This window comes from Episyrphus balteatus, chromosome 3 (genome assembly GCF_945859705.1).
Source record: "Episyrphus balteatus chromosome 3, idEpiBalt1.1, whole genome shotgun sequence".
NCBI classification, from domain to species: Eukaryota; Metazoa; Arthropoda; class Insecta; order Diptera; family Syrphidae; genus Episyrphus; species Episyrphus balteatus.
The window spans coordinates 42,132,592-42,276,770 of record NC_079136.1 but is presented as its reverse complement, the minus strand read 5'-3'; the positions used below and the strand labels follow the sequence as shown (position 1 = coordinate 42,276,770).

Genomic DNA, 144,179 nt, shown 5'->3' with positions numbered 1-144,179 from the left:
GTCCCAACTCACAACAGCCTTCCTATAACATCCGATTAACTTAGATCAAAGATTCAATTTATTCATGTTGGTAGTGTTGTATCCATATCCACTCAATCACACACACCACAATGACAGCATAACTTATTGGCTTTGGTGTTGTGTTCTGGGCTAAAAATCACTGAACATTTCCGGTTCAATGATGTTTTTCAAAAAGAAGGAAATTGAGTAGAAAAAAAAAAAAACAATAACAAAGTGAGATATAAATAAATGTATAGAATGGTAGGGAACAGAAAATAGAAGATGGGTACTTTGGGACTTTTAAGTCTATATTTGTATATTCATGTGGATAATTTAATTGAAAAGTCACAGTTTTTCTAGGCGTAAATTATGCTAAATTTAACATGTTCATTCAATTTTATTTAAATTTTGAAGTTTTCCTCAAGAAACTTTATCACAATTTTAAAGTTAAATTCAAAGACTTTGATTACACTAGTGGGCAATGAAAATAGAGCTTGAACCAAACCATACTTTTCTAAAGGATTTTTGTGTGCTGATTCCGAATCCAAGTCAAAATTTTACTGGCACATCAAGTTTTCGAAATATTTTAATATTAACAGGTCAAAAACGTGTTTTTTGGTACGTTTGACGTTGAATTTCATAACCGTTAAATAATTTTTTTTCCAAAACTTCTTATGCAATCTCCAAAAACCATATTTTATCGTCTTAAATATGTAATTTTTTTTTTCAAAATAATTTTTTTCTAGAAGTTATTGGATATAGAAATATATTTATGATATCTGAAAATCTTGGTGGTTAGGGTAACTTATTGTTTTTTAAAGCAGATTTGAAGTCAATTCCATTTTTCGACTCCTGATTTGGATGAAAAAAAGTAAAATATTACCTAAAAATATATATTTTAAATCAAACGTCAAAAAATATTATAGTTTTTAGGACTAGTGATGAGCATAGCTCAAAAACTAGACGTGATAGAATAAATCTATAAACAATTTTGAATTTCAGCACATTCAAGTTAATCGAAATCACCTTACAGAGTTCTTGCTCCTGACTTTTTTTTTGTTTTTTTTTTTTTTGCCGACCAGTATTATTTTTAAGTTAATTCTATTTATTTTTAAAGTAAAATTTAAAATTTGAATCCAAACAAAGAATTCTTAAAATTTTTTCATAAAACCTATTAAATTTTATACCTAATCTTAATTCATTGCTTACATCTTGAAATCTTGTTTGGACATCATGCCCAATTTTTCAATGAATTATAAACTCCTTCAATTAAACGACACAGTTCCCCAAATACCTATTTGTTGGCAGCAAAAAAAAAATCACTCTAAAATCTTAAACACTCCATTATTTTGTGTGCCCTTTTTCAATTTACATTACTTGATTAAAGTCCTTATAAAATATTAATTCTTTCACTTTGTGTGGGCTTAAAAAGAGCAAAACCACTTTTGGCTTAAAATAAGGCTTCGGGACAGCTTAATGCAAACTCTTAATCAAACAACCTCATTTCAAATGCAAAAGGTTTGCTCTCAGATGGCTTATGCTAAACAACAGGTATTTTTTGGTTTTTGTTTTATTCAAGTTTTTAGGTTAATATTTACAACACATCATTAAGAAAACACACATCAGACATTATTTATTTAATAAAGGTTAATTTGTAAACAAACGAGGCTCCTTGCCCTTTATAGAATCCGTTGCCTCGCCATTTGTCATTAAATTCTATGTTTTTTATTTGACTTAAATATTTACCATGATAAGAATTTCTCATATATTTTTCTGTAACCTAGTGTCGTTTTCAAAAATGAAATTTCAATTTAGTAATATAGTAACCCATGACTATTTAAAATGAGCGTTTTTAACTTTTTATATGGGATTATGAGGCAGTAAAATAAAAATAACACATGAAATTGAAATTTTGTTTTTATTACCAAAACCAACGGTAAAAACCATACAACAAAAATATTTTTTTTTTTGTTTAAGAGGCTTAACGATTTCGATTCAATTTTGTGTTAGTGAAATTCAAATAAAACCCAATTTTTGAAATAACAAAAACATATTTTGGAACCTTTACTAAAGGTACCTGTCATGTAAGCTTATTTTTACAAAAAAATGTATTTAGAAAAGCATTACCGTTAAACTAAAACCATATAAGATTTTCAAAAAAAACACGTTTCTGGATTTTTTTAAAAATATTTCAAATTTTTTTTTTAAGAAAACTGATTTAAATTTTATTTTCGAAATTTCGATTTCAAGAGTGTTGACCAATATTTTCTCAAAAATGACTGTCAAACTAAACAAAATTTATATATGTAGATGTACCAATTTTGGAAATGTTTAATTTTCTCGAAAACGGCTCCTACGATTTTGATTAAAAACTTCAAGTAATAGTTTTTAGACAAGGTTTTTAGAAAAGGTATTAATTCTTTTTTTTTTTTCAAAAATCCCATAGAACCGTTTTTTTTTTATTTTCTGACTACCTCCCAAATAACTAGTTCAATTTCAATGAGTTTTTTTATGCAAAGAAATTTTTATTGCCTCAATATAAACCAAAAATAAAATTTTGAAAAAAAATTTTTATTTAAAAAAATTAATTTGAAATTTGTTTTTGAAAAATTAGTACTTTCGAAAACGTGACATTGAATTTTTTTTGAAATTTTAGTTTTAGGTGTCGATAACAATATGGCATAATGTTTTCTTATTTATTTTTAATTTTTAATTTATGTATATTTAAAAAAAAATTAGTTTAAAAAAAAAGGCTCTAACCCTTAAATTAAGGGTTTCTTCTATACTTTGCGACGCATCCTAAATAAATTCAATTTTAAAGTTCAAGTGACCTCAACTCCTTAAAATAAAAATAATTTTTTCTTCGTCATCCTAAATAAATAACCGAAAAAATTGGTTTCTCTTCGAGATCTTTCTGGTTTTAAGGAACTAGTTAGGCCTTTTTATTCTGTAAATGACTGAACAAACTATTGGAAAATTCACAAAAAAAAGTGGTTAGCAAAAACGCATTTCAATAGGTACCTATAAATTCATATATAATAATCGTGAACATCCTTTCCACTGCAATTTATTTTATTTGGATTTAAGTGAAAGTCTTGAAAAACTATCGATAAAGAAATAAAACCTTAATTTCCAAAATCCCCAGCAACCATTTGACAGTTTTTTTTTTCCCGCCACCCACCTTTTTTTTTTCTTTATGCTCGCTTTTACGCAATAATAATAATAAAAGGAAGTCATTAATCTTTATTTTCGAACACCCTGCAGTCATGTCTGTCAATAAAATTTATTATTTATGTGGCAAATATATATTTTTTTACATGGCAATAAATTTATTCACTTAAGCACTGATGGTTGCTTTCTGAGGAACGAAACCAAAAAAAACAAAAAAAAAAAATTGTCCACTTAACGTTCATGTGACATGACCCTTAACGCCCAGAACATTAAACTTATTTTTATGTATAATCAGATCGTTTGTGCTACCAAATAATATTAAATATTTATTTCATCACATGCCTATAGCAAAAGGCTTCGCAATCCGAAATTATTAATCAGCTTAATGCATGATTGCCCAACAATCGGCCTTTAACCATTTTACTCCTCCCCCATTTCCGGTCTGTAAATCGCCTCCGATATGTGTGTCCATAAATTCATGTGGGATAAAAGAATTCACAAAAAAAAAAAACGTTCCTTTTAATAATTCCCAGCAATGTTGACATGGTGAATGTTTTATGGCTGACCCAAAATAAATCTATTTAAAAATGTAATTTTTCATTCTCCTTTTTGATTATTCTACACCATTGAATTCGCAATTTCCCTTAAAACCGAATTTAATTTTTTTTTTACTTTGGCATGAAATGCATATATCACTTGAGTTGATCCTTTCAAAAAAAAAAAAAAAGTATAAACCGGATGACAATAATAATAATTATTGTCACCATAGCATTTCTGCTGCTTCAATTCATAAATTTTAATCAAAAGCTTTCTGTCGACTTTATCTCATTTACGGTACTTAATTTAAAACCCTCTCCTGTATAACAGTTTTTTCTGATTCCTTTTTTCATGTTTCTCGTTGAAATTAAGCTTTTTTTGTGTTTTATTTTCCAGAGAACCTCTCGCCTCATCAACAATAAATAAAAAGAAGAAGAAGAAAAAAAAATGTGACTTCATCAATCGATAAAATCCTTAAACGGCGATAAAATCGCTTTTCATTAAGAAACTGCTTTGTCCGTGATTTATGTCAGTGAATAATTTATCTGTGAACAAGTCAAGATGGTATCTGTAGCGTTTCTAGCTTCGCTGCTTTTGCTATGGATAATTTATTAATGACATTGAATGGTTATAAAATTGAACGTTGGATATAATTTCTTTGCCAATGTCAATGCCAATAGGGACTTATAATTATATATAAGTATACCGTTTTTGTCATGGCCTTCAATTTTCTATTTTTTAATTTTTTTGCATTGAAATAGGGTAAATGGCTTAGTGAGCATTTTAAATTTTTAACAGCTTTTCAATTTTGGGTTTATTAATAGGATATTGGTAAATTGGGATATTTATCAGAAAATATAGAATTTGTATGTAAATGAGATTTTGATTGCTAATTGCTGCAATTAAGCATGAGAGTATTTCCATTGTAACGGGTGTGACACAGTTACTTCATTTTTTTTGTTCCTGGTTTGCTAACTTTTCACTAAATAATGTATTAACATAAAAGCTTCAACATACTGAATGTATTTAGTTGTTAATATATATTTTTAAAATTAAATTTTTCAAACCTATTTTTTCAACGTCACAAACTCTTAAGATAAGATGTAACGGGTGTGACGTTAGAAAATAGATTCAGTCTGCTTTCGATGACTTTTAGAAGCCATATTTGAGATTTCTGAAAATGAAAAGTCTTGGATGTCGTTTTCAAATAGATGTCGTATTTGAAGGAAATTCATAAAAACTGTGTGACATATTTTTGTGTGTGACAATGTATGAAAAAACATTAAAGAAAAAATCAATTACTTCAAAATTTCAAGTAATTAAGCCACTACTTACACAGTGAAAAATTTATTTTTTAAGGTCATAATTTGAGTAGGTATACATCAAATTTATTGACTTGCGATTTTTTTGAGAAAATTATTTAGATTTTGGATAAAAGCGTCTACCAGCAACACAGTTTAATCTATTGGTTTTAAAAACTTTAAAAGTGTTAATTTTTCCCATTTTTCACTCAAAAAATCCTTATTATTTTAAATTTTTAAATGTTTAAAATTTTTCACTTTCACTTTTTTGCGTATTAGTGGTCAACTTGCGTTTAATTACCCATGAGTAGTTTGTGCTATATAGGGCTTAAAAAGTAACAAAAATCGTAACTCACCAACGCACTATCCGATCAAAAAATTATGAAGCACTTCCCATTCTTGTAGAAGTTTTATATTTTTTTCAAAGTCTTATTGTGTACAAAATCTCGCAGTTTTGTGTTTTGGTTAAAAATTCTGGAATATTTTTTAATACAGCTCTTGTATTAAAACAATTTTCAATACAAAAAGTATTACATTTTAATACTTCAAAAATATTAAATCTTCAATCTTTTTGAAGTTATACTTCTTATGGGAGGGTGGGTATGAAAATTTACTTTTTGACAAGAATGTCAAAGGGATTATGACGCGATCACCCTGGGTAGCAGGGCTGTCGTTTCACCTTTAGAGTAGGCAGTACTTTAGTATTTAAAAATGCAGTACGCGGCAGTACGGCAAACATAAAACACACAACACGTTGCAAGTTACATGTTTCATGTGGCAAGTTGCATGTGGCAAGTCGTATGTGGCAAGTTGCATGTGGCAAGTTGCATGTGGCAAGTTGTATGTTGCAAGTTGCGTGTGGCAAGTTGCATGTGGCAAGTTGCATGTGGGAAGTTGCCAGGGTTGCAAAAAGCTCACATTTCAGCTCAGCTCAAATTTGAGCTAGGTACCATAGCTTAGCTCATTTGAGCTGAGCTGAAAGTGAGCTGAGCTGAAAGTGAGCGCCCCAACTTCCAACGATTATATCTCGGAATTTTGAAAAAAATAAAAAAAATTTTTTTGATGCCAAAAGGTAGCGGGGACTCTAACCTACATTTGGGTACAACTCTCATTCCTGTAGGTTCACGCGTTCTCAAACCGGGAGAACTTAAAAGTAAAAAAAAAAATAGGCACGATTCTGAAAAAATAGACATGATGTTGCCGTTTAACATGGAAGGCGATTTTTTAAAAATCTGATAATGTGCAAAGCGTAGGCCCATGACACAAGCTATCATTTGGCATCACTCCCAAAAATTGTTCTCAAGCGGTTTAGCTTCCAGGAGCGTTCAAAGATTCGGGGATTTTTCGAAAAAAAAATTTACCCCAACTTTCAAACGCGATTTTCTCGGAATTTTGAAGAAAATCGAAAAACCGGATTATACCACTATCGGCTAGCTGAGAATATAAGCTTTCATATGCCACCACTCCCCTGTCTCTAGATCAAAGCGTTCCAACGCCTATATCGAGGAATTTTGAAGAAAATGAAAATAAAATTTTTTGATGCCAAAAGGTAGCGGGGACTTTAACCTACATTTGGGTACAATTCCCATCCCTGTAGGTCCACGCGTTCTCAAACCGGGAGAACTTAAAAGTAAAAAAAAAATAGGCACGATTCTGAAAAAATAGGCATGATGTGGCGGTTTAACATCTAAGGCGATTTTTTAAAAATCTGACAATGTGCAAACCGTAGGCCCATGACACAAGCTATCATTTGGCATCACTCCCAAAAATTGCTCTCAAGCGGTTTAGCTTCCAGGAGCGTTCAAAGATTAGGGGATTTTTCGAAAAAAAAATTTACCCCAACTTTCAAACGCGATTTTCTCGGAATTTTGAAGAAAATCGAAAAACCGGATTATACCACTATCGGCTAGCTGAGAATATAAGCTTTCATATGGCACCACTCCACTGTCTCTAGATCAAAGCGTTCAGCTCCCAGAAGTTTTTTCGCGCCCCCAACTTCCAACGCCTATATCGCGGAATTTTGAAGAAAATGAAAAAAAAATTTTTGATGCCAAAAGATAGCGGGGACTCTAACCTACATTTGGGTACAACTCCCATTCCTGTAGGTCCACGCGTTCTCAAACCGGGAGAACTTAAAAGTAAAAAAAAATAGGGGCGATTCTGAAAAAAAAGGCATGATGTGGTGGTTTAACATGGAAGGCGATTTTTTAAAAATCTGATAATATGCAAAGCGTAGGCCCATGACACAAGCTATCATTTGGCATCACTCCCAAAAATTGCTCTAAAGCGGTTTAGCTTCCAGGAGCGTTTAAAGATTCGGGGATTTTTCGAAAAAAAAAATTTACCCCAACTTTCAAAACCGATTTTCTCGGAATTTTGAAAAAAGTCGAAAAACCGGATTGTACCGGAATTTTTTTTTATGATAAAAAAAGAAATATTTTACTAAAAAAATAGAAATATATTCACTTTCAGCTTAGCTCAAATGAGCTGAGCTGCGAGCTGAGCTCAGCTCACTTTTGAGCTAACAACCCTGCAAGTTGCATATTACATTACATTACATATTAAACTAATACGAAGATAAATCTCCGGACTAGAAACACTGCAGCTTCGGAATCTAAGTCCATTTTGCTGATACAACACAAGACATTAATACAACACAGAAAGACAAAGAGAGAAAGAACGAGAGAAGAACATACAACACTGAACTACGTGGCACAGAGGGGGAGACATAGTTGAAAATTGTCTCATGTTATCGCACAGGTGGCTTCAGTTAAGCTGGCGATTTAGAAAAAACTTCTGAGCCGACCGCTGGGTTTGAACCCACGATGTCTGGCTCTGAAGTCATCTAGCTATTCCTCTGTGCCATGGCCACCTGCAGCAAGTTGCATATTGTTTCTACTAGTGCTGAAGCACACACAATCCTCATAAAATTACCATATAGCATATTTTATGCGCAATTTGTTTACTTTCGTTAAGCACAACATGAGTAAATTTCACAGATTAAATTGAAAACTACATGGACGCAAGGAGGATGAAAGAATTAATTTATTGTTCACTTGATAAAAATGTAAAAAACGAAGTGTGGATTAATTAATTTAATAATAGAAATTAAAAATATCAAATGAAATTCATTTACATATACTGAATGAGAAGTATAACTTCAGTCGCGAGTACATGTGTACACACACTCTTTTTTTTTGTATTAAATTTCAATATTTAAGTATAAAGTTTACTACTTGTAATACAAAAATGATTAAAAAATAACCTGGGTGGGTTAAATTCTAATCTTGTATTGAATTTTAATACCGCTGTATTAGGTTTTAACATTTTTGTATTACATTTTAATATAATTGTATTAAAATATAATACAAATTTATTAAAAACTAATAAAAAAGTATTCAATTGTAATACAAGAATATTAAATTTAAATCAAACGACGCCCATAGGAGTATTTGCAGTAAAAACCTGGTCAAAAGTCGATTTTCTGAAAATCAAAATTGACACCAAAAAGTTTGGCAAAGTGGGTGCAAAATAAACCTGTGTCAATATGCTGCACTCATTTTTTGTTTTTCGATCGTGTCTAGTTAAAAAAATGAGTTCAAAGTTAACTGTTACATCTACCTCATTTTTATTTGAATTCGAAGTATTTTGATAAGTGTTATTCTATATGCGATATCGAAGTGTTGTGATAGAAATTTAAAAAAAATTTAAATGCAGAATTCTTCTTCAGTTATTTATTAACCGTATTAATAAAGTTTTGAAAATTTTAGATGGTTTTTTCTATTTTTAATTCGGGCTTAGAACTAGTATCTAAAAACTTGATATTTTTGTTAAGTTATTATTTGAACTTTAATGATTTTGTTTAAGTATACCCCGTTATTCTGCGATGAAACTTATGAGTTAGTTTATATATTCTTTAACACAATGCAACAAAAATTGGGTGCTCTTAGGTGCTTTTTAGAGAATCGAGGGTCAATTAGTTTTTCACTTTCTGATAGAAAATACTCCTTACTTTATGCAACGTTTTTTATTTTTAAATTAAATTTACTGATGTTATTAGTGTATTTTATTTTGGGTGATCTTAATTAAGGTTGGGGAAGAGAGAATAGAAACTGAGAATTGCGTATTAGGGATGAGGAAAAAAATTTGGGAAAAATAATGTCAACAAGCGGAGTACAGGCCATTAATCATTTTTTTTAGTTTTTCGTAAAAAAACAAAAATAACAAAACTAGGTTTATATTGTATTTTCTTATAGGAATACTCATTTTAAACAGAAATAATAACAAAAACCACGAAAAATACTTATGGCCAGGTTTTTGATGACAATATTCGTATGTGCGACGCCAGCAGCCATTTTAAAAAAGAAAAAAAAAATCCATTGTTTGAGGTACCTACCTACCTTTTTTAAAAAAAAATTTAAATCCAAAATTGTAAACTTGTACTAATTTGAAGGCGCTTTGTGTTTTTTTCGAAGCAAAATGCATACATTGCAGATGAATTTTTATCGGCAGTAAGATTTTACATGCCACAGTTTGTGAAACAGATAAAATAGAGACAATTAATATTTATTTTCAGTTATGAATTTTGGAAAAAGAATACATTTCATTAACTTTAAATACATTTGGTATTGAATTGAAATATTTTTGTATAATCTTTTAATAAAATTCTTATTAAAAATTAATATAAAAAGATTAAATTCTTGAAATTTAATTCATTTGGTATTAAATTCTAATATAAACTGTATTATTTTTTAATACAACTATATTAAATTTTAATACATTTTGTATTAACTAGAAAATTGTAATATTTGTCATGAATTAAATTTTAATACATTTCTGGTGTAGACCTATATGTAACCCAAAAAGTATTAAAAAATACTACATAATTTTTAACCGTGTGGATTACTGATTACAAATGTAATCTGATTACAAATTTAATCTGATTACAAATGTAATCTGATTAATTGTAATCAGATTACTTTTAATCAGTATTTTTAGCAACTTTAAACATAAGAGCAAGCACGTGCGACCCAGTCAAGCATTTTATTTGAATATATTTTACAAAAATTTAGGTATGTAAATGCCTTTTCCAAGAACCTCTCAACCATGTTAGAAAATTTCTTCTTTAGTTTATACCTGCCAGCTGATTCATTTAAATTAACAGATGATGTTTTTTTCGCTTTTTACGTATTCATTTTTAAAATTAAATTTAGTTTAGCTTTTAGTAAACTAAATTTCCTGGTATTTTAAACTCAAACTCATAATTTATTATTAGATCTTGTATAGCTCGAAATAACTTTTTCATAAAACGTGTTTTTACTCCAAACTTTTACATAGAAGCTAGAAATAACTCAATTAATAAACGCATTTATTATTTTTTTTTTTTTTTTTCAGAAGGAAACATTCAAAACAATCTACTAAATGTAAAGGTAAATATTGATACTGTAAAAACAATTAGCATATATGAATTTACTGAATGGTCATTTTTGGACTGTTCTCTTGGCCTGCACCTAATCACCTCTTTTCCTATAAAAAATACAATTCCACCGTTTTGATCCTTGATCCTTATATTGCAAATATCAACTCCTAGTTTCATGAGGGTAACAATTATTTTATATTTTTTTGTACTATTTTAACTCTACGAACAAAAAATTTAATTTCAACGAATTTTTTGCATATTAAATTTAAAAGAAAATTCTTTCTTTTGAACTCTTTAAAACAGCGAAATTAAAAACTGTCCTATGGCGTGAATTTTGTAACCATAATATTTTCTGAAAATATTACCATGCCTTTTTCTTCATCAATATCTCAGAATTTATTGAAAAAAAACATGCATTCTTTTATTGAAGTACTGACTTCAATCAAATTATATACAAAAGGCTGTTTCAAAAGATTCTTCCTGGCTTCCATGGATTCTCAGGACATTTATATGTGCGACATCTGTGTGTGGTCGTGGTGAGACAGAATTGCAAAATCAATTACTCCTACAGTTACCATTAATGCCGAAATAATTTAAAAAAAATAAAATTAATATACATCACACTCGTAGGTCGAAGGTATCTACAATTTTATTTACCTCTCAAATGAAGATATAAAAATAAATTCATATATTTCAATAATACCAAGACCAACATAAAATATACGAATGTATTTTATATGTCGGAAACGATTGCACCTGGTGGCAGGAACCAGGGAACAGCACGGCAACACAACAAGAATGCCAAAATGGAATTTATGAAGTTAATGGATGGAAATGTATTTCCGGTCCATTAACGATCTGTTTGGAGATGTAAAGAGCTTTGGTAAACTGCGAGATAATAAATATTCGAGTGAATCGATTCAAATTCAATTATAATGTCGTTTGGGGGTAAAAGAATATTTATATTGAGTGCCGCGTAGCGCAGCACAAAATTGTAGGTACCGCAGTCAGCGTGTTTAACTGTCAATTGCATAAACATGGAACGTCAACGCCATCATCCTGTCATTATATTTTGTGGTTTTGTGTGTGGACCAAACCGAATCGGCTTATATATACCAGAGAGGGAATAAAATAGTGATTGTGAGGTTTGACAAACTGGCGGGAGTGAATAGGTATTCAATTTGTAAAATATTTCGTTTATTTCTTTTTCACAATTTAATCAAATTGGATTTTTTTAAATCTTGTAATATGATTCTTAAATTGTTGCAACACACAAATTAAAATACCTGTCTTCAGGTAATATGAATTCATTTTTATGTCTAAGACTTTACTGAGAAAATCCTGTTAAAAACCTTACATATTTTAACAGTCTATTGAATAGACCCTTTTGAATGGAACAAATTCGTTTAAGAGTTTTTATTGCTGATTATGATTCCTTGGCATAAAAAAATGCTCCAGCCAAAAGTGCTACTAAATCCATTGGTGCATTTCTGAGAAAACGGCAACACTGGTCGGGTTTCAGTTTTTTTGATTTAACTCGAAAACCAAGCCTAACTTTGAAATGGTTCAAAGACACTTTTCATAGCAAATTAAATTTTCTGTCAAGCTAAGATGGTTCAAAAAATTTAAAAATTATTTTTGACAAAAATTCTAACCTAAAATCAAAGAAAAAAAGTTAAAAAATTGACGATTTTAATTTTATTTACTAAGTCAAGGGGCACTTTATATATGTAGCCGGTACGTCCAAACTTTGTACTAATAAAATAATAGTAGAGGTAAAATCCTTTGATAATATGCAATTTTGAATTTTTCTTGTCAAGAAACGACTTAAATGTACGTTTTCAAAAATTAGCACTTTTTCTATATTTTTGACTTTTTTAGTTAAAAGCAAGTTTTTAAAACTCGTGAATACAAAAATTTCAAATTGTTTAATATTTTTCTCTGCCTCTTTTCTGCCATGAAACTAGTTTTTAATAAAAAACAATACAAAACCATCTGCAAATTTAACCAGGTCCCAGAGCCAATTACATTTTTAACAGCTGAAAATTTTGTATTCATCTCAATAGTGTCAAAAATTTTACACGGTGTTAATTATTTAACGCAATTCACACACGGCCTTAGAGTTCAAGTTGTTTAAATTTTTTTAACTTTTTATTTACAATTTTGATAATGTAAAAATTAAAGAAAAAACATAAAATTTGTTTAACAAAAAAAAAAAAAAAACTGGGTCACACGAACCTTGTCTTATAGTTCAAAGTACATTATTATAGGCCAACTGTTAAAAATTATTATCGGTTTGGTTGAATATAAGCAAAAAATTAAAAAAAAAAAAAAAATGTTCAAAATAAATATTTATGTTTTATTTTGCTATTTTTTATTTTGAACATTCAAATACAAAAAATCATTAAAAATGATAATAAATATCTGTTTAAATTAAATCGGTCCAACCTTAAACAAAATGTATGTTGTACATACTTTAATTACCAAAATGTCCGTTTAAAAAAAAAAACGGGATATTTGCGTTCATCGAATTTTTTGAGAAAAACTAAAAATTTAGTAAAAACCAACTTCTTAAATGATTTTGAGCTGAAAAAAAGAAAACTGTTATTTGCTTTCTTTTATTAAATGCATTTTTTGAACATAGAATAAACATCGTTAGCAGAGTTAAAAAAAATTTGTTTTTATAAATAATTTTAATTTCTTAATTTTTTACTTGCTCTATAAGGCATGTAATGATTTCGTGTCAAAAATTTTTTTTGAGTTTTTAATCAAAACCAACATTACGATGATGGAGGAATACGAAAATGTGGGTCTAGCAATTTCGTCCGTTTCGGTCGGTACATTTTCTTTAAATTTGGTACAGATGATTTTTTTGGAATTCTGAAAGTTGCTTTTTTTTTTATATCTCGTCTTGAACGGGTACCTTCCATACAAAATTAAAAACGACTTTAACAATTTTGCTTCTATAATGCTTTACAGAAGCAATAATTGCATCTGTAAAGCTTTATAGCACCAAAATTGTTTGTCGGGTTTTTAGCTATTCTCAAAAAGAGCAAATAACAAAACAAAAATTTTATGTAACAAAAATTTGCCCTCCATTTCGACTCTTCCCCTACCAAATTTCTTTAAAATTCATATAGAGTCAGCTCTTATAATGTACAGCATAAAAGTGCTTTCAACTGCAAGAGCAAGTACGTGCGACTCAGCCGTGCTTTTTATTTCTCTAAGTACAGAATTAAAATAACGATGTTCTCTAGTACAAAAATCTTTTACAAACATTGAATTTTTAAGTAGTATTATTGAGAATTTTATTTTTAGAAAATATACCTACCACAGAGGTCAGTTAGTTTAATTTTTGAAGTTATACTTCTTATGGGAGGGTGAGTATGAAAATTTACTTTTTGACAAGAATGTCAAAGGGATTATGACGCGATCACCCTGGGTAGCAGGGCTGTCGTTTCACCTTTAGAGTAGGCAGTACTTTAGTATTTAAAAATGCAGTACGCCGCAGTACGGCAAACATAAAACACACAACACGTTGCAAGTTACATGTTTCATGTGGCAAAATGCATGTGGCAAGTTGTATGTGGCAAGTTGCATGTGGCAAGTTGCATGTGGCAAGTTGTATGTGGCAAGTTGCGTGTGGCAAGTTGTATGTGGCAAGTTGCATGTGGCAAGTTGCATGTGGCAAGTTGTATGTGGCAAGCTGCGTGTGGCAAGTTGCATGTTTCAAGCTGCATGTGGCAAGTTGCATGTGGTAATTTAAATGTGGCAAGTTGCCAGGGTTGCAAAAAGCTCACATTTCAGCTCAGCTCAAATTTGAGCTAGCCCCCAACTTCCAATGCCTATATCTCGGAATTTTGAAGAAAATGAAAAAAAAAATTTTTGATGCCAAAAGGTAGAGGGGACTCTAACCTACATTTGGGTACAACTCTCATCCCTGTAGGTCCACGCGTTCTCAAACCGGGAGAACTTAAAAGTAAAAAAAAAAATAGGCACGATTCTGATAAAATAGGCATGATGTGGCGGTTTAATATGGAAGGACATTTTTTAAAAATCTGATAATGTGCAAAGCGTAGGCCCATGACACAAGCTATCATTTAGCATCACTCCCAAAAATTGCTCTCAAGAGGTTTAGCTTCCAGGAGCGTTCAAAGATTTGGGGATTTTTCGAAAAAAAATTTTACTTCAACTTTCAAAGGCGATTTTCTCGGAATTTAAAAAAAAATCGAAAAACCGGATTATACCACTTTCGGGTAGCTAAGAATATAAGCTTTCATATGGCACCACTCCCCTGTCTCTAGATCAAAGCGTTCCAACGCCTATATCGCGGAATTTTGAAGAAAATGAAAAAAAAAAATTTGTTGCCAAAAGGTAGGGGGGACTCTAACCTACATTTGGGTACAACTCTCATCCCTGTAGGTCCACGCTTTCTCAAACCGGGAGAACTTTAAAGTAAAAAAAAAGGCACGATTCTGATAAAATAGGCATGATGTGGCGGTTTAACATGGAAGGCGATTTTTTAAAAATCTGATAATGTGCAAAGCGTAGGCCCATGACACAAGCTATCATTTAGCATCACTCCCAAAAATTGCTCTCAAGAGGTTTAGCTTCCAGGAGCGTTCAAAGATTCGGGGATTTTTCGAAAAAAAAATTTACCCCAACTTTCAAACGCAATTTTCTCGGAATTTTGAAAAAAGTCGAAAAACCGGATTGTACCGGAATTTTTTTTATGATAAAAAAAGAAATATTTTACTAAAAAAATAGAAATATATTTACTATTAAAAAACCAAGAAAAAAGATCACGAAAAATTATCTGTTTTATTTATAAAAATATCCATGTGTTAAAATAATTCCATTAATAACTAGAACCAACCATCTTAAGCTATTGTGTTTTATAAAAGTTTAAAATATCTTCATATTTCATTATACTTTCCAAATAAAAATCAATGTATCCTCTCACCCATCACAGCTCAGCTCAGCTCACTTTACCTTAGCTCACCCAACAGCTCAGCTCAACCATCAGCTCAGCTCAACCATCAGCTCAGCTCACTTTATTTACTTTCGTTAACCATATACCGTACGTTCTGAACCCCACAACATGAGTAAATTTCACAGAATAAATTGAAAACTACATGGACGCAAGGAGGATGGAAGAATTAATTTATTGTTCACTTGATAAAAATGTAAAAAAACTAAGTGTGGATTAATTACTTCATAATAGAAATTAAAAATATCAAATGAAATTCATTTACATATACTGAATGAGAAGTATAACTTCAGTCGCGTGTACATGTGTACACACTACACACACTCTTTTTTTTGTCCAGCAAAAGAAAAATTCGTAACCAACATAAATCAGTAAAAATGAAAAAAAAAAAATATTACGTATACGTCACAGTGACCAGTAAAAAAACTTTGAAGTTGGTTGGTCTAACTACTTATGCCGTATACACGCATATTTTGGTGGGACTTGATTTTTTTTAACAAAACCTAACCTTTTTCTAAAGTGCCTATGTCGCAAGTAAAAATATTGCAAGAGTGTGCCATCTTCATTGAGTCAGGGTATAGAAGGTTTATTATTAAAAACCCCTAGACCCCTCTTAACAAACCAGAAGTTTTTGTATCCAAAAACATAAAACAAGCACATTATTCCCTTCGGTACCTTGCCACTGATTAAAATTGCTTGTTTTATACTTTTCATTTCCTTCCAGATAGCGAAGCATTGTTCGTCCCAAGGGTTATTCTGATGGAACTCCCTAAATGAAGTATTTATATTTGTTTAACGATCCGATTTTAATCATGAAATTGATATCGATCCCCAAGGCTCTATCCATTTTTTGCATTACCCGCATTCTGGACTGTATCTTTACAAGAACAAAAAATATCTCCAGGTGATGATGATGATGGTGGAGATGCCATCATGATGCGAAACGGGGAGCACGCTTGACAGTTTTTTTTTTGCAGCTAAACGGTCCGTATAAAAAGCAGCCATCCTAAACCAATAACTACAAAGTGCTTTTGTTTTCATATTTCATTTTTTTTTGCAAATGTCGTCCTGCCACAAGCTAAATGCTTTGAGCTTTTAATAATAATGTCATTAAAATTCTCAGTTCGTATATAATACTCGTTCCTGTTGTCTACGTTGCGTGGCGTGACTGGTAGGGCTAAGACCGTTTTTTTTTTTTAACTCTCCTGACCAAAAAAGGGGCTGATGTTGATGGGAAATAATAGAAGTGTGAATTCTCTTTACTTAATGGATGGCTCAAATCGTTTCTACCACCTTTTTTCTATCAGATGTTGCTTAGGTTACGACTTATAGCGGCAGTTGGCCGATATGGCATAAGAAATAAAATGAAAAAAAAGAGAGACTATTTTAATAGACATTCGAGGCTTGGATTGGATAATGGGCTATTTCTTTTCCGGATACTGTGTTAATGGTATTGAATTAAGGGCGCTTCTATATATCTATACAACCAACCTAGACCGACACAGAAAAAGTAATTTAATAGGTGTCAGAAATAAAGGAGAGTATATTTGGGAAATAAAATTGAGAAAGTGTGTGAGTTGGCTATACATAATTGAGTTCACTAATCCAATTTGTGTTTTAGTGCAGATAATTTGAAAAGAGCTCAAAAACTGAGCTCTATGAAAATTCCAAAGCTCTGTCATTTAGTCAAAATTTTCCTAGCAAAAACCTCAAAATAATATCTAAAACTATAAAACAACTTTATCATTCACACCTTGTGTATCATAATATTCCAGGAATAGAAAAGTTCTTAGCTCTCTCTACATGAACTTTTGGCTTGATAGGTGCGAAGCCATATTTTCAACTTTTAGAAATTAACTTTATCTACAATAATTCTGTACTACCCAGTTGGTTGGAATGTTAATTAAGTTAAAATTGAAGGAAAGGAAAAAGTTGTCGAAAAGCAAAAAGTTTAACAGGATTCTGCGAAAACAACTTCTTTTGAAAAACCAAAAACTCACACGAAATAATTTTGAAATTAAATTGTTTTAGAAGAAAAAGAGAAGAAATAAAATTAGATTTTCTGCCAAAAGTTAACTTTTTTATGTTAATTTCTTTTTTTTTGTTTTTGTTTGTCTTCCCCAACGGAATATAAGGATTTTTCTTTAACTGCGTAATAAAAACTGTTTTGCATTTCTTTTCTTCTCGAAAAAGAACGAAGAAAAAACCTAAAATCAAGTAAATCTTTTATGCTTACCAAGGATGAACAAGCATGTATAAAGTATAACCTATAAGAATTATAAGGAATCATAAAAACAAAGAAGCAATTAAATACACGCGTTCCCTTAATGTTCTGTTTTTTTTTTTTTTTTCTTTCCTTAAACCACATTGTTGTTTATAGCATTTTAAGAAAGAAAAATTTTCTATTCAACTCACAAACATTCACAACCTTCACTAAGAAAAGAAAAAAATCATAAAACCGTAATCTCTGTGGATAATGTATTTTTTTTTTTTTTTGCTTTGACTTGATAAAAAAAACTTTCCTTTTCTTCAAAATGAAGACAGTCATTATAAAATTTTCTTCACCAATTATTCACTTTATGATCTGGGTTGGGACTTGGGAAGAAATTAAACGGACCTCGATCAAGGAAAGAAAAAAAAAAGTAAAGAAATAAAATATTTCTTTTATAGATTTTAATTTTTTAATTAGTTTTTGATAATCTTGGTATACCTATTTGTAAGTCGTTAATAAAGGTTTTTTTTAATAATTTGTGAACTAATTTTGGGCTGCTATCTTTTCAAATCTATCCCGCAGTTTTTTTTTTAAACATTAGGGCTTCACCTTTTGAAAAAAAAAAAACATTTACATTGATATTCAAATTTTGAGATTTTAACGGTCACTGTGGTGTATATGTAATTTTTTTTTAAATAAATTTAGGTAAGTTATTTATTTTATAATTCGACTGTAAAATGCGAAGTGACTTGACCACTTTTAAAAGTTATGATGAAAATTTTAAAAACAGTTTTAAAAATAAAGTTGCCTGTTTTTGTTATATGATTAATAAATTGTTTAATGATTGGAGAACAAAAAAATCCTCGTTTTGAGATCTGAAGACCACTTTACTTTCGAAAGTAGTATGCATTGTGTGACCCTAATGAATTTCGTCAAAAATTACTTATACAAAATGTTCAAAAAATTATCTCAAAGGAATCACAGCAAATCCTTGTAAAGGGCTTATTGTAGTTTTCAAAATGCACTTTATTATTGTTTGATATCTTTGATTGAAGAATTGTCAACTATCAAATAGAGCGCGCAGAGGTTTACGAAATAACAAATAAATACTGAATGAAATTAAAATCTGAAAATTGTTTTAAAAGTCAATAAAAAAATGCACTTATTTACTCTTATAATAAAAGTAGCTTTAATGTTTAGGCTTTTTTTTGGAAATTTTAAGGAATTTCATTTGTAAAAAAACACACATTTTTTACTGGCATTTAAGCAAAGTTTTAAATGCTTTTCATTACTAAACGAAATATGTCATTTGATTTTAAGGGAATTTAATTTTTTTTGACGTGATAACGTCTTATACATCGATGAACCATTACCAACACTCTGCTTTTCAAAATATATATTTTTGAAAAACACTTTGTTTTTTAGGGGTATTTTTGTGTAGTTTTCGATTTTCAGCTTTTTTTTTGAGCGTTCAATCTCAAACTTATAGGACATGTTGGTTTTGGCCTTATGCATACATGTGCATTGGAATCGTTTAGTGAGTTTTCACTGAATAACGGAAGAAACAAGTTTTTCAAAAACACGTTTTTTGACCGTTTTTAACCGATTTTCATCGTTTTTTATTTTTATCTTTTTTTTTTAATAAATACAGGAACAAAGTATATGGAGTAATGATAGACCATGACCACGACTAAATGTTTGCGAAGTTTCAATCATTTTCGTAAACACAATTTTGAGATAAAGGTAAAATTAAATTTTAGAATTCAACAGGTTATAACTTTTTACCAAGAGCAGATAGAAATTTGATTAAACTTTTATGAGCATCCTGATACAATTACCTTTCATTTGGTATATCACACATAACGGTAGACTAACTACAAGCTACACAATGTTAAATCAAGAAACTTACGAAAAACCTCAAAACACCAGTGGAGATCTGTTGCCCCCCGAACAGCCACCAGTGTGGGAAGTACCGTAATCTCAGTCTGGAAATTCGACATGGTTGACTTTAAAAAATTCTAACTTCTCTTGTAGCCATCTTTGAAATGAGATTGATAAGTCATATGAAAGGTGAAATAAGCTTTCATATTGTATAAAATTTTTTATAGATTCTCAAACAAAAAAATTGATTCCATAAAATTAAATGTTTTTTTGCTTTTATTAATGAAATTTGATCGAGTTCAAAAAATTCAAGCTCTTTTTGTAGATGTCTCATAGACCTGATCCGATATATATATTTTGAGCTAAGACAATAAGCTTTCAGATGGTATAAAATTTTTTATAGGTTGTTAGGGAAAAAAATGGAATTAATGACGTAAGAAGATAAAAATTCATGTTTTTTTTTTTGCTTTTTTTGATTAATATGATTGTTTTCAATAAATTATTTTTATACTTTTTGCGCATTGTAAAAACTTAAAAATGGTTTTATTTTTAAGAAGAAATACTTGGCTTTTTAATTGCATAATTTTTTTTTTAAGATTTTAACATAAAAAAATTAATATGTATAATGAGAAAATTAAAAAGGTATTTTTTTTTTAGCTTTTTCTTGTAAATTATGATTTTTTGAAATATGTAAACGCTTCAATTGACTCATTTTAAGCAAAAGCACACAAACTGTTTTCTGACGTTTTCACGTAAAATCATCGTCCGTAAACCGGCTTTACATACAACCTCTTTTTTTTATTTTATAGCCGTTTTTGAAAAAAACATAATGTGTAAAAACAAAATTGTGGCAAAACATTGATCAATACCAATTTCGACAAAAATCATGAACCCGTTTTCAAGACATTAAATTTTCAAAAAAAAAAAAAAAAATAGCTTTTAAATATAGATTTTTAATAACCCAAAAATGTGTTTTTGAAATCTTTGTAAAATTTTAGTATTACGGATACCTCAACTCTTCTGTATCGTTGAAATCTTCTTGGTCGTTTACCAGAAACTCAGAAATAAATAAAGGTTTCTTGAATAATATTCCAAAAAAATATGATTTTATTATTTTAAAAAGTAGTTTATAGTTTCTTTTTAAGTAGTTTAAAAAAGAGTCATTCCAGGTCAACAGTATTAAGTAAAAACGCATATTTCAAAACATGGATATTTCTTTTTGCAATTCAACACCAACTTAGTCAGTGCAGTTTAGGCAATATTCAATTGTATTCAAATCCTCAAATCTAGATTAGAAATTTTCGAAATTTACCATAAAATTAATCTTACAATAACTAATATTCTTCATATTTGGAAAAGCTTTTCTCAATGAATGCAAGAAATAGATAACATTAAATACACTTGAAATGACAAACGTTATTAGGTAAAACGATCTACCTTAGATTAATCTACTGTTTTCCCATTTAACGAGATATATTCAATCATCTAACAAAGAAAATTCTATGTGTCAATTTCCACCATCATCATGTTTCTCCAGTTATGTATTCCCTATTGTTTATTCAATTGGTCTGATTGCCAACACATTTACTTCTAATGACAAAACAAGCTAACACAGGACAAAAGTAGGAATATCTCTACCTTTTGTATAATAACAACAAGAATATATTCATCCTAAAAGGCTTATCAGTCCATTTCCTCATGATGGCATTTCTCCATCAAGATGGTGGTATATTTCACCTGATTATCATAAACATAGGCATCGAATCTGTTTTCTGTGATATACAGCAAACACTACACCACCTGTGGACAAAAATAAAGCTATCATCATCACAAGTAGGTAAGGTATAGAAGGTCCCTTAATCCTATTCCATGAAGGCCTTCTATATTATACCTATAGGTAACATTAAGGTGGGTCTGTGTATCAATTTATACATAAGTAGATGTGTCGTAGATATTGTCCTTAAATTGAAGACAACACAAAAAGATTGCTTTAGGTTAAAGTAACGGATAATAGAACCCTAATAGAAAATATATAGAAGCTTTTTGCGAATGTATTTGTGAGTGAATGTTGTCGTTTGCTGATGAAAGCTATACATTTTCTTTCCCCTTTGTTAAGCGTAAGTGTTATGAAAACTTGATTACCATTTTTCCACACCACTAGGTGTATTGATGGTGAGTTCGTTAAATCTTTTTAAAAAGAAAAAAAAAATCCTAAGATAAGTAACGAAACGACATAGTTCAAAGTTCAAGTCAAAGCTGGAATTTGCCATCACTCATTCTTTGTTCGTGTTTGCTAAAAATGAAAAGAATTCATTTGTGTGTTAGAGAGGTGTAACGAAATGACTTTGCAAAAAAAAAAAAAAAAATGAAACCGAAAAAAAGAACTCGAGACTTTTCTTCTTTTTTAACAAAGTTAGATCAAATGTTACCAAAGCCACAAAACCTCAACCGGCTTGAATTGAAGCATTTACTCGTATATCTGCTGAAAGATTGTGTGGTTTCCTTAATTTTTTTTTTTTTTCGGGTTGAGTGTGATGTGGGAAAGAGAAAAAGAGAATTGATTTTTCGATATAGTTTGAGAAATAACGTTTTTAGTGAGACCAACTGTAGATGATTTTAGATAGATGCTGTAGTTTCGGCAGTTTCTAAATTTTTTTTAGGTTTTCAAAACTTTGACAGAGATTTGTTGTTTTTAGAATGATTTCTGAGTTTTCGCTTAAATTAACCAATTTTTACCAATTTCGGTTGTTATTTTCCAAATTAGGCTCTAATGGTATTTTCAATTTCTTATCCGGTTAACAAGACTTTTACCCAAATTCCACAAATTTTGGTGCAATTTAGACCGAGATTAAGCTTTTTTGCCTTGTTTTGGCGATATTATGACTAAGATTCAGCTTATTCTCATAGATTTATATCCCAAATTTGGTAGCGATTTTATTGATTTCGTATGGAATTTGAAAGTTTTTGGTGGGATTTTATCTGATATTTTGATGATTCCTCTCTTTTATTTTTATTGTATTGTATAGTTCCGTCGAAATTTTCACTGAGATTCAGATTTGGCTACTAATTTGTACCAGTTTCTACTGTATACGTAATTTACAGAATTCGGGCGATATTTTAAAAAACTCGGTCAAAATTTACAAGGTTTTAAAAGTTCTTCTTTGATTTTGACTGAGATTCAGTTATTTGAGGTTTAGATTTCGATTAGAAATTTTTCGGGTAAGATTTTGCCTCAGGTTTCTGATAATATTTTCCATTTCCTAATTTGATTTAAAAGTTTTACCTGATATTTTGGAACTTAAACCCAGATTTACAAGATTTTGGGTTGAAATTTGACAATATTTGTTGAGATATTAGTTATTTCCGCGGAGCCTACCGTAGCTACGGTACGATTACGACATATATTAAACTATTTCCATTAAGATTACCTACCCATTCTCCACTCCGATTTCTAGATCTAAGACGTTTTGGCTGAAATTTGAACATTTTTTTGCAAATTTTACCTATTTCTGACGAGTTTTTCGGTAGGATTTTGACAAAGATTTAGCTGTTTCTGCTAAGAAATTAAATTTTCCACTTTGATTTAAAAGTTTTGGCTGATCGTTGATACTTTCAGTTGAGATTTGACAACTTTTGGTGAGATTTTAGCTATTTTTTAAGTTTACATTCTGCTATTTGCGTTGTGTTTCCGTCGAGTTTTCAACTGAAATCAAACTATTTAAGCTACCAGTTTTTGACTATTACGCCAATTTTCACTAAAAATTCCACACTTATTTACCAAATCCCTCTGGTAATTTTCTAACTTTAAATCACTTTCAAAGGTTGGACTAAGATTTGATAGTTAATAGTAGGATTTTGAATGTTATTTAGCTACTTCCGTTGAGTTTCCGGTAAGATTTTTACTGATATTTTGCTATTTCTGCTAGGTTTTCACTCTGTTTTATCAATATCAGCTCATATTATCAAACTTTAGTACCGATTAATGCTACTTTTTTGTAAGCAGTTTGAAAGTTTTTTGTGAGGTTTTAACCGAAATTGTGCAATAAATGCTGATATTTAAAAATGTATTTCTTTCAAATGGAATTTTTCAGTTTTGTCCCAAATTTATTACGTCTTGGGCCTTTTAGTTGGTCAAATGACTCCGTCTTTTTAAAACTTTAAATCCCAGACTGTTATAGCTTCGATTCAATTTTAGTCCGTGTTATTTTTTTTTCCCTCTTCTTCTTAATTTAGTCTTTTTTTTTTGTGCTTGTGTGAAATTTTTAAGTGAAGACGATGGAACTTGAAAGGTTTCGCACGAATCTCTTGCTGATCAAACGCCATTATGATTAGGAAACTCGTAGGAGTATAGTTAAGTTAGTAGTGTGAGAGAGAGTTGAAAGAAGGAAATCTAATCCCTAGTGTTAAGAATTTCAAAAGTGAATTTAACCCAAACCAAAATAACCATTTTGTGTGGTGTTGATTTTTCCTCTCTTCATTCTTTCTTTCTTTATTGTTTCTCTTGATTTTCTTAGTCCTTTTTTTGGTAATTGAGTGAAGAAAGCTATTTCGCCTTAAGCTCTTTGATGGAGATTAACTTTTTCATCGTGCGATGAAATATAAAACAAGCAAAAAAAAAAAAAAATAGGAAACGCTTATGAAGCAAAGGAAACTATATATCTTTGTATATTTTGAGGATATTCTAGGTTATTTTTGAGCTTAGTGGTTAATTATTATTATTGCATCAATAGTTATGTAGGTTACAGGTTTTAATAAGGTCACTAGATGAAAAGGAATATTTAGGTTGCAGAAAAAAGTTATTAACTTTTTCAATAGGAAAAGGTTGTTTTTAATTTAAATAAAAAATGAGACTACGAAAATTTTCCAAGATTGGATTTTTTAATGAGTTACCTCGTTCATTAAAATTTCATTTGATTTTTCAAACGTTATGTAATTTTCTACAAAAAGTTTTATAATACTTTTATTCATACAATATTCTATTTAAAAAAATGTAAAATGTCGAACATTACGGTTTTTCGTATATTACTCAAAAAAGGTACCTACATATAATATATATCGGCCATTCCATTTGCATTTTAAGGACACTTTCACGCTTATTATCCAGTGTATCTCGTTGAAGAAGCAATCTTTTTTCTTGAAACTTGGTAGGTCTTAAGGGCTCATGATAAAGTTGAAGTTATAGAAGTTTCAAGAAAAACTAATTCAAAATAGCTGAATTATTAACAGACAAAAACGGTAACGGAGAAGACTTGTACGCGTTTTCTCCGTTACCGCTTTATCTGTGAATAATTTGGCTACGTTTAATTAGTTTTTCGTGAAACTTCTAGAACATCAACTTTATCATGAGACCTTAAGACCTACCAAGTTTAAAGAAAAAAGATTGCTTCTTTAACGAGATAAACTGGAAACAAGGTAATATGTCTTCTTCTTCTGTGCTATGTAAAAGAATAGGTATTATTTATTTATATAAACTTCGTCAAAAGTAAGCAGGTGAGTAAGTAAATTTAAGCTTTTTGATATAACTATACAAAAAATTGAATTTTTGTAAAATATTGTCAACATAATTTGAAAACTAACATTTCTCGGCAGATCAGCATTGAAGAGGAATTTATTGAACTAATTTTTTAAGACCAAGAACAAGTTATGAAAAGGGATTTTCATGTAGATAAAATTAAATCTCATATTTTTAGGAAGGTCCATTTTTTGATAAAAAAGTTTTTTTTTAATCATTTATTAACATGCTCTAGAACCGTTTTTTTTTTATTTTAGTTTCTGAATTGTTTCCAAACAACAGAATATCAACGAAATTCTTAAGAAAAAATATTTATAAAGTTATAATATAAATCAAATATAAAATTATGAAAAAAATAATTTTTGGATTAAAAAAATAAAAAAAAAAGAATGTTAAAATTTGTTTTTAAATCAAATATTCGAAAATGAAGCTTTTAAAATTTGTTGGTTTTAAATGTTCATTAATTACTACAAAATGGAATACCAAGCTCTAACGATTTAGATTTTTTTGTTGTTTTTTTTTTTTTTCTAAAAATATCTAAACAAGAAAAATCAAATAAAGCTTTTTTGGAGCTCAGAGCCATTTAAGATGCTGTTTATTTCCTTTAAGGGGGGAAATCCCTCCAGACGACACCTTTTTCACTATTTTTTTTATGAAAAACTGAAAGCACTTATTGAAATTTGGAAAAAGACAAGATATTACTGACATTATCAAGAATTGAAAAAATGAAAAAATAACAAAATGGCGGCTCTGGAGCCTTTCAAAGTTGACGCCTCTACTTTGCGCCGTGCAATGTACAGGTCCAGGAAATCATCTTAAATCAAATTTATTTTTTTTAAATGAAAAATAAAAATTAGAAATCAAAAAAACGAAAAAAAACATGTTTTTTTTTACAAAGAAGTAGGTAGTTAAAAAAAATATTTATTGTACAAATTTTATTCAACTTTTAGGTTCATGTTGTGGCAAATGATTTAAGGAGTAATTTGCTTTAAATTTCAAGTCGATAGCTTCATTAGTTTTTGAGTTACATTGCATGGCGCGGAAAAAAACTAGTTTCGAAAAAAGTGCGTTTAAAATTTTCGTTTTCGTACTATGGTAGGTTCGGAGCGCATTGGTTTCGGGACTATCTAGGCACTTTTGAGGCTTCATTTAAGGCTAAGACCACTGAAAATAGTTTCTTCGGTTGATAAATAAATTTATTACGCAAAAAAAAAATAATACAAAAATAAAAAATTCCGGAAGGATTTCCCCCCTTAAGAAACGAATTTTATATACATACCAACTTGTGCATTTTATGTTATTTTGTCTTCAAGAAAATAGTTCCATTTTGAAAAAAAAGAACTCAATTCACAGATTGACCATATTTGGACATGGCAACAATATGCTATTTTCCTACAAAAAAATTCGTTACAAATCGATAAATAAATACATATTTTGACTCAAATGAATTAACACGAACAATAACGAAGAAAAAAATAACAAAAATAATAAAAAATTATTTAAATTATTTTTATTTTAAGTGGAGCGATTAAATAAGGCGTCTTAGTAAGGGTACGACAGATCTAACTGATGAGCCCACTGTCGTACCTGGGCGAAACGCTTTATAAATTTTTGGATTTGAGGTCGCTTGAACTTATAAATTGAATTAACACGAACAATTTCAGAAAATTGTTTTAAACAATTTTCTAAGTTTTTTTTTTTAAATAATGCAAACAAATTTTTTTTGTAGTGAACTGGACAAAATACTTACAAAATTACATAGTTGATTTTGAAGAAACTGAAACAATTTGAAAAGCAATAACTTGAAAGCTATATGTTTCAAAGAGATGATTTAAGGTTCCAATTATTGTTAATTACACTGGTCTGCAAAATTTAATTTTTTTTTCTCCTTCAAATATTTTTTTGATATTATGAAAGGTTAGACTTTCCTGAATCTAAATCTGGTTTCAGAAAAATTCTATCAGGTACCATTTTTGTAAAAATGATTTTTGAAAAATGTGGGTAGTTTCTAAAAAATCAACCTTTTAGATTTATTTGAACTCGTGCAAAATTAAAACTATTGAGCTCAAATTTGGAGGACTTATTCCTCGTAATATGGCCTATCGATTGACACGAAATATATCCTTTTACATTAATGTTTTCTCATATTCTAAAATACTGATTTATTAAAATTAGCAGAAATATCGAAATCCTTTACTTTTTAGTAAATCCTACAGGAACAAAAACACCTTAATTAAGGAAAATGTAAAATATCAACGCTCATTATATTTATTTTATTGTTAAAATCTAAAGTTAGACAGGAGATGAGAATACATTTCCAAGAAAATTGGTTTGTAAATAAAACCACAGTAGAATTTCCAGAGGACATAAAATGGCTTCTCTCATTAGGTCCAAAATTTGCGTTACCTGTTAAAAAAGAAAACATACCCATATTTAAAATGATAGCCGATGGAGAGGAACTGATAAAAAGTAAAGAACAGAATGAACAAGAACCTGCACGGTCCTGCTTCACTAACATTTTACAGAATTTTATGAGATTTGGATCTATTCCATATTTTGATAAATATTTAAATAAAATATTTAATGATACAAGTAAATTCTTAAAACGACACCCCGAAATTTATATTGTTAATGCAGATAAAGGCAATGTTACAGTAGCATTAGAAAAAACAAATTATATTGGAAAAATGGAAGTTATGATGGCTGATAGGAATACGTATACCATTTTGAGAAGTGACCCGACAAATAAAGTACAAATTAAAAATAACAATCTTGTTAAATACTTGTTCAGTAACAATTTAATAAATGAATCTGAAAAGAAATGCATGACTACTTATACTGCTAATAGTCCCAAAATTTATGGACTACCCAAAATACATAAACCAAATATTCCACTGAGACCAATTTGTTCTTCAATGAATGTGCCATGTTATCAATTATCAAAATACATGGTTAAAATTTTAAATAATATAACTGTTGACTCAAAATACAACGTAAAAAATGCTTCATTGTTTATTTCAACTGTTTCACCAGTTATGTTAGAACAAGATAGTATTCTTGTTTCGTTTGACGTTGTATCTTTATTTACAAATATTCCTATTCCATTAGTATTAGAATTGGTTGAAAAAAGTTGGAATATCATTCAAAATCATACAAGAATTCCTAAGTTGAAATTCCTAGAAATATTACGTTTTTGTGTAATAGATAATAATTATTTGGAATATAATAATATATTTTATCAACAAAAACAAGGAGTTCCTATGGGAAGCCCTGCTTCTCCATTATTAGCAGACATTGTAATGAAAGCTTTGTTAGATAATGTTTTCGATAAAAGTCCAAATAAACCAAAAATAATTACAAAGTATGTTGATGATATTTTTATGATTCTCAAGTCTAGTCATGTTGATTCAACTCTAAATGCTTTAAATTCTTTTCATCCGAAAATTCAATTTACAGTAGAGTTTGAAAATAATGGTCAACTTCCATACTTAGATGTGCTGGTAATAAGAAAAAATAATCGATTAATTTTTGATTGGTATAAAAAACCTACATCTTCTGGTCGTCTCATTAATTACAATTCCAAACAGCCTAAGCATGTTATAACTAATACAGCAAAAAATTTTATTAATAGAGTATTGGATATCAGTGATATTGTCTTTCGTCAAAAAAACATTAAAATAATTACGGATACGTTACTTTCAAATTCCTTTCCTTTGAATATAATAATAACATTATTGAATCAATATTTCAACCCATTGATTCAGACAAATTTAGTAGCAAATGTTACACAAGTTTCTTATAGAAGCATTATATATATTCCCCATCTTTCAAATAGAACTTTAAATGCTCCTATTAGGAATAAAGAAAATATTCGTATTGCTTTTCAGTCGGCAAATATATTAAGAACTTCATTGTTTTCGAATTTGAAGGGTAAACTTTCTAAAATTGAGAAATCAAACATAGTCTATAAAATAAAATGTTTAGGAGATGGGACAAACCATTGTCCTTCAGTTTACGTAGGAACTTCGATGCAAAAACTAAAAAATCGTATAGCTGGTCATAGGTCCGATATAAATAGCGGACATTCACAAAAAACAGCTTTAGCTTTGCATTGTATTGATGAGGGGCATAGATAATATTTTACTGACGTAGATATTTTACAGATAGAAAAACATTACAGTAAAAGAATGTTAATAGAAATGTTGCATATATTAGATACAGACAATACTGTTAATAGAAGAACAGATTGTGAAGGGCTCAGCAATATTTATAGTCAGTTTCTTCAAAGAAATATTTTAGGTTGAATTTATGTTCAACTTGATTCTGTAGGCTAGATTTGATAAGAAATTTTGAATTTCTTATCAAATAATTAAAAATTTTTCATATTTTGAAATTTCGATGATTTGAAACGTCTTTTTCAAGAATTCGAATTTTTTGAATTTTAAAATATTTAAAAATAAAAACAAACAAAAACAAACAAAACCTTTAACATTTTTAAGATTTATTTCTTAAAATTAGAAGATAGAATAATCTGTAAGTATAGATAATAGATTTTTTAGCATTTATTATAAATTTTTTATTTTTTTAAAATAATTAGCCCTGAAGAAGACTGTAAACACGGTCGAAACGTCGGAGACAAAATAGAAAAAAAAAAAAAAAAAAAAAAAAAGAAAAAAAAAATATAAATCAGACCTAAAGCCCACTTAGGATTGAATTTGTATTTAGAAATATCTTATTTGTAAAAAACAATTCGATAAACTGCCTTGTAAAGCTTCAGATTTGTTTCTACTAGAAACTAAAGTATACTTTTCTTATAGTTTTTTATGTGCTGAGTTAGAATCCGAAGTCAAAAAAATTCTATCACGTGAGGATTTTAAGATATTCGCATTAAAGTATCACAAAATCAAGTTTTTTCTTAGAAAATCTCAATAAAAACTACTATATCTCACAAACCAGAGCGGACCGAATTTTTTTGAGTTCGGATTCAAAATCAGCACACTAAAGTCCATTAGAAAAGTATATTTTTGTTCTAAGGAGAAAGATATTTTAATTTTTAGAGATCATTTTTTTTATGATAAGATATGCCAAACCTACTAAACTTACTTAAATTGAGATATCTCGGAGAAAAAAAGAGATATTGAGAAGATTGAAACTGAATTTGAAAGAAAAAAATAAGTTCTTTTATAAACCGTAACAATTTTAATTGAAAAATATTACATTATGCCAAAATATTTCTTCGAAAACAGCAAAAAAATGGGTTTTTGAGATTTTCTAACGGGAATATCTAAAAAACGTGAAGTGCTAGATCAATTCTGACTTCGGATTCGGAATCAGCATACAAAAATCCTTTAGAAAAGTATTTTATATTTTATTTAAAGGAGGATTTCCTTGCAGACCAGTGTTATACAAGCTTTAAAGCCGTCAAACCAATTTTGTCAAAAACAACTCTATAAGCCCTTAAATCAACAAAGTCTGAAATAATCATGAATATTTTTGATATGTTTTGTGTTTGTAAAAATCATCCTAATGTTTCTAAGGTAGCTAAGGAATTTCGTACTGGGAGTTCTATTCTCCTAAATTTAAAATATGTATTTTAAAAGTCTGATCTCTTTAAACTTATAAACTGTGGTAATAAATTAAAATTTTAGATTAAAATCAATTAAATAAATTTTATCAATAGTTTTCTATGTTTTCTTTCCCTAATAAATCAATTTTTACAAAATGAATACATGTAGATTTCTAGTTTTAGCAATACTTTTTTTAGTTTTTCTGAACTTTCAATAAAATAGAGTTATTTTGTTCTTGCACTGTGTGCTTCAATTATAGAATAAATAGTTTTATTAATAAAACACAAAACAAATATAAAGATTTCTCTTCTGTAAAATATAGAAATGAATTATGTACCACAATAATACCACAACAATTTATTTACCAAAAACCAAAAAACACAATGCTGAATGGTAAAGGTAGGTACACCTAACTACTGTGATAGTAATATTTTATCCACTTTCCTCTGCTGCATAAAAATGTTCAACCAACAACAACCTCTTTCACAAGACTTGAATCCTAATAAAATATTATTTCCAGCAAAATGTTATTCCCTCATGAATATCCAATCCGACCAGTATTTATTTTGTGCCAAAAACACACACACACAAAGTAGAGAATAATACCTCCAAGCTCCAACACTAATGCAATTAGGTTTGTTAAAAAAAAAAATATTATATTTATTCTACCATACCAACTGTATTCTCTTCTATTCAAGAGCACTCTGTGCTATAAGTTAGGAAGAAGCTTCCAAAATTCAAGGATTTAGAAATGGACATGCATACGTTATGAGCCTTGGAGTTGAATATTCCTTCCATATTCATATCAAAAGGTGCATCTGTCCAAATAATAAATCACTACTGCAACTTTAAAGGTCACAATGCGCGTGGAAATACTATCAAAACACACACACAGATACCATTACTATGTTAGGTTGCAATAATTCAAGAAATCATGAAATTTATTTTACTGTCTTCAGTTTTTACCATCAGAACAGTGATGAAGGAAGTATAGGATGCGCTAAACTAAGTGCTTCCACAAAAAAATAGGTAGCCTTTTTCTCCAAGTAAGTGCAATGCTGTTGTTAGAAGCAGATACCAGTAACTATACATTCCATCTACCGTTTTGTCTGTTGTAATTTAAATAATAAAACTCAGCACTTCCTGAGACAATTTGAGTTTATTTTTTTATTTTATTTTTTTATTGAAAATACCAAGTAACCTAGAGAGAAAGTGCCTTAAGTCCTTGTTCCTTGTTATATTTTCATTTCATGATGAAAGTAGTAAGTGTGATGTCTTTTTGGGGGGGGCGAGTGAGTAAATATTTTACGTGCATATTGCATGTTTACTTGAATAACGTATGCAAATTCAGAGAGGGTAGAATTGTATTCTATATGCAGAGGCAGACTTAGAGGGAAATAGACCATCAGCTGCAGTAGCAGTTGTATGTGTGTTATTATTCAAATAACAATTTTTTGGCAAAATAAAAATTTAAAACGAAAACAATTTTTAAAAGCAGTTCTAAGTTGGCCAAAAATGGGAATTTTTTTCAGATTTAAAAGCAAATTAAGGTTTTACTACAAATTTATGGATGGGTTTTGCAAACAAATACAGGGAAATAGGGAAACATTTTATGTATCCAAATTGAAGGATCTTCCGTAAATTTTATGAAATTTGAGACGAAGGATTCTAGTATTGCTAAGAACTATGTTATGAATTTTGTGCAAAGCTAAAGCTGAAAACTGCTGAGGAACTCATTTTTCACAGCTCCGATTTTAATGATCTTTTTTTTTCAAACGTGCATCGGTAATAAAAAGTACTTTAATCTCTATATGTTAAAAATTGCCGATATTGCTGTATTGTTTTTTAAAATTAAAATTAAATGTTTTGGCAACAAACCCAATTTTTACTACCAAAAATAACGGTACCTGTCATATAAAAATTTCGGAAAAGTTTAATAACTCAAAAACGGCTCCAACGATTTTGTTAAAAAAAAATTCAAATGTTAATTTTTGAACAAGGTCTATCTTTTGAAGAAAAAAATTTTTTTTTTTGAAAATCATTATTAACGGTACCTGCCATTTCAAATCTGATTTTCTGCAAAACCGCTTGTTGTATTTCAACGAAATTTTTTATACAAAAGCATTTATATAATTTTAATATAAGCCAAAAATAAAATTTTGAAACAAATAATTTTTGGATTTTTAACCCTCTACTGCATACGAAGCCAAATATGGTTTTGTCTGTTTGTATGCACTTTTCTCTTCTCTGTCACAAAAAAATGGTAAAGATTAAATACAATCCTCTTCTTTAAGTTTCTGAGAACCCATAGAGATAGTTTTTTCGTGTGTCCGACACAAAATAAATGTGTATTTTATGATCACAGGTGAGTCGATCAGTCGTGTGCATTGAAATCGAAAATGTAGAATATATCCATACTTTAAGTGTTAATTACTGCGTTTGTTTGGAAAGTAAAGTGGAATTAAAAATTTATTTTTGATCGATTGTCTAATTGTGTATGCTATGAAGCAATTTTTGTTGAAAAAAAATTATTGGCCTGGTCTTGGGAGGGCAAAAAGTACGGAAGCCATATTTGGCTTCGTATGCATTAAGGGGTTGTAAATCTACACAATTTGTTAAATTTTTTTGTTGGAAAATTTTGTTTCTTTACATTGTTATTTTGCTTGGAAGTTATGTTTTGCTTCAGAAATGGAGCCCCTTCGCCTTTAGAGAAATTTTTCTCATGTTAAACCCATTTCCAGCGGCGTAACCTTTAAAATTTTAGGGGGAGGGGGGCTCACCAATAATATTTTTCAATAATTTTATTACTTTATAGTTTTTGTAAGATCTGGGAGTGGGTGAAAATGTTGGAGCAAGACTAACTTCGACAGTGGAAAGAATGTGAACCAGAAGAAATGTTTAAAACGGACGAAAACAAATTGCTTTTCTCGGTTCCATGTCTTAAAATGAGCCAAATTTGAATTAATTCGTAACCTTTTGTAATACAATGTATTAATTTTACTTTATTTTGTTTTTAAATGATAAATATTTATCTTTTGATGTTTTTATTTGTATTTTTTACATAATCTGAATAAATAAAATTTGTAAGATTTCTTACCCCTTAATGCATACGAAGGTAAATTTGGCTTATAAACAAATTTATTAAACAAATTAATTTAAACAAATTTTTTTAATGAAAACCGTTTTGAAACAACCCAAAGAACCCATGTAATTAATTCATGCAGTAGAGGGTTAAAAAAATTTTGAAAATTTTTTTTTTGAAAAATCAAATTTTCGAAAACGGGATATTGAATTTTTTTGAAATTTTGTTTTAAGATGTTGATTAGTGATTTCTACAAAATGGAATAGCAATTTTATTTTAAAACTTTTTTTCCAAAAAATTATTTATAAGAAATTAGTTTTTTTAAAAAACGGCTCTAACGATTTTGAAAATTTTTTTTCTAAAAATGCACATTTATTTATAGCAAATAAAACTGCATACTTATTGTATTGTGGGGCGATTTGATTTCAGACGTTGTTTTATTTTTTTGGAAAAATGAATTTTATTTTTTTTAATTTGTTTTTGTTTTTTATTACCTTATTTGTTTTTTTTTTTTTTATTTATTTGGCCGCACGTACTTCCTTTTATGTCAAAGCTTTTAAGAAAAAATATTTTGAATTAGTAATGATTTGATTTTTTAAGGAATTTCATAAGAAACGTAAATATACGAGTATCTTAACAGTTTTGTAATTTCTTTCGTCATATTTCCATTGTCCGCATTTTTTGGGAAAAACTAAAAACTCAGTTATGTTAGATTTTCGTACAACATTACGTGTGTTAAATTTAATTAAAATCGATAGAGTCGTTTTCAAGAAAAATGCCCTATAGAACAAGTAAAAATATATCTATGGGAGTGAGGGACAATCTTCCATGGTTTAAGTGATAAATGCAATTTTCTAAAAAACTGACTTCAAACACAAAAATAAAAATATTTTGAACACAACTTTAATTTAATTTTTCTTGTTTTATCATTATTTTCATACAAAACGGTGGCACAATAAATGATTCAAGGCAAAACAGCTTGAAGTTCTTTGGCCTGGAAAGCAAAAATATTCATGCTAGTATTATTATTGTGGGTTTAAATGGTTTTTGTGACGATACTACCTACTGTCATTTATTAGATCTACAAATCACTGCACAACAGGGTTTTGGATGAATAAACTATGCAATACTTTTCCAAGGGTTTTTGGTGTGCTAAACTCGAATCCGGTTTCAGAAATATTCTATCTGCTCTAGTTTTTGAAATTTTGCCATTAGAAAATGCAAAAACACGTTTTTTGGCTGATAGCTCTGGTTAACAAAATTTGACTATTTTTATTATGAATAAACCACAGTATACTTTTCCAATAGTTTTTGGTAGGTATGCTTAACTCGAATATGAAGTCAGAAATATTCTATCAATCTTATTTCTTGAAATATTGCCGTAAGAATTTGCGAAAAAAGCGTGTTTTTGATGTTTTTGAGGTTATGCTATGATGTGAGGTACCTTATTTTATCACAATTTTTAACGGTTTTCCTTCTTTGAAAATCTGTTTAAATCTGAAGTTTAAGTACGTGTGTTTTGGCTTATTTTATCAATGACGTTATTTCAAACTGCAGTAACTTCAAATTAAATTATCTCGGATTATAAAAAAGATATCGCAGATATCAGATTTTTAAAGAAGAAAAGCAATTCTGTATACAAACCTTCAAAAAGAGTGTTGAAAAAAAATTGTCACATTGCAGCATTACTTCAGAATCAGGTGTTTTTGCATTTTCTAATGGTAATATTTTAAAAAAGGGAGCTGATAGAATATTTCTGAATTCGGATTCGAGCTCAGCACATCAAAAACCTTTGGAAAAGTATTGGTTGGTTTATTCATCATACAAAAACTTTAATTTTGTTGTGCAGTGATATATTTAGATTTTATAAGTTCAGTACGACTTACGAAACAGGTTCAAGATTTTGTTTTGACAACACTGGCGTTCTTGAAACATATCACTTACATGAAACCGTTTATACAAAATATTCTTTAAATTAAACTTTTTTCGAATAAATTTTGGTATATAAATATCTTTTTTTCAAAAAGTAGGCGTGTCAGTAGGCGGAAATTTATTGTAATTATACTTTATATTGTTTTTTATCAGGTTCAGATTTTAACTGACTTTTCATACAACTTGGTCTTTCGGCAGGATATGACCAGACACCGTGGATTTTTCGGAACCTTAATTTCATAAAGAAACCTTCTGTAAACATATGTAGGCGTTCAGGACATAAAAATCGACTTGTCTCTTGTACTAATACGATTTGAAAAGTTTATTCGGTTCTTCTCAAAATGAATTATTTAAATATACATACTACTATTAACCTCTTAAGGTTTCTAAAACTGCTTTTTGTATTACTGCTTATTCGTCGCCCGAGAGTTGTTTTGTCGTAAACGCCAAAATGCACTTTTTTAAACTGGATATGTAGTAATAGGTTTTAAAACGTTCTCTTTTCATTTCTGTTATCAGATTTGTCCTATCGTTTACCGTTACTGAGATAATTAGTGTGCTTTTTGTCGTATATCCACAAAATAAGCATCGGATTAGCGTTGGTTTGTCGTAAGCGCCAACTTTTGGCGTTTACGACAAAAATTCTATGTATTTTTCAGCTTTTTTTTCTTCAGTATTGGTTTGTCGTACGTCGAACAAAACAGATACGGTAGAACTTGTTTTGTCTAAGGTAAATGACCCAAATAGAATATAAACAAATATAATAAACCTACTAGAAAAGTATTTATTGAAAATAAGGACTTCATGTGCTATAAGGACAATGAATTTAAAAACCGTCGGTCGCGGGCGCCGCTTCGTTCAAGCGCGTTGTCTTGAGCGAAGTGAAAAAAGGTCGCAGTTTTATTTTTTTATTGTTGTACACTTATTGATCTTGTCACTTCGTTCGCGCTCGCTGTCTTCAACGAAGTAAAGTGAAAAAAAGGTTGCTGTTTTATTGTTGTATACTTATTGATCTTGTATCGAACACACAAGATCAACAACTCGACTGTAGTCGTGGGCGCCGAGCCCGTGGCGCCTCTTCGTTCACGCGCGTTGTCGTGAACGAAGCGAAAAAGGGTTGCTGTGAGTTTTGTTATTGCACCCGCTCGCAAAAAACACCTGCTGGTCGAAAATTATTTTTTCAAGGCGCCATTGTTCTCGCTAAATTTGCGTTATTGTTTTGCAAATTGATGGTACTGATGATACTTTTACACTATTTTATAAAGCGAGCGGTAGAAAAGTGGAATATAAAAGCTCATCAATATTTAAAACATATAAAAAGTCTACCATAGCAACTCCTGTAAATTTGTTCAGCCAATGTCTTCAAATTACTAAAAAATCTAACTCGATAACTAAGGATAAGATTATTGATATTAAAAGCCTTTTCATATTTATGCCTAAATCAGACTAAGAATATTATGAAGCGTTATTCAAATCAAAAAATTAGAATAAATTCTTTAGTTTGATATTTATTTAATTAACTTTTATTTTTGACCATATATTAATTTATTAATTTAACCAAACTTGGTTTATTTTTATTTTATTTCTTTCATATTTCATAGCCAAAGGATGACTTTTATTTTTTGTTATAACATTTTTTAAATTTTTTTTATGTTTATGGTCATATTTTTTGGTTTTTCTTTATTTTAAATCTATTTATTTTAATAATTAAGCCTCTAAGTCAAACCAATACTACTTCTATGTAATAAGAAACTATTTTTTAAATGTTTAATTAATAAATAAAAACGAACTGTGAACATTTTATTATTTATTTTTTAGTATTGGAATGTTGTACGTGCGCCTACTTTGTCGTACGTGTACGGGATGGAAAAAAAGTTGATTTTGGTGGCGTTTACGACAAACTGATTTTGGATAAAAACCTTGATAATTTGAAAACTAAAATAGATGTGACAATTTTGACAACATAAATATGAAGAAGATATCGCACAAAATATTCTATAAAAAATTGAAAAAAATCTATCGGCCAGTTTTTTTTTATAAAAGCTCAAACCTTAAAATGCGATTTCCCAAAATTCCAAAATTGGCGTATACGACAAAACAATTCTCAGGCGACGTATTGTCTTTTTTTTTTTAATTTCAATATTTCAAGTCTCGAAAAGACATTTCAATTTATTTCATAGGTCATTGAAACCTCATCTTTTCAACAATTTAAAAGTTATTTGATTTGAACTTTGTACCAATTGTTTTCCTTTTATTATTCTTTTTTTAAAGCCACAACTGATTTTTCTATAATGACTTCAAAAATCTTTCGAAAAAACTCTACTATCGGAGTCGGAATCTTAAAAATCTTGTGGTCATCTATAAGAAGTTGGTAAGCGAATTTCCTTTCATTTTATAAGCACCTCACAATTTCTAAAAAGCTTTAAAAGATATCAAAAGGTATCCTAACTCCGAAATAGCAAAAACGCTACCAAAGATGATAACAATTTCGTTTTTATTCATGTTACTCTAAAAGGGTTTGCATCAGAGACACTTCGACTTAAATTACATTGTAGGACCAGGTTTTTGTCCTTGATGTTTGTGGGTGTGACTACACACTATTGTGTAGTATCAGTTCTCAAATTATCTGTCACAAATCTAGAAATCGCAGCTTTGTTTATTTATTCTGAGGCGCTTATACTGTCCGAAGACCGCAGTAAACGTTGAACAGATAAACGAACAAAGGTATTAAAATTGAGTCAACAACAATTATGAATGAAAAGACATTTTGTTGTATTTTCAAATATATGTACAAACAATTTTATTAATAAAATAATTGAGAAATTTAAATTACGTTAAATGAAATGAGTTGGCAACCATAAACTTCGTTGAACTATTTTTATAAAATTATCTAGGCGCTTTGAAGAAAACGTCGTAAATAATAAAAAAATAATTAAACGATTCAAGGTTGGCTTACAATCAAAGCCACTCCCCCTGGTGTGATACTTTTTTGAGAACGTTAGCGCTAGGCAACCTTTGCTCAATGAAATATCAAACAAGAGTGATTTGTTTTGAATCAAGCTCTGCCTTTTATATGATTTTTGAAATAATTTTAAATCAATGAAATATATGATTACAAACATAAATTATTTTAAAGTGATTAAACATAAAGTATTAATTTAGAATATTGAACATTTAAATGAGAATTATATGAATTAACAGTAAATGGATGTCTTATAACATTGCTTTCAAAAGGTTCGGTTTTCCTTGTTTTCTCGAAGCTGCAGGAAATTGAGATTCGAAAACCATCTGAACTGGAGTATTTTCTCAGTAATTTTTTTCAGTTGGACACCTTCGACAAGTGAGTAGCGTTTGCAGAAAATTCTACAAAAATTTTACGAAATTTTGAAAAATCTTGGTCACATGATTTATTATGGACGAGACACGAGAACATGGTAATCTATTCGTTATAGCTAAGAGTTTGGTTCGTAAGAAAATGACAATAAAATTTCAAGTGAAAGTAGGACTCACATGTCCTAAAATGAGTAGTGTAGGTATTTGCTTTTATTTTCTGTTGTTTCCTTTTATGTTTGAAGTTTATACTACTTGGACTACAAGTACATAGCCACTGTCAATTGCATGCCAAGATTAAATTGAAAAAGCATCATCTGTTTAAAATGATTCTATATGGCAAAGAAAGACTCTTTTAAGATTAAACAAAAATGTTTGCTAAAGACAGAATCTTCTTTATCAAAATCCGCACTCAACACAAACAAACAGATGGTCCTGATGGATTCCAATTTTATATAAAATTAGTGCTTCTGGCAGCATCTTGCATTCCATTAAGAAAATAGGAAATTTTGTAGGTAGGTACTTATGCACTCAAGTTATTTCTCTATAGCCAACACACAATGAAACACACAAACAAAACTTGGATAAAACATATAATAAGTGAAGATTGCGTATGCTCTTGTCTGAATCTTATTGTGCTGAAATGTTGTGGTCATTATTTTGGTTTAAGTCATCAAAACATCAACAACAACTACAACAACAACATCAAAATCCACAAAATGCGTAGGAAAAGCATATATATAAAATACTCTGCCTAACTTATGAATTAGGCAGCTGAAGACATTAAGTGTCTTTTGGAAAGAGAGGCATTTATTTGGATTTGCTTCCATCAGGGATATGTGTCAGTTACATTCATTCTTTGACAGAAAAAACACTTCAATCACTTAATTGACAAAACATATATCTTGTCAGGACAATTAAACAGTCAAGGATGATTCTTATTGGAGCACAAAAGAATTTCAGATGAAGTTTGTTTCTGTAAATGGGCTGTATTTCTTTTTTTGGGAAAAAGATGTTGATGTTGAGTATCAACAAACAATAAGAATTAGAGCGTGAGAAAATAATGTTGGCAAATCAAGTTCATTTCAAGATGTCCTGTCCATTAGGCAATCTCATTTGCAGTCTTTCACTTGAAGTCTTCTACTGACTTTTGATTTAATGTTCCTTGACTACAAGAATTCAAGGATGCAAAAAGAAAAATTTTTGAAATCCTACAGTTTTTATTGAAAAATTCAAGCTTATTTTTTTTTTTTCAAAAGGTGAATTTGATTTGCAAAATGGTGAATTTGGTTATGAAATTAATTACACTGGTGTGCAAAATTTATCTTTTTTTTTCTCCTTCAAATAATTTTCTGAAGTTATGAAAGATTTGACTTTCCTGAATCTAAATCTGGTTTCGGTTGTTGTTAAATGATTTTTGAAAATTTTGTATTTATTAATTAAAGGAAAATGTAAAATCTCTACTCCCGTTATATTTAAAAAGTCAAATATGTAAAAGCAAATTTATGTGTTTTGTAATTTTATATACAATTTGTCTATCTAAAAATATATAAATTGTGATAAACCGTTCTATATACCGCCTTGTAAAGCTTCAGATTTGTTTCTCCTAGGATGGCATTTGCTGTTCTAGGTTCGAATTCGAAATCAAAAAAATTCTATCACGTCAGAATTTTGAGATATACGCATTAAAAGATCTTGTGACCAAGTTTTTTTTTTAGAAATTCTCAAAAAAAAAAAACTACTATATCTCTAAAACGAAAGCTGACCGAAATTTTTTGAATTCGGATTCAAAATCAGCACATTAAAATCCATTAGAAAAGTATACTTTCATTCTTAGGAGAAAGAAATATGAATTTTTGAAAATCAGTTTCTTCATAGTAAGATAAGTCAAACCTATACTTAACTTACTTTTATTTAGATAACTTGGAGAAGAAAAGAGATATTGAGATGATTGAAACTGAATTTGAAGGAAAAAAACAAGTTCTTTCATAAACCGTAACTAATTAAATTAAAAAGATTACATTTTGCCAAATTATTGCTTCAAAAACAGCAAAAAATGGGTTTTTGAGATTTTCTAACAAGAATATCTATAAAACATGACTAGCTAGGCCAATTCTGACTTCTGATTCGGAATCAGCATACAAAAATCTTTTCGAAGAGTATAATTGCATACCAGTGTTACCTTAATTTTCAAAAGGATGATATTAATTTGCAATACAGTAAATCTAATTTTTAAAGGATTATTTTAATTTCCAAAAAGGTCAAACTAAATGTTAAAAGACTTTATTAAGTTAAATTAACCATGGATCCAACTTTCATATTCAATCGAATTTTACACAATCAATATTTTGACCTATGATGTGGTTAAAAATTGAATTTTTTAAACTTTATTTTTTTCAATAAAGATTAAATTTTGAAAAAGTTAATGTCATCAGAGTTTCCAAACTATCTCGACATTATGCTAACGAGATCAAAAGTTTCCAAATGGAAATTGATGACTTGCCTTCATTGTACACTATGGAGCTTCATCAATTCCATGCATCTATAAGGCATCTGTGTTGTGCTACTGGAGAAGAAACTACCTTCTATAGGTACAAAAAAAGACCCCCGCCCCCCCCCCAAAAAGTCATACAACTGCATATTAAATTATTTTACGTTGCCTTGTTTGCGCTCTTGCAACTTCGTCAAAAGAGGAAACTGACTCCATTTTTCATATCCCCTATATACCGTTACCGTTACCGTCAGCATCACCACGCCACGCTGTCATGTGTACCTGATGGAGTTTGAATAATATTTTATTGCCATGACTTTCGCAAAATTGAAAATAAAAAAAAAAATATGAAAAAAGAAGGATATTTTAACGAGTAAACATCATAAAGTGTAGTAAGCTCCACGATGATAAGTTGCAACAGCATCCGCTGTAAAGGTGGGTATATAGAATGTATAGGAATGAAATCCTTGGTGCGATGCATATGGTTGGTGAAAGGCATTATGACTTCAACAGAAGCAATTTTATGGTATTTTTATGTTGACAACCAACAACCAACAACTGGGGTTTTCTATATTCGTACATATTTACTGAGAAGGTTTCGTAATAAAAAAATAACTTTTCGACTCACAAACTTAGTCCCGAATTCTGTCTTTCTTCCTGTGATGTTGGAATTTTTCTTTTTTATTATAAAAATAAAATTCATATCTAAATGTAGTGGCAGGTGCAAATAGGTATAACCTCAAAAGTGCGGCATGTGGCACATATCAATCTATTTGTAATGTGAGTAGGTTGAAAAAAAGTAAAAAAAAAAAATTGATAAAAGACCGTTCCCAGTTATTGAATGCGGTTTAAAGAGTCAAAGATGCTGGGATTTTTTGATGTGTTTTAGAAATATGAATTGAACCTTCAAGGCTTCGATAACCTCTTCATCGACAGTCCATCAAAAATAACAATTTCCTAACTTCGTTGATCACAAACTTTATCGAGTAAAAAGTAATTATTTTCGGCTAGGCCTCTTTTTTTTTCAACTAGATGTCCGCACGAAAACGCTGCATATCCTATAATCAACGGCTTAGTAAGACGCTTCTAACGATACCTCATTTATTAAATTATGATAAGTTCTTTAGAAGTTATGAAGGAATATAGATACATGAAGGAATATACATACTTCCTTAAAAAAGGATTTAAACATTACGTTTTTTTTTTTTGCTAGACTGCCCTTTGTTACCTTCATGAAACTTGGCAAAAAGTTTGCTTTTGGAATAGTGTCCAAGATCCAAAAGAGTCTATACAAAAATTTGTTAGGAAGGGTGTTTTATGCGATAGGAAGGGGGTGATGCGTGAAGGATAGTTAACAAAACAGTGAAAAAATTGGCTGTGAAATGAAATCAAGTCATTACAATTACTTTAAGGAAGAGGTTTTTGATGAAGCAGTATAAAAAACTTGATACATTTTTTTAAAATATTTTTTTTTTTAAAAGGGTGTTTTTTTTTGGGGGGGGGACTCTGTTATGAGTGAAAAAGGTTTGATAGCAGCAACTGACATAATTTTTTTTTTATTTTTTTAACTTGGTGCAAAAGTTTCAGTTGTTATTAAAACTAAGAATCTATAGACTCTACAAAATTATTTTGAGTGAAAGGGTGTTTTTTTTTTTTGAGAAAAGTTAAAATTCAGATTTAGTACCAAACCTGTGACAAAAATGATACTCGAATGAAATTTCTAAAAATGTTTCACGAAAAAACCAAAAATCTTAGCAGTCTATAAAAATATTTTTGATGAAAGGGTGTTTTTTTTTTTTTTGGAAAGTAAGGAAAATCCACAGTAAGTCCGATAAGATCAATGGTCTAAAAAGTACCATTAAAAACTTTATTAAATATGTTGTCTTTAACATGGGAATTACGAATCAAATTAGTCTATTCAATTATCTCATGTAAAAGGGTGTTTTTTACATGTTGAGAAAATTTAGGGTTATTGCAAAAATTAAGTATGTAATATTAATGGTACTATTGAAAGTCAATAATAATGTTGCATTTGAAATTGAAACCAAGAATCTAAAGTGTCTTTAATAAAACCTACAAATATATATGAAACCTGGATATGTTGGAGTAATAAATCATTTTTATCAAAAAAAACAAAACCGACTTCCATGATTCAAAATGGGGCTTTATGGTTTTTTAATAGTTCCTATCCCTTTAACTGAACGAAATTGAAATGGGACCACACTGCAGCCACTAGCTTTCTAATACAAAAAGAATTATCAAGACTGATTGACTCTGTCTAAAGTTATGCGGTAACAAACATAATGACAGTGCCGGGGATGACAGCGACATGTCGCGACAGTGCCAGCACAAAAAAAAAAGTTGTATGTACCAGGAACCAGACCTATCTTTCTATATGGTTTTGGACCCGCTGAATCCGAATTTCAAGTCCGTTTTGCCCGGTCACCCTCCAGTTTTGAGAAAAATGCAAAAAAGACCCCAACAAGGTAAAAAAACTTCCTTTTTTTTGAGTTTTTTGCACTCAAAAACATATAGAAAGTAGGTCTAGTTCCCGGTAGGTACATGACTTTTTTTTTGTGTGCCGGTGTTTTTGCAACAAAATAAAATTTTCTTTTTCCATAACCCATATCTGATTTTTGTATGAAAATTCAATGTTTCGAAACCTTTCTTAATTTCATGTGCATTTTCCAATTGCTGCGATATTGATGGTTAGAGACAAAAAGACCCTTTTCCATTTAAATTTATCTCAGCGTCAAAGTGGTCCTATAGAACTTTTAAAAAAAGTAAATTTAAGCTGCATAAACAAGTTATCGGATATAGTATAGTGGTAAGTAAAAGGTCTAGAAAAAGAATCGGAAAAATTTCGAAAAAAAAATTTGCTTCGGTATTCATTAAGATTGATAAGAACACGTTGCTTGAACATTTTGTTATACAAATATCTGTGAAATAAAAAGTTCGAGCTTTAAAATAATTCTTTTAAATTCCAATACGACCATTTTTAACCTCAAAAAATTTGGATTTTTTTGTATCCCTTAATTGTTTCCGCTAGTGTCAGTTCGTCAGTATTGGGCAACTTTGTGATTAAAGTTGCCCAATACTGACTTTATGTAGTACGTTAATTTACATTGTAGTAAAAGGTCTATATTTTTGTTGCTTTGTTGTTGATCTTATCAAACTAATAACCTTATGGGTCGTGGGCCGTAAAGACAGATTGACGAAATTGAATTTAATAGAAAAAACCTGAACACATTCAATTTTTGCATGTGTTTCTATAATTTAGCAAAAATTTCGAATTAAAAAATCTTTTCCACTTTTGTTCACCTTAAAAATCATTACGATTTTTTTCTTATACAAATAAAAAATCCGAACAATGTAATAATTTTTATATTCGATTTATTTTTTCTGCTAATAAAACTCCACTTTCTTAAGTTTTCCATTTTCCATAATGAACTCTAAAGAATTTCTTCTTATTTTTATTTAATTGAATCGTAAAAAACTTAAAAACTTCCATATTTCAATAATGACTTCATTACAATCTAATAAAAACAAAATTGAGTCCCTATTTTTATCGTTCATCAAAATAAACGAACATAAAAAAACGAGTATAATAAAATTTAAATTTTCTTCCAAAGAAAAAAAAAAAATAATAAAAACTTTTATTTATAATCCAATTTTCTGTTTTATTTTTATATCAAGGATATAAAAAAACTAAAAGTTTTTAATGCAAAAAAAAAAATCCTGAATAATGCGATCTTTGCTTCTTCACCTCAATCCTCAATCCATGATGGGATTAATTTTAATGCTTATAATAGTAATACTCATGGCAGCACAGTACTCAACTCCGACAAGGATACGAATGCTTAAGCTTATAGCTATTTTTCATTACAGAAGAGTTTTTTTTTTTTTTTGGAATTTTATTTTGCACAAGCTTTGTGTAATTTATTTTAATTATCCTTTCAGTCGAATGACAAAATCAATAAATCAGCTATGGGTACGGTGACCATATTTCTACGGGAAAAACCCGGGACAAATAAAAAATTCGTTGGATTGTTTTGAAAACATTGGTTTTTCAAAAAAAAGTGAATAATAAAATGAGTTTTCATAATTTTTCCTTATTTTGATATCAAGATTTCTTAAACTATTTTATGGGAACATTTTCGTTGAAATCATTTTAGTCGTTTACGAGGAAGTCAGAAATCAAGAAAACGGGTTTATAATAGGTACCTACTGTAGGGTAAAGTCGGGTGATATGGCACCACGGGTGATATGGCACCCTTTCAATATCTCCCACTTAATTACTTCTTTTCAAAGCAAAAAGAGCAAAATAGAATTCAGTCTGACGTATGCATTCGGATCCGCAGTAGCCATTGCCACTTAAATTTAAAAAATGGACAAACAAAAAAATGAGTTCAATTTGAGCGAAAAGTTTTTTTGTGTAAAATTGTTGTACGTGTGGTTCCAAAAGTATTTGACGCCGAGGGTTCATTTTAACACAAAAATAACGGTAACGGTCGTATTTTTGTGTTTGCTCATTGCCATAACTAAGCAAACGTGATTATTCGTGTCATTTGAAGAAAACAGAAGTGTAGTCAAATGGGGGATATGGCACCCAAGAACTTCGGGATATATGGCACCGGTGCCATTTCCCCCGCATCTACTTTTGAACCTATTTATTTTTCAACTGACAATTGCATTTACAAAAAACTTCAGCAAACCAGGCCAAGTGGACTCAAACCCAGATCACAGCAGCCGTTGGAGCTGCTGAATGTAAAAAAAAAAGCAGGACCTAAGCATTTTGCGATTCCCTTCACACGTCACTACATTAAGAAGGCTTCTTAAATGACCAGAACCTAAAAGTTTGCCAAATAGCTTTCAGATTGACTGAAAAGTGCGGAATAAGGCAGTAATCATAATTTCACTTTTGGTCTCATGATTCGTGTACGTCTTTCAACAACACATGCAACAAGTTTTACAAAAAAATATCAAGAAGAAATAGGGTGCCATATCACCCTCGATAAGGTGCCATATCACCCTCCATTTTTTCAATCATGTTTTTTTTAATGCTTTTCATTTTTGCAAAAAATAACAAAAAATTATCTTTGAATTACACTTATGTACCTATTTGGCATTTAAGAAATAGTTTTAAAATAAACCTGCCTTTGTTTGAAATAGATATCTTCTTTATTTCTCAAGTAATAACGAAAAACAAAAATGGGTGCCATATCCCCCGACTTTACCCTATATAACTTTTTAAAAAATATTTTTTTAATCAAAAAAGTGAGAGCTGTCTTATAACATTTTAATTTTATTTTACTTAAATGATTTTTAAATTTTGTAATATCCAATTCAACATTTAATATGTGCTTAAAACTCTTGAAACTAAGCGGATTCTTTCCTCGTTCATATGTTCATTCGAAAAAAACTTTTTCTGATGTAGCTTTTCAACCTGACAAAAACAAGCAAAAACTAAATAATTGAAGAAAAAGATTAAAAAACTATTGTTTTATACAAAAAATTAAAAAAAACTTGTATTTACCAACCACTGTTTTCTTGTTAACAGTATAAAGTATTTAAAATTTTGAATACAAAAATCAGAGAATGTAGAAATACGGGACAATCACGGGACAAATTACAAAATACGGGACACTTATACGTCCCAGGTTTCTTAAATAAAAACCCGGGACAAGCTATAGAAATACGGGACAGTCCCGGGTAAACCGGGACGGATGGTCACCGTAGCTATGGGAGAGGTAATGTAATGTAATTCGATGTAACTTCAAACACGAGCAACTATAGCATACTAAACTTATATGAGAATTACTCTCTTAATTAGTTTGGTAACTGAATTTTCCGTCGCAATAATTAAACTGATTTATTTTAATTTGATACTTATGGTTTTATGGCTGTGAATAGTAACTAATTTTATAAACTAGGTAAATCGGTGGCGGCGGTATGGTTACCACTGTTAGTTTTATGACTCAAGTCGACTTATGTCTTTATATGTATTTAGAGTTGAAATTAAAATATCTATAAACGTAAAAGACCTTTACATTGTCTCATTTGTGTCATAGGAGGGTAACAATAATATTTTTCTTGTGGGGATTGGCCTTCTCTCTAAATCGGTGGTAAAAGCAATAAAAGTCTCTTGGCGCCTGTTCTCCATTTAGAGTTTATCATTATTTTTGTCGTGGTTAATGAACATCAAAAAAGTTTCATCATTCCCCGTCAACACTTTTATTGCCACGTCACCAAAGACGTTTGGTGATAAAATTCGAATGGTACTTAATACGACACCCTAAAGAAAAACCGATGATGATGCTTTTACAATATATAGAAAAGTTTTGCTTATCAAAATCACTTTTTTTTCTACTTAAGCTAAAAGCCATAAAAACATACTTTTACATTCTGTTATTTCCCATCGTTTGTGTTAAGTTAATGTCTAAACTTTTGTATAAGATAGGAAGAGTTTATATATCTATAGCTATATGAAAATACCAAAATTTTGATTTCTTCAGTCAAACTTCCTTTTAATTTTTACAAGGGTTTTTTGGTATCAATATAATTTTCATGTCAAAGTAGAAGTACAAATAAATATGAGGAACAAAATTGGATGAGTAAAAAAAACATTTTTTAATATGAGGACCTACTGGGCCAGTTACTTAAGACAAAAAATTAGTTAAAAGGTTGCAGCTGTAAAAAAAAAAAACAATTTTTCAAACTGAAGAGTGAATGAACAAAATTCCACTTTTCATGTTTTCCATTTTTTTTTTTTTTTTTGAAATGCGGAAAACTTAAAAATTAGTATATGAACACACTAACAAATATGGAAAATTTAATATTTCAAAAACTAGAGCTAATAGAATATATGATATTTGAGCTTTCTGAATACAAATCCATAAAATTACATACATATAAATCTTTCTGGTAAATTTTAAATAATTGAAAATTGTTGGCCAGTGTATTCTACCTTGTGTTTTTTTTTCACTACGATCGATGAGCCTTTTAAAAAAATTGAAAAAAGTCTGAAAAAAAAATCATGTGTGCAATTCACACGTGGTTGAGGTGAAACCTTAAAAATCATTTAAAAAAAATCGAAAAAATATAACTTTTTCTGTATTCCATCAATTTTTTTATTTAAAAAACCTACAATAAATTTTATACCATCTGAAAGCTTATTGTTTCAGCTCAAAATATTTATATCGACCATGTCTATACAACATCTACAAAAAGAGCTAGAATTTTTTTAACACAATTAGAGCACACAATTGTAGAGCACGTACCGTTATGTGTGATATATTAAATGAAACGTAATATTATCAGCAAGCGTATTAAAGTTAAATAAATTTGTTATGTGCTCTAGATCAAAAGATATAACGTGTTTAGAAATTGAACATCTTATCACCGTTATCTCAGAATTTTGAATATGAAATTAATTGAAATTTTGCAAAAATCATAATTTATTTAATTACCTATCTACTGTATAAATTTTATTCATCTATTTATTAAAACAAAAAAGTTATAATCAATTGATTTTTCGTGTCGCTTTTTCGTTTCATCTTGTTTCAAATCACTACGATACTAAAGAAGTTTTCACTTCAAAAAAAGTTTTTTTTTCGCACAAAGTAGTAAAAATACTAGTAATAAATAAGTAGTAAAAATAGGACTGGAATCGGCTTATGTGATTTATTTTATTTGGTATTGTACATTCAAATCTAAAAAAAAATAAAAATACCTACATATGTAGGGGAAGTGGGGGCCAGATCGCCCCTTTAGTGTTTAATCGTCTTAAAAACCAATAAAAAACATCTTTTAATTAAAATAAACTATTTATTCATTAATATTGATCTTTTTTGTAGGAAATCTGATCATTAAAAAAAAAAAAATAAAAAAAATACTAAACAAAAGATAATAAGTTTTTAAAAAACATCTAACAAAAAACGGTCTTGCCCCCACATGAGGCCCTATCAACTTCTATTCACAATAAAACCGTTTTTATCTTAAAATATGGAATCTTTTTAAATAACCACAAACGTATGCTATATTTTTATCGGTTCCCAACTTTTATTACAAAAAAAAAGAAATAGTTAAAACTTTTAAATATTTCATTTATAAAAAGTACAAATTTCTTTTCACACGAAACATGATGATTTGATGAAAAATCACAAAATTTACTATTCAGGATTTCAACCAAACTTGCTCATACTTACAGACATAATCGATCTTACCAGAATGCATATATTTTATATTACAAGTCCTGCCAATTTAATTTTTTTTTTATACTACATAGTACAAAAACGGTCTTGCCCCACTGTAGGGGAACATACAAATTTTATTTTTTTTTTCTCACTATGAAATTTCATTAACTTTTATTCGCTCTACAAGCCAAAACATTCATTTCATAATACAATATTTTTTTCGATTCGATTAATTCCGTAAATCCTAAAGTGTTTCATTATAAACCAACACAAAAATCAAATTTCGCAAGCATTTTGGCATAAACGGACCACTGTGTGTAACCCAAAAAAATCATGCATGATAAATAATAATAATAAAAGGAATCCAGACAAATAAGCTTTATAAAATACTTTTATTCAGCTTTTTAGACAAAATATCCTAACTGCCATCATAAAGTTTTAAATTTATACGTAAAACTTGAAAACAACCTTTAAAGAATTTTCATACACATCCATGCAATACAAATAAAATGCACGACTGGGTCGCACGAACTTGCTCATAGAGTTAAAGTTTAAGACTTTTTATATAGAAATTTGGAAAAAATAAAATAAAATTCGTTTAAAAAAAAAAAAATAAAATAAAATCTGAAATTAAATTGCCCTCCAAAACAAGTATGCAGTTTTGATTGATATATTAAGATGCATTTTTAGAAAAAAAAATTTCAAAATCGTTAGAGCCGTTTTTTAAAAAGCTAATTTTTTATAAATAATTTTTTGGAAAAAAAAGTTTAAAAATAAAATTGGTATGCCATTCTGTAGAAATCACTAATCAACATCTGAAAACAAAATTTCAAAAATATTCAATGTCCCGTTTTCGAAAATTTGATTTTTCAAAAAAAAAAATTCATATTTTCTTTAAAAATCCAAAAATTATTTTTTTTTTCAAAATTTTATTTTTGGCTTATATTTAAATTATATAAATGCTTCTTCACAAAAAGTTTCGTTGAAATCGAATAAGCAGTTTCGGAGATAATAGGATTTGAAAAAAAAAAACGGTTCTATGGCAGGTACCGTTAATAATGATTTTCAGAAAAAAAATTGTTCATTGAAAGATAGACCTTAGCTTAAAACTAACATTTGAATTTTGTAAACAAAATCGTTGGAGCCATTTTTGAGATATTTCAATTTTACTAAAATCGGTATATGACAAGTACCGTTATTTTTGGTCCAAAAAAATTAATTCCAAAAATCCCTCTGGAGAGTCGCCAAATAACGCTACATACCAAGTTGGACATTAATCGGTCCATCCGTTTAGGCTGTAGCTCCTTATACAGACAGACAGACAGAAAGACAGACGGACTTCCGGGACCCACTTTTTTGGCATTGTCTACCATCGTAATGTCATGAAAAAATGTTATCTCATTTATTTTTTGTACGAATGCATAACTTGATATATAGTACCTATATCGCAAGTAAAAAGAGAGTGTTATTGAACTAGAATTTATTTTTCAACTGAAACATATTTATATCTATGTCCCGGAAGTGGATAGGTATATTTTTTCACTCCACATACATTCGAAGAAAAATAATAATATCCTTTAACGTAAAGCCAACGAGGCAGTTTGTAATAAAACTGAAAATTCTTCCGAAAGGTATAATAAAGTATTTGAATTATGGAATAACAACGAATATTTTTATTTATTTTTCTGTAAATATTACCTGAATATGCTAAAAGTACATTTTTTGTTTACCAGGAACAAAATTATTTGACGTCGTTGTTGGAACTTATAGAGTACAAAAAATCAATCATAAAATGTTAATTGATTTTTTATATTACAAAAAAAAAATTTAGGTACCTCCTGCCAAATGCAATAATACCTTAGGATGGAATGTATTTTGTTTTTTTGAATGATTCATTGAATGAAAAATGAGTTCAAAGGATTCCACACAAAAAACAACAACAACAAAAACAACTGTGTGCTGGTATTTACCAGATTTATTGCTGAAAGCTTTATTCATAGCCATAATGTTGATTTATTTTTTAACGAAACGGAGGCTGATTTTCTGATTTATTATAATACTTTGAGCTTTTTAGGTAAAAATGGTTGATATGATTTTATTTTATTTTTTTTTTTTTGTCATATTAAAAGATCATTTTAGCAAAAGATGTCAGGAGATTTGGTGATTTTATAGATTGATTGGAATATTCATTCAAGCGTGGTTTGATTTTAAATGACAAATTTTTGAGCATGGGTTATTTTCTCCATCAATATGGATTGATTGTATTTATCCTTAAAATCCAATCAATCTCAATGAGAGTGAAAGGTGCTATTGGCGTTGTTCCTTATTTTGCATTGTTTTGTTTAAAATCCATTTGAATTTTCTTTAATTCCGTAGGAGTTTTGCATCGTCACTTGTGGGATATTTGTTAAAGAAATTTCCTCCATTCCAGTTCTTTTTATTAAAATCACTATTTAATATCAACTTTACTTTGTCACTGCTCCTTTAAGCTTTATTATTGACTCAACATTTTCAATTAACAAAAAACCATCACTCCATATAAAAGCAAATCCAATAATCACAAATAATTGTTCAAAAAAATAAATTAAAAAGCATAATGAAGTTATACCATTCAAAGTTAATTATAATAAAATGCATTCCTCGACGTATAATTAACTGATTTATTTTATTATTATTTAGCTACCACTTAAATGAACCATAATCTCTCAGCAAAGTACATTCCACAGAAAACCACTAAAATATGCTGTTAATAATAAAGATTTATTCATCATCCCCTTTAAAAGAGGTCTTTTGGAATTCCTTTCGTTTAACCGTTTTGTGTACTTACTTTGCATCAATTAAAATCATTCAAATGAAAAGTATGAGTTGATTTAATTTTGTGCCTGAAGGTAAATATTTTGTTAATGCGTTTATTTAAATAAAAAAGAGGTTGTCTGTAAAGCCGGTTTACGGACGATGATTTTACGTGATAACGTCGTCAGAAAACAGGTTGTGTGCTTTTTTTTAAAATGAGTCAATTGAAGAGTTTGCTTTTTTCAAACAATCATAATTTACAAAAAAAAGCTAAAAAAAAAAAATACCTTTTTTATTTTCTCATTATATTAATTTTTTTATTTTAAAAGCTTACAAAAAAAATTATGCAATTTAAAAACCAATTATTTCTTCTTAAGAATAAAAGCATTTTTAAATTTTTACAATGCGCAAAAAGTATAAAAATAATTTATTGAAAATTTTCATAAAAAAAAAAGCACAAAAACATGAATTTTTATCTTCTCAGGTCATTAATTCAATTTTTTTCCCTAACCACCTATACAAAATTGTATACCATCTGAAAGCTTATGTTCTTAGCTCAAAATATATATATGAATCAGGTCTATGAGACATCTACAAAAAGAGCTAGAATTTTTTGAACTCGATTAAATTTCATTAAAAAAAGCAAAAAAAACATTTTTGTTTTTATGTTCTCAGGCTATGGAATCAATTTTTTTGTTTGACAACCTATAAAAAATATATACCATGTGAAAGCTTATTATTTCACCTTTCACATGACGTAACAATCTCATTTCAAAGATGCCTACAAGAGAAGTTAGAATTTTTTAAAGACAACCATGTCGAATTTCCAGACTGAGATTATGGTACTTCCCACACTGGTGGCTGTTCGGGGGGCAACAGATCTCCACTGGTGTTTTGAGGTTTTTCGCAAGTTTCTTGGTTTAACATTGTGTAGCTTGTAGTAAGTCTACCGTTATCTGTGATATACTAAATGAAAGGTAATTGTATATCAGGATGCTCATAAAAGTTTAATAAAATTTCTATCTGCTGTTGGTCAAAAGTTATAACCTGTTGAATTTTAAAATTTTATTTTACCGTTATCTTAAAATTGTGTTTACGAAAATGATTGAAACGCACACACTTAGTCATGGTCATGGTCTATCATTACTCTCTATACTTTATTCCTGTATCTATTAAAGAGAAAAAGATAAAAATAAAAAACGATGATTATCGGTTAAAAACGGTTAAAAAAACGTGTTTTTTTTTTAACTTGTTTCTTCTGTTATTCAGTCAAAACTTACTAAACGATTCCAAGTTTTTGCACATGTATGCATAAGGCCAAAACCTAAATGTCATATAAGTTTTAGATTTTTTGAACGCTCCAAAAAAAGCTAAAAATCAAAAATTACTTAAAAATACCCCTAAAAAACAAGGTGTTTTTCAAAAATTCATATTTCGAAACGCAGAGCGTTGGAAAAAAATCCTAATTTATTTTCCTCATCTTTCACCTGGCACCTTTAGAATTGACAAAAAAAATTTTCTTTACCCAAAATTATCATTTTGTCATAGCTCCAACACGTGTACAACGTTCAAACAAAACGTTATAGCTTAGTTTCAAAATTTTTTAGAATTTTTTCTTAAATGCAATTATTCTTAAATTAATCTCATCTATCTATAGCAAAAAAATCAATTCTCTACAACTTCGCGTTTAGATTTTAGCCCAAATTTCATCTTTCCGTTTTACCCCTGTTTACCCTATTAAATGACGGAATTTTTAAAAATCCTTCATTTGGATTAAGCTTTAGGTTATTATCTTTCAAATAAGCTATAGAAGATTTTTGTATCTCTAATAGTTTATTTTTAATTTTTAATTGAAATTTTTTGCCGCACTGCGAAAGTGCGAGAGTGTAACATTAGAAAATGGCGTCACTTTTTTGTGGTGGCTGCCATGGTTCATCGATTTATAAGACGTTATCACGTCAAAAAAAAAAATCTGCCAAATAAATAAAATTGAGTTAAGGAAGATTTCCAGTCTGTTGGTTGGTGGATGGTGAACATTTGGACATGTGAAGGCTTGAAATAACGGATCAAATAAAAACTTATGTTTTAAAGAACTATTATTTGATTCAGATGCTTGCACTTAATTTTTTAAATATTGAAGAATTGTTAATATTTTTTTTAGGATTGTTAATGAATTATTCTAAGAGCAAAAGACTAGAATTCAACAATTTTAACGGGTACAAGACAAAATGTAGCCGGTTATTATTTTCTTGAAACTGAACGCACTTCGTTGCTTTTTTCTAGCAGTTGCTTTGTTCCATTTCGAGGTATGATATTTTTTTATGCTACCACTTAGGATGATTTCGTAAATTGAAAAAATTCAAAGATTATAATAAAATTGATGGAAAATATCAGGATAATTGCAAATATGGTAAACATACGATAAATGAAACTTAATAAAAAATAAAATGCACGACTAGGTCGCACGTACTTGCTCTTATAGTAAAAATTGCTCTTATCTTAATGCTTTTATTAAAAAATTTCCGATAATTAAAAAAAAAAACATAAAATTTGTTTTTATAACTAATGAATGGGTACCGTTTTTAATGATTTTGATAAAAAACAAATATGATTTCTTGAATGAAAAGAAATTTTAAGAAACAAATTTTTGAAAATCGTTAAAACCGTTTTTTAAAAAAATAATTTTTTATATACCTATTAAAATTTTCTAACATTTTTCAAAAAAAAAAAGTTGTATGGCATTTTGAAGAAATAATTAATTTGCACATAAAAACGAAAATTCAAAATTTTTCACTAACCCGTTTTAAAAACTTGAATTTAAAAAAAAAAAAAAAATTTGAAATATATCAAAAATGTGTTTTTTGAAATTTTTCTAAAGTTTTAATTTTACCTTTACTTAAATGCTTTTGTATAGAAATTTTCGTTGAAATCGGGGTACTCTTGTACGATATATTCAGAAAAAAAAAAAAAAAAAAACGTCCAATGGCAGGTACCGTTAATAACGGTACAAGAAATATTATTTTTATTTTAGTATTTGTTATTTTTGATTAAAATAACAAATCGACGGTTAAATTTCATAACCTCGTAAGTCGTTTTTGCCTTTTTTTAGAAATCGAAAAAAACTCTTAAAACAATTTTAAACAAAGTTATTTTAAAAACCCAAACCAACTATTTTTTTATTAGGTACCTACTTTCATTTTTTTTTTAATTTTACGAGCTTTTTCGATTTCTAAAAGAAAAGGCAAAAACGACTTACGAGGTATGAAGTTGAAATATAAAAACATCAAGAAAAACATGTGCAAGTTTTAAGTTCTAAAGTGCATGACAAGAAAACTTTGTAGGACAATTTTTTGTAAAATAGCCTCATGTACAATTTTGTAGAACATAATTTTTTTCTAAAACCTACCGTTTTTAAAATAAAAAATGTTGTGACCTTTGACCCGACTAGCGGACAAAGGAAACTTCAGGACTTTTCACAGATTGTAAACCACCCTAACACCAAGCTGTATACCAAAAATCAGCATGTTACAAATTTTTTTCCTGGGCTAACATTCAGACCATTTTGTCTATAAAAGTGTATAAAAGTGTTAAAATGGTTAAATTAACAAAACTTTATATTATTTAATTTCATTGATTAAATTCCAATTGTCAATATTTATGTTTTAAAATCCTTATTGAAATTTTATGATTGAATAGTTGTATAAATATTTTGTTTTTTTTTTTTCAGAAATAAATCCTTCATCAGCAATTAGTTGTTTTAAAAGGTAAGCCATCACATATTTCAACAAAAATTTAAAATTATCCATAAGTTGAATATTCAAAAAACAAAAAAAAACAACATGCATAAATGCAATATTTTGCTTGAATATTGAATTTCATTAAATTGAAATTAAAATTTCATTGAAATAGACAATAACTATAACCATGTGAGCTATAAGCTGATGGCAGAGTATAACATTTATTTGACTGTTAAAATTTCACTAGCACCCAGCAAAATACATTGATATTTGATATCTTTTGTTTGATATTTAATTCCAAAATCAAACTATTCCTCCATTTCGAAATAATGTTTTCGCACTAAAAAATGATGAAATATAAAAGCATTTGAGACAATTTTGGATTGTTAATTTTTGCTTCTCTGGTATAGTTTTTAAAATCTATGCTCGAAATAAATTTCCTATTTAAAATGTTGTTTTCAATCTGCTAGATCCTAGAAATGAATTTAGGTACTTAATGTGTAAATTTGAGTTTGAAATTAAATTATAAATTATCCTGACCAGGAACGAACACAAACAAAAGCGTTTTATTGGATGTTGTTTTCTGGCATAATCCATCAACTATACGTTCCAGAAATTGAGATAAATGAAATTGAAAACAAAGTGAAATTTTTTTCAATGGCCTGGTATTTGGATGAATTTTGTTTTTCGAAATAATTTTCAGTGATATCAAACCAGTTTAGTTTGTGATGGTCATATATGGGTGATCCAGCCGTTTGCAGCAATCCCATTCAAAAAACAGAAATGGCTAAATATTTTTCGCACTTGTGGAATTCACCTTTTGATGAACACTCAGAGTAAATGGGCGGTTACCACGCCCCTTGTCTAAAGTTCTCAAATTTTAAATTTTTTCTTTTGTTTAAACTACTGGGTCTACCATTCTACCAAATTTTAAGGTTCTACGACAGTTACAAATGCTTGATGAAAATTCAGCAGAAATGGGCGGTTGCCACGCCCCCTATCCAAAATTCTCAAATTTTAAATTTTTTCCTTGGTATAACTTACTAGCTTTACCATTCTACCAAGTTTCAAGATTCTACACTAGTCAGAAGTGCTCTAAAAAATTTGATAAAATTTAGTAAAAATGTTCGGTTACCACGCCCCCTGGCCAAAATTCTCAAATTAAAAAATTTTCCCTTTGTATAAAAAACCAGCTCTATCAATCTACCAAGTTTCAAGATTCTACGATAGTTAGAAGTGCTCTTAAATATTTGATGACCATTCAGCGAAAATGGGCGGTTACCACGCCCCCTGAATTGAAAATCTCAGATTTTCGCTTTTTTCCTTTGTATGCACCTCAGCCCCCATCACTGTGCCAAATTACAAGTTTCTACGATATCTGGAAGTTCTCCATAATTTTGATGATCTGTCAGTGAGTGAATCAGTCAGTCAGTCAGTCAGTTACGGTTTTTGAGATTTTCGAAGCCCTATATCTCAGAAACTACTCGTCCTAGGTAAGGAGTTTGTTTTTTATTAGTTCAACAAATGGAGCGACTACCGTGCCCCTTGATCTCGACTTCTACTCATCCTAGGTAAAAGATAAAGAGAGTTCTTCAAACAAAAGACACGTAATTAAATTGTTAACGTTTTTTTATATTACCAACTTTTACCTATAGGATGATAAGATATTTAATAAAAATTAAAATCCAAGATGGCGGATAAAAGGTGAATTTCACGAGTGCAAAGAATCAGGGCGAAGATACAACTCAGACAACTCTCTATTGAATGAGAAAAAATAATGTTAGAGTGGTACCAACTGCTTTGTCAAATTATAAATGCACTGGAGTAGTAGTCTTAGATAAAAAAAAAATCTCCGTATGTTCATCTGTTTCCTCATAACTTCTAGACTACTTGCCACAATTGAACAAATGATGTTTCGTTGGAAGCGTTGTGATTGTACTCTGGTTCTAGACAGTCTAAAGCCACATTTATCCATTATAAAAGGCGTCCTCTCCAAAAGCAAAAGTCATGAACTAAAAAAATTTCTTCTTGGACAGTTACTCTGCAAACTCATTCATGAAACTATTAGAAAGTAGACAATTTAACGATATTGAATTAAAACTTAATGAAAAATCTAAAACTGTTGTCATTTAACGTGGATTGGTACTAAATAACTCCAAATAAATTCATTCGAGCAAATAAATCCAATTTCGTTTCGAAATAATATTACTTTGAGACTACAAAAAAAAGTAACACCATTACTTCTCACACATACATTTCCACCAATGTGAATATATGAATGAATAGATGGAAGAAAAAAAAGAAAAACTATCTAAGAAGGCAATTCCCATTCGAGCTTGAAACTAATCTCATCTTCACAGAGATAGGATTCACGGATGTGATGAGTCAATTTAATTGTATTCCTTAACTTTTTTTCTGTTAACTCATGCCGAATTTCATTGTTATACGCCTCGATGTTATCTCATGTTCAATATTTTTTTTTCTTTCGTCTTTGAATTTATTTTCTAGTAATTGGGGTAGTCTTAAATATTCAGAGAATTTTTGTAGCATAGAAAATTCGATATTCAATATATCGAAAAAGGGAAAGGAAGCTTATAGAAATACATACTAGTTGATAGTAGAAAAAAAAATTAAGGACGAAAATTCCATTAACTTGTCAGTCATTGTTGCTTAAATAAACTGCTTCAATAACCACAGTAAAATATAATTAATGAGAGACACATAAGTTATTTTCTAATTCCCCAATCTCCATATCAATTCTTTCTATTCTATGTTCGAAGAATATCGCAAAATTTAGAATAATGCTAATGCTTTATTATGCAATGTGTCCTTGCCGGAACTTCGTAGATAAATTAAATTAAAATCTTGTCAAGAGTCAAATTTCGAATTGTCAGAGGTCAAAAGTGGTGGAATTTAATTATGTATAGTTTGAATTTATTTTATTTGCGGTTGGATTTGTGCGGAAGCGAGGTAAGGGCAGAAATTTTCAATTAACTAATTGATAATAGTTGTGGGTATGGTAAATTAGTTTTCCAAAAACTTCAAAATTCTAATGAAAAGAAAAATCAATAGGAAAAGTTGAAAACCAATAAATTTAATGCAAGAAGCGGTTAGAACTTTTGGATAGTGAATAATGACTTAACACATCAAAATAGACAAGTGATATTAAGAACTCAAAACCATTTTGAGAACAGCTAACGTTTTGGAAGAAATTTCGATCGGCAAAGAAGTGTATCAAATAAACTATGTCTTTAATTCTTTATTAATGTTAAACATAGATTTTTCTCTCGGCTAGGAGTCTTAAGGTGACATTTAGAGATGTATGCCCCACAAACCAGAGTCTCCATATTTTGAAGAAGGGAACTTTGATTTTTGTGTTATCGAGTATTCAGCTACAACGAAATGAGACATATTGCCAAATTTGTCAGTGCGTTCAGATCAATCAACTTAAAACAGTCCTTAAGTACGAAAATAAGAACTTTATTGCTTTAAGAGCATTATAAAGTGGAACTCAGTGACTTTCCTTTCCACGCAGAAAGGAAAGGTTTTTAGCGGAGCAACAAAAATGTTTTGTTGACAAACAAAAGGTACATAGTCAAGAAAGCCTGATTTGGGCCTTATGGTTTTTAAGACATTGCCTAAACCAAAAATTATCAATTTTTTTTTTAAATCAATTATTTTTTGTACAATTAGTCCAGTCAAAAGGTGAATTCGTTCCCATTTTTGTATATTGCGACATTTACTAGAGTGATAAACAGTGTCAAAACTCAGCGGTGTAATAAACCCACTTTAAGTCTACACCTACAAAAAAACACCCTTTTAGTTGAAAACATGAGTAAGGACTTATTTTAATCGTATAATTCCCATTTCTTAGAGTAATTTTATTGATTTAATTTTAATAGCATTGGAATTAGAATCGAAAAATTACTGAAAAATATATAGGACAAGATTATATACAACAAGCATTTTTTTACTTCTTCGTTTATCTTCAATATCTCCCTCTCTTCGACGAAAAAAGAACCAAATTTTTTTTATAGACTCATTTGATCCTCGATTGTCATTTCAAAAGAAAAATTTTTTGACATGATAACGTGTTATAAATCGATGAACCATGGAAGCAACCACAAAAAAGTGACGCCATTTTCTCCCGTTCCACTCTCGCGGCAAAAATTTCAATTAAAAATTAAAAATAAACTATTAGAGATACAAAAATCTTCTATAGCTTATTTGAAAGATAATAACCTAAAGCTTAATCCAAATGAAGGATTTTTAAAAATTCCGTCATTTAATAGGGTAAACAGGGGTAAAACGGAAAGATGAGATTTGGGCTAAAATCTAAACGCGAAGTTCTAGAGAGTTGATTTTTTTGCTATAGATAGATGAGACTAATTTAAGAATGAAGAAAAAAAAATAACAAAAATAATAAAAAATTATTAAAATTATTTTTATTTTAAGTGGAGTGATTGAATATAATTCAATATAAGTTCAAGTGACCTCAACTCCAAAAATTAATAAAGCGTTTTATTAATTTTTGGAGTTGAGGTCACTTGAACTTATATTGAACTAATTTAAGAATAACTGCATTTAAGATAAAATTCTAAAAAATTTTGAAACTAAGCTATAACGTTTTGTTTGAACGTTGTACACGTGTTGGAGCTATGACAAAATGATGATTTTGGTAGGGAACATTTTTTTTTTGACAATTCTAAAGATGCCAAGTAAAAGATGAGGGAAACAAATTAGGAGTTTGATACGGATTTTTTTCCAACACTCTGCGTTTCGAAATATGAATTTTTGAAAAACACCTTGTTTTTTAGGGGTATTTTTGGGTAGTTTTTTTTTATCGTTCAAAAAATCTCAAACTTTTAGAACTTGTAGGTTTTGGCCTTATGAATACATGAGTAAAAAATTGGAATCGTTTAGTGAGTTTTGACTGAATAACGAAAGAAACAAGTTTTTAAAAAACACATTTTTTGACCGTTTTTAACCGATTTTCATCGTTTTTTATTTTTATCTTTTTTTCTTTAATAGATACAGGAATAAAATATAGAGAGTAATGATAGACCATGACCACGACTAAATGTGTGCGAAGTTTCAATCATTTTCGTAAACACAATTTTGAAATAACGGTAAAATAAAATTTTAGAATTCAACAAGTTATAACTTTTGACCAAGAGCAGATAGAAATTTGGTTAAACTTTTATGAGCATCCTGATATAATAACCTTTCATTTGGTATATCACACATAACGGTAGACTTACTACAAGCTACACAATGTTAAATCAAGAAACTTGCGAAAAACCTCAAAACACCAGTGGAGATCTGTTAGTTGCTCCCCGAACAGCCACCAGTGTGGGAAGTACCTTAATCTCAGTCTGGAAATTCGACATGGTTGACTTTAAAAAATTCTAACTTCTCTTGTAGGCATCTTTGAAATGAGATAGATACGTCATATGAAAGGTGAAATAATAAGCTTTCTCGTGGTATAAAATTTTGTATAGGTTGTCAAACAAAAAAATTGATTCCATAGCGTGAGGACATAAAAATAAATGTTTTTTTTTTGCTTTTTTTTAATGAAATTTGATCGAGTTCAAAAAATTCTAGCTCTTTTTGTAGATAACTCATAGACCTGATCGATATATGTATATATTTTGAGCTAAGACAATAAGCTTTCAGATGGTATAAAATTTTGTATAGGTTGTTTGGGAAAAATGGATAAAAATTCATGTTTTTTTTTACGAAAATGATTGTTTTCAATAAATTATTTTCATACTTTTTGCGCATTGTAAAAATTTAAAAATGGTTTTATTCTTAAGAAGAAATACTTGGCTTTTAAATTGCATAACTTTTTTTCTAAGCTTTTAAAATAAAAAAATTAATATAATTAGAAAATAAAAAAGGTATTTTTGTTTTTAGTTTTTTCTTGTAAATTATGATTGTTTGAAAAAAGTAAACGCTTCAATTGACTCATTTTAAACAAAAGCACGTTGACGTTTTGTATTATTAAGTTAAAATTAAAATTTTTATGATGGGAAGATATAAAAGGTAGATAGACTAGTAGATAGTGATAGCTATAAGTAATTTCTGATAAAAATAATCAAAAATACGAATCATTGCATAGTTAACACTTTACCTTCTCTTGTCTATTTCCATTAATCACCCTCAAGTATTTACTATACTTCTAATAAGATTATACCACTGAAAGTAGGTTAGTTATATTGTTAGAAAATAAAATCCTATATTATTGCTTAGCAAATAATATCGAAATGTCACGCAATCGACACAAAAGACTTACTTACCTACATTTATAAACAAAACCTATATCTATAGTTCATGATTATTAGAAATAACAACTTTGCAATACTTTGCAAGTAGATATGCTTCATTGTCGCAAAAAAGAATTAAATCCAAACAATCTTAGAACGTATACGTTATATGTACGTTATGTGGGTATGTAACGTATAGAATAATTATTTTACAATTTACAACACTATAGCTCAAAAATAGAAATTTCCTCTGCACTCTGCACAAACGTTAACCAAAACATTTCGAATAATGGAATAAATTTCAACAATTTGCATACAAAATGGTTTTTCTATTTTCTATTTTCTTTTTTTCTTTTTGTATTTTGTCGTTTTTCTCCTTTTTATATTGCTATTCCATTAGAAACTACACAAAGCGAATGAAGGAAATGCTCTTCCGCTAGGTTTTGTCACGTAAAATAAACACAAATGTGTGTGATGCGGGCAAAAATTCAGCTGCATGTCACTCTTCTATATTGATACCGCATGTATCGTTAGTTAGAGAGAGTGTATCGATATTGAATGGTGAAGTCTTTCGAAACTTGACATTTTTGGCCCAGTCCTCAGTGGGTTGGGAAACCATTTAACGTCATACTGTGTACCGTATGTGTAGTGTATAGTATTGATATTTGTATGTAAACTGCTATCTCTGACAATTCTGAATAAATGCCAATCAATGTTTATGTCAATTTCTATATAAGTTCAAAGCATATTTTAGTCGAGGGAAAAAAGAAGGAAATCAATATTGAATTCATTTTTATTTTACACATTCAGATTCTGGAATTTTCATCGAAAGACATACTTCTATTGACAAAAGAAAGAAAAAATAAATAAACAACAATTCCTGTATATTAAAATGTGAAGACTTAACTGGGCGTAAATGTTTTCCTTTTTTTTATTTTTAAAAGAAAACAAATACCGGGGATGACATTTATGCTGAGTTGATTTGGCACTATTAAACCTTATTGCATCGTTGACAAAAAATTCAATACACAATTTGATTTCAATATGAGATAAAAAATACTCAATGAAAGAAGGGAAGAAGTTCAAGAATTTAATTTTTATAGAATAAAGGGAATAGGGAAAAGAATTTTTCAGTATAATTTTTCTATAGAAAAAAAAAAAACATCACGAATTGGCAAAATAAAAACAAGGACGAAACGAAGAAGAAACTATTCGGTTGAACTGGGTTATTAACATGCAAACACTTCTGAAATGCACACTCTCTGAGTTCAGTATATTAATTTATTGTAGAACCTGCCAATGGCATATAATATTGTAAAGTGTTTGAATCTTTTTCAAAGCAAATAGCATCAATTCTTTGAATTAGACGTCATATGGGTTAGGGTCGAAATGCTGTATGTTGCAAAATTCTGTATTCAAAATACTGTATGCCAAAATACTGTATGTCAAAATTCTGTATGTGCAAAATGCTGTACGAACAAAATTCTGAAAGTAGAAATTCTGTATAGCAAAATTCTGGATGGTCAAAATACTGTATTTCAAAATTCTCTACATCAAAATTCTGTGTATCCAAATTCTGTAAAAATGCTATAAAAAATATCGTTTTGATAATGTAAAAAAGTTACATTATCAAAACGATATTTTTTACATTATTTTTACAGAACTTTGAAATACAGATTTATTTAAAAGAGGTTTTATTATGAATTTCTAAAAGATCAACTTAATAAAGAGGCTTCTAATACTGATTAATCTAGGTAGGTACTTCATTAGGAGCTACGGAAAACGTAAAAGTTTGATTTGTGTTTTTATTGATAATGAATTTACTTTTTTACTTTAATACTTAGTTTGTATAAAATTACAACTTTATTGTCAATAACACAGGTCGACAAAAATAAAAATATTTTTACTTGCGATATAGGTACTATAGGGCAAGTTTAGGATTCGTAAAAAAAATCGAACTCGAGATAACAATTTTACATGACATTACGATGATGGAGAATGCCAAAAAAGTGGGTCCGGCAATTCTGTCTGTCTGTCTGTTTGTGTGTCTGTCTCTATCTGGAGCTGCAGCCTAAACGAGTGAAGTGATTTTCTTCAAACTTGGTAGTTAGCAGTTTTTGGTGATTCCCTAGAGGGGAAATTGAAATTTTTTTTTTATGACCAAAACTAACGGTACCTGCCATATAACGGAAATAGAAAAGTTAATTTTTTTCAAAAACGGCTCTAACGATTTTGATTAAAATTTTTGTGTGTAATACTACACATAAGAGCCAACTTTTTAAATAAAAAAAATTTTTTGTACCGTTATTAACGGTACCTGTCATAGAACGGTTTTTTTCGTTTCTGAATATCTCGTACAACATTAACCCGATTCAAAGGAAAATTTTTATACACACGTGTGTAAGTAAAGATAATATTAAAAATTTAGAAAATTTTCAAAAAACGCATTTTTGGATTTTTAAAAAATATTTCAAAATTTTTTTTTGAAAAATCAATTTTTTGAAAACGGATCAATGAAAAATTTTGAAATTTAGTTTTTATATGTAAATTAATTATTTATTCAAAATGGCATACCAACTTTTTTTTTGAAAAATGTTAAAACATTTTTATACATAAAAAATTATTTTTTTTAAAAAACGGCTCCTACAATTTTCGAAAATTTTTTTCTAAAAATACCTTTTTATACAAGAAATAAAATGGCATATTTGTTTTTTTTTTAAGATAATTTACAACGGAGTTTAATTAATTATAAAAACAGATTTAATTTTTTTATACTACTTATGAAATTTCTTAAAAATATCAAATTTTAAATTTCTTGAATAAAAAGCTTTAACATTATAGTTACTTTAAGCATAAGAGCAAGTACGTGGGACCCCAGTCGTGCAATTTATTTGTGCTTGGGTGAGTTTTATGAGTTTTATGAGCTATAGTGCAAGAACCGTGCATTGTACAAAAAAACTGTAAAGGTATAAAATGTAGATAATTTAAAGATCTACATTTTTGCTAAAGCACTTTATTCGACTTAAATTATAAGAAAAAAGTTATGGTGAATACAAGGGTTTTTTGCTCTGAAAAACCCTGTTTTTTGAGTTCAAACTGTAATATTTTTTGATCTAACTTCATCTTTGGAAACTTTTATAGATACTTTTTTAAAAACTGCAATACCGGGATAAGTTTTAAAAATAATGAACCAGAGTCACACAATACAAATTTTTTTCGTCTTGTTGCTCTGAAATAAAAGTAAGAAATTGAGTTTTTACGAAACTTGAAACTGTTAATTAATTTGCAGAAAAAAGTCGTATGAAATAAAAAATATTTTTATTAATTAATTGTTTCTTATTGTTAAGCAATGTTCTACCAAATTCTGAGAGATCTTAAGTTTCGTTTCATCCATACTTTCTAGACACCCTGTATATGCAACAAAATAATAAAAATACTATGCAAACAAATTAATTTAATGTTTCAATAAATAAAGAATTTCAATATGAATTAGTTTGACTACAGTTTGGATACAGTTATTTTTGTAGATTAAAAGTACTATCAGAGTGAATTACTTTTACCATAAATATTGAAAATAGAAGGTATCAAATACTGCCTCAAGTTTTGGAGCTCATAGTTAATTTTTGTGATCTTATTTTAGTTTAACTTAGCAAAGATGTTCTGTACTATGTTGCAAAATTGGATAATTTTTTCGTACGCTTGCTGCAGTCCTTGGAATTTTTAGATGGTCTACATTTTTCCATGACATTATGATGGTAGAGAATGCCAAAAAAGTGGGTCCCGGAAGTCCGTCTATCGTTCTGTCTGTCTGTCTGTCTGTCTGTATAAGGAGCTATAGCCTAAACGGATGGACCGATTAATGGCAGACTTCAGACTCTCCAGAGGGGTTTTTGGAATTAATTTTTTTGGACCAAAAATAACGGTACTTGTCATACCTATACCGATTTTAGTAAAATTGAAATATCTCGAAAACGGCTTCAACGATTTTGTTTAAAAAATTCAAATGTTAGTTTTAAGCTAAGGTCTATCTTCTAATGAAAATTTTTTTTTAGAAAATGATTATTACCGGTACCTGCCATAGAACCGTTTTTTTTTTTTTTCAAATCCGATTATCTCCGAAACTGCTTATTCGATTTCAACGAAACTTTTTGTGAAGAAGCATTTATATAATTTAAATATAAACCAAAAAAACAAATTTCCAAAAAAAATAATTTTTGGATTTTAAAATTTTTTTTTTGAAAAATCAAATTTTTGAAAACGGGACATTGAATTTTTTTGAAATTTTGTTTTTAGATGTTAATTAGTGATTTCTACAAAATGGCATACCAATTTTATTTTAAAACATTTTTTCCAAAAAATTATTTATAAAAAATTAGTTTTTTAAAAAAAACGGCTCTAACGATTTTGAATTTTTTTTTATAAATATGCATCTTAATATATCAATCAAAACTGCATACTTGCTTTGTAGGGCAATTTTATTTCAGATTTTATTTAATTTTTTAAAAAAAATGAATTTTATTTTTTTTTTCCAAATTTCTATATAAAAAGTATAAAATTTAAGCAACTTTAACTCTAAGAGCAAGTTCGTGCGATCCAGTCTTTATAAAAAGTAAATATTGATTCACCTATTGTATCGATTATCATTTCCAAAAAGTCCCAATTTTCCCAATAGGAAGTAACCTCCTTTAACTCAATCGTGCATTATATTTTAATCCAATTAAACAAAAAAAAAAAGAGAGTAACCAAACTCATGGCACTCATCTTTTTACATCCAGGGTTAAATAAAGCTTCGAGGCTAAATCCTTTATTATACCTCCTGTTTTTTTGTAACCAAAAAAGTACTCAAGTTTCGTTTTCTCTTTCCATTAAGAAAGAATAATTCAACTCAAAGGAATTAACGACTAAAAAACACAATATCTTTTTTTTTATAGCCAACAAAAAAAAAGTATTAAAAAATCTAAACAAAGCTCTTATTCCCCCAAAGGGCAATATAACTTACCTACCTTTTTTCTCTTTTTTTTTTGGTTCTTTCTATTTCCAAAGTATGGCACCTGTTTCAGGAACAAAAAAAAAACCTTCTTGTCTACTTTATTTGCATAATCTTAACAAAAAAACACAAACCCAAAAACACAACACAATACTGTGGGAATCTATCCCAAGGGTGTCCAAGCGTATAGAGTAGAGGGTACATTGTCTAGAAGAGAGCCCTTAATTTTTCTCTGAGCAATTGTGTGGGTGTGTGTCTCCTTTGAAAGGAGAGGAAGAAATTCCTATGTACACAACACATAGTCACTTGGGGACACAACACACAAACTTCAAGATGTTGATGATGATAATAATGATGATGATGATACTCACCACCTTGGCTCGCAATCCTTATCTTTGTTTCCTTAACTGTGTCGTGTGTCCTTGAGGAGTTTCTTCCTTTTTGTATATGCATCTGAGGCAGTCAAGATAAGCAACAACACCAAGGATATATAATATCTGAACACGTTAATAGCTTTCTAATTGTATAACTACCTGAAGATTGCTTTTTCGTTTCACTCTCTCTCCCTGTAGCTTGTGTCTACTTTGCTGTATTTTCTCCAAAGAAATATCCTTTCACTTCCGATTGCGGATATCCTTTGCAGTTTTTTTTTTTTTATTTAGCTTTCTCTGTTAATGATTTTTGTTCACGGGATTAATTATTTTTTTTTTTTTAATGTTTTTCTTTTAGAATAATATTTAATTGGGAATTGCTTGGGTTGATTCTAGGTTTTATTTTAACGATTTGTGTAATTAGAACAGAAGTTAATTATAACTGCTGAGTTGGAAAGAAAAATATAGTCAGTCTTAAATGGTTTTTCATTTCTCTCTGAGGGATTCTGTTGAAGTTTCTATCGCTTTCTTGATTGCCGAGTACTTTAAGAGATATCAGTTTTTTTTTTTCCCTGGACTTAGAGTTAAAAAAAATCGTTGAAGAAGTTTTTTGGCTGGTCTCTTATCCGGTTGATATCTTTCTATTCTCTAATTCTTCTAATGACGTCAGAAGCTTATCAAGTTTACATAGTATTTAACTTTGTTCAACATAAAACAATTTATATTGTTTTTATTGATTCAACCCACAAAAAAAAAAGATGCAACTCAAAGCTCTTCTAAGTGCTTTTTGCCCAATTATTACTGTCATGGGTGTCACGTTATCAGCATGAGATTATTAAATTAAACAAAAACAACAACAAAATAAAAAATATATACAAACACGAAGGTCTTAATAAAATATAAACATTCTTATCAACAAATTACCACATGCAGTAGTTAAAGAAATTTGTTCAAATAAAAAAACGCCACAAAATAATATAAAATTATACAATAGCCGACTATTTGCACCTTTTAGCATGACAAAAAAAAAAAAAAATTATTAAACATTAAACAATTTAACGGAAGCCTATATACAATTCAGTGGTTAAAGCAGTTTTGGTATTAGAAGTTTGTTTTATTCGTGGATTTTGTTTGAATAATCTTTTTGTCTTTTTGGTGTTAATGTTTAAATAGCAGATATAGCTTCGTGGTTGTTCGTTTGTTTTTCAAAAAAAAAAAAAACACTGTTTACCTTGATTCTATTTTTGAGATTGTGATTTTGGAGATATTTAAGTCAATTCGTATGGCAAAGTGATAAGTAATTATACCAACAAAAATGCTTATAAATAGTTCTAATCAACATTTTAGTGAAATAAAAAATGTCCAAAAATAAATAAACTTAAGTGGTTGAGCAGTGATTTTGCTACTGATTGGATGATAATACATTTTTTAAACATAATAAAAGTTAATTTAAAAGTTATTAATTAGGTGACCTTGTTAAAAAAAATGATTAATTGAAAACAAGTAAGTAATGAAAACAGATGTTTTTTTTTACTTAAGTAACTATCATGTAGGGACGTAGGCTATTCTATTGGGAAAGAAGCTAGGTCCCAGCTTAAAAGAATTTATGTATTTATTGATCAGAAACAGATTATTATTACTTTTGAAAGCTTGCACTTCGTAACCGATCTGATCATCAAATTCTATCTAAAAAATGTTGAGTACCATCTCTAAAATACTTGGCAAGTCTACTCAAATGCGTCTTTTTATATAAAAGAGGATCTCATCATCATTTTTACTGCAAAATAAAAGTTTTTAGTACATTTTTGGTATTGAATATAGAGGTTCCAAGTACTTGTTTTAATTTAAAAGATGGCACTCGACATTTTTAAGGTAGAAAGAGGACTCAGCTATAATTTAGTGTATATTTTAGACTTTTACCCACTTTTTGACATTTTACACACTTCGTTATAATTTGGAGATCACACAGAGCACTTTTTGGAATTAATTTTTAAGGCAAAAAAAAGGTACCTCTCATATCCCAATTTTGGAAAAGTTTACTTTTCTCAAAAACGGCTCCAAAAATGTTGTTAAAAAATTATGTGTCTGTTTTTAGACTAGGTCTATCTTTTAATGAAAAAAGTTTTTTTTAAACATTATTAACGGTAGGTACCTGAATTAAACGATTTGTTCAATTTTTTTACAAAAGCATTTACATTGTTTTAATTTAATATTGAAAAAAATTAATTTCTGGAGTAAAAAAATTTTTCAATTTTTATATTTAGGTGTTAATACAACATAATTTCTACAAAATGGCATACAAACCTTATTTAATTTTTTTTTTTATTAAGTTGCACAAACCTTATTTAATTTTATTTTAAAGTCGATTGGACTTAATTTGTTACATGCGTACAAAGGAACAATTTGATTTTATATTATCTTTAATAAATAACAAAAATTGTGGCTTAAGCTTACATTTTGGTTTAAAGCAAATAATTAATTTTTCAATTTTTTTTAAAGTGCCCCAGTTTTCAAACAAAAAATTAATAAAAATTTTTGAATTTTGAATATTTCAATATTTAAATAAAACATTTTTTGTTGAAATTTGTACTCTAAGTTGTTGCAGAAAAACATAGTGGTAGTTGTAAAAAAAATATGTAGGCCCAACAAAAAAAAACGCATCTTTGGAATCGATTTTTTAATAAATGTTAGCAATGAGATCATGATTTTTTAATGTACATATTTTATTTTCACACTATACAAGTTCCTAAAAATTATAGAAAAAATATCAAAATCAAATTATTTTTTTGGTAAAAATCTAAATTAAAAAAGTTTTTAAAGTTTTTGACATTTTTATCATTATTTTTAAAGTTAGGTAAAATAAAATGCACGACTGGGGTCGCACGTACTTGCTCTTGCAGTTTAAAACACTTTTATGTTAGTTTACTTGTAGATTTTAAGAGCTGCCTCTATATAAAATTAAAGAAATTTTGTTGATGTTGGGGAAGAGCCGACATTTAAGGCAAAATTTTGTTAAATGAAAAATAAAAGGTTTTTTTATTTAACTTTTTTTGAAAAAAAAAAAAAATAAAGATGCAATTTTATTGCAATTGGTTTGAATATTACGTTTGTAAAGTTTAATCAAAATCGTTAGAGCCATTTTCGAGTTATTTGGTATAATATGAAAAACTTGTATGGGAGGTACACTTTTTTGACTTTTTTGAGAAAAACTAAAAATGCATTTTTGTTGCAATCGCTTTGAATATTACGTCTGCAAAGTTTAATCAAAATCGTTAATTAGAGCCGTTTTCGAGTTATTTGGTTTGAATTGAAAAGTTTGTATGGGAGGCACACTTTCTAAGCGAGATATAAAAAAAAAAACAAAAAACAACCAAGTTTCAAAATTCCATAAAAATCATCTGTACCAAATTTGAAGAAAATCCGTCCACCCAGACGCACAGACGTACAGACGCACGGACGGAATTGCGAGACCCACTTTTTTGGAATTCTCCATCATCGTAATGTTGGTTTTGATTAAAGTCTCAAATTTTGTTTTCGACACGAAACCAATACTTGCCCTATAGAGCAAGTAAAAATGAGCCAAATAAATGTTGTAGATCTTTTAACTATCTACACATTTTTTTACCTTCTTCCTTCGACCATCTGTTTTCTTTGTCCAACCTTTGTATGCCAATCTGATGCGATATACGTCCTTATTTAAGAGTATTACATTAATACTTAATTTCCTCATCATTCATTTTCTGTTAATATTAAAAGAACCAAGCCTCATGAGCTAATGGTCTAAAAAACATGGGAAAGTATTAAAAGTTTAAACTTCCCCCAAAGTGATTTTACAAAGTTAAGAAAGAAAAAATCTGATGTCGATCTTTCAAGATTGGTCCTGATTAAAAGGTGATTTTAGTGATTAAGAGTCCCACACTACTTGGTGTCGAATACTGCTAAGTGTCTTTTCCTCCTGTCAAAAAAAAAAAGTTCATACTAAAAACGGTAGCATGTAGGCAATAATTACTCCATGCACCTACCCTGACCACATATGAATTTATCATGTCCATCATGTCAGAGAATTTTGAAATATTTTGTAAATTCAAAAATAGATGCATTCAGAACGCCTCTATTTTCACACTAAACCTAAATGAAATCCATGAATTTTTGGGAAAAAATTCTTAAAATTGACAGCTTTTATTGATTGACTGATGCTTCTAGTGTATTAACATTATGAAGGTACCCATTCAATCAGAGGACACGTTCTATAATTTTGTAAAACACTTCATACTTGAAAATTTTGCGAAAATTGAAATTTCATCAAAATGCATTAACATTGGAGTGGACCTACAAAATCGAACACATAGAATAGAATTCAAATATTGACCCAGGAAGAGATGAATTGGAAATTAATGTTGGGTATTTCTTGTGAAAAATAAAAATAGTACTTCTGAATACAGTCTACTTAAGTGTCTTTGATTACTGGAGAATTTGATTACATACAAGTGCAACAAAGGTGGCTTAAATATTATTTTGTTTTTCTCGGAAAACTTCTAACCAAACGTAATAAAATGTAATTTTACGTTTAATTTTATAAAAAAACATCCCAAATCAATAATGAAAACCGAGAGCAATGCAAACGAGAACAGAAAATTACTATCTTTCTTAAAAAACAAAATATTCCACATACGCCACAGTGACCCAAATTAAGTTTTTTATGTATCATTCCATATTTTAACCTTCGATTACAGTTTGTGTAATATTATATTAAAGTCTACAACAAACAGTATTCAAAGATGTCAAATTAATATCAAAGTGGGTCACTGGGGTGTATGCGTAACATTTTTTTACATATTGAATTATGTCAATAAATCAATGTTTTTTTTTTTCAAAAATTAGTTGGAAGACTTTAAATTATTTGTTGACGATATAATTGATAAATGTAAGCATATATTTATGTCGATTCGATTCGATTAAAACAGCTCAAAGCCAAAGGTGTTAAACAGGTTTCTAACAAAAGACTTTTCCCCTTTGATTTTAATTTTTCTTTAAAGTTGTATATGTTTTTGCCACAAATATAATTCAAAATAAATTTTTTTGGCTTATTAAATCTTCTCACCACATAAATGTGACACACGAGTAAATATATCTTTTGTTTGCCTAGATTTAATGCCTAATTTATTGCAATCAATTCAATCTTTCAATTTCCACTGAGACATTTCCTGAGATATGTTGTTCTGTTTCTGTTTAATATACAATTTATACGTTAACACACCTACGACGCACCACAAATCTCTTTTCTTTTTTTGCAAAAAACTTCGAATTTATTTGCCTCCTGTGACAGTTAGTCTTAATGCGGTGTGTGTGTGTGTTTGTGTCATTTTGACATAATTAATTGTTTCTCACAATGGCAAAACCGCCTTTATCGTTTTATTCCATATTGCTGGCTGGATTCAAACTTTAGCCAACAAAACTTTGGCCCATTTATCACGAAACCTGGAGAAATCAGTTAAATGAGCTTCTGAATAATGTTTATGGGATCATTATAATTCATCGTGCTGTGTATTGTTATTGACGCCACCACCACCATATCGCACCGTGCGTTGTTGTCGTCGTCATTGGGTTGTCCTTTGGGATGTTATCCTCTGAATTTACTTTAACACGTAAAATAGGAATCTTATTCTTGATATATTAAATGGATGGATGGTGATAAAGTGAAATCAATACCCGCCTTCACTCAATATGCTTATATTCAGTACCTTCCTGAATTTACCTTTTTTTCAACTTAAATTTTTTTTCAAGGACCGGGATTGAAGGTGTACCTTACGGTGTATTAAATTTGTATTAAATTTTAACCTCGTTAAAGCTTTATAAAGATTGAAGCAAACGTCTTAATTAGTGCTTTGAGGGATTTTTACTTATTTCTCAAAGTGTTCTTTTACCTTATAACCGTGTATTTTTTATGTCTAGCGATGTGCGTTAAGGACACGTGTAAAGTGTACACAAATGTGAGTAAATATAAAGCGTTTGTATTTTAAGAAGTTCAAACTGTTTATAGAAGTGTTCAAGCATTAAGGTGTAAGAGAAAAAGCTGCTTTTAAAAATCTTATGTATGAAAATAGAATATTTCTTGGAATTTTACTGTGGGACTTTCAGCTACCGGGAAATTTTAATGGTACATATGAGAATTTTTAAATATTATAAATTATAATGGAATTGTGTAAATGGTTAAGAATCATGGTCAAGAATCAACACTTTTGAAATGATTACTTAGCGTAAGGCGGCCTTTGAAAATCCAAGTGGTGTAAATTTGTATTTCCTAAAAAAATGTTGTTAAAATGTGTTAGGAATCAATATCCTTAATTTGTTGACCACTCATTAAAATTGTTAAAAAAATCTCGGAGTAAAATCAAGAAATGTGGTAGTTTCATAAAGAAAAAAAAAACAGAACTTTTGTTTTTCTATTATTTTACTTTTTTTTTTCTTTGACAAGGTAAAGTTAAAAAAATGATTTCATTAGAGGGATATATTTTATTTCTCAAAGAGCTTTTCGCTTTATAACTGTACCTAGTTTTTATTCATAACGCATGTAACTTCTAAAATGCGGGAGTGAATACAAAACAGAAATTAAAACTGCTTATGGAAATGTAAAATGATACAAACACAGCTTTTCTTTACTTAAGTTAGTCCTTTTCAGACTTCTTTTAAGCTACCTCGAATTCAGTAAATACACATAAATGCGTTGAATAATATTTAAATATAAAATAACAAAGTTTATGGAATGAATACCCAACGCTTAACATAAATCTGGTCTTGTTAAAAAGAAATAAATCTGCGGGTTTCTATTAAAAAGTGCAAAGGTGCAGTTGCAGTTACTGTTTAGAATATGCAAATCCTTCAGGATACGCCACAAAATGAATAAATTTAAATTTCAAAGGGTTTCGGTAATAACTTTCTCATAATGAACACAACCGATTGAACAATATGTACAAAAACTTTAAAGTAACTTCTAGATTAAAATTATTTTTTTTTACGGAAACTTTAAATGGCATACCTAATAATTTTAACTTGCTCTATAGGGCAAGTATTGGTTTCGTGTGGAAAAAAAAAATTCGAGGTTTTAATCAAAACCAACATTACGATAATGGAGAAGATAAAAAAAGTGGTTTTCGTCATGCCGTCCGTCGCACAATGGGACCAAACGACCAAAACCATCTCAAAATTGGTTTTAACAAATGTGATAATTTCAAAAATGTAATGATTGTTTAACATAATAGTAATGTGCGCAATTATAGTAGCATACATTGTTTTTAATATATTTTGGATTAAAGTACTTAAAATGAGTCTCGAACCTTACATTTCAATTTTTATTGTTTTTCGTCCTATTTTATATAACAGTTTAAACTTAGTTTTCTCAGAAGTTTTTGAAGAAACCTTATAAACCTTGATTGTTTAAAAAAAATAACAATTAATGGGAAGTAATTCGGCCAACTTTAATTTTCAATTGTAGATTTCTCCTTTGCCGACGACTGCCGATGTCGAGTTATGAATGAATTTAGAATCTCATATTACTCAAAATTAAGGAATAAAAATAAAATTTTGCGCATATTTGCGCCATTTTTATTTACGATCAAAAACGTATAAAATAAAAATTTTATAAAAATGTTTGCAAATCTTTTTTGTACTGTCATCTACAGGGTGTCTCAAAATTAATGATTCAAATGAAATATTCTGTTTCTGATAGTCTATTTAAATGGCTCTTAAAATTTGGTAACTTGTTTATCCCAAATATTTACGGTTTTCTATTAAATGCACTTCTTGTGAAATTTCTACAAATTCCTACTTTAATAAAGTATTTTGCTTCCCCTGTTCATAATTTATTTTTGTTTTTTTACAAATCTGTCCCTAAAACAATAACTAACAATTAGGAACAATTGAAAAATAAAAAAAAATTATTTCGCAACAAATTAGTTTAAACAAAATCCTATGTTTTGTATTGTTTTTTTTTTTTTTTACTCTGAAAAACCTTGTTTTGTTGAATTCAAATTATAGTATCTTTCATCCTAACTTCAATTTAGGAATTTTTGATACTTTTTTTGAAAACTGTGATAACTAGGCAAGTTATAAAAATGATAAAGCAGTTTCAAAATGTACAATTTATTTTTTAGGGTGTTGCTCTAAAGTAAAAGTAAATTGAGTTTCATTGAAACTGCTAACTAATTTGTAGCGATATGGCGAACAAAATAAATAATGTTTTGATTAAATAATTGATTCTTATTTACCAATGTTTTAGTGAAAACAAAAATCAGTTATGAACAGGCAGAGCCGGTTTTAGGGGGGGGGCAGCCTGGGCCGTCGCCCAGGGGCGCAAGAATTGAGGGGCGCCGCAGGCGCCCCGAACTTTTAGAAAAGTTTTATAAATAACGAAGTCTTTCCAATCGATGTTTTATTTTTTTTACATTCACAAAGGCGCCCCAATTTTTTTCTATTTTACATTTTCAACGGCGCTCGTATTGTTTGTCCTAAACTTTTTGAAGAATGAAGGCGCCCCCCAATTTTGGGTTAATTTATTTGGCTTCCGGAAGGACAATGGTGTCCAAAATCTTCGTTCATCTTTGAAGAACAAGGCGCCCCAATTTCTTTTGAAAGACTAAAAAAATCCTAATATTCCTCCTACCAATTTAATTTTTGCAAAGGTGCCCCTATAATAATGAATAAGGAAAGAGAAGGGAGACGGACAGAATCCCGAAATTAAAAATCCAGAAAGCCCAAAATCCAGAAAACCCTAAATTCCGAAAACCCAAAAACACAAAATCCCGAAAACCCACAATCCCAAAATCCCGAAAACCCAAAATCCAGAAATGCCAAAAATTGACAGCTTCTCCATTTCTCATAAAAACTACGTTTGTGTGTGAGAATAAAAAAATAGGTCTGTTCGTTGTTCCCCCCTCCAGGGCACTCTAAGTCATTTCAATTAACTGTGAAAAAAATCTGAGTTTCTCGGGTTTTCTTTTTACATCGAACACCTCAGAGCTTTAGTTTCATCAGCGAACATTAAATTTTAGAATTGGGTGGAAGCGATTAAAAGTTTTTTATTGGATTTCAGAATGAGTGAATCATTGAGTGATTCCAATCGAAAACGACATTAATGTACCTAGTTGAAAAAGTTTTTGAAAAAATATTGTTCAAATAAAACCAGCTGTACCTAATCTTTAAATGTGTTTAAACAAAAAAGTCAGAGATAAAGGTAGTCTTGTCAATTGAGCCTAAATGACATGAATAATTAATTTTTTTTTTTAAGTTAACCTTTTTAAGTTAATACACTGCACATTTTTAATGAATGCATTAACAAGTATATGAGAGGTAAGACATAATCTGCTATTGCTTTTTTGCGTGATTTTAAAAAATTGTTTTTAGATGAATTTTTTTTTAGAGGCGCCACTTGCAATCTTGCCCAGGGGCGCCGGTAGTGCTTAAACCGGCACTGTGAACAGGGGAAGTAAAATACTGTTTCAAAGTAGGAATTTTTCGAAATTTCACAAGAAGTGCATTTTATCGAAAATGGTAAGAATTTGATATAATGTATTTTAAATTATTACTTTTGGGATCCCCTATAAAGTTAATTCCCAAGAAACTTGACATTCTGAACGGATTTCAAGTTCCATTTTCTGCAGATTTGATTTTATTAGGTATATTTCATCCCATTTTTTCAAACTTTTATTTTTTACGTTATTTTAATTCTTATCTCAAGCTTTTGTTTTATTAAAAAAGTCTTCTCTATAAAATATAAATTATTTTATTTAAAAAAAAGGATAACTTCACTTATATTTAACACAAATTACAACGACTTAAAATATAATTTTGTATATGAATAAAGCCATTAATTGCTGAATTTGAGCTATTTTTCATAATTTTTGTTTTTTGAAAATATTATCATAAATACATACATATTTTTTTAGTTCTTTTTTATTACATGTTGAAGCATGCAATGTGTAGTATATTTGTGCCAAATTTCAAAAAAAAATATTGAGAAACAAAAAAGTTATGGAATTTTGAGATGATTTACATCGTTTGGTCGCATAGTGCGTCGGTCTGTGAGTGTGTGCGTCTGTGCGTCCACCTGTACATCGAGCTAGGGCCTTAACGGATGGATGGATTTGCATCTCCTTTTTAACTCATATCTCCCATATAACGTTTTCGAGGTATTGCAATTTTCTCCAAAATAACTATAACGATTTCGATTAAATTTGGTGTGCGTATTATTGATTCTAACAAAACTGCGTTTTTAGTTTTTATCAAAAAATGTGGAGAACGGAAATATGGCGTTGCCGTTTTTTTCAAAAATTCACATTTTTTTATTGTTCATATATTTTATCAAAGCATAAGTCAATTTTATTCAACATTTACAGACATCATTTTGAAGTGTAAAATGTAAAAAAGTTTAAAAAAAAGTTTTGAAAAAAAAATTTAAAATGAAATTTTTTAACTTTGGATGTTTTTTTTTATTATTTTTTTCTCGACACTTAAAAAATCTTAATTTTCCAAAAGATATTTAAGATAAAGATACTTTGAACTACAAAAGCAAGTACGTGTGACCCAGTCGTGCATTTTATTTTTATTTTACATTTTTGAAAATTTTTTAAATACCTATAAAAAAAATGTATTACAAAAAAAAAAAACGAAAACAGTTTTAATGATTCTCAATTTTTTTTTTTTATTATTTGTTTAACAAAAAATTCAATGTCATATTTTTTTTGGAGGTCAAAACCGTTTATAGAGATGTTTTTGTAACTTTAAAAGAAATTTTATATTATTTTTTTTTTTTAATTCTTAAAAAAATCTTTTATGAATTTTTAAAAAGCTTTAATATTCCAAGCAACTAACAACATAAGAGCAAGTTTGTTCGACTCATTTTAGTGCATTTCATAAAGTCTACATCTACTAATTTTTTTAACTATTGAGCCACGATAGATTAAAACATTTAAGATAGAGTTAAAAAAAAATTGATATGTAACTGTGAAACTAACTAAGTGTTTATTTTCTTGATTTAAGCGTTTATTCCTTGCTATTTATTTTCTTAATTAACAAAGAATTTTTAGATTTTTTTTTTTAAATCTTTCTACCTAACTACTTTTATAAAACTTTTCAAAAAATAGTTATTTCAAATTTGTTTCGTGATAATAAAGGAAATATATAGAACACGTGTTTTTAATGAATGTATGAGCTGTTTTAGACAAAAAACTATGTATTTCCCAATTTTCAATTTTCGTATGTTTAATGTATTTCCTTTTCTGATTTTTTTTATGAATGTTAAACTACAACTAAGATATTTTAGCTTGAAGTAATTTTTTGAGTGATTTTATATTTAGTACAGTTAAACTAACCCAAGTAACAATTTAGCATTCATAAGGGTCAATGCAAGCTATTTTTTGGCTTTCATAACAAGAAGGACAGGTCTTATGCAAATCATTTTGGCGCATTTTACCGAAACTGCATAGGACTTTCCTTCACAGATCACAGGTCATAGACAAGCTAATAGCTTGTGACAAACAGCTTAAAATGGCCTTACAGAGGTTTTCCTGCAGAGGGTTTATCTAATGCACAAACCAGATTACTTGCGTAGGGTGTTATAATAAGGCTATATAGAAGTTGTTGAAGGTGTTGAAGAAGATGTTGAATTTATGCATAAAAAAAAAAGAATTTATTGAATTTTATTTCATTTTTTTTTTATTTTCTTTTGATTTTTTCTGTTTTGCATTTTCTACATATTATTTTATTTATTTTAATTTTTTCCTATTTTGTTTCGTAACCTTTTTTGGAAATTCCACTGCTTTTTCTGTTGTTCTGAAATGATGAGAATATTATTTTAATTGAAAAAGAACACATTTTTTTATTTTCATCACAGGCCAGGAATCGATCCCACGTACCTCTGAATACCAAGCCAGCACCTTACCAGTAGACCATGCTCGAATATTAAAGATAAGTGGAAAATTGGGAGCGAATTGAAACCCCACATTGAAATGCAATGTTTTTTTCTAATGCGTTACAAACATTGCATATCTGCAGGATAAAAACTTTGCATACTTACAAGAACCTCTTGGAACAGGTCTTATAGAGGCCTTCTGACACTTGAAAATACAAGGCTTCTTTAGAACGGTTCAAAAAGGTCTTATAAAGGTCTGCTTTAACTGATATTTGCAAGGCTTCTTTTTTTTAGATAGCCTTAAAGAGACCTCCTTTCTTTCAAAAATGGATGACTTGCGTAAGTAAGCCTTAAACTAAACGTATACAAACTATAGCTTGTCGAATCAAACAAAATGGACCTTATGGAAGTAAAATTGTTACTTGGGAAGCTATCCTTAAACTTCAGGCCAGGCACTCAAACCCCAAAACGCCTTATAGTCTATAAGTTTCTATTGTATTTAAATACCCTCCTTCAAAACCCTCCTGCAAAAATTCACAAAAATTTATTTTTTTCATTTTTCATCTCTGTTTTTTTTTTTTATAGAAAATGTTTTTCTTAATAAATAAATAATCATTTATTTTTTTTTTTACTTCGTGCAAAAATTTTGTGAAACTTTTTATACAAAAATTCTTTTGTTCATGAAAATTAATATTCTTTTGAGCAAAAAATAACTTCTTCGCTTGGTTGACATGGTTTAATAAATTAATTCTTAAAAAGCACATTTGGGACACCCAACACATCCGACAAGAACAAATTTTCAACAATCTTAAGATTTTCTAATATATCCTTGTATCCTTGATGCCAGTTCCACGATTTTTTCAAAAAAGTTTCTTTATATTTTTTTTTTTTTGTGCTGTTGTGTATTCAAGGATTCTATATCCATTTGTATCTATTTTATCTGGGGTCTTCATTTTTCGAAGGACAAAGGTTTTAATTTATTGCTTTAGCAGAGCAGGGATAAGTGGTTGAAAAGAAATGAAATTGATTTAGGAATAAAAATAACACACAGACACACAAACAAAAACCCTGATAAGCACAAAATCCACAAAATTTAAGGAAATTGGTTAAGAAAACAAAATTGAAATGAATATTTCATAGACTTCGTTATTATTTAATTTTGGTTTTTATGGCCAAAGTGAAATAAATATTTTATAATTGAATAACATTTAAAAATGGTTGCCTATTCTTAACAAGTTTTCGAAAGAATTTTGGCAGGAAAAAAGTAGTTACAAGAAGCTACCTCTCCTACACGATTGGTCATTTTACGGAAATAAATTTTGCGAACTCAATTATATTATCAAGGTTCAGGTTCATAATCTTCCGAAATGAAAAAGACCCATTGCATGCATTTAGTTTGCCACCATTAATTAGCATAAATTTAACCTTCTCAACAACCTTTTAGCATAATAACATAGTAGACCGATATATGAAGGTTGAGTGACGTCTGATTGACTTAATTTTCCATTCTGAGAACCGTGACATTTGGCGAAGGAAAAATATTTTTTTTGTAATTAAAGGACACAAAAGGTGTATACTATTTCGAAGCTTCGGAAGAAAAATAAACTAAAAACACACATTTTTGTGTCGTTCTTGATAAAAAGTGAACCCACAATTCTATTCGTAATTAAAAGTTAAGCATCAACCCACTATATTTCACCTTGGAAGGTACACTATAGAACCTCTCTCTCTTTCTGTCTCTGTCAAGGCCAAGTATAATGTAATTTCATAATAAAATCAATACACGTTGTTGGCGAAAAATTAATTATTCTTCTTTAAAAATTGTATGGCGTGTGCCATTTAAATGACGCAAGAGACTCTAGTTATGGAGTCATGAAGAGTTATTATAGGTTAACCTTAGTAGAACTAAGCAATAAAGTTAATATTTGTATCATTTTCGTTGGAAAAATTTCAATTACATGTTAATTAATATCGTTGGGAATTTTTTTGTCAAGGATTTATTGTTTTTTACTTGCAATGAAGGTACTATAATAGGGCATGTTAAGGATTCGTTACAAAATAAAAAAAAAAATAAATAATAGAGATTCTGAACAAAATTGTATTTGTCCAGCAAATTTGTCTGTCTGTCTATCTCTATCTCGAGCAGGGTTGCCAGAAATCATTTTATTTTGAATGCATTTGCTCTCCATTACAAGTTTTAAAAAGATATTAATTGCAAATAAAATAAAATGCACGACTAGGTCGCACGTACATGCTCTTGTAGTTCACAGTATCTTTATCTTAAATATCTATTGGAAATTTAAGATTTTGTTTAGTGTCGAGAAAAAAAAATCAAAAAAAAAAATCGAAAGTTTAAAATTTAAATTCAAATTTTTTTTTTCAAAAATGTTTTTAAAAATATTTTTTTTTTTATACTTCAAAATGATGTCTGTAAATTTTTTATAAAATTGACTTATGCTGTGATGAAATTTATGAACTTTAAAAAATATGTCAATTTTTGAAAAACGGCAACGCCATATTTCCGTTCTCCGCATTTTTTGAGAAAAACTAAAAACGCAGTTTTGTTAGAATCAATAAGTCTATTACGTATACCAAATTTGATCAAAATCGTTAGAGCCGTTTTCGAGAAAGTTGCAATACCTCGAAAACGTTATATGGGAGATATGCGTTAAAAAGGCGATACTAAAAAAATAAAAAAACGGGTCTAGAGAATAGCGTAAAAGCATCTGTACCAAGCTTCAAGCAAATCCATCCATCCGTTTAGGCCCTAGCTCGATGTACAGATGGACGCACAGACGCACACACGCACAGACCGACGGACGGCATGACGAAAACCACTTTTTTGATATTCTCCATCATCGTAATGTTGGTTTTGATTAAAACCTCAATTTTTTTTTTGTCTACACGAAACCAATACTTGCCCTATAGAGCAAGTAAAAAAATTGTATTGAAAAAAAAAATATTAATTGTAGCTGAAAAATATTTGCATTGAAAAAAAAAAATTATTGCAAATGTAAAAAACACTGATCGGCAACGGATATAGAGCAAGAACCAAACCCTACTTTTCGAGAGGAATTTTGTGTGCTGAGTCTGAATCTGAAGTCAAAATTTCACTGGCACGTCACGTTTTTGAGATAATTGAATAATGATAGGTCAAAAACGCGTTTTTTTGGGTACATTTGACATCGAATTACATCACCGTTAATTTTTTTTTAATAAAACTACTTATGCAATCTCAAAACGCCATATTAACACGTCCTAAAGGTATTTATATTTTTTCAAAACTATTTTTTTTCTCAAAGATATTGAAAAAAGAAATTAATGATAGATATCTCAAAATCTTGATTATTTTTTTCAAAGTAATGAATGGTTTTTTGAATCTTCCATATTGCGTCTTCTGATTTGGACTTATAAAGAGCAACATATTACGAAAAATATATATTTTTGACTAAACATAAAAAAAACTCAATTAAAAATTAGTTTTTGAAGTTTTATAGCGAAAATAGTGATGACATGAGTATAGCTCAAAAACTAGACGGTATAGAAAAAATCTGTAAACAGTTTTGAATTCAGCACACTAAAGTCAATCAAAATCACCTTATAAAGTTCTTGCTCCTGACTTTTTTTAGTTTTTTGCCTACCAGTGAAATTTGACAATAAAATTTATACTGCAAATAAAAAATTGTTTGCATTGAAAACAAAAAAATTAATGCAAAATGTTTGCATTAAATATTTTTTTAATACTCGTCGAATTTCTTACAAATTTGACTTTTTCACCTTATATAATCTTCAATATTATTGTTAAAGAAGTTTACGTAAGGTCAAATAGCCAAAATTGTAAGAAATTCGACGAGTATTAAAAAAAAAAATTTAAAGCACACATTTAGGCATTGCATTTTTTTTTTCAATGCAGAAAATTTTGTATTTGCAATAAAATATTTTTTTTAATGCAAATTTTTCTTATTTGTAATAAATATTTTTTATTCAATTTCAAATGCATTTTTGTTTTATTTGATATTTTTGATCTCGAGATACAGCCTTAACCTCTCAAGTGATTTCGTTTAAGCTTATTAGTAATAATATGAATTTTTTGGGAATTCCCTAAAAGACGAATTGAAATTTTATGTTTAGTATCAAAATTAGATTGCCATATAATAACGAAAATCTTGTCTATCTCAAAAACCATTAAACCAATTTTGATTAAAAAAATTTTCGGAATTTGACAAACAATTAACCATTTCTGAATTTTTCCTAAACGAAACAGCTGATTTCAACGAAAATTTTTTAAGGAAAGTTCTTAGGTAATACTTTTTTTGATTTGTAAAAAAAATTCAATTATTTTTTTTTTTAATTTATTTTTTATGTGTCGAATAATATTTTTTTAAGAAAGATGTCCCTTTTTTACTTGCGATATAGGTACTATAGGGCAAGTTTAGGATTCGTAACAAAAATCGAACTCGAGATGACAATTTTACATGACATTACGATGATGGAGAATGCCAAAAAAGTGGGTCCGGCAATTCAGTCTGTCTGTCTGTAAGAACCTTGAGCTACAGCCTAAACTACTGAAGCGATTTTCTTCAAACTTGGTAGTTAACAGTTTTTGGTGATTCCCTAGAGGAGAAATTGAAGTTTTTTTTTAGGACGAAAACTAACGGTACCTGTCATATAACGGAAACAGAAAAGTTGATTTATTTAAAAAACGGCTCTAACGATTTTGATTAAAATTTTTCTGCTTACTGTTACAGATAAGAGCCTCCTTTGATAATAAAAAAAATATTTTTTGTACCGTTATTAACGGTACCTGCCATAGAACGGTTTTTTGGATTTATGAATTTCTCAAAAACAACAAAACAGATTTCGACCAAATTTTTAATACAGAAACATTTAAACAATCATTATTTAAAAAAATTTTTAATTTTTCAAAAAACTCATTTTTGAATTTTTAAAAAATATTTCAAAATTTTTTTTTTTGAAAAATCAATTTTTTGGAAACGAGTTGTAGAAAAATTTTGAAATTTTGTTTTTATGTGTAAATTAATTATTTATTCAAAATTGCATATCAACTTTTTTTTTGAAAAATGTTAGAAAATTTTTATATATAAAAAATTATTTTTTTTAAAAACGGCTCTAACGATTTTCGAAAATTTTTTTCTGAAAATTCCTTTTTATACTAGAAATAAAATGGCATACTTAGTTTTTTGTAAAAGATCATTTAAAACGGCATTTAATTATTTATAAAAACAGATTTTATTTTTTTTGCACCACTAACGAAATTCCGTGAAAATATCAAATTTTAAACTTTAACATTAGAGTAACTTTTACCATAAGAGCAAGTACGTGCGACCCCAGTCGTGCAATTTATTTATGTTAAACACGTCTGAAAATTTTTATTTAAAAAAATTAATTTAAAACAAAAAGCTAGAATTTTTTGAAAAAAATTCTTAATTTAATTTAGATTATTTTAGTTTTAAATTTAAAATTGAAAATCATTAGATCTTTACTTACTTTATTTGCTTAGAAAAAATAAAATGGGATTTAAGAAAACAAGAAAAAAAATAAAAACGAGAAAATACTTGAGCCAGTGTTCAGAAAACTCTTTTCTTTTTTTTTAAACAAAAATTTTATAATTAAAAACGTCTTTTTATAGTTTTCAATAATATAGGTTATGAATTTTAAAATCAATAACCCAAGAAAGTCTAACAGCAAATAGAGCTTGAACCAAACCATACTTTGTGTGCTGATTCCGAATCTGAAGTCAAAATTTCACTGGCACGTCACGTTTTCGAAATATTTTAATATTAACAGGTCAAAAACGCGATTTTTTTTTGTACTTTTGGCTTCGAATTTCATCACCGTTAAATTTTGTTTGCAAAACTACTTATGGAATAAAACTAGACGTGATGGAATAAATCCGTAAACAGTTTTAACACTCAAGTTAATTAAAATCAAGTTACAGAGTTCTTGCTTCCGACTTTTTTTGTTTTTTACCGACCAGTGTAATTATTAACATACAGTCATTAATATTGTATAAAGTAAGTAAAAATCTCGTTTAAATGGATTTTACATCTAATATCACATAAAATCTTATTTACTTCATTTCAATGATATCTCAATTTAACATTATCTAACTACCTTCCCTTTTTCTTAACATTTTTCAACACTAAAAGTGTCTTCAAACGAATTTTCTATGTGAGAAGGGTCAAATAGTTTTTCCTTCCTATAATCAAGCCCCCATTTACGTAGAATATATTCCTAATCGAGATTTATATTGACCTACAATTTTCACTCCACTTGTGATCAATAATTCAAATACAACGAGTAGTTTGAGAATATCTAAGTACCTTCCTCCTTCGTTCAGTGATAAAATCAATCTTTATTGCAGACATTTATAAATCAAATGTCAAGCAACATAAATGAATAAATATTCGAAAGTTAAATAAATCCTTTTTGCCTTTGATAGAGAGAGAGAATCCTTCCTTCCTTCGTAAATAGTAAAATATTTGTCCAACTAAAAGTCATGTGTGTATATGTCCAACATGTTGTGTAATTTTAAGAGCACATATTGGGAATTGCTAGAATAAGATAAATCTTAATTTCTTTGAGATGATTCAAGGACCTTATGTATACACATTCGTGTTAGTTTGTATAGTTTACCTCCTTTGCAACTATACAACTGTCAATCTAATATGCTATAATTATTCTATATAGCTTTGGCAGATTTCTGAGTTTAATGAGAGCTCTTATAGGACCTATAAATAATAATATACATCTCAAGGAGAAATCTATTTGAATTGACTTTGAAAACGTTGTTGCAAGGATTTGATTTGGTATAATTACATTCGTATTGGTAAAGTCCTTATCGAATTTGATTTCTGCATAACAAATGCTACTTACCTACTTGGAAATGTTCTTCAAGAAACAAAAAAAAAAGGACTCTCGATTTATCCTTCTTAAAGCCTTTAAATTATTTATAGTTATGAAACTGTTTAATCCAAAGAGCTCGTATGCATTGAAAATCGATAAAATGCTATTGCGGAAGGAATTTTATTGTACTACATGAAAGAAGGTTATCTATTTTCATATAAATTTGTTCATCTTCTGACGTTTGGGGGCACATCCTTCCTGGTGTAATTTGAATGCTTGAGTGCATATAAATAGTTTATGGCGGTTCTTTTAATAGAAATTTATGTCGAATACAAGGATACACAAGTTCTTGATGAACGTAACATTTATGTTCCTATGTATGACTCAAAATATTACTGCATAGAGCAGAGGTTATGGGACAGACATTTTTTTCGGTTATCGAATCGGATAGTGGGAGAAGAGAATTGAATGCTTTCTAACCATTGGAATTTTTTTCGTTACTGTTACTTAAGGATTTGCATTTTATTAAATTTTTTAGCTATTTTTACTATTTTGCATATTCTGGTAGGCTTGTATTTTTAATTTAATTCTGAAAATTATGTTTGGGTTAGTCTTTTCATTTTATAGTTATGGCTTATGGGTTTTAATTGCCTCCATCGAAGGGATGTTTAACTTGTTTTTGAATTAAAATTAATGGTTTAGGGCATGAAACCATAATGTCAACATTTTTGTAGTGATTTTTTTTAATGAGGTGGATTTTAAGGAATAAAAACAATTCAAAACAACTAGACTCGTTTAAAAAAAAGTAGATACCTATTATAAATACTTTTTTTTACAAAACAAAATTAGTAGATATGCTATTTTGTAGTAATTTTATTTAATCAACATCTTAAACCGAAATTTCAAAATATATTTCCCGTTTTTGAAAATGTAATTTTTCAAATAAAAAATAAATAAATGTATTTTCTCAAATTTTTACTTTTGATTTGTATTAAAATAAAATAAAAGCTTTTGTATAAAAAATTGTTGAAATAATACCAGTGAGTCTAAAACCCCCTTCTATTGCAGGTACCGTTAATAAATGATAATAATAAAAAAAAATGTTTTCATTAGAAAATAGACAATGTTTAAATTTGTCAAAATCGTAGGAGCCATTTTTTGAGGAAATTTTAGGGAAATTTTCTGGAGGAAAAATTGAATGATTTTTTTTTTTAGTTCCAAAAATAAGGGTAGTTGCCAATAGAAAATATTGTTTTTCTTTTCTGACTTCTGACTTTTTTCCTAAGCAAATTTATCGATTTAATTTTAGATTTATTTGAACTTGTATAAAACTAAAACTATTTCTCGCATTGAGCTCAAATTTGGAGGACTTATTCTTCATAATATGACCTATCGATTGACACTAAATATGTCCTTTTACATTAATGTTTACTCATTTTTTTAAATACTGATTGACAAAAAAAGCAGATATTTCGAAATCCTTTACTTTTTAGTAAATCCTATAGGAACAAAAGGACCTTAATTAAGGAAAATGTAAAATATGAATGCCCATTATATTTAAAAAGTCAAATATGTAAAGAAAACCATAATAAAAATATATTAAACAAAATTTGTACGTGTTTTGTAATTTTATATAGGTACTATTTTTCTATTTAGAAAATATCTTATTTGTAATAAACCATTCGATAAACTGCCTTGTAAAGCTTCAGATTTGTTTCTCCTAGATATAAAAGTATACTTTTCTAATAGTTTTTGATGTGCTGAGTTAGAATCCGAGGTCAAAAAAATTTTATCACGTCAGGATTTTAAGATATTTGCATTAAAGTATCACAAAATCAAGTTTTTTTTTTAGAAAACCTCAAAAAAACTACTATATCTCAAAAACCAGAGCTGACCGAAATTTTTTGAGTTCGGAAACAAAATCAGCACACTAAAATCCATTAGAAAAATATACTTTTGTTCTAGGGAGAAAGGTATATTAATTTTTAGAGATGAGTTTCTTTATGGTTACATATGCCAAAAATACTAAACTTACTTAAATTAAGATATCTCGGAGAAGAAAAGAGATATTGAGAAGATTGAAACTGAATTTGAAAGAAAAAAATAAGTTCTTTCATAAATCGTTACAATTTAAATTGAAAAAGATTACATTATGCCAAAATATTTCTTCGAAAACAGCAAAAAAAAATGGTTTTTTTAATTTTTTTAAATTGCCTTCCAATAAAATTTATCCCTGCGGACGGTTTGTTACCTTGGGAAACACTGCCTTCGAGCATAACGTTCCTCATATTTAATCAGAATCGTTGGACCCATTTTCGAGAAAATTGAAATATTTCGAAACTGTTATTTCGCAAAGTAATTGTTCCAATGAGGTACCTATTAAATAAAAAAACAAACAAGGAACCCTAACTTTTTAAAGTTTTTTCTCATACAACAATTGGATTCGTTCATGGTTCTCCAAATTTCTCTAGAAATTTTATTACTATTGGAAATCAATTTTCCATAATATAATTTTATCTATAATATCATTCGATTTTCTGCTAGGAAGTATGGTGCGAGTTAATTGGTGCTTCGGTCTTCGCATATGTACCAACACAATTAAAATTCCGGAAGAACATTTTTCCTAAAGATTTTTTTACATCAAGCTGTCAGGAACTGAGTTTTAATTCAATGTTTTACAAATATTATACAGATTTCCATTGAAAACCAGAGGAACGTGATGCTGGTAGAAATTTGTTTTATCTGTATTCGCTGTAAACACATAGCTATTGTCTGCCTTACCAAGGAATTCAATAATAATAATTTTTGCAAAATTGTTCAATAAAACACACAATTTACTTAACATTCATAAATCCAATACTTTCGAATCCTCTTTGCTATACATAGGTATTTATTCTGCCTCATAAAATGCTGCTACTATACTCTCTCTTTTACTTCTGCAGCTAACTTATCTTATTTAATCCTAGGAGTTTGTTTTTTATCCTCTCTCTCTTGGCAAATAGGCAATATAAATCATCCAATTGAGTAGTTCAGCTTTACCTTGTCTTTTCAAAAAAATATACCTTCCTATATTTCTTATGGAGGCACACACACAGTGTCCTTTATAATCCCTTTCTTTAAATATGTTTCTAAATATATGTATTTTTTGTGTGTGTTTGTTGACTAACATCCTAAAATGTATTGACTTTTATTCTATTTTTTTTTTTTTTTTTTGACAGTAAATATTTTTAGTTTACATATTCTTTTTTTTTTCTTTTTTATTTATTGATAGGCTTAAAAAGTTTGTTCTACTTTACCTTACATAAGGTTTTTGAAAAATTACTCCCATATTCCTTACGCAACTATGGGTGTTTATAATCTATGTGCGTGACAAGGATATAATTTATTATCCTTTCATTCAAAGAAGAATATACTAATAAAAAGGATCAACCAACCAAACCAAATGCCATTTTCTTCTAAAACTCATTCATCATTGCAACTTTTCAAAAGTTATTGATCTGAAGAAGAATTAAAAGTTTTGCATTATTTCAAATATTTGCCAGATGATAATAATCTTTTTTATTTTAATTTTTCGCTTTGCTGATAATAAAAAGTCACATTGACAGGGATTTTCGAAAGTTTCGACTTTTTCAAAAACAAAAAAAAAAAAAACTTTTATAATTTAAATTCCAGTTCAATGAGTATAGTGGGTGCGGACTATAATCTCTTTTTCTTATATAAATCCTAGTTTATTTTTGATTTATTATCTTTATAATGGATAATAATTTATTATTCATTGACGAAATGAATAAATTATCTCTTGGGATTAAGTTTAAGAAGTTGGAAAAATTGATAAAAACTTTAGTTGAAAATAAGACTAAGAAAAAATGTCATTAATCATGTTCGGTATGAAAAATTTAAATATATCTATTCTATTAAAAAAAAGGAGTCAATAATGATATTTTGTTGTTTTCACTTGCGATAAAGGTACTATAGCCGTGTTTTATTAGTATTCAGTATTTAACTGAGTATTTTAATTAGTTAACATTTTATGCTGTAAACAAAAACAAACGATTTTTTATTTACTTTTAAGAATCCTTTATTGTTTTCTCTGTAAACCAAAAAATAAAAAACTTTTGTTTATTTTTAGGAATCATTTGTTGTTGTTTCCCGTGCAAAATTTTACTGAGCTGAGTTATGCACTCGTAAAAAAAAGTGAAAACAAAAAAGTGGGGTCTCTAAAGTCCGTCTGTCTGACAGGATGTCTGTCGGTCTGTACTGTATAAGGAGCTACAGCCTAAACGGATAGGCAGATCCACTTAAAACTTGGTATTTAACAGTTTTTGGGTCTTGTACAGAGGAGTTTTTGGAATTAATTTTTTTGTACCAAAAATAACGGTACCTGTAATATGCCTATTTTGAAAAAGATTAATTTTCTCAAAAACGGCTAATGCGATTTTTATTAAAAAAATCAAGTATTAGTCTATCTTTTAATGAATTATTTTTTTCGAAAATCCTTATTAACGGTACCTCCCTTAGAACCGTTTTTTTTTTTAATTTCAAACTATTTCCAAATTACTAGTTCAATTTTGACGAATTTTCTTATGCAAAAACTTTTATATTGCCTAAATATAAATCCAAAATAAAATTTTGAAAAAAATAATTTTTGGATTTGGAAATATTTTTTTGAAAAATCAAATTTTCGAAAACGTGACTTTGAATTTTTTTTTTGAAATTTTGGATTTACGTGTTGATTAAAAGTTTCTATTAAATGGCCTACCAAATTTATTTTTAAATTTTTGTTTCAAAATATTATTTATAAAAAATGGTTCTAACGATTTTGAAATCTTTTTTTTTGGAGTTCAATTTCATTTAAAGAGTTGGTTTTTACATTTGAAGAACGAATTTTAAGTTTTTTTTTTTTGTATACCAAATTTGTATATAAAATATGTTTTTAGTTCTAAGGGCATTTTGTTTATTTTTTTTTTTTTTTTTTTTTTGCAACAAAATGATATATTTCGCATACGCCCCAGTGACCCAATATTCGATATTTTATCCTCCGATTTAAAATGCCTAATATTACTAAAGTCTTAGGTCCAACAAACAGTATTCAAAGACGTCAAACAAATATGAATTTTTGTCACTGTAGCGGGTTGGGGTCAAAATTCTTTTGTCAAAATTCTGCTTTTCAAAAGAATAATTGAACACAATTTAATTATTCAAATAAAAATTGATATTAAAAACATTAAATAAGAAAAGGAATAATACATTATCACACAACATCGTTTCTATAATTAGTTTTCAACAGTTTACTCGTACAATTGTGAGTTATAAGAAAGTCGGTAGGTACTCTAAGCAATTTGAATATATTTTGTGATGGTTAAACAGGATAAGCAGTTAAGAAAATACTAACCTAAAAAAACATTAATGAGGTGTATTTTGGTATGGTAAATGCATATGCTATGAAAAAAAAAAGCAGAATTAGCCGAATTTTTTTTTATTAAAAAAAAATGCTCTCAGAATTTTGAAAAGCAGAATTTTGAAAGACAGAATAAAAAAAGCATAATTTTGAAAAACAGAATTTTTTTTGAAAAAGCAGAATTTTGTAAATCCGAATTTTGATGTCAGATCCCACTGTAGCGTATGTGAAACATTTTCGTCTATTGAATAATTCCAACAATCAACTAGTTTTATTATCTGGATCTTTTAAATTTTTAAATCATAAAATTTTTAATTATTTAAATTCATTTATTTCTTAACACCATTACAAAGAACTCATTAGAGTATTCGTTACATAAAATTTCCTGCAATTTGCGTTAGAAAAAAACTTCTTATTTTCTAATTTTGTATTTTTTTTTTTTTTAAGTTACAACAAAAAATGTTGTAAAAAGTTCTTTTGAAAGACAATTTCCATGATTCAAGCGAACCATAAATAACAATTTCTTTGTAATGTAAATTCATTAAAACTCGAAAATAACATAAAACCTTTGTTGTTTTATTTTTTAATGTAATTAAGATTCTTACAAATTCTTCATAACACCTCAATGAGATAAAAATCATTTTGTTCATTAAAATCCTTCTTTCAAATTTATTTTTTTTTTGTTTTGTTTGTAAAAACAACAAAAAAATAATTCAACAATTTGCATATCAATACCAAGAAGAATAAGAATAACAAAAGAAAACAAAAATTAAATCTCTGTCATTGAATCTAAATAAAATCCATGTGAACACACAGATTCCCAGTTCTGATTAATGGCATATTGCAAAAACATTGTATAATGAGGCGAGGTTTTGAGAGTGTCTGTATATGTTCTGTTCATGTATATGATGAAATCCTATAAAAGCATTACATATTTGGTATTGTAATTCGAAACAATTGCACGCGATGTGGGGGATGCCAAAAATCCAGAAAATCCCTACTGAATACACAGTGGAATTCTAAAGTGTTATGAAGGTTTTCATGTTATTTTTTGCTTTGTTTCTGTTTTTGATTTTACTTCCTAAAAATGCAAATAAGGATATGGTATGTGTTTGGCACCAGAATACACAACATAATGATTTCATTAGGCAAATGGGGGTATTTGTTTTTTATAATGTGTTCTATTTAAGTCGAGAGCAAATAGGAATTGTAAAATGCTAAAAAAAATCTATGTTAGTAGGTATCATCGTTATTGTAGGATTTTATTGTTTTTTTTTTTAGGGGGATTCAAAAATTTCAATATAATTGGTACTCATATATTATTTTATGATTTGGTGAGTCAAGGCTGTAATATTTTGGGTTTTTATAGAAACTAGTTGATGGTTGTTAATTTTTTTTTTTATGTAGATGTCATGTGAAAAAAACATACGTTTTTAGGTGATGTACAAATAAAAAGTTACGTATACGCCATAGTGAATCTCGTATAGATAAAATGATGATGAAGAATGGAATTAAATTTCGAAAAGAGGAATAGAATGCACATAAACATTATTAAAAAAATATCTCGATAGTTTAATAATTTTTTGTATGGGCAGAATCCTTTTCGCGTACAAATCTTATAGTGGTCAAATTTCAAAGGCATTTAATAAAGGATTATGTATATTATATTAGAAGCTACTGAGGTTTCAATTTTTTAATGTGTTATTTGGACATCGCCTTGCATGAAAACATCAGCACAAGGAAGTGGTAAGCTGTCCACCATTTTGAATTAAAGACTTATAAACAGCATATTGCATCTTATATAACAACTTTTTAGTAGTTTTATTTATAAAAAAAAAATATTGACGACATAATTTTTCATTCAAGAGTATTTTTACTAGGTCTTACAGGTAAGCAAAAACTGCTTAGTTTCATTAAATTAGAAACTACGATTTTTGATTAAAAATTATTAAATGAATAAAAAAAGTTCAAGTACATATTAGGTAAATGATATTTTGTTATAGCCATAATAGAACAAATTGTGGAGTCTATAACTACATGACAAACAAGACTCTTTTAAATAATTTTATTTGTCAAATGATGGTTCATAGTTTATTACAAACCTGTATAAGCAAGTGTTCTATGTCAAATGACCTAAAGAAAAGGTTTTTTTTTAAACTATTTTTATTCATAAAACTATGGTTAAACATAGCCTACCAACAATGTCTTTCCTAAGTATTTATTAAGGTACCTTACAAAATCAATATTTTGTATATTGAGAAAAATAAAAACTTGAGACATCACATATTTATAAAAATAAACTACTTGTTTATAAAATTCTTTGATTTACATTAGTGGAGTAACTAAAGCTCAAAAATTGGCAATATTAGGGAACCCGGCCGAACAGCATAGATTTTGATGATCTTTTTTTTCAAACGTCGGTAATTAAAAATACTTTAAAGTCTATAGATTAAAAATTGCCGGTGTTGCCGTTTTGATTTTTTTTAATTTAATTGAAGATTTTTGTGAACAAAAACAAATTTTTTTCAAAAATTTTTCTTAAATTTCATAAATTTATTGATGCCAAAAGATTGTCTAGGAAATTCAAGGAAAAAAAATATATGGGAGTGAGGGACAATCTTCCATAGTTCAAGCGATAGATGCAATTTTCTTATTAATTGACTTCAAACACAAAAAAAAATATTTGAACACAACGGCAACACCTACAATATTCAAATATACATTTTTTAAAAGCTAGAAGCTTAGTCATATATGTAAAATTAAAATTAAGTTAATTGAATGAACGGCTTTTGAAAAAATGGTAATTGAACTCAGATTTGAAGCAAACTCTCGAGTTTGTCAACTTGAGAGTTGACTATAGCTCGAGAGTTGAAACGCAAGTTGTAATTTCTTTTTATTCACTAATTATTTTCTCAACTCTCCAGTTGAAGATCTAAAGTTGGCCAACTTCAAGTTTGAAAAATATATCTGGGATATTTATGAAATATGGTACAAAAACTGTCATTTATTTAAATTAAAATTTAAAAAAAAAAAATTATTGAAAAAGTTTTAACATGTCGTTTTTTAAACTTGGTCGTAATATAAAATGCATTTATTTTCAAATTTTTTTTGCCGCATTTATTATGATTTCAAATTATAAAACTAAATGTCAATATGTATTACGGTTTATGAAAAAAATTAAAAAGTATTTCATTTTCGAAGAACTTTTTTTAATAAAAGTTTTGAAAAAAAAATGTAACTTATTTTTTTTTTAAAGTTCAACATCTAAACATAAAATTATTTTTTATTCATTTAATAACCCTTACTGTTGAAAATTAAATAGCAAAAATTTAAAGTTCCTATTTACCACAGTCTTTGAGAAAATTAATTATTTCAATGCAAAAATACAGTTTTAATAAAAAAAAAACCATTGAAATTGAAGTAATTTTTCATTTTTTTTTCAAAAGTGTGATATATTTTACCTTTTTTGCTTCAAAATTCAACTGATAATATTTATGGCCAAGCATTTTTTTTAAATAAATTCATATTTTATTAGAAAAAGTTTGGAAAAAAGTCATTTTAAATTTTTCTAATAACTTTTTTTTTTTTAATTCTGAGTTTGATTACCATTTTTCAAAAAGTCTTGATTAAATTTAGTGGATTTAAATTTAAGAGATAAGAATGAGCTTCTGGTTTTTTAAAAATGTATTTTAAAATATTGTAGGTGTTGCCGTTGTTTTCAAAATATTTTTTTTGTGTTTGAGGTCAAAATGTTAGAAAATTGCATTTATCGCTTAAACGATGGAAGATTGTGCCTTACTGCCTTTTATATATTTTCCTTAAATTACCTAGAGAATTTTTTGCTATCATTTGTTTTATGAAATTTAAGCAAAAAAAAATGGTTTTGTTAAAAAAAATTTAATTTTAATTTTAAAAAACAATACGGCAACAATGGCAATTTTTATCTATAGACTTTAAAGTATTTTTAATTACCTACGTTTGAAAAAAAAAATCGTCAAAATCAGGGCTGTTCGGCCGGGTTCCCAAATAATTTGCTTTAGTTACTCTACTACATGAAATTACATATTATTATTTTGAAAACATTTTTTTAACTTTTTTTAAAAATTTTAATAAATTTATTATAAAATCAAATTAAGAGCCCATAAACAGACTATCTACCTGCCGATAGCTAAGTCGGTCTGGGCTGTTTCAAGCCTTGTTAAAATGCTTTGGTGTTTTTTTTTTTTTGTTTCCTGTTTATAATGGTGTTCCGCAAGGATTAATTCTTAGTCCGCTTTTGTTTTTTTTTTTTTTTTCGTTTTTGTTGATTGTTGTTGATTGGCGGCTGTGAAATCATAGTGTCAATTTCACACTTATGTATACTGAAAATGAAGTTTACATTTCCCATACTTGGTTATTATTTGTTAAAGTAGCTAATATAGGTGTTTCTTTAAGTGCAATTATTTGCATGTCAAAAAAAAAAATTAAATCAGACACAAAATTTAAAAATTGAGTTATTTTTTTTTTTTTTATTTCAAAATTATAAGCAATACTAACATTGCTTACTTACTTATAAGCAACAAGTTTTTTTTTAGATAATTTCCCCACTAGAACCTAATTATTCACATTTGAAAGATCAAAAATGTGGAAATAACATTTCAAAGAAAAGAGAATATTATTGCTAACCCTTCAATCTGTCTGTATGAAATAAAGCTTAACCACCGTTATTAAGCCCCATTTAAGTCTGTCAAACGACGAGCATATTTTTGAAATTTTCTTTTTGCAATTTAAAACCAAATTGCATACCTCGTTTCGTTTGTGTGATATGTTCATTATACTTGTTGGAAAAAAAATAGAAAAAAAAAAAAGGAAATTGTATATTTTTTTTTCATTTCAAATAAAAAAAAAAATCCTTCAAATGAATTCTATTTTTTTTTTTTTTTTTATTTTTATTTGATTTGAAAGGAAAATGATTTCATGCCAACATAGAAGAACATAAAAAAGGAGGACAAATCGAAATTCATTTGTTGCAGCACACAGTAACGACTTGACTACCATATCTACCCCCTGTTATTATTATACACAGTCAAACGGAGCAGGGGATACCTACAACATGTTATGTAGGTTGTCAGTAGGACTGTCAGATGTGACAACAAATTCAAATGCATAAAACCGGAAATGGAATTTGGCACGAATGGGTTTTTGTTCAAATTCCATTTTACCAATAAGTTGGAAATAAATTCTTTGTTTAATTTTTTTTTTTTATTATGTGATCCATTTTATTGTTGTTCATTATAAGTTCAAGGACTTATAGACTGCAGGTAGACTTTATTGATCCAATAAAAAAAGACATTAACTTGCAATTGGATTCAAATTTGGTTTAACAATTTTTATGGTTTCAAATTCTGTAGTATCCAATATTTGAAAAGTCCTTAAAATTGACCTTAGTTATTAATCTTTCAAAGTTTTAGTTGATTTTTTTGTATTCTTATAAAAAAGCAATTTGGATTTTTTTTTCTTTTCAGAAACGACCAAATTTACTATCATCACACCAGTCATTAAGAAGATACAAAAAAACCCTCACCCTAGTGAAAAATTTTGAAACAAAAAAAAATAAGTTGCCGAAAAATTACGGTGAGTATTTGTTTTTATTTTATAGCTTTTTGTTAAACGTATTACGAATTGCAAAGTAAGAAAAACTGCTTTATTTTAACCTTTAACCGTCATAAAATCTTTTTTTAATCGAGAAAAAAGTACTTATTCCCTTCCTCTCCTCAGGGGAATAATTTTCGTAAAATCGTAAAAAAAAAATACAAGAAAATATATCCAGACAAATTTTCCGGATGGATTTTCTTTTTTTTTTTTTTTTGTGTTTCTTCATCTTCCAAAATATTTAACTGCAAAAAGGTTTTTCTTTCTTGACATTTTCCATTAAGAAAATTCTTTGCTAATATCCGTAATGTTTACCCTGAAGGCATGCAAAAAAAAAAAAGGATATAGGATAGGATTGTGAACCTCATCTCGCTTAGATAAACTTGGGTACATCAATGTTCATGTGATATGGTGAATTATTTTTGGGTTTTTGTTGGCTCATTTCTGAGATTTTGTATTTTCTTGTATATAAATGTTTTTTTCTAGAAAAAAAAGTATTATTTTCAAACAAAGAAAGAAAAAGAGATTTAAATCAATGACAATAAAGATAAAGATGAAAGAATAACTTTGAAATGTAAATAATAGAAAAATCAATGTTGGAAATACATCCGGGTATTTGATTTTTTTCATTCTTTTTCCTCAACGTGAATGATGTAGAAAAAGATTATAATAGATATTAAAGTGGAGACGTTTTTATTTAAATAAGAAATTACGTTCTGTTTGATTTTCTTAGTTTTTCATTTAACAAATTTAAAAGAATTGCATATTGATAATCTTAAAACTATTACGGTGAAGTTTATTTTTTTTATAGATATTTCAGTATTTCATAATTCTAATCCTGCAAATTATCTTACAGCTTCAGAATTAAGGGTAAAATTTTGTTAAATAAAAAAAAAATTGTTTTTTATTTGATTTTTATGGAAAAAATAAAAATGCAGTTTTATTGCAATCGCTGCAAAGTTTAATCAAAATCGTTACAGCCGTTTTCGAGTTATTTGGTATAACATGAAAAATTTGTATGGTACACTCTTTCTAAACGAGATATAAAAAAAAAACCCACTTTCAGAATTCCATAAAAATCATCTGTACCAAATTTGAAGAAAATCCATCCACCCGTTTAGGCTGTGCTAATGTGTACAAATGGACGCCTTTAGACGATTAAATTGAAAACGTATGAAATGGGCCTATGATGGGTATCGAGAAGTTCGGATTTTTTTCACACATAAGAAAAAATGAACTTATTGTGCTTGTATAAAAAAACTTTATAGGAGACTCCAGGGCAATCGTTGATCCGAAGCCTGCTATAAAATTTATCATATATATGGGAAACCGACGAAGTTACGAATACCAGAGTTACGGGCGACAGAGTTACGAGCGTCAAAGTTACGCGAAACCGAAGTTACGAAAAACGTTACCGTTACCATTTCGTCTAATATATATATACTATTTGAAGAGGCCAATAATAAATTCCTATAATCTTATTGTGCTTGTCGATTAAGATGTTATTGTAGCCTCAACGTGCATCGAAAGATGATTGTTCATTAAGCAATAGGTTCACTTTTTGGTACAAATTTAGTAGTGCTGAACTGACGCCTTTATGAATTCAGCGATGATATAAATAAAAGTTGTAGTTCTTTCTATAGTTTACAACTAAACAATGTTAACTCGAGATAGCAATTAGACATGACATTACTATAATGCAGAATGGCAAAAAAAAACAGAGTTCCCCAATTCTGTTTGTCCTTCTGTCTGTGTATATGTCTGTCTCTATCTCGAGCTTCAGCCTGAACCACTGTAGCGATTTACTTTAAACTTGGTAGTTAAGAGTTTTTGGTGATTTCCTACAGAAAAAATTAAAATTTTTTGGACCAAAATTAACGGTACTTTCCATATGACCAAAATCTGAAAGCTGTTTTTCTCAAAAACGGCTCTAACCATTTTGATTTAAAAAAAAAACATGTTAATTGGCAATTAAAGTCGTACTATTAAAATTAGAAAAATATTTCTTAGACCATTTATTAAGGTACCTGTCACAGGACTGTTTTCTTGATTTCTGAAGTTCTCATAAACGAATCGAACGATTTCAACTAAAAAACCCTGCTGTAGCCTAAATGTTAAAATTAAAAAAAAAATTTAATATTTTTGAATTAAACAAAATTTCAATATCTTTCTTTGTTTTCAGGTGTCAATAATTTTTTTTTTATTGGCATAATAATATTTATTTTGAAAAATTTCTGAAAATGTTTATATAGAAAAAAAAAAAAATAAATAAACAATGAAAAAAAATTCTGAAAAACTAATTGTTATAAAAAAATTTAATTGGCATACTTCATTTTGAGGTGAAAACCACTAAGGAGATGTTTTTGTAATTTCAAACCAAATTTTATATTATTTATTTCTAAATTTCTTAAAAAATCGATTAAAGGCAACTTTTAACAAAAAAGCAAGTGCGACCCAGTTGTATATTTCATTTTAATTTGTAATGGAATGCAAATACATACATTAAAAATAAAATTATTTTTAACAACCCCGGTTCAGAACGTTTGGGACACGTTTGGGCAATTTGTTTTCTTTAAATGAGAGAAGTTGTATAGAAGCACAGAATACTTTGCATTATTTTACAACTAATCTCAACTTATTAATGTAATTAAGTCTCGTAGTGTCAAAAAAAAATCATGTGAGCAATTAACACGTGGTTGAAGCGAAACCTTAAAAAATCTTTTTCTTAAAAAAAAAATCGAAAAAATGTAACTTCTTTTCCCATCAATTTTAAATCTATTTTTTTAAATGACAACTTAATAATAAATTTTATATCATCTGAAAGCTTATTATTGCATCTTTTGCAATCATATTTTAACGATGTTCACAAAAAAAGTAAGAATTTTTTAAAGCCAACCATGTCGAAATTTCAAACTGAGATTACGATACCTACTTTACTTCCTACACTGGTGGCTGGTCATCGTGGTGGCTGGTCATCGGCAACAGATCTAAACAGGTGTTTTGAGGTATTTTTCAAGTTTTTCAATACAAGATTGTGTAACTTGTAGAACACATACAGTTATGTGTGATATATCAAATGAAAGGTAATATTATAAGCATGCGTATTAAAGTTAAATCAAATTTGTATGTATGCTAGATCAAAAGATATTAAGTGTTTAAAAAAAGAACATCTTTTCACCGTTATTTCAAGATTTTGATTATGAAATTTATTGATATTTTGTACAATTATAGTTTATTCTATTACCTATCTACAGCATAAATTTCATTCATTTATCTATTGAAACAAAAAAAATATAATCAATTAATTTTTCCTGTCGCTTTTTCGTTTCATCGTGTTTCAAATCACTACGATACTAAAGAAGTTTTCGCTTAAAAAAAGAAAACTTATACGTGCCAACATCTAGTGGGCTATTTTAAATGTAGATTTATTATTTTCTTTTCAAGTCAAATTCTTAAAAAAAAATATGACTTCTAACTTAACTCTCTTCCCACTTTTATCACAACCTCAGATGCAATAAACCCAACCTTAACCCAATTAGCAAAAACTTTAATATTTCATTTTTCATATTTAAATTAATTTTGAATTAAATCTTAAACGTTTCTGTTGAAATTAATAAAAATGGATCCAGAGAGGAAAACAAAAATCCACCATATTTTTTAAGAACTTGTTTCATGTGAAACCAACCTACATTCCCATTAAAAACCTAAATAATATTAAAATTGAGGGTTTAAAAATCGTTGTTGTTTTTTTTTATATTATTTTGACTTTTCTCTACGTTGCTTGTGGTTAATTCAGCGAAAGTCATTTGCACTTAAAATTAAAATAATCACCAAACACATAAAATCTGGTATTTAATTTCATTGCCACAAGGAGAGTATACTTACTCTCTTAGGTTAGAAATAATGTCGTTAATGGTAGTGGATGGTTGCGGTGCGGTGTTTAAACATAAAATTCAAGATATAATTTTTTTTTTTTTTGATTAAAATGAGTAAGAGGCAGATAGTCAGTTTTTCATCTTTAATTTTTTTTTTTTTTTTATTCAACAAAAATTAATTTCTGTTAAGCATTTTTGGTTGAAGCTGTGGAAGGATAACACAAAACCTCTTAGAGGTTGAATTTATTTTTTGTTTTTTTTTATGTTAAACAGTAATAAAATTAGTGCTAATTTAAATGGGACTTTTATTTGGATTTTAAGTGCTTTCTTCTGTATAACAAATAATTTAAATTAAATTGAAATCAAGTCAATTTGAATGTTTTGATTTATAAGACTTTTGAATGTTTTTTTTTTTTGTAATAATACGTAATTTATAGTTAAAGCCTCAGTAAAGACCAACAATCGCCATAAAACCTTTAAAGAATCTAAAAATCAATTTTTAGTTTTATTATTATTTGCTAGTTTGAGTGTATTGCTCATTTGTACGTGAGCAAACATCAAAGATAGAAAATTAGATATCCTTTTGTAGTCCTGCACAAACCTTACTTATATCAATAGAGTATAACTGCAATGCAGAACCATAAAAGTGTCTAGGTACATTAACATGCAAATAGTGTGTGTAATCAGTTTCATTCATGGTGTATTTAACAGGTAGATTGTCACGTCAATTTTCCATCCTTTACTGTCACGTCGGGATCTCATGTTCAAGGATATATGTACATTCATTTCTATATGCAAGTTTATTGCATCTCCTTTTTGGATCGTATAAAATAGGGTTCGGTATTGAGTGTTGTTGCTCAGGGACGGAGCTTGGAAGTCTTAAGAAATTGCACGTCAATTTTAGTAAACAAAAACTTAAGGTGCATTTTTAAGAAAGTTTTTAATAATTACATATGTACCTACTTAAATAAGTAAAAAATATTCCTATATTCTTCCCAGGCACAAAATAAATACGACCACCAAATGTAATTAAATTCGGAATAATATTGTAGGAGATATGCGGGTACAAACAAATTTTCATTCGAATTTTGCTCAAAAAAAGGTTTTAAAGTTTAAATTCTAAAATTTCGAAATTCCCCATTTCCGAAAATGAAATAAAAAGCCTGCGCCCATTGGCCCAATTCATCTAAATCCAGTCCTGTTTTTTGGCTCTTTATACCAATAATTTTCTTTTTCCGTAGAAAACATTAAATTTTTTTCTTCTTTTTTCTGACTTTTATTTCTGTGAGTTCGTGCACACACGTTTTACAATTACGAACGCCTTCAATATGTTAACTTAGTTCAAAAGAAGAAAAGAGAGAAAATGTTGACTGAGGCACAATGCGTACACAGGGAAATGTTAACGTTTGCATAGTCAAAGTGTCGGGGTTTTGTCGAGGACACTGCCGCCATCAATTGTTGGTTAAACATTGATTTGACTATTTAAATTAAATGGTATAAAAGTTATATGGAAAATGATATAGAAAATTGTTGCATATTTTAGGTATATAAATTTAAACATTTCAGAAATAAAAATAAAACACAACCAAAAAGCTTTAAAGACTAAAATCATGACTCATTTTCTCCCATGGTATAGATTGCAATTCAAAATTACAATTTAACTTTTACATATACAAACATTTTCTATAGCTTATTTGAAAGGATATATCCCAAACGTTAACATAAAGAGAGAATTTTGAAAAATTCCATCATTAAATAGAGCTAATATGATTAAAATGAGATGATACAAAAAAAACAAGAGGTTGTCTGTAAAGCCGGTTTACGGACGATGATTTCACGTGATAACGTTTTAAGAAAACAGGTTGTGTGCTTTTAAAAAGAGTCAATTGAAGAGTTTATTTATTTCAAACAATCATAATATACAAGAAAAAGCTAAAAAAAATTACCTTTTTTGTTTTTTCTTTTCTCATTATATTAATTTTTTTATTTTAAAAGCTTACAAAAAAAATTATACCATTAAAAAGCCAAATATTTCTTCTAAATAATAAAACCATTTTTTAATTTTTACAATGCGCAAAAAGCATTAAAATAAGTTATTAAAAACAATCATTTCTTATGGAAAATGTGAAAAAATCATTTTCATCACCCAAAAATTAATTTTTTTGAAATAACAACCTATAATAAATTATATAACACCTGAAAGCTTGTCTATTAGGTATCTCCAAAAAGAGCTAGAATTTTTTGAACTCGATCAATTTTCATCAAAAAAAGCAAAAAAAAAAAACATATAATTTTATGTTCTCACGCTATTGAATCAATTTTTTTTTTAGACAACCTATTAAAAATTTTATATCATGTAAAAGCATATAATTTCACCTTTCATATGACGTTTCAATCTTATTTCTGCGATGCCTAGAAAAAAGTTACAATTTTTTAAATTTAACCATGTGGAAACTCCAAACTGAGATTACGGTACTATCCACACTGGGCTGTTCATGATCAACAGATCTCCACAGGTGTTTTGAGTTATTTCGCAAGTTTTTTAATTTAACATTGTGTAGCTTGTAGTGAATGTACAGTTATGTGTCATACACCAAAAGAAAGGTAACATTATCAGGATGCTCAATAAAGTTAAATCAAATTTGTACTTGCTTTAGATCAAAAGATAGAACCTGTTGAATAATAAAACTTTATTTTACCGTTATCTCAAAATTGTGACTACAAAACTGATTGAAATTTTGCACAGATATAGTCCTGTCTATTATCTATCTACAATATAAATTTCATTCATTTATCTGTTGAAGAAAAACAAAGGTCAAAATACTTGGGACAAAAAAACTTGTTTTTCGGGGTATTCGGTCAAAAACCATTTTGAAATACCAAGTTTTTGCACATGTATGCGCACAGTCATAGACTACATGTTCTATAAGCTTGAGATTTTTTGAATGCTACAAAAAATTTAAAAAAATAAAAACTCACCCAAAAATACCCCAAAATAAGTAGGTAGGTGTTTTTCAAAAATTCATATTTCAAAATGCAGAGACTTAAAAAAAAATCCGTATCAGACCCCTAACATTTTTTTTATTATCTTTTGAATGACGTTTTTCAAATTGTCAAAAAAAAATTCTCCTACCTTATAATCACTACTTTGTCAAAGGTCTACCTCATGTTTTAGTTTTAGAAAACCATTAATAGCTTGGTTTTGAATTTTTTGCAATACCATTGTCAGTCTTGCAAAAAATGTATCTATTGATTAAAAAAAAAAACTCAACTCTTTACATTGTCGCGTTTAGAAAATAGCCAATTTTTTGAAATTTTGTTTTATCCCTATTTATCCTATTAAAAGATGGAATTTTTTAAAATCCTTCAAATGTTTTTAACTTTAGGTTATTATCTTTCAAATAAGCTATAGAAGTGTTTTGTATCTCTAATAAATTATTTTTAATTTTGAATTGAAATTTTTGCCGCACTGCTAAAAATTTCAAGTGGAACGTTAGAAAATGGCGTCACTTTTTCGTGGTGGCTGCCATGGTTCATCGATTTATAATACGTTATCACGTCAAAAAAATTTGATTGATAGATAAATGAAATTAATAGACGAGATAGATAATAAGCAGAGTCGAATTACGGCATACGTTTGTTAACGTACGGTTGCTATGTGTCCCTATCGTTTTCTACTGATTAAATAGAGAGAGGAATAGTCAAAACGTTAACGTATGATCGTAATCGTATGCGGTGATTCGATTCGACCCCAGAACTTTATTTTTATAATCTTTTTTTTTTTCAAACTTAGAATTCAGAGATAACAGTAAAAGGATAATCGTTTTTAAAAACTTGGTAAAAAAAAATGGAAGGAAAAAAAAGTTTGCTTTCTTGTTGATTTTTTTATGAACACTGATCGCATTCCAAAAATTCCAGCTCTTGTTGTAGATATCGTACAAACATGATTGTGGTAAATATTTTTAGCTGAACTAATAAGCTTTCATATTATAAAAAAAGTTGTAAAAGTTTGTAGGGTACAAACATTGAAACAATGTTTTCCGAAGAAAAAAAGTTTGTTTTTTTTTTTTAATGGAAAATTGGTGATTTAAAAAAATCATTATCATACTTTTTACAAAATGTATAGACTTTAATATAATTTTATTCTTAAAAAAAAGTAGGCTTTTTATTGGTAACATTTTCTTGATAAACTTTGCATATAAAATATTTGACAAAATGATAAAGAAATCAGAAATTTCGACTTTTTTGTAAAAAATTAAAAATTATTCCTTTTTTTTCTACAAAACGAATACTTATAAATATTGACTAAATCTTTAGCTTAAATATTAAACTATGAGATGGTATTAATATTTTATACCTAAATTTTTTTACAAAAAAAATAATTTTGGAAGTGGTGACAGAAAACCACTTTTTTTTTAAATGTCTCTATGGTCATCAAAAATGTGGTTCAAGAACAACCCAAATAATTTCTAAAAGTAAAAATCCTTTTTCGTTTCGTGTCGTTAAGTTCATCCCTGATTCTTATTGAATGCTATTAAACTATTGACACTGCCCTTAATGACTTTTGTCACCAAAAGCTATCATAAGTCCTAATAGCTTGCAATCTTCTATATACTTTTTTTTTGTCTTCACAAATAATCTGTATATGTCGACAGACATAAAAGCTTTTATACTCACAGCCAATATCACCAAATAACCAAAACACTTTAGAAACTACATCTTGAAACAGTTTACATTGCGTACGTGACATAATTCAATTTTTGCTTTTTGTGCAAACTACGTTTTTGGTTAAATCGTATATCGTGTATTGTTGGGGATGTATAACAACAGACTCAGCTGCTGCTGTTATATCCTTCTTCATTCGTTGCTGCTGAGGGTTCAATTATCATTGGCTTCCGGGGTTTCCTCGTCGTCGTCCTGAAAAACATCATCAACATCGTCAGCAGCGTCACAATCGTCATTCTCTCTCTTTTCCTGAATTGGTATCATAATATTTGCCAGAAAAAAAAAAAAAAACAAAAACATCATAGAAAATGGTTTTCTATCTCAAAGCAATCACTTTACGTGATGATGGTATTTTTATTTTTTTAGTCAGAGAGAGAGAGTTTTCTAACGGATTTTTCTGTATTTTTTCTCATATTTTTGTTAAACTGAAATGACGAAAAAAAAAATAAATATTCCAACTGTCCAAGGCAGTTAGAGAGAAAATTTTCTTCTTCTGATTCTGAGAATAGAAAATATTAGCCCCACGAATGACAGAAGGGAAACACAGAAATTCTTAAAATTATTTTTCTTGTCGAAAAATGCTGAAAGTTTTCCTAAACTTTTGGTTCTTTTCTTTTGATTGTCTGACATTAAATAAAAAAAAGTTATTCTCATGTCTTGGCTTGCGTAACTTTTCCTTAATTTTCTTCGATATTTGTTTTTTGTTTTAACAACTACTTGTGTTTCGATTGTATTGGAATATAGGTTGGTTGCTAGGAGCTTAGGCAAATAAAAAAGAGAAAAGGAGTCCATAATTCATAACTTAAACGATTTTATTATTGGAAAACTGTTTATCAAAGAAATAACAAAAAGGACCTTTCTCTGTAGGAAAACAGTTTAGTTTACATTAAACCTATTTAAGAACTTTTATTGTTGCTTTAAAGAGGCTTTTAGATGAAAAAAAGACTGGGATAAAGTTACTTTAATCACTTCTACGGCAAAGCCAAAAGGAGTATTATATTTGTGACCGGTTTGTATGTAGGTTCATCTGTTCCATAATTATTTCAAAACTACTTATTGTAATTTGGTAAATGAGGTATTGTAAAAACCATATCCACAATGAAATTTTGTTTCCTACATAACACTGGTTTACAAGGGTTTTGTTGCCGAAACAAAAATATACTTTTCTGAAGGTTTTCGGTGTGCTTAACTCGAATCCGAAGTCAGAAACAACTAATCAGCTCCCGTTTTTGAGATATTATCGTTAGAATATGCAAAAAAAAAAACGTTTTTTTTTAGTTCTTCGGATCTTATTCGTTTGTATAATTGTTTGAGCATATTTAGTAACGGTTTCTATAAGAACAATTTTCCATCATTCGATACCTGTTAAAATCTTTTCAATATCTTTTGTATTGAACGAGATATTTTAAAATGAAGTAAGTGGGTTTGTCAGGTCATATTTATAAAAATACCAAACAACTGAGGATATCTCGGGCAGTAAAGAAGATAGATATCGGAAAAATTTAAACAGATTTTAAAAGGTCAAAAAACATTTATTATAAAAACTGTTACTATGCTCAAAAAGTTTTCCTCATATAAAAGAATAAGGTCCGAAGTACTGCGTTTTGTAACGGTAATATTTCAAAAACAGGAACTGATTAATTTTTTGACGTGATAACGTATTATAAATCGATGAACCATGGCAGCCACCACAAAAAAGTGACGTCATTTTCTCCCGTTCCACTCTCGCACTTTCGCAGTGCGCGCAAAAATTTCAATTCAAAATTAAAAATAAACTATTAGAGATACAAAAATCTTCTATAGCTTATTTGAAAGATAATAACCTTAACCTTAATCCAAATGAAGGATTTTTAAAAATTCTATCATTTAATAGGGTAAACAGGGGTAAAACGGAAAGATGAAATTTGGGCTAAAAGCTAAACGCAAAGTTGTAGAGAATTGATTTTTTTGCTATAGATAGATGAGATTAATTTAAGAATAACTGCATTTAAGAAAAAATTCTAAAAAATTTTGAAACTAAGCTATAACGTTTTGTTTGAAGGTTGTACACGTGTTAGGGCTATGACAAAATGATGATTTTGGGTAGTGAAAATTTTTTTTTGACAATTCTAAAGATGCCAGGTGAAAGATGAGGGAAAAAAATTACGGGTCTAATACGGTTTTTTTTAACACTCTGCGTTTCGAAATATGAATTTTTGAAAAACACCTTGTTTTTTAGGGGTATTTTTGGGTAATTTTTTATTTTTAGCTTTTTTTTGGAAGGTTCAAAAAATCTCAAACTTATAGGACATGCATACATGTGCAAAAACTTGGAATCGTTTAGTGAGTTTTGACTGAACAATTTTGAGATAACGGTAAAATAAAATTTTAGAATTCAACAGGTTATAACTTTTGACCAAGAGCAGATAGAAATTTTATTAAACTTTTATGAGCATCCTGATACAACTACCTTTCATTTGGTATATCACACATAACGGTAGACTAACTACAAGCTACACAATGTTAAATCAAGAAACTTGCGAAAAATCTCAAAACACCAGTGGATATCTGTTGCCACCCGAACAGCCACCAGTGTGAGAAGTACCGTAATCTCAGTCTGGAAGTTCGACATGGTTGACTTTAAAAATCTCCAACTTCTCTTGTAGGCATCTTTGAAATGAGATTGATACGTCATATGAAAGGTGAAATAATAAGCTTTCACATAGTATATATTCTTTATAGGTTGTCAAACAAAAAAATTTTATCCATAGCCTGAGAACATAAAAATAAATGTTTTTTTTTTTGCTTTTTTTAATGAAATTTGATCGAGTTCAAAAAATTCTAGCTCTTTTTGTAGATGTCTCATAGACCTGAGCGATATACATATATATTTTGAGCTAATACAATAAGCTTTCAGATGGTATAGGTTGTTAGAATTAATGACGTGAGAAGATAAAAATTCATGTTGTTTTTGCTTTTTTTGATGAAAATGATTGTTTTCAATAAATTTTATTATACTTTTTGCGCATAGTAAAAATGCTTTTATTCTTAAGAAGAATTACTTGGCTTTTTAATTTGCATAATTTTTTTGTAAGCTTTTAAAATACAAAAATTAATATAATAAGAAAATAAAAAAGGTACTTTTTTTTAGCTTTTTCTTGTAAATTATGATTGTTTGAAATTAGTAAACGCTTCAATTGACTCATTTTAAACAAAAGCACACAACCTGTTTTCTGGCAACGTTATCACGTAAAATCATCGTCCGTAAACCGGCTTTACAGACAACATCTTTTTTTCTTTAAAAGGACTCTTTTATTATTATCAATTCGAAACCCTTCTTTTAACTTATGTATATTCAACACTCCGATATTCAGCTGTCATTTGACATAAGTATATATTGAGTTTCATAGACCAGAGTTAGAAACCTGACAACAAACCAATGTAGGTAATTCAAACAAAACAAAACTAAAAGAATAACCAATTGCATGTCCTGCAGAAGTATAATAGGACAACCATTTTTTGCCACACACGTTCTACCTAAAACCACAATAATCATGTTTTTGTTATGTTTTTTTTTTTTTTTTTTTCTTTACACTAAATGTACGTCCGCCTCTTCTCACCAAAAAAGTACAATAATTTTATATGGAGTATGCCTGGCAGTGGTTGTAGTCCTCTTGGCAAACATAGGAAAATCCTCTGCAACTATTTATATACGAACCGACCGACAAACAGAATTTTTTTCTATTCGTTTTATTTTTTATTAAGTGCAAACTTTCCTGTCGTCCACTTCACTAGGACGAAAAATGATGGTGAACTGTGTTCAATTTTCATATTTTTTTTTTTTGAGCATTGTGTTTTGCTTAAAATACTATTCCCTGTGTGGTTACTACGATGACGCGTGTTTATTTTGTGCTACATACTTCATCATCATTATCCTTCCCCAATTCCTACCCATCGCCAAAATTAGGTATAGAAATCATATTTGTAATAATTTCAGGTTCCTAATTCCGGACATGTTATGGAGGTGGATTTTATTTCGGTTTTGGGAGGAAGTCCTCAGTATTTTTCGCGGATACTTAAAAATTCCCTGCACGCCATTATTCAGCTGTTGCTGAAAGTATACTTTTTACGTCAAAATTATTCAAATAGCGGGCCCTTAATGAACGTGTTATTAATATTTTTTTTTGTGTGTCCCCCATTAGCTCCCTTACTGTCCTAATTACAACCTCTCTTTCTGCCTTAAAAAAATAGAGTCAGGGAAAATCACTCCCTTGCTAACCATCAGACAACCATTTTAGTCCTTTTTCCCCGTTGGCCACTAAATGAACATCAACCAAAATATTGCGAATTACGTGTATTTTCTGGCCCGCATTTTGATGGGGTGTGTGCGGTGATGACGAGGCGGCTTGATGGCGCTTTTGTTCTTTACTGTTAATTACATTTTGTGTTTGGTTAGATTTAAAATAGCATTCAGAAAATGAAGGGAATATGCTTTAGAGAGAGAAAGAGAGAAGGTTTCGGACGCGATTTGTTTGAATTGAGGTTAAGTCATTATGAATCCAAAAATTATTGAATTAACTTTTGGTTTTTGGTTATTTTTCGGAGTAATCTCTTCTTAACTGGAAGGCTTAAAAATTTGAATATTTATAACATTGAATGCACCCTCAAGGCTATCAGAGAGAGAAGGATAATAGAGAATATAATCAAAATTGGAAGGAGAAAAAAAAAAGAAAATAATTTTCGAAATTAGAAAATTGGAATAAGATTGTATAAGCCAGATTTTGTGGTTTAGGTTTTTTGATTAAAGTTTCATTTAGGACTTTGCTCATCAGCAGCAACACTTTTATCAACAAATGGAACTTTAATTTGGTATGAGTTAAATTATAGTGGAAAGAATACTACGAAATATTAATCAAGACCGTTGTATAGGTATTGTTCAATGGTTGTTTATTTTTTGTTTAATAGAGGTGAAACCATTCAAACAGGTTAACACACCTCTTTTATTTTGTTTTTTTAATCAACATTTATTTTTTTTTATGTAATGAACTGATTAAAAAAAAATTCGGAGAACTGGAAAATAAAGTTCAATTAATATCGAACAAGACTAACTTGTAGAATATTTTTTTTTTTTTTGCTGTTTTTAATTTAAATTAAACGATTGTGAGCTTCATTTAAATTTTAAATGAAAGCTAATTGGCTTGCAAAAAAAAAATACTTTTAAACGAAAGGGACCGTAATTGCGGAGTTTTTCCTTTTTTTTTGGTGAAAACTTTTGTTAATTAATGAAAACCATTTTTTATTTATAAAAAAAAAAAACAACTTTCTCTATAGAATGGGCTTAGTCTGTTTTTATGTACTTGATTTTGTGGTTAGACAAAACAAACATTGAACATTTGACGAGCCAGTAGGCACCTATCTTAATTAGTTTATTTTTTTTTTTTTTTAAGATTATGAAACAGACCAAGGCATTTTTTTTATACTAAATTTTACTTGGAATTTTTGGCATTATTATTATTATTTAGAAGTTATTGAACTTAAAATTTTAATATGTAACCCAAAATTATGCAACTTTTGTTTAAATGCTGCTTTGTTACCAAAACTATATGTGAACATTCTAAAGTCGATTTATTACATTTTTTATTGGTGCAAGGGCAAAAGTGTTCGAGCAAAAAATTGTCACGTTGACATTTTGAACATTTTTATGTCAAAGAATTGTCACTCATTAGTTACTGCTTTCGAAGATCAAGAATAAACCTGGATAACCTAAAGAAAGTTAATAATACAACAGGGTTGTCTAACAGATTTTTTGACGAAATCGTCTAAAACGGACAACATTCGTGGCATTTTTTTACGATAAACTAGTCCTTCTGTTTATGCACTGAGGGAAAAAATGCAACGTAAAATGTAAAATGTTCAACGTTGATTTAATGTTAAAAAACTTAACATGAAACTTCTTCAAAATAAAATTAAAACAATGTAAGTTTTTTTTTTTATTTTTGTTGGACTTCAGCTTTTGTTGCATTTTATCATTCTAATTTTCAACTGTGAGATAGCACGTTGGTAAAGCATTCGCCTAGTAACCCAAGAGTTGTAGATTCGATCATAGCCGTATTTAGGGGAGGGGTTATGGGGTTTAACCCACCCCCCCTAAAATTTGAAAATCCAAAAGATTCATTTCTGGGATAGACGAATACAAGTAATGAACGAAGGAATAGTCAAAATTTTAATTTTTGACAAAATGGCGGCTTCCCAAAGATAAAAATCGTTTTTTTCACGAAAATTTACAATTTAAAGTGGCCTAAGAAATCGATTTTTTGTTAAAGCCTTATTCCTTCGTTCATTACCTTGTAAAAGTATCTAAGAAAATTGTGTAAAAATTTCAAGCTCCAGCCGTTTCGGGGAAATTTTGCTCACCGACTTTGAAAACACAGTTTCGAGAAAAACGCGTTTAAAAATTTTTTGAACCATGTAAACTGAGTTAAAAGGATAAAAACGTATTTTCTCGGAAACTAACTGCTGTATCAATGTGGAATTCGCGGACAACATTATTGTATATGTAGTACATATATAGCCAAAATTTCAGCTCGATTGGATAACTCTAAATGGTGCCGACACTCGCTCAAAGTATCAAAAATCTCTGTTTTTTCACTGTTTTTCGAAGAAAATTAGCTCTAGCTCCCAGACAGATCGAGTTATTTTCACTTTTTATATATTAAATTAAAGGTAGTGTTGTAACACATAATTCAGATGCTAAATTTGTTTAGTTTTACTAAAAAAGAAAAATATTGACATCAATTTAAATTTTCAGTACATACCTCAAAAAGAGCTGAAGTGCAAACTCGATTTAAAATTAAACTTTTTTTTAACTGTTTTATTCTGCGGATTGGGATAGAATGGATGTTTCTCTATCTCTGGGCCCTCGGGTATCAAAAGTATGAGGTATAGTCGTGGGGTGAAAGAGCTATTAACAATGAAACTTTCTATGTTATTGGACCAATGTAAGGCATCTGATAGAAATGCTTCTGGCATAATTATAGATACAATAGAAGCACTAGGGCAAAATCCAATTGACTTTGTAGTTTCAAAATCAGACTTACATTCAACAAGAAAAAACGTTTGCTTGGTTTAATGCCCCAAGAGCTTATCTGGCTCCTAAACAAGATCTTGATCTTTTGCGTAATCGCATTGAATACCGCAAGATAGACAAATATATTTCAGAGAAGGCTTTTGCTAAATTCTCAAACCATTTATGGTATTTGAGTTCAGAGCTGGCAGGTCTGGCGTTCTTTGACCTAACTTTACGAGATGGCGAAAAATTAGAAACGGCCAACATAATTTTGAAAACCAGTGAAACGGAAACCAACAGAATAGTAAATCCAAAGCTACAGACACATGAAGATGAACAATTTGTCACAGCAGGGTTAAAAAATATTGTGAACAAAGAAACATTGATCTTTTTCAGCCGATTGAAAATAGACACAAGTTTTCTCAAAGAACCTCCTAATCCTTGGCCGGAAACCCGCATTTTAAAGAAGGCTTTAAAAAAGTGCAACCACTTAAAGTCGTAAATGACATGACAGAAAGAGGAGTCAAATTAATAACCGATTTTAATAACCTTTGAACTAAAGATGAGGAACAAAAACAATATGTACTTCAAGTAGTCAGTGAGTGCCGAAAATTGTATCCTGATGCTTCCAAAACTACTTTGTAAATCTCTTGATTAATTTTTTTTAGTATTTACTTCATTAATTATGTATAAGAAATGTAACACGATGTTATTTTTTTTGTTTTTTAGGACGTGTGTGAATTGCGTAAAATAGTTAACATAGTGTAAAATTTTTGACACTATTGAGGTGAATACAAAAATTTTCAGCTTTTAAAAATTTATTGGGCTCTGGGACCTAGTTAAATTTGAGTTAAATTTTTTTTGCAGATGGTTTTGTTTTGTTTTTTTTTTATTAAAAAGGAGTTTCATAGCAGAAAAGAAGCAGAGAAAAATATTAAACAATAAGCCATACAGCTGAAATTTTTTTGTTCACCTCAATAGTGTCAAAAATTTTACACGGTGTTAACTATTTAACGCAATTCACACACAGCCTTAGAATTCTGTTAAATGTTTCGTTTTTTTTAAATAAAACAGTTTAAAAAAAAGTTTAATTTTAAATTGAGTTTGCACTTCAGCTCTTTTTGAGGTAAGTACTGAAAATTTAAATTGATGACAAAATGTTTCTTTTTAAGTAAAACTAAACAAATTAAGCATCTGAATTATGTGTAGCAACACTACCTTTAATTTAATATATAAAAAGTGAAAATAACCCGATCTGTTTGGGAGCTAGAGCTAATTTTCTTCGACAGTGAAAAAACAAAGATTTTTGATACTTTGAGCGAGTGTCGGCACCATTTAGAGTTATCCAATCGAGCTGAAATTTTGGCTATCTAAAAATCTGCAAAGGCGGGACATTTTATGGGGTTCCCCCGACCAAAATTTCGAAAATCGATTTTTTGCGGTCACTCTAATATGTACATTCAAAATTATGCAAAAAAAAATTACTTGATTTTTTTCGAAATTACAACTAGGTATAACCCCTTAAAGTCTCTACCAATTTTGTATCGTTAAAGAAGCTGTCGATGAAGTTTTTATAAGAAAAAACAAAAATTACAACGCTTGGTAAGGGATTTTTCAAAAAATTAGTTTTTAACTCTTTATCTATTGTATAAACGAAAATAAATGTATTCATTTATTCAGAGAGTGTAGTACCTACCTATGTAAAACATTTCGTTATATTTTTAGCTTTTTATTTAAAATTGTTTCAAATTAGAAAATTAAATAATTTAAGTTTATGGATTATTTAAAATTTTTAGTTTTAAGTATTCCTGATTTAATTTAGAACTTAATTGATATAATAGATTCCATTTTTCAATGTTTGTATATATATAAAATTGTACGAAATAATTTTCAAACAACTAACAATTAATCACTCTTTATACCGACTAGAGATGCCGAAGAATATTCGGGCATTTTATATTCGGTACACTTTTAAATTCTTCTAAGGTAAGCAGAGCTATTTTAAACTTTTAACTACGAATTTTTCTACTAAAAAATACTTAAAGAGGATATTGTCAATTTTTCGCTTCGACACAGTTCTTATGACCATTTGCTTTAGCGGAACTAAGAATCGACTGCAGTTACATAAAGTTGATACAAAGTATTGTGATTCCTAAAAAAGATTTTGTTCGGTCTGAGGCCATTTTTTGACGAAATGTCAGGAAATTTGGAAAATGGCGCAAAGAATAAGCCTTAAAATAGAATTTTAATTTTCAAAACAGTATAGAAGCTAGAAATTTGCCAAATTTCATGTCAAAAAGGTGTTAGATCTTAGATTTAGGATTCATAAATTCATATTCTTTAAAAAAAAATCTTCATAATTTTAAAAATAAAGTCCGAAAAATGCCAAGTTAGTAAAAAACACTTTAAGACCTGTTATTACGCTAGTTGTTCATTGATTTTTTAAATAAGCACAATTCTGGAATTCTGGGACCTTTTTTATTTATGTTTCATAAGAAAATTGAATATATTGGGATTATATACGCTTGTCAACTAGATATGATCTTAAGTAAATATTAGAAAACACGATATAATGAAAATTTTCAATGTTCAATAAAACTGAGAATTTATTTTTCGGTTAATGTTAATGTTCTTTATTCAAATCCAAAGTCGAAAAAAATCTATGTGGTCACGTTTTTTGAGACATAGGTAGTTCAAAAATAATTTGTATCTACGAAACGTTGAGTCATAGATTTTTTTCGACTTTGAATTTGAATTTAAAATTTGTTTTTTATTTAGCTGACAATTTTTCGGTAGTAGGGTCCTTTAAATATTTGCTTCAACTTAGATTCGATGTAAAGTGTCCTTTAAGAAAGGACTTGAATACTTCGACTTTTGTTGTGATATTGTTGCTTTTCTATTGTTGTTATCGGTCTAGTGTTATCTTGGACCACTTTTGTTTCTACAATGCGTATGCAATTGATTGCTCCCAGGAAGTCAATATAAATGTATCAATTTCCGAGTTGATTGGTAATATTGAACAGGTGTATTTGCTTATATCTGAAAGTAAATAAAGAAAATTAAGCTTTGATAAAAAGAAGTTAAATGTTGATGCGGTAAATATGGCCCACTGGGTGTTGAATATGGTCCAAAGTTCTTCAAGGAAGTTAAAAGTCAAAATATAAAAATTTTGCCTAATGAATATCTTACCAACATATGAGAGGCCATTTCAGACACAGCGAAATTAACGAGGCCAAAATGTCCCTAAATTTTCTTCTTGCCAACCCTTTGTTGGATCGTGCTTTATATATGCTTATAGGTTTTACTTTTGGAACAACTATGTGGTAGGCCATACAACCCAAGTCGGTCATATTTTCCACACTTACTCTACCTTAACCAACAATGTCTTTATTGTTGCAAAGCAATGTGAAGATGAAAACTTAACACTTCCAGCTCATTTGAATTTACCTCTCTAAGCACCTTTTTAACCAACTAAGGAAATAAAATACACCCCATAAATCTCATTGTAATAAATTAAAAACAATCTCCAAAAATAAACCCGCTGTAAACCATAAATATCCGAAAATCCTTTTGATCATAAATTTCATTCTCTTAATTAGACTTGAAAACATATAACCACATTTCTGTTGAGCCCCTCTCTTTAGCCGGATAATAAAACATAATCCTTGAAGAAATCACTTTGTTCTTCATTGTCTTGTTACCCTTTTTATTAGCAAAAAACTGGTGAACAAAAAAAAAGTGAGGAAGAAACTCCAAAGCACATGTGTGTATTCAATTTTAGATCGCATTAAATCCACCTCTGGGGTAAGAAATATTTCAAGATTTTGTAAAGTCTTTAAGAGCATTAACTTGACATCGGATTATACGGTCTTTTCATTTTTTTTTTTTTTCATTTTGATCAAGAAGTTTACACAAACACCTTTACACTTTTTGGGTAAATGTTAGCCTCGTGTTTGGTGGTTTTGGCGGTTGAAAACGGTTGTCGGATGGTGACAACACCAAACACAAACACATCTGCTATACATAACAGCTACAATACCGCCGTTCCGGTCGGATATGTTAGGAAGGTACTTTAAAAACTAAATGGATTTCTTACACCTTCTTAGACAATTCATGTGTTTCCGTAGGTATTCTAAGAGTGCCATGGCGGGTTAATCCCTTGATCCCACACCAGTTTGTATGTATTTTGTTTTGGGGGATTTTTGAACTTTTCTTAGATGATATATAACTGTAATCGTACATAAAATAACACATCTGTGTATGTTAAGGGCTTTTCAAGTGAAAAATTGGCGGGATTCTTTTGTCTTTTAGAATTTTTCTTTTGACTTAAGGGGTGTTGACAAAAAAAAATTTAATATTTGAAAAAGGTGTGACAAGAATAAAATATCAAAGGTGGAATTTTGAAAACTTGAAAGGCCTTCGGCTTTTGAGAGTTTTGAGAGTTGAGAATTTCATTTCCTCAAAGGGTGTAAGTCGGAAAAAATGATTGACAAAACATGACGTTTAGTATTCATTTACTTTGTTTTAAGTTTAAAACCATTCAAAAAGTACTCTTATCAGTTATCTATGTTTTAAGGAAAAATGAAGAATTAAAACTAAAAAAATAATGAATTCAAATAAAAATAATGTTTGTTAAAACTAGACAGCAAACTATGTTTTTAATAAGTTTTCATAAAAATTGTTGTTTTTTTTTTTTTAGATTGTCGTAGAGAATTTGTATGATTTGAGCAAATTCGCATAATATGTAATGTAGTAGGAATCACACTCATTGCAATATTCTGAGATTTTGGTGTTTTCGGAATATGCTTAAAAATGAAACATATTTTTAAAGCTTCCTAATAGGTACATAAAACAATTTGCAAAAATGTTGCCTTTAACGATTTCTAACGTTAAATTATTTAAACATTTTTAATAGGTAACACTGACAAAAAAGTGAAAAAAAGAGTCAACAAATCGCTGGCTGAGAATTATAAGGGTGTATTTCATACAAAATACAAAAAATGAGTTTTATAAAAAAAAAATAAAATAAAAAAAAAAATTAGAAAAAAATTAATGGTAAAAAAGACATACAACTTTCATGATTTCACATCAATGTATTAATATAATAAGGTTCTATGTTATTCAAATTGCAACATAGAACCGTTTTACTGATTTTTTTCAAACAAAAAAATACATTGATACATAGAACTCTTTTATGCAAATTTTTCAAAATGACATCTTATGGAAATGATATTTTTTTAACTAAAGTAAAAATAAAAGATCTTTTGATGTTTCGCTGGTATTGAACAACAGGGGTGGAGTCGGCTAACTTGATAGTCAATAGTTGACAGTCAAAAACGACGATTTTCCTCCATAATTCGTCGTTTTTGACTATAACTATCAAGTTAGCGGATTTCACTCCAGGGCATTTGCTAAACAGTAAAGAATTTTTGTATTTCGTTTTGTACTCTTTAAACCAAAATATGTACTATCAAACCTTAACTTTTGCAATAATTCATTCGGATTACCTAACCTAGATATTCTTACATTATCATTAAATTAGACTAATGTTTTTTGTGTGCCAAGAATTGGAAGTGATTTTTTGAAAACTTTTTTTTTTTTTCATAATCGAGGTTGGGAATTTCATAGTTTGTATTAATAAACCTAAAGTTAAAGAAACACTTAGATTCCTTAACTTAAAACAAAAGAAGTCAAAACTCAAAAAGTACCTAAGAAGTACCTTCGGACAAACCTAAAGCCGATGGCAAGATATACTAGGATAAAGCAACTGCTAACGAGATTCAGCTTTCACCTTAGTACCCAAAAAACAAAAATATTAAACAAAAAATTAACTAATTTTTAGTTGTATTAGTTGAAAAAAAATTGGAAAAAATTGAGTAATTTTTTTTTCAAAGGTCAGGATTTTACTCTACTAACCGAAGAACTCTTCGTTATTCATCTTTATAATTATATTAGTTTATTTCTATGATTAATGTATATACATGTATGTATATACAAATTATACATGGAGACAAATAAAGCACTTCGAATCAAGACGATACTCCTCTAAAATCCAATCCTCTTAAATTAATAAGATTTCTAATAAATATAAGTAACATTTTTTTTAACTTTTTTTAAATCAAAGTGATAGAAAGTGTAGATACCTGCTAAGATTGAAATTATTTTTCATTAATTTTAATTGCATTATTATTAAAATTAAAATATTAAACAAACTTAAAATTTTTTTTTTTGCATATATTTTGCACTGTAGAAGATGATTAAGACGACTGTCTTTTTGGTAAAAAAAAACATGCAAAAATCCGATTGATTTAATACAAATTCTAATTGTTTTTAGCATGTCTTTTTTCTGTATACCTAATTCAACAAAAGCAGGAATTGTGATTTGTGGTATTTTTTTCTGCTATTTAAAATAGAATTTGACTGTTTTGTGCAAAACTTGAGTAAAATTAAATTAAATCAAAGCCTATTTCAAAAATCCATTTCTTACATGTAAGCTCTTTATAACTACAAGGATCTATGTTGAACGTAGAACCTTTTTCAAATTTGTTTACAAACTTTTTCATAAAAAGGTTCTATGTCATTTTTCAAAAATGCTCATAGAATCTTTTTTTGTGATGAAATTAATGTTTTTTTAGGGTCCTTTATAACATTACATCAATACTTTACTGCTATGTAACTATTTTATCCAAAAACCAGCCTTAAAAAACTTTGAGATCGATTTTCTCAAAACTAAGGTGAGTTGACATACAACCCTATAATTCTCAGCCAGCGAAATAGTAAAAGCAAATTAAATATTACGTATACGCCACAGTGACCCAACTTTACATAAAAATCATATGAAAACAGAAACAACTATCAATTAAATTATTAACATCTCCGTAGCTACGAGTAGTACAAATCTTTAAAACATTATTCCACACAGAAATACGTACGGAATTTTGAAAATATTTTACTTGGCACGTATTTTAAGTCGGTTTCTTACTAAAAAAAAGCAACCTTGATTGAGTGAAATATTCAAATGCACTTATGTAGATTCTATGTAGTTACATTTTACAATTATTCGAAGGTGTTTCGGAAAAAGGTAGAATTGCAGTGGATTTTGTGAAATCAAAATTCATTCGTTTCAAGACAGTTTTCACCATGTAACCTTCGTAAACCATGTCTGCATGACATCTACAGAATAAGCTAGAATTTTTCGAACCCAATCACCATTCATCAAAAAAAGCAAGACAATCGATCTTCTTTTTTTCAATTACCTTAAAGCTTAAATTATTTCATCTTTTATATTACGCGTCATGACGCTTCAATAAAAATTTGTATCTGCTCTAGATCAAAAGAAAAATCGTGTTGAAAAATAGAACTTTTTTTACCGTTATCTCAAAATTCTGAATACAAAATTAATTGAAATTTCGCGCAATATAGAAAAAAATAAAAAACAATTAAAAACGGTCAAAAAACTTGGGCTTAAAAATATTTGTTTTTTCCAGTTAAACGTTCAAAAATCGTTTTTAAATTTTTTGTGCATGCATGCTCACGGTTATAGACTACATGTCCTATAAGTTTGAGATTTCTTGAACGCTACGAAAAATTAATAAAAATAAAAACTTACCCAAAAAGGGAGTTGTTTTACAAAAAATTCGTATTTTGAAACGCAGATACTTAAAAAAAAATCCGTATCAGACCCCTAATTTGTTTATATTATTTAACGAATGACGTTTTTCAAATTGTCAAAAAAAAATGTCTCCTACCTATAAAATCACTACTCTGTCAAAGGTTTACCTCTTGTTGTAATTTTAAAAAACCATTTATAAATTGGTTTTGAATTTTTTTAGAATTTTTTCAATACCATTTTCAGCCTTAAAATAAATTTACCTATCGATTTAAAAAAAATTCAACTTTTTGCAACGTCGCGTTTAGAAAATAGCCACATTTTTCAATTTTGTTTTACCCCTATTTACCCTACTAAATGACAGAATTTTCAAAAATCATTCATGTGTATTCGACTTTAGGTTATTATCTATCAAATAAGAGTTTTGTATCTCTAATAGTTTATTTTTAATTTATAATTGAAATTTTAGCCTAAAAATTTCAAGTGGAAATTTTTGGTGTTTTGCAGGACTTTTTACCAAAAAAATAAGTTTTTGAATTTTTTTTCATTTGAATAGATTTACTAATGTTTTACTTTCGACTATATTCTAAATGATAACTTAATAAAAGTGGAAAACATACAAAGAGTTACAAAAACATAAAAAAAAATATATTGAAATGTAACCTACACATTCCCATTGGAAAAAGTAGTAATTTGAACCCTCAAAAAAACTTAAAAATCTTCCAATGAATAACCAAAAGTCACCCACACAAAAAAAAAACCTTTTTTGTCTTTATATTGAATTTTATAAATTGGCTCATTGATTTATTTCCTTCCTTTTTTTTGTAAGTTTGGTATCCCTTTCACACAAAATAAAAACACAAAAATGTCATTTGTCTTTGTAATCAGTAAACACTTTCATCCGCAAATCAATGCGTTCAATCGAATTAGTTCTATTTGAATAATTTTTTAAACCATTTTAACCCTTATAATTGAATTGAATATAAATTTTCTTAACCACAATTTTTTGTGTTTTTCTTTTTCATTTTGCAGCAGCCGACAACCAAAACAATCAAAAAAAATTCCCAGACAAATTTAAGGACCATCACCTAACAACAAAGGAAATCTTCAAAAAAAAAAAAAAGGTTTTCAACCCCGAAAACCCTCTCCCTGATAAAAAAAATATATTCAAACAAAGAAAAAAAATCACCTTCTTTGTATTGATTTTTAAATAAGAAAAAGTAACTGAAAAAAAAAGAAATAAAACCACAACAAAAGCTAAATAACGCTCATTACAAGTAATAACAAGACATCTCTTAGGCTGGTTGTACTGAACATTTATTGAAGGTGAACAAAATACAAAAAAGAAAAACGAACTGAAAATTATTATGATAAATGGATTTAAGATTAAATCAAAAGCTTACAAGCACAAAACCACCAATCTACGTCATCATCCCTCAAGACATCAAAACGTCCTCATAATTGTGTCAACCCCACGCCACACCATCAGCCTCAAACCAGCAACAACAACCCGAAGACATCATTTTAATGATCTTTCATAAATGGATACAAAAGAACAGCCATACAAATACAACATAATCGCATTCACCATTAGACACTCAGATACTCAAATACATCATCAGCCACCTCCGCCGCCGCCGCAGAAATCGCTGCGGGAAAGTAGGCAGCAAAACAACATTAGTCAAAGTAGTGAAAGTATCATCTCCATTATTTTCCTAGCAGCCACAACGACGACGGCGACAACAACAACGGCGACAATTACGACGACGACGATAACGACGACGTTAGCGAGTGGAATTGGCATTATAGAGGCCGCAAGCGACGACATAATCATTCCTATTAAATCACCTACACCCACAGCCATCATATCACCAACCCCACCGCCGCCCCCATCGCCACCTCTAAGACGACAAAGATTTCCTCCATCATCAGTTGAAGAAAATTACTTCTGCTGCTGAACGGAAAGCGGAATCTATAAATCACACTGCAGGCGAGCACCACACATCACGGAAACTCATAAAAACACAACCAATCCCACCCATCGACCAGCCATGGGGTCGTAAGCGAACGGTCTAAGTGCACAAAGGCATTATACCGTACCGCACCACCCTAACCTTGAGATATTCCATCGAACAAAAAAAAACATAACCCAACTCACTCTTCTCTCTCTGAATGGATTCGTTTAGAATCAGCGAGGACGAGTTCGCCAATGCCGCCGCCGCAGAGACGCATCATTACAACATATCCACGCCCTCGCTGGCATTTCTACTGCAACCCATCACGACTGCAGTGGACGAGGGCAGGCAGTTACTCGACGAGGAGGAACTATCACCGCTCCTGGTCTACCCTGCGTCACATAATGCGAACTTCACCACCCTTATCACGTCCATCACGAACAGCAGTCCTCCAGACTCGACAAGTACGGGCAGTGTCACCAGTGTGGTATCAAGTTCCCTCGAACCGTTGCTCGATGGACCGGCGATTTTCGGCGAATTCGATGGCGAAGTCGAACTGCCTCCACTCAAGACCATCATTGTTAGTCTCATTCTGCTCGTCGTGATTTTGGGCACGGTTGTTGGTAACGTCCTCGTCTGCATCGCCGTATGCATGGTGCGGAAACTGCGACGACCGTGCAATTACCTTCTAGTATCCTTAGCTCTCTCCGACCTGTGTGTCGCCGTTCTAGTCATGCCCACCGCTCTGCTGTATGAAGTTTTGCAAAAATGGAATTATGGCCCGCTTTTTTGTGACATTTGGGTGTCGTTTGACGTGCTCTGTTGTACGGCGTCAATCCTAAACCTGTGCGCCATCTCAGTGGACCGGTATTTGGCCATCACGAAGCCCCTCGAATATGGCGTTAAGAGAACGCCTCGACGGATGATGCTGTGTGTGGCGCTAGTGTGGTTAGCAGCAGCTTGTATATCCCTGCCGCCATTGCTGATACTTGGCAACGAACATATCGGTGAGAATGGCGAACCTATTTGCCGGGTGTGTCAGAATTTTGCCTATCAGATATACGCCACAGTGGGGTCGTTTTATTTGCCCCTGTCCGTGATGCTTTTTGTCTACTATCAAATATTCCGTGCAGCTCGGAGAATCGTCCGGGAAGAGAAACGTGCTCAAACGCATCTTCAAAACGCTCTTAATGGCGCCGCCCAAACTCAACGGCCCGACTTTGACGGACACGTCGGCCCACGGCACAGTGGAAACTCACTTAGTACGTCAACTTGTGGCGGCGGAACCTTAGTTAGCGGCAGTAGTAATCTGCTAGGCTCACCGCATCAGAAGAAATTACGGTTTCAATTAGCCAAAGAGAAGAAAGCCTCAACTACGTTAGGGATCATTATGTCAGCCTTTACCATTTGCTGGCTGCCATTTTTTATACTCGCACTCATACGACCGTTTGTCGAGAGTGAAACCATACACATACCGGAGGCTCTCTCATCGTTGTTCCTATGGCTGGGTTATGCCAATTCATTGTTAAATCCGATAATTTATGCCACGTTGAATAGGGATTTTCGTAAACCGTTCCAGGAGATTTTGTACTTCCGGTGTTCGTCGTTGAATACAATGATGCGTGAGAATTATTATCAAGATCAATATGGCGAAGCACCATCGCAAAGGGTTGTACTGGGTAATGAGGGCCATGGAGCACGGGAGAGCTTCCTCTGAAAGTCGATGTAGGACTTATTTTCTTAGGACTGAATGTAAGTGAGAGGGGAAATTGGGCGGGAAAACTAAATTATTTTTTATTATTTATAAGATAAAAATATATGTATAATATTTCGGATATATCTGATATATTTATAAAGATACAAAAAAAAAAACAAAGGCGTGCTAACAAATCATTGTAAATAAAAAAATAATCAAAGCAAATACATACACAAAATCCGATAAATGTTACCTAAAAAAAAAATTTAGACAATTTTCTTTGTAAAACCATTTCAAAATGATATATATATATATAAAATATTGTAATAACTCATCAATGTTAGTGTATTTTAAACGATGTATAGGTAGTTTTAAGAGTTTTAAAACTCAATAATGAACGAGATCAGTGTGTTTGTGTAAAAAAATAAAATGTGAAATAGAATTTTTGTTAATTTTTAATTTTTTTCATCAACCTAATAAATGGTTTCGAAATACCTTCAACTACAACTAAAAATCTATTAATATTGTTTAATCTAAAATAACTAAAATGAAATTGAAATAATGAGAATGATATTGCAAGAAATACAGGTTAAAGTGGAATTAACGATATTTATACTAGTTTATTTAAATCTGAAGAAATTTACAGTTAATTCAATTAAAATACAAGAAGTTACTATTTTGGACAAATTTTCCAGATATCACTTAAAAAAAACTTACAACAAGGTTCTGAAATTAGCAGAATGGACAGACAAGTAAACCAGCTTCAGATTCAACCAACAAGTTCGAAAAATTAATTAAAATCAAAAATTTTTATTACTTTGTCAATTTTATTTCCGTAAATAAATTGGAATTGAAATTTATTAAAAAAGAAAAATGCATGATTTCATCGCACCTGGAATACTAAAGTTTTTTGTTTACAAAATTAATTCAAGAATATGTTTTTTTAATGAACAAACAATTTTTAGAAAAAAAAAAATTTTTAATTAAAATTTACTTCGTTTATTCATTAAAAAAAGTCAGTGGTCTGTTTGCATAAAGAGCTTCAGCCTTAACAGCAGTGTCGATTTTCTTCAAACTTGGTAGTTACTTGCATGTAGCAGTATTTTTAGAAAATTATTGCATTATTTTCTCAAAAAAATGAAGTGCATATTTTTAGACAAGAATAATCTTTTGGCAAAAAAAAAAGATTTTTTTTGAAATTGTTACGTTACCTGCCAAAGAACCGATTTTTTTTTTATTCTGAGTTTCTCCCATACGACTTGCTTATTTAACGAAACTTTTAATAATTTATAGCATTTATAATTGAATTAAAACAAAAATTTAAACTGAATTTTCATAAATTTTGGTTTTAGATTTGAATTAGTAATTATTAAAAATGGCATACCAACTTAATTTTAATTTTTTCAAATTTTTTTTATGAAAAAAATAAATAAAATGCACGACTATAGCCCATAAGCATAAAAATAGTAAATACATGTAGAAGAGAATTATAAAGTATAATGTGGATAGAAAAAATTCATGCTTAACAATATTACTCTTATGGTAAAAGTTGTTCTTATGAAAAGGGTCAGAGTCGTTTAAAAAAAATAATTTTTTATATAAAAACATTTTCCACCATTAAAAAAAAAGTTGGTTTGTCATTTTTAAGAAAATAATAATCAACATTTACAACATTTAAAAACGAAATTTCCAAAAATGCATTACCCTATTTTCAAAAAATTGATTTTTCAAAAAAAAAAAAAAAAAAACTAGAGTATCTTAATTTTTCAAAATCCACAAATAATTTTTACTTGCTCTATGGGGCAAGTATGGGTTTCGTGTAGAAAAAAAAAATCGAGGTTTTAATCAAAACCAACATTACGATGATGGAGAAGATCAAAAAAGTGGTTTTCGTCATGCCGTCCGTCGGTCTGTGCGTGTGTGCGTCTGTGCGTCCATCTGTACATCGAGCTAGGGCCTAAACGGGTGGATGGATTTGCTTGAAACTTGGTACAGATGATTTTTACGTAATTCCCTAGTTCCGTTTTTTTTATTTTTTTAATATCTCCAATTTAACACATATCTCCCATATAACGTTTTCGAGGTATTTCAAATTTCTCGAAAACGGCTCTAACGATTTCGTTTAAATTTGGTGTGCGCAGTACTCTTATTGAGATTCCAATAAAACTGCGTTTTTAGTTTTTCTCAAAAAATGCCAAGAGCGGAAATATGGCGTTGCCGTTTTTCAAAAATTGACATGTTTTTTAAGTCCATATATTTCATCAAAGCATAAGTCAATTTTTCAAAATTTACAGACATCATAGGTATTGAAGTGTAAAATGTAAAAAAAAATTTAAAAAAAAAGTTTTTCAAAAAATTTTTAAAATATTGAATTTTTTTAACTTTCGATTTTTTTTTTGTTTTTATTTTTTTTTTTCTTCACAAAATCTTAAATTTCCAATAGATATTTAAGATAAAGATGCTTTGAACTACAAGAGCCAGTACGTGCGACCCAGTCGTGCATTTTATTTTTGTAAATTTTGTAAAATTTTTAAATAACAATTATTTTAACGCGTATCATTAAAATCGACTAATGTCTACAAAACATTGCTCAGTCTGGTGCAATCATGTGTTTTTTTTTTTTTTGACGCAATTTGATTCTTTAGGAATCATTCACAATTGCGGTGACGTTGCGTCAATCTACTAATAAATGTACCAGTTTAGCGGACTTCCAGGTTCCCAAAACACCGCAGCGTCACCGCAATTGGTTCCTGTGGAATCAATTGGCTGTGAAATAGGTTACTATGTGAAAAAGGTTACTATGTATATATGTGTTAAACCGATAGGAAAAAAACGCCCAGTGTGCTTCACATTTGAAAAACCTTTGATTTAATGGCAGGAAAATATCAGTTTTCATTATATAAATTAAATAAAAATATCGGGAGGAAAAATTGATGTGTGATTTACTTTAATGCGTGCTGATTCAAAACTGTTTACAAATTTATTCTATCATATCTAGCTTTTGAGCTTATCTCATCTCTTTTTTCTCTATATGAAATTTTTTTTGATATTCTGTTATAATGTTTAACCAAAAACGTATTATTTTCCGTTATGTTTCTTTTTTTAGTCCAAATCGGAAGTCACAATTTGGAATTTGCTTCAAAAACCCATTAGATAACTTTTATGTAATTCAGCATCAATAATACCCAAAAACTTCGTTTTGACCTGTTTATATCCAAATATTTCAAAAAACGTGACGTGCCAGCGAAATTATGACTTTGGATTTGAAATTAGCACACAAAAATCCTGATCGCTATGCAAGTGGCCGTTATGCAAATTATAATTGCCTAAGGATAAAATTATGTTTACTTTCCCGATCAAGATAAGTTTTTCTGTTCAAATTCTGTGGAATGCATTTATCTAAATATTCTATAGAATTCCTGTTAGGTATTTCCATCACCCAACAATACCCCATTAGAAGGAACTTTGGTCTAAATAAAATGTTTCATCGAGACATCACATTTGGGGTCATTCTTGACAATTATCATTCAAACTACTTCGTACATTTTTTATCAGTGGAATTGAATAACCAAATATCAATGACAAATATAACATACAAGATCTCAAAACTTATAAAAACACTTTAATTCCAAACAATGAAACTTTAAATAGACCGTTACACGTAAACTGAAAGAAATATCCAACTTGATGAACAAAATTAAATTTAAAAGCTTATTATTTTCTTGTAAGTTTGTTTAGATCAATAATAATTTTATTTCAACTGAAAATTCTTCCATAAATGTTTTTAAATAAAACTAAATTACAAAAAAAAAATGAGTGTGAAACTAAAAAACATAAAATACAATTTTAAACGAAATTTTGTCATTGTAATAAATCGTTCAGTAAAATATTTAAGTAAGACAAACAAAATTGATTAATTATATAAGAAATCGTATAAAACACCATAAAATATAACATAATACAAATAAAATAAATTAATTTTACATTTTGATATTTTGTAAATTTTGTTTAATAATAATTTCTTATACTAAAAGAGAAAAATAAAAATCATACAAAGAAATTGTTATAATCAAACTTATAAAAATAAAAACAAAAAAATATAAGATTAAATAATAGAAATTAAATCCTATACTTTCTATTATTGAATATTTATAAATATATATAAGTTGTGTAAGTATAAAGTCACGTCTCTCTGTGATACTGAAAAAAAAAAGAAATTAATACAAAAAATAAATAAAACAAAAAAAAATTAAAGCAAAAGTAAGATGACTTATTAAATTAAATTTAATAAAAAACAAACAAAAAAAAAAAAACACTATTAACAAAAGCAAATATTTTCATAAACTATTAAATTATATACACTTAATAAAGAAACAAAAAAGGAATTAAAAATCTGATGCAGTTTTATGCAATCAGTAGCTCAAAATATTCAATATTTTTAATTTTTATTTCTAAATAAATAAATATTTTGTTATTTAGTTTTAATGTGAATTTTCGTTTAAGATTTGTTACAACTAAAGCAATTGACTCGAAGAAACAACAAAAAAAAAAATATTAGAAATAATTTTAAATAAAAAAGAAATAAATAAATATTTAATTAAAAAGAAATAATATAAATTTGTTGATCTATAAATAATTTGATTATTCTCTATACATTTGTTATTATTTCAAAAAAAAAAAGCTTTAAAACTGTTGTGCAATAATTGACATATTTTAAATCTCTTCTAAAAGTTTATTAGTTATTATCTAATTGAGAACAAAGTTTTTATATTTTAAGTTTTGTTTATAGTAAAATGCTATGTAAGATTTTTTTTATTTATAAAAATAAATATAATACAAATTCGACTAACAAAAATTTATGTTACTATACATGGAAATGAGAGTATAAAAATAAATGAAACAACTAAATAAAAGAAAAGTGTTGAAAATCACGAAAAAAATGCATGCAATGATTTTGTTTTCTTTTTTCCTTGAAATTATACCAAAAAAAAAAAAAAAAAAAATTATTTACATAAGTATTACAGAACAGAAGAAAATATATGATGAAATCAAAATTAAAGAATAAATTAATAAAAAATGGAAATAATATTACAAATGAACACAACTAAGCAAAACTAAAAATGGTGAAATAAAAATTATAAAAAAAAATAAGTTTAAATTCTTTTTATTAATATAATGGAAAACGTATAAAATGAAAACGAAGTAATGGCAAACAAAAAGGTACACTGAGTGAAAAAACAACTTAAAATCAACGAAAACCAACGAAAACCAGCAGCCGCTGGGGATCGAACCTAAAATACTTGGGTCACTAGGCGAATGCTTTACCACTATGCTATCTCACTGTTGGAAATTAGGGTGATAAAATGCAACAAAAGCTGAAGTCCGACAAAAATAAAAAAAATTCTTAAGTTGTTTCAATTTTAATTTAAAGATATTTCATGTTAGTTTTTTCAACATTAAATCAAAGTTGAACATATTGCATTTTACGTTGCGGTTTTTAACTCAGTGGAAGAGTTATGATTCTATCAACATCAAGATTATAACAGTGCTTAATAAAGGAAAAGTTTAAAGTTACAATTTTAGAAGGTTATTTTAACCGATCAACTTGTTTATATTGATCAAGAAACTCGGCTAAATTTTGAGATTTTAGTAAAATTTAACCGAGATAGTGGGTAAGATTAAACAATTTTGAATAACCAGGTCAACTCGTGTAATTTTAACCGGGGTTAGTTTGTAGGTGCTATATTAACAATCTTCTCTGTTAATTTTACATGAGTTTTACGTTGTTTTTCTCCGTATTCATTTAAATTTTAATTCAATATTCATTTAGGAGTATCGTAAAAATAAGGTCACACCAAATCACATGCAAAGGGCCAAAATCCTTCTTTTGAAATATGAATGGAATCACACTTAAAAATTTTGACATAATACCACCACATTCATAAAATTTCGAAAGATGAACTGCATAATTTTGAAAGTCAGTGTATGGTTAGCAAGTATCATTCATTATTGAAAATTGTGGTGCAGGGTCAAAAGTCCACAGGCCAAAAGTCCATAATGGACTATTGGCTCACTAGTGTGGGTCATAGCTCCACAAATCAATTATGGACTTACAACCCACGCAAGTGGGTCAAAAGTTCACACAAAACTCCTGTGGACTTTTGGCCCATCATCGATTAAAAATTTGTCTAAATTTCTTCGCAATATATCTCTAAAACATTTATAAAAAAAAGTAAGCAAATATCTTTGAAATTCGAGTGAATCTTAGAAAATTACTTTAATAAGTATTCAAAACTGGAACGCTCGTCGATTTTTGAAAGTTTCTTCATTAAATGTTCAATTGGTGTGCCATGAAATTAGTCCAAGTGAAATAAGACCAACTTTCAAAAATTGGTTTTACTACAATTTTCAACAGTTATACAATAACTTCAAAAGCTTTTTAAAACATTTGAATAAACATTTAAATACATAAGCCCGTTTTAGCAATTGTATGATAATACCGAACACCAAAGCTGTTTATGTTATAACTCGGTAAACGCGAAGCAGAAAAAAATTTGCTGACATGAGAATCTATTTAAATTGCAGAAAGAGAATCAATTTTGAGGTGTGAAAATAAAAATTCGCTATGGTCCATGCCATATCATTCTTAAGAAAATCATTCTGAGTCTCCAAAATTTTAGAATAACTGTCTTCAAACTTATTTCGGCTAGATACTGTGTAATATATGCAGGTATAAAATTTAAACTTGAAGATTTGATCTTGTTTAACTTCGAAGTCACATTTTTTTAGTATTAAGGTAGGAACGTGTTACTGTGTATAATTCTTTCAGTCATTTTCTCATCCAATTAAAGTCAATACGATCAAGGGGCACGGTAGTGCCCAGCCAAGTTCTCTAGCAACTTTGGCACTACACCCTTATTTACAGGAAACAACTCAGGCCATTTTCGACCCCCCTCTAACTTCCACACCAAAGATGCTAGAAATTTCAAACTCGCTACATTTGTTGAGCTGGTCAAAACCAAACACCTCACAAAATTTCAGCCTCCTACGATGAGTAGTTTCTGAGATATAGGGCTTCAAAAATCGCAAAAACCGTAACTGACTCACTGATTCACTGACTCACTGACAGATCGTCAAAATTATGGAAAACTTCCCGATATCGTAGAAACTTGAAATTTTACACGGTGATAGGACTTGTGGTGTATACAAAGGAAAAAATCGAAAAATTGAGATTTTCAATTCAGGGGGCGTGGTAACCGCCCATTTTCGCCAAATTTTCATCAATTATTATAGAGCACTTCTGACTATTGTAGAATCTTGAAATTTGGTAGAATGGTGGAGCTGGTAGGTAATACAAAGAAAAAAATTTAAAATCTGCCCAAATCCGCCCATTTCCGCTGAATTTTCATCAAATATTATAGAGCACTTCTGATTATCTTAGAATCTTGAAATTTGGTAGAATGGTAGAGTTGGTAGTTTATACAAAGGAAAAAATTTAAAATTTGAGAATTTAAGCCAGGGGGCGTGGCAACCGCCCCCATTTTCACTGAATTTTCATCAAATATAGAGATTTTCAATTCTACAGCCATACCTTGCAAAAAGTAGTGAAATCACAACAAAAAAATTACTGTTAAAAAAAAGAGCCAAGTTCTTCTATGTTGAAATTATGCTGGCACAAAAAGTACTGAGATGTAAAAGTGTACCAAGTTCTAAAGTTTGGGTTCAAATTCGTATCAATAAAATTTTTTTGAGCACTACAAGTAATGGATTAAATTCAGAGTTTTCCCTATAATTGCTTTTGTGACTTTCATTTTTAATTTAAATTTGTTTCGAAAAACTTTAGGGACGACCTTGATTTTCAATGAAGGGCACCTTTGCAACTTTCTGTTAAGTTAGTACGACTAGAAAAGATAATCTCGACATTTTTGACTATTTCAAACAAAAGAAGAGAGTAGGCCTACAAAATACTGGATTCAAGGACAGTGTCCAATCATCGGACACTTAACATTTCTGAGGTATTTTAAACTAAAAATTGCATTATTTACAGCTTGTAAAGACCGGTTTCAGTAGACAAAGCAACATATTATTAAAATTGTTGAAAGTTTAAGTGTTTTTTGTGAACCAAAGTCTCTCGCGATTCAAAAAAAAATCCTTTGTAAACTCAACTTTTCTGGCAAAGATACTTACTACCGTTAAACTTAAATTTTTGAAAATGGGTCAGAATTCTTCTTGGAAATATAAACCTTTCAATACAATCTGCTAAACTTCTTAACTTTTTCAATGTACCTAAATATATTGCTTAACTTTTCCTATAAGCCACCCCAATGCCGTCTTTACCATAAGGGCACACGGGGCCCGTGCCCAGGGCCTCCTTTCTCAGGGGGGCCCCGAAGGAACGAAAATTTCTCTCACACATTTATTCTCAAAACATTTTTGTCGGGTAGACCATCTACCAAAAAAGTTTTAGTTTTTATATGGCAACCAAACAATCAAATAAAGTTTTTTCTACACGTATGAATGAAAACAAATTATGTGGCGTTGTATGCGGACAAAATTTTAAACTTAAACGACCAAACCCAAATTCAATTTTCCAAAAAATAAGACAATAATATTTTCAAAAAAACAAGAAAAATATCTTTTTTTTCCACTGCAGGTAGGTTAGATTATTTATTAATAAAAACAACGAATTCTCTTCCATTATCTTTTTCCTTAAATAATAATTTCGTTTGAAGTTTACAAAACTGTCAAAGTTTACAAAAAAACATCAATACTTTTTCCGTTGGAAAACGTTTAAGAAAGAACTATTGCCGGCTCGTCGACGGTACATCAATGTTTTGGTTCAATGGAAAACGCCATGGTACAATGGTTGGCACCCCAAACGTTTTTTAATTTGAATTGCGAATTGCTCTCGTATTTAAAGATTGACACATAAAATTCATTAAATAACTTTAAAAAAAATTGTTTTTCGAAAAAAAAAAATATTTTTTTGTTAAATCCAAAAATAATTTTTTTTAAGTTTTCTTAATTTTAATATCAGTATAAACCTTTTTATGTCAAAATTTTCATTAAAATCGATTGTGTCGTTTGCATTAAAAAATCGGTTCTATGGAAAGTAGGTACCGTTAATAACGGTCCAAAAAAATATTTTTCTTAATTTAAAAGTGCGGCTTATTTGCAGCATTACATGTTTTTTTTTTCAAAACAAAGCAAAATTGTTATCCGTTTTTGAGAAAATTGCAATATCTCGAAAACTTTATATTGGAGATACGTTAAATCCGTACAAATCGTCTGTACCGAGTTTTTAGCTCGGTACAGAGCTCTTTTTTCCAATTCTTCAAACTGAAACTTATGACGGATACAGGGTTATTATTGGCAGTGGCAACAATTGATGTCTCAATGCACGTATTATTGGCGCCCCCTGCCAATAATAAAGACACTAGGTACTTTATATGGAACGATATATTGGCACCCCTTTTTCACCAACCATTGCTTTTAAGCCAACCATTGTACTTATTTTACTTTCCAAAAGGGCCCCAAATTCTTGTGTGCCCAAGGGCCCCAGGATAGTTAAAGACGGCCCTGAGCCACCCTTACCCATATTCATATATACCCATATCTCTTTAATCAGAAAGTATTAATCCTATCAACGCCCTATGCCCTTGTTCAACAACACATTAAATACCTTTATCATCATCTCGACATTATCGTGCTGTGTATGTTCAGGATTTTAATATACATATATCTCCCAATCACTGACTGAGGATTAAATTACTAACTAATGGTTCTTTTTAAGGTGGATTTTGGAAGATAATAATATCCTCGATCATTACTCAAAACTTTTCCGATTTAATTATAAGGCACACAAAACTCACGAACACTTCACCTGACTCTTATTCATTTTCATCCATACAACAACAACAACCAACTTAAGTCAAAAGTTCTTATACATAATATTAAGTGGGTGGTCGCACGCAATTCATGTTATCGTTACTCAAAGGACTCATGATATAGCTAACACACACACGAGAAAAGTATCTTTTTCCTTTAATGTTAAACAATGAAACCCTTGAGGGGCAAATGCGGATTGAAAAGATTTACACAGGAAAACGTTAATATTCGAATATGTGTGTGTTTTCATTCTTTGTCAAAGAAACTATGTAGTTAAGAAAACTAGTGTCAAAACCTCAACTTACACACATACACTTGAAAAGAAAAACAAAAGGCAACTGGATAGACATAGATGAATAATAATAATTCCATTTAATTTCTTGGTTCTCGGATTGTGGCCACAGTTTGACATTTTCTATATGGGATTTCTAAAAATAAAGTTTTTTGTCTTACGCAATTGTTTCTTTGTACTTTTCTTAAGAAAACTGCAAAATATCGATTTTTATTTTAAAGTCCTTGTTCAAGAGAATAAATTTAGGAAGAATAAAGAATAAAAAGTTAGTATAATAATAAAAAAAACCCGGGTGAAGACAAGGAAATTTTGAATGAGGAATATTTACTCTTAATTATATGCAATGATTTTCTGTATGAAAACATCCCATAGTGATCAGTAATTTATGTTGCATATTTCAAGGAACAATTATTCAAGTGTCAAATTGGTACTTTTTTTGGAAAAGTCAAACTCAAAAATACTCATTAATATTTGAGTTTTTGCCAAATACAAAAATATTTTTTTTAACGAAGTATTGAATGGCAATCGCATTTTCAGCACGAGGTGCAAAATGCAAATATGATTAAAATTGACGTAGATATTATGATATGAACTTTCAAAGTCTAGAAGAACAATGACGTCTATAATAAACTTGTTGACTGCTTGGAGACTATTCATGAACAAATTGATGATGCAGATGAATTCGTAGGCGGCGCTAGACTAAAATGAGGAGTGTGCGAGAGTAAATTTGCGGGGCTCCTAGGTGCTAGGAAACTGATTTTGGAGTATCTATTTTGAAAAAAAGCATCAAATCTTCTGTTCAAGTTCAAAAATTGTTATAATAAACTTAAGACAATAGGTGTTTCCTACCAATGTAGATCAAAAACAAAAAGCATGACTCGATCTCACGAACTTGTTCTTAAATTTCAAATTGCTTTATTTTTATATAAATAAGATTTGTTAAATGTAAGTACATATCAGAAAAAAAAAAAAAAATAGTTCGTTCTTCAAATCAAACAAAATAACAACATCTAAAATGAATTTGAGCAATTTGATTTTTTTTATAATGGCGCATTTTTTGAAAGAAAAAAATCAAAATCTTTAGAAATTTTTATAAACATTTTTCGGAAAAAAAAAAACTATTTTAAATAAAGTTGGTATGAAATTTTGCAGAACCATAATCTACATTCCAAATTTCAGAAAAAAATTAATGTTAAATTTTCTAAAATGTGACTACCATTCAAAAAAACAAAAAATCAAACTTTCTTCTTCCAAAATGGAAACTATTAAAAACTAACACTTTATTGCTTTTTTTTTCATAAAATCGTTAGTCACTTTTGAGTTAATTCTTTTCTTAAATTGGTAAAATATAATATTGCTATTAGATATTTATTTTAATGTAGAAATACTTCTTTTCGCCAGTTTGTTATCGGTTCCTTTTTTAGAATATAAAAATATCAATTGAATCACCAATTGGAAGAAGGGAATAAATCCATCTCAGCATATTGTTGGCAAAACGCAAATAACTGCATAACTTCTTTATTTTACGGTTCTAAAAATGTGGTTATGCTAGTTTACCGTTAGTTTTAAAATATGAAAATTGACACTTTTCAAAAAAACTAAAATAAATTAAAATTTATCAGTAGGATGAAAGAAATAAAGACGGGATTTGTTTCTTTCTTTAAAATTATTGTTTTTTTTTAAATCACTTGTGTTTCTTTTAGAAAAACGGTTTATGTTTCTTTCTTCGGCCTAAAAGATGCGATGGTTTACGTATAGAGATGACATTTGCATCAAAATGTAATTTTAGAACTATTTAGGACTTATTGGGTGTTTTAATTGGTGATTTAATGAAGAAGAAGAGACCGGAAAAAAACAAGAGGCTAGATACAGGAAGATATTTAAAAAAAGTTGTGGGACAATATATTTTTCGCTTTGCGATCTATTGTTTGTTTTTATCCATCATCTAGTTGGAAGTTTTTCAATGAAGTTATACTAATGAAGTATTGAAGTAATTGTTTCTGTTCATGTTTGCTTTCCTCTGTTAGATACTTATCAATATAATTTAATATTTTTTTTTAATAAATAACTAATAAATACATAAATTATTCAGATTTTTGTTTGAACAAAATTGTTGATTGAAAACGGAAAAAGTTTGGTGGATTGTGCATCCGTCCATATTTTGAAACATCAATGAATCCACAAAATGTGTTCGAATACGGAATACGGAGCAGCGAAAATTCGAAAATTCCACTGAATAAAATGGTAATTTTTAATGATTTTTCATGGAGATCAACAAATTGGAGGCCGAAAACAGAAATGTTCTAAGTCCTTTACAAAGTGTTTTAATTGGTACAAAGTGAAAAATTAGTTTATGCAAGCAAACAATTTTTATTAGAGGAAATAAAGTTTACTAAGCTTTATACAAAAATTATTTCGTACAGTTTTAAATACGCTCAGAGAAAAAATAAATATTTTAACAGTAAAAACCGAGGTAACAATTTTAAACAGTCATTATTGACAGTTTAAATAGTCAAATATAAATATTTTAATAGTTAAAATTTACTATTTAATAGTTAATTTGGAGAATACGAGTACTGCCATTGATTATTATTAAAATAGTCACAAATAACTATTTTTTTTAACTATTTTAATAGTTACCCCGATATTAACTATTTTTTTCTCTGAGTCTTCTTTTACAAAACTGAAAAATAGCATTTTTTCTCACATAGATTTCGTAGAAAAAAATGTATACATTTCATTAAGTTTTAAATAAAATTGGGATTCCGAAAAGCAGAAATTTAAAAAAATCCACCAATCTAATTGTGCTTCACTTGAGAAAAAAAAAGTTAAACAATAATTTTAAATTGTTTAATTTTCTTTTTCTAGCGAAAAAAACAAATATTTTTCCTTTCATTTTTTTTTGTTTGCATAGCCAATTTAGTTAAGACTTAAGACCATGCTTCGACTCATCTCAATGCAATTATGGAAATCGAATGGAAACAAGCCAATTTCAATTATTTCATGTGTATATATAATGGAAAGAGACATGGTTTTTCGAATTTTATTTTATTTTCAAAGGCCGAGATATTTGCGTTTGGGGCCCGCGGGGCCCCTACAAGCGCGGAGACGTGTGCGGGGGCACACTCCGCACACCCCTTCCGCCGCCTTTGGATGAATTATTAATAAAATCGGAGATTTTAATCTACCTCACCTGAAATGGGCAAAATCCAATCACTGTGATGCCTTTCTACCTGTCGACGCTTCCAACAACAACGAGTTTCCCGTTATCGACGGAATGGCTTTTAATGGCCTTGATCAATTAAAGGAGTGAGTAACCAATTTGGCAGAACTATGGACCTTATCTATTTCTCTCATGTCTCCAATTTTGATGCTGCAGTTTTAATTGAGTGACACAAAACTTGTAGAAGAAGATCGCCATCATCCTGCATTATCTATTTATATGAGCTTAAATATCTATCATTCATCTAATATTTGTAAGGATCAGCATATATTCAATTTTAAAAAATGTAATTTTACTCTACTGTTTAATTTACTCAATGACATTAATTGGGATTCTGTTTTCTTTAATTTTGACGAAATTAAAAAAAGCAAAAAAAGCGTATTTAATAGCAGCCCGCCATGGTTCGATCTGCATATTAAAAAGCTTAAAAAAAAAAAGAAACAAGGCTTGGATAAAATTCAATCTATCACAAACTGATGAAAACCGTAATATAACTTTCTCTATACAAGCTTTATATCTAAAACAGAAAATGAACTTAAATCTAATCCACGTAGGTAACTTCTGGAATTATGTTAATTGTAAAAGAAAATCTGACGGTTACCCAGCACATATGACTTATAATAATTTTACTAGCCATTCCCCAGAGGTTATATCCAACATGTTCGCCGAATTTTTCCAGGGTGCTTTTGAAAATGATTTTACAAATGACTCAAATATAACGTATTCAATTGATTCTTGACTATATCGAAAAGTTAGACGAATGTTTCAGTCTCGACCCTGATGGCTTGCCGTCTTTTATTTTGAAAAAAATTTGCAATATATATGTCTTACCCGTTGTTTGTGCTTTTCAATACGTCAATTAGTAATTCTACGTTTCCGGCTATTTGGAAAAATGCATTTCTTACTCCCATTCATAAGAAAGGTCCTAAAAAATTAGTGACAAACTACAGACCTATTGCCAAACTTTCTGTCATCCCTAAACTGTTCGAATCCATTGTCTGTGATATTCTGTCATTTCATTGTACTTCTGTTATATGTGAAAACCAACATGGCTTTGTAAAAAAGAAATCTACGGTCACAAATTTACTACAATTTACAACGTTCTGCTTAGATGCCTTTGAAAAATATAAGCAATAGTAGAGTAACTAAAGCAAATTATTAGGGAACCCGGCCGAACAGCTCTGATTTTGACGATTTTTTTTTCAAACGTAGGGAATTAAAAATACTTTAAAGTCTATAGATTAAAAATTGCCGGTGTTGCCGTATTGTTTTTTTTTTAAATTAAAATTAAATTTTTTTTTAACAAAACCATTTTTTTGCTTAAATTTCATAAAACAAATTATAGCAAAAGATTCTCTAGGTAATTTAAGGAAAATATATAAAAGGCTGTAAGGGACAATCTTCCATCGTTTAAGCGATAAATGCAATTTTCTAAAATTCTGACCTCAAACACAAAAAAAATATTTTGACAACAACGGCAACACCTACAATATTTTAAAATACATTTTTAAAAAGCTAGAAGCTCATTCTTATCTCTTAAATTTAAATCCACTAAATTTAATCAAGACTTTTTGAAAAAATGGTCCTCAAACTCAGAATTAAAAAAAAACATGTTATTAGAAAAATTTAAAATGACTTTTTTCTCCAAACTTTTTCTAATAAAAAAAATTTTTGGCCATAAATATTATCAGCTGAATTTCGAAATTCAAAAATATCAAAATATCAAACTTTTGAAAAAAAAAATGAAAAATTACTTCAATTTCAATGGTTTTTTTTTTTATTAAAACTGAATTTTTGCATTGAAATAATTAATTTTCTCAAAGACTGTGGTAGGAACTTTAAATTTTTGCTATTTAATTTTCAACAGTAAGGGTTATTAAATGAATAAAAAATAATTTTATGTTTAGATATTGAACTTTAAAAAAAAAAATAAGTTACATTTTTTTTTCAAAACTTTTATTAAAAAAAGTTCTTCGAAAATGAAATACTTTTTAATTTTTTTCATAAACCGTAATACATATTGACATTTCCTTTTATAATTTGAAATCATAATAAATGCGGCCAAAAAAATTTGAAAATAAATGCATTTTATATTACGACCAAGTTTAAAAAACGAAATGTTAAAATTTTTTCAATAATTTTTTTTTTTCAAAATCTGAGTTCAATTACCATTCTTTCAAAAGCCGTTCATTCAATTAACTTAATTTTAATTTTACATGTATGACTAAGCTTCTAGCTTTTAAAAAATGTATATTTGAATATTGTAGGTGTTGCCGTTGTGTTCAAATATTTTTTTTTGTGTTTGAAGTCAATTATAAGAAAATTGCATCTATCGCTTGAACTATGGAAGATTGTCCCTCACTCCTATATATTTTTTTTCCTTGAATTTCCTAGACAATCTTTTGGCATCAATTAATTTATGAAATTTAAGAAAAATTTTTGAAAAAAATTTGTTTTGTTCACAAAAATCTTCAATTAAATTTAAAAAATCAAAACGGCAACACCGGTAATTTTTAATCTATAGACTTTAAAGTATTTTTAATTACCGACGTTTGAAAAAAAAGATCATCAAAATCTAAGCTGTTCGGCCGGGTTCCCTAATATTGACAATTTTTGAGCTTTAGTTACTCCACTACTAATGAAGTATTGAAGTAATTGTTTTTGTTCATGTTTGCTTTCCTCTGTTAGATACTTATCAATATAATTTAATATTTTTTTTAATAAATAACTAATAAATACATATAGCTCAGGGAAATTAGTCAAAATATGGGCATGAAATCGCATTTTTCGCGGGACAAAATTTTTTTCATGGAATGTGTTCGGGTGGTTGTCCTTATCTAAAAGTCAATTTGTTGGGAAAATTGGAGGTTGGGAACAGCCGCCATCTTGGAAAAGAGATTGGTATCGTTTTTATTAAATAGCTCCATTGTTATTCATTTTAACAGAAAATGACAAAGGTAGGACTTATTAACAATAAAATTATCTAAAAAATGATATACAAAACAATTCCGTGAGTTGATTAAATAAAATTTTATAGTTGGTCAAAGTGCGGGTTTGTATCGCAAGGTTGGGACAAAATGACATTTTTTCATATATCTGACGAACTTTTGATTTGTTTGGATAATTCTTCAAGAATGAATTATAGTACCTATAATTACCTATAAAATGAGCCCACAATCGTTATTGTAACCATCGTATTGTAGAAATAATCTAACTCCGAAACTCTCCATGTACTAGTCAAAAGTGAGAAAAAAGCTTGTTTTTTGCTAGTAGGCCGAGACAATTTTGGGAGTAGAGGTATAACCAAAATATAAGTACGCAGTTTTGCAGCCATACTCGTGTTTATGTCGATTTCAAAGGTCTAACAACTCTAATTTTGGGCTTTATACGGTTTTTGGGGGGTTAAATGACGTAAGTTTTCCAGTTAACGTGAATGGGCTAAATTTATACTATTTGAAATTATAAATATACAAGCTGATGCTCTATCATTTTTCCTAAATCTGGACACCCCAATCTTGAGGATGTGACCAATAGAACTCAAGATATAAGCCGTTTATACGATTATGTTTTAGAGGCTTTTTTGTTTCGATTTTTGTTTGTTTATTTGAATTGAAAAGCCTGATATAGTTAGTTAAAAAAGCCTATATCGTGAGTTCTATTAACCGCATAGCCGAGATTGAGGTGTCCAGATTTAGGAAAAATGATAGAGCATCAGCTTGTATATTTATAATTTCAAATAGTATAAATTTAGCCCATTCACGTTAACTGGAAAACTTATGTCATTTAACCCCCCAAAAACCGTATAAAGCCCAAAATTAGAGTTGTTAGACCTTTGAAATCGACATAAACACGAGTATGGCTGCAAAACTGCGTACTTATATTTTGGTTATACCTCTACTCCCAAAATTGTCTCGGCCTACTAGCAAAAAACAAGCTTTTTTCTCACTTTTGACTAGTACATGGAGAGTTTCGGAGTTAGATTATTTCTACAATACGATGGTTACAATAACGATTGTGGGCTCATTTTATAGGTAATTATAGGTACTATAATTCATTCTTGAAGAATTATCCAAACAAATCAAAAGTTCGTCAGATATATGAAAAAATGTCATTTTGTCCCAACCTTGCGATACAAACCCGCACTTTGACCAACTATAAAATTTTATTTAATCAACTCACGGAATTGTTTTGTATATCATTTTTTAGATAATTTTATTGTTAATAAGTCCTACCTTTGTCATTTTCTGTTAAAATGAATAACAATGGAGCTATTCAATAAAAACGATACCAATCTCTTTTCCAAGATGGCGGCTGTTCCCAACCTCCAATTTTCCCAACAAATTGACTTTTATGATAAGGACAACCACCCGAACACATTCCATGAAAAAAATTTTGTCCCGCGAAAAATGCGATTTAAATTACTAATTTCCCTGGGCTAATAAATTATTCAGATTTTTGTTTGAACAAAATTGTTGATTAAAAACGGAAAAAGTTTGGCGGATTGTGCATCCGTCCATATTTTGAAACATCAATGAATCCACAAAATGTGTTCGAATACGGAATACGGAGCAGCGAAAATTCGAAAATTCCACTGAATAAAATGGTAATTTTTAATGATTTTTCATGGAGATCAACAAATTGGAGGCGGAAAACAGAAATATTCTAAGTCCTTTACAAAGTGTTTAAATTGGTACAAAGTGAAAAATTAGTTTATGCAAGCAAACAATTTTATTAGAGAAAATAAAGTTTACTAAGCTTTATACAAAAATTATTTCGTACAGTTTTAAATACGCTCAGAGAAAAAATAAATATTTTAACAGTAAAAACCGAGGTAAAAATTTTAAACAGTCATTATTGACAGTTTAAATAGTCAAATAAAAATATTTTAATAGTTAAAATTTACTATTTAACAGTTAATTTTGAGAATACGAGTACTGCCATTGATTATTATTAAAATAGTAACAAATAACAATTTTTTTTTTTTAACTATTTTAATAGTTATCCCGATGTTAACTATTTTTTTCTCTGAGTCTACTTTTACAAAACTGAAAATTAGCATTTTTTCTCACATAGATTTCGTAGAAAAAAATGTATACATTTCATTAAGTTTTAAATAAAATTGGGATTCCGAAAAGCAGAAATTTAAAAAAATCCAACAATCTAATTGTGCTTCACTTCAGAAAAAAAAGTTAAACAATAATTTTAAATTGTTTAATTTTCTTTTTCTAGAGAAAAAACAAATATTTTTCCTTTAATTTTTTTTTTTTTGCATAGCCAATTTAGTTAAGACTTAAGACCATGCTTCGACTCATATCAATGCAATTATTTAAATCGAATGGAAACAAGCCAATTTCAATTATTTCATGTGTATATATAATGGAAAGAGACATGGTTTTTCGAATTTTATTATTTCCATAGGCCGAGATATTTGCGTTTGGGGCCCGCGGGGCCCCTACAAGCGCGGAGCCGTGTGCGGGGGCACACTCCGCACACCCCTTCCGCCGCCTTTGGATGAATTATTAATAAAATCGGAGATTTTAATCTACCTCACCTGAAATGGGCAAAATCCAATCACTGTGATGCCTTTCTACCTGTCGACGCTTCCAACAACAACGAGTTTCCCGTTATCGACGGAATGGCTTTTAATGGCCTTGGTCAATTAAAGGAGTGAGTAACCAATTTGGCAGAACTATGGACCTTATCTATTTCTCTCATGTCTCCAATTTTGATGCTGCAGTTTTAATTGAGTGACACAAAACTTGTAGAAGAAGATCGCCATCATCCTGCATTATCTATTTATATGAGCTTAAATATCTATCATTCATCTAATATTTGTAAGGATCAGCATATATTCAATTTTAAAAAATGTAATTTTACTCTACTGTTTAATTTACTCAATGACATTAACTAGGATTCTGTTTTCTTTAACTTCTGGAATTATGTTAATTGTAAAAGAAAATCTGACGGTTACATATGACTTATAATAATTCTACTAGCCATTCCCCAGAGGTTATATCCAACATGTTCGCCCAATTTTTCCAGGGTGCTTTTGAAAATGATTCTACAAATGACTCAAATATAACTTATTCAATTGATGAATTCTCACACCTTAACTCGATTAATTTTGCTATTTCTGAAGCAACTATTCTTGACTATATCGAAAAGTTAGACGAGTGTTTCAGTCCCGACCCTGATGGCTTGCCGTCTTTTATTTTGAAAAAATGTGCAATATATATGTCTTACCCGTTGTTTGTGCTTTTCAATACGTCAATTAGTAATTCTACGTTTCCCGCTAT

The 144,179-nt window shown here is 29.0% G+C and overlaps 1 protein-coding gene across 3 annotated transcripts; it reads left to right on the top strand.

The window, feature by feature from the left end:
* Nucleotides 1-56,135: 56,135 nt before the first annotated feature.
* On the top strand, nucleotides 56,136-124,678 carry LOC129915524 (5-hydroxytryptamine receptor 1). 3 transcript variants are annotated; one of them, XM_055995104.1, is made up of 3 exons: nucleotides 56,136-56,177; nucleotides 97,449-97,557; nucleotides 121,862-124,678. In XM_055995104.1, the coding sequence occupies exon 3, from the start codon at nucleotides 123,002-123,004 to the stop codon at nucleotides 124,499-124,501; it is 1,500 nt and encodes a 499-aa protein (XP_055851079.1). In that variant the 5' UTR covers nucleotides 56,136-56,177; nucleotides 97,449-97,557; nucleotides 121,862-123,001; the 3' UTR covers nucleotides 124,502-124,678. The 3 variants fall into 3 exon arrangements, with proteins under 3 accessions (XP_055851079.1, XP_055851080.1, XP_055851078.1); XM_055995105.1 differs by lacking the exon at nucleotides 56,136-56,177 and adding an exon at nucleotides 68,623-69,277 and having other exon boundaries at nucleotides 121,865-124,678; XM_055995103.1 differs by lacking the exon at nucleotides 56,136-56,177 and adding an exon at nucleotides 68,623-69,277.
* Nucleotides 124,679-144,179: the final 19,501 nt, after the last annotated feature.

What these genes read in the sequence shown, in the direction of transcription:
- LOC129915524 (XM_055995104.1), top strand. Translation starts at nt 123,002, where the DNA reads ATGGATTCGTTTAGAATCAGCGAGGACGAGTTCGCCAATGCCGCCGCC.